The 144179-nt window shown below is 39.3% G+C and overlaps 2 protein-coding genes across 4 annotated transcripts; one reads left to right on the top strand and one right to left on the bottom strand.

The window, feature by feature from the left end:
• Positions 1–26364: 26364 nt before the first annotated feature.
• LOC137284851 (interferon-induced GTP-binding protein Mx-like) lies at positions 26365–59212 on the bottom strand. Of its 2 annotated transcripts, XR_010956924.1 has the most exons (15): positions 58991–59212; positions 46098–46316; positions 44806–44958; positions 44419–44573; positions 37528–37666; positions 36747–36945; positions 36402–36477; positions 35968–36090; positions 35546–35696; positions 34173–34417; positions 32496–32613; positions 31302–31388; positions 30557–30624; positions 28365–29430; positions 26365–26425 (listed from the first exon to the last, which is right to left on the bottom strand). XR_010956924.1 is itself a non-coding variant. In XM_067816872.1 (14 exons), the coding sequence occupies exons 1-14, from the start codon at positions 59052–59054 to the stop codon at positions 29209–29211; spliced, it is 2019 nt and encodes a 672-aa protein (XP_067672973.1). In that variant the 5' UTR covers positions 59055–59212; the 3' UTR covers positions 28352–29208. The 2 variants fall into 2 exon arrangements, 1 of the variants encoding a protein (XP_067672973.1); XM_067816872.1 differs by lacking the exon at positions 26365–26425 and having other exon boundaries at positions 28352–29430.
• A 6532-nt stretch (positions 59213–65744) lies between these two features.
• LOC137284848 (zinc phosphodiesterase ELAC protein 2-like) lies at positions 65745–94206 on the top strand. Of its 2 annotated transcripts, XM_067816867.1 has the most exons (22): positions 65759–66153; positions 68838–68888; positions 69701–69771; positions 70390–70454; positions 71107–71167; positions 73578–73721; positions 74299–74337; positions 75066–75127; positions 75337–75395; positions 75728–75788; positions 76874–76925; positions 77722–77872; positions 78537–78770; positions 79847–79962; positions 80823–80913; positions 82515–82653; positions 83822–83970; positions 86612–86687; positions 87636–87756; positions 87989–88067; positions 92504–92648; positions 93580–94206. In XM_067816867.1, the coding sequence occupies exons 1-22, from the start codon at positions 65882–65884 to the stop codon at positions 93820–93822; spliced, it is 2481 nt and encodes an 826-aa protein (XP_067672968.1). In that variant the 5' UTR covers positions 65759–65881; the 3' UTR covers positions 93823–94206. The 2 variants fall into 2 exon arrangements, with proteins under 2 accessions (XP_067672969.1, XP_067672968.1); XM_067816868.1 differs by lacking the exon at positions 74299–74337 and having other exon boundaries at positions 65745–66153.
• The last annotated feature ends 49973 nt before the right edge of the window (positions 94207–144179 follow it).

The raw sequence follows: 144179 nt of genomic DNA, 5'->3' as shown, positions 1-144179 counted from the left end.
TGGCTCGCCACGGGTGCCCCTGTGGTAGGAAATGCAGGAATCAGGGGTTCTGCTGTTTCCATATGGGAAGTCCTAACTACACGTGTTCTGTGTGTGGTATCGGGGTTAAAGGACATTACTGTCTATGTAAAGCTCACGGAGCGAACGTAGTCAGACATCAACTCATCTACGAGAATAAAAAGGGCTACATAAAAGAACGTAGGCGACTGCTCAAGATAGACTCCAGTGCGTGAAACAGCCACTTAAGGGTTACCTCCCTTTACTGTGAACCAATTAGACATTGGTTCTCTTAGGTGTAAACACTATGGCTACTGTACGCGAGCTGAAGCGGGTCGCAAAACAGAGAGGTGTGATCGGGTATTCTCGAATGCGGAAGTCAGCATTGTTGAGATTACTAGGTTTAGAAGCCCCTCCTACGGTAACACAATTAAAAGCTCAAGCGAAACAGCTTGGATACACGGGTTATTCAAACCTGGGTTAACCGCATTGTTATCACATGCCCCCGTAGCACGTCCCACTGTAAAACAACTGAAAGCCGAGGCACACGATTTGGGTTTAGGCGGGTTTTCCCGTATGAGAAAACCACAGCTTGTAGAATTATTACGACAGAATAGAGCTATTGACCTACAGTTCGTGCGCACTGAGCGCGCTGTAGGCAACTATTTGAGAGGTTGGCGCATGCACGTTGATAGAAACATAGACATTACAGATATCAAGCCTCTGATAGCTGATAAGGTCAACCAGGAACTAAATAACCTAGGAAGTATCAAGTTTCAGATCACAGTGAAAATGTCGCTCGATAAGCAGGTTGGGAGTACCACTGAATATGTTCAGCCTTACTTCCGAGGTCAACAAGAGGTCGTCTTCGAAGCCTTAGTTGTGGGTGGGGATTCCCCCACACCCCCCAGTGGTGCCGCCGGCGAGGCTCCCTTCACCCACAAGACACAAGAGCATAAAGCCTGTTCGTTTGGATACATTGTCGTCCGTTGTGACGGGGAAACGAAAGCTCCGGTAGTGTATAGGGGCCCTGACGCGGCTGAAAGGTTTCTAAAATGTTTGCAGGAGGAAGAAAAAATTATTAGGAATGCATTGTATAGAATCGCTCCCATGCGTATGACCCGAGTCGACAGGCTAGCTCACGCTAGTAGCACTAACTGTCACGTGTGTGACTCACCACTTAACGGTGATTCGATGAGAGATCACTGCCACATAACTGGTAAGTATAGAGGCGCCGCTCACAGCGCGTGCAACCTCAAGCTTAAAATCAACCCTAAGACAATAAACATCCCCGTTGTCTTTCACAACTTGAGAGGGTACGACTCACACTTGATCATGCAGGCCATCGCGAAAATCGATGGTAATATAACGTGCATCCCCAACAACATGGAGAGATACATCTCCTTCAGCTTAAACGGACTTAGGTTCATTGACTCGTTTCAGTTCCTCCTGTCGTCACTCGACAGTCTGGTCAAGGCCAACAATACCTTCCCTATCACAGACGATACCTTCGATACACAGACGCCGAGACTAGACCCCTGCTTATGAGGAAGGGTGTGTACCCCTATGAGTACATGGATAGTTGGGTCAAGTTCACCGAGACCAGACTACCCCCTATTGACTGCTTTTATAGCAAGCTGAATGAGACGTCCGTCTCACGAGATGATTACTCGCACGCGACTAACGTATGGAATAAACTGGGTTGTAAGAACCTGGGTGATTATCACGACCTGTACTTGAGGACAGATGTACTGCTGTTAGCCGACGTGTTTGAGACGTTTAGGCGGACGTGTTTCAAGCAGTATATACTCGACCCCACATGGTATTACACCAGCCCAGGTCTGTCGTGGGACGCCTTGCTTAAAAAGACCGGAGTTAATTTGGAATTGCTCACAGATTACGACATGCACCTATTCATTGAGAAAGGCTTGCGAGGTGGGATTTCCATGGCATCCAAACGATACGCGAAAGCAAATAATCAATACGTGAAAGGTTACGATCCTAACAAGCCAACCAATCACATTCTCTACCTCGACGCAAACAACCTGTACGGCTGGGCCATGAGCCAGTATCTACCTACAGGGGGATTCGAATGGGTACCCCACGTTGATGTTATGGGGGTTGCACCAGATTCGAACAAAGGGTATATCCTCGAGGTTGACTTAGAGTATACCAAGGAATAACACACATCACACAACAGCTACCCCCTGGCCCCCGAACGTATGAGGGTTAACCCAGACTGGATGTCTGAGTACCAACATAACTTGTTAGGTGGGCGTGTGACAGACGTTGAAAAACTCGTGCCTAACTTAATGACCAAGTACATCGTTCACTATCGCAACCTACAGCTGTACCTGTCGTTGGGTATGAGGCTGACCAAAATACACAGGGTGCTCATGTTCGACCAGAGCCCATGGATGGAGCCCTACATCAGAATGAACACAGACCTACGAAAAAGCCACCAGTGATTTTGAGAAAAATCTCTACAAGCTCATGAACAACTCGGTGTTTGGTAAGACTATGGAGAACCTGAGGAAACGCGTGACCGTGAAGCTGGTTCGGTCGAGTGAGGAAGACAAGCTCAGGAGATTGATAGCCAGTCCGGCATTCAACCGTAGTAAGATATTCACAGACAACCTGGTTGCCCTACACATGAAGAAAAGCCACATAAAATTCAACCGGCCTGTTTACGTGGGGATGAGCATCCTCGATTTATCCAAACACCTGATGTACGACTTTTACTACAACGAGCTCAAGAAACAGTACGGTGACAGGTGTGAAGTGCTGTACACTGACACGGATTCCCTGCTGATGGAGATTCGAACCGAGGACGTGTACGAGGACATGAAAAAACACCTCGATTTATACGACACCAGCGACTACCCTAAGACCCATGCCATACACAGTACGGTAAATAAAAAGGTCCTAGGTAAGATGAAGGACGAGTGTGCTGGCACGCCCATAGCCGAGTACATAGGTTTGAGACCTAAGATGTACTCCATACTGAAAGCCGACAATAGTGAGATCCGGAAGGCTAAGGGGGTTCAGAAGTATGTGGTGAAACAACACATCAAACACGCCAGATTCAAGGAAGCCCTGTTCAAGACCCGTACCTTTAGGCATAAAATGAACACACTTAGAAGTGATGGACATAAGATATATGGACTGACTATAAACAAGACGTCCCTGTCGCCTATGGACACGAAACGTTGGATAGCTATTGATGGGATAAACACATACGCGTATGGACATGAAAAAATTTGAGGCTATTTACTACAGCCCGCGTGGGTACTGGAAAGGAGCTAGCGCAGTAGATAAGCTAGCTAAAATAGCGCGAGTACCCCCAGAGGAAGCCAAAGCGTGGCTTGAAAAACAAGCCCTGTGGCAGATCTATTTGCCGTCACCACGCTACGTGCCTAGAAGGAGGTTCGGTATTAACATACCTAATAGCGTTCACCAGGCAGACCTACTGTTCCTACCCCACGACAAGAGGTACAAGTATGCCTTAACCGTAGTGGACGTAGCCAGTCGTTACAAGGAAGCCGAACCCTTGACCACGAAAGATTCGGCCCAGGTAGCCAGAGGATTCGAACGCATATACAAACGCAGCCCGCTGACGTGGCCAACAGAGCTGCAAGTTGACCCCGGACGGGAGTTCATGGGTGCCGTGTCACAACTGCTAGCCAAACACGATACAAAGGTCAGGCGTGGCACGGCCGGAGCCCATCGCAGCCAAGCCATAGTTGAGAGATTTAATAGGACTTTGGCTGAGTGCTTGTTCGGCCATCAGTATGCTAGGGAGATGGTCACCCCTGGAAAACGATCGACTGAATGGGTCACGAGGTTACCCAAGGTGGTGTCGGCAATCAACCATGAAGTCACCCGTCTCACCGGTAAGAAACCGGCAGACGCTATCAAACTAAAATCAATAGTTGCAGAGTCGGCCGCTCCATTGCGTGGGAAGGAGAAACAGATACCAGATAGGGCCCTAGTGAGGTATCTGTACCAGCCGGGGGAACACGAGGGTGATAGCCGTAAGCGGGCCACCGATCCTATATGGTCAGTCAAAACTTACAACATAGATAAAGTGGATATGAAAGCCGACGAACCTAACTTATACTACTTGAGGGATGGAACTGTCATTCCCTATACTACTTGAGGGACACATGAACCTATAAACCCTCTCTGCTGCATTTCTATCTCAATCTGTAAATGATGGCATTCGAAACCGGTATTGGAAACTGTTTCCCTGTGTCCAAACACCATTACTTCACTGTTTTAATTCTCTTGTGGACACAGGTGATGTTCCTCTGTGGTTCTGCAAAGGTCGCACAATACTTCTCCCCAAAAAAGGGAGACTTGACTGATCCCCAAAACTTCCGCCCTATCACGTGTTTCAATACTCAATATAAATTATTCACAGGGTGTTTGACAAACCTCGTGTCATCTTACTGCTCTTCCAATGAGATAATTTACAGAGAGCAGAAGGGGGCGAGAAAGGGATGTTGGGGGTGCAAGGATCAACTTTTTTGTACAGAAAATGATTCTGGAAGAGGCTAAGACATACCACCGCAACCTCTCCATGTGCTGGATAGACTACAAAAAGGCATATGACTCTGTCCCTCACGAATGGATTCTGAGGTCTCTTCAGTGTATTGACCTCCCTGAACGACTACTTGATTTACTCAAGTCTTTAATGAGTTGCTGGTCGACTCAACTTGAGATGTATTCGCAAGGAGAGGTGCAGACTTCGGAATCTATTCCAATCAGAAGGGGAATTTTCCAGGTGGACTCCTTCAGTCCTTTGCTTTTTTGTCTGTCTCTAAATCATTTGAGTTTCCTGCTCAATAGGGAGGAAGGTCACATCCCGGACCTCCTCAGCACAGATCCCCAACACCTCTTACTCATCTCCTCTATATGGATGACATCGAGCTCCTTGCCAAAGGAGAGACCAATTTGAAAGAACAGGTTCTCCTTGTCGAGTCCTTCTCTAATGATATTGGCTTGACATTTGGACTCGACAAATGTAATACTCTTCATCTGAAACGTGGCAAGGTAACTAATGATGGATCGGTCAAGTTACAAGGGGGAGGAGTTATTGAGCATCTTGTGGAAGATCAGGCCTACACCTATCTTGGAATGCAAGTTCGAGACAAGCTCCAGAATGCCCAGATTCAAGATAAACTTCGGGCCGAGTATAAATCTCGTTTAAAGAAAATCTGGAGTTCAGAGCTAAATGCTCGAAACAAAGTCAAAGCCACCAATACTTTTGCTGTGCCAGTCCTCTCCTATTCCTTTGGCGTAGTTGATTGGACAAAACAAGACATCCAGGGTCTTGACCGCCTGACCAGAAGGATCATGTCTGATAACAGAGCACACCACCCTCGTTCCTCTCTTAATCGTTTATATATGCCAATCAGTTCAGGAGGTCGGGGTTTGATTAATGTGGAAGCTCTTCATGACAGAATTTTATTGTGTACTTTTGCACATATTTATTTGTCAGATGATCCTCTGGTGATGCACGTTAAGATTCATGATGAAAGCAAGGAATTCCACAGCTATTCTAAGCGTGCCAAGGTTGTTGGACACAATTTGAAATTTGAAGTTGATTTTGTTCATGGCGATGTACTGCTGGACGGTACAGTGATGGGAGTAAACCAGGTGAAGTCTTTCACCAAGTCTGCCCAGAGTCGGTCCTTTGTGGAGAAGCTGTCTGAGAAGCCACTGCATTGTGTGTATATGCAGTGTGTGGAACAGAACAGCAATCCAACCGACTCCTTCGCCTGGATGAAGTCGACTGGTCTCAAATGTGAAACTGAGGGCTTCCTTTTTGCTGTTCAGGACCAGTCACTTCCCACTCGCAATCGCCAGAATGTGATTCTTAAAGAAAACATCAATATGAAATGTCGTCTTTGCAATGAATTTACAGAGACTGTCCAACACCTTGTCAGTGGATGCCCTTCCTTGGCACAAACAGCATATCTTAAAAGACATGATGGCATGGCTCGCTGCTTTTATTATCGTCTCCGCCATGCCTGTGGCTTTGACTCCGAGGTCCATCCATGGTACGACCCTGAACATGTCCAGGGCGTCCTGGAAAATGATGCTTTTAAACTTCTCTGGAATAGGCCAATATACAGCCTGAGACGAATTCCAGCTAACAAACCTGATCTTGTCCTTTTTGATAAAACCAATGAAATTATTTATATCATTGAATTTTCTGTCCCTTTTGACAGCAATGTGATTGGCAAGATTCAGGAAAAGCATGATAAATATGCGGACCTCGCCTTTGAAATGTCTCGCTTGCATCCCAAGTACACTGTCGTCAGGCTCCCCATTGTTCTCGGTGCCCTTGGTTTGGTACCTCCTGATCTCTTGGCGCAGATCAGGAGAGTGCCCGGGTTCTCCACCGGGAGCACAGCCCTTCTGACAATCTGGGTAATGCAGAAGGCTGCAGTGTTGGGGAGCCTCCATATTCTCCGAAAAGTTCTTGGTGGGTTCGACTAGGCAGTGTTTCCTGGGAGAAGTCCCATTCGCTGTCTGGGCTGCGTGTAGAGGGGGCGAGGGCCCTGAGCTGATGATGAGCTTGACCAGCCTGACTGTGCCAGGATCAGCCGAACCCTCTCTGTTGCATTTTCATTCTAATCTGTAAAAAAAAACAACATAATAATAATAATTGAGCATCTTGTGGATTATTGAGCATCTTGTGGAAGATCAGGCCTACACCTATCTTGGAATGCAAGTTCGAGACAAGCTCCAGAATGCCCAGATTCAAGATAAACTTCGGGCCGAGTATAAATCTCGTTTAAAGAAAATCTGGAGTTCAGAGCTAAATGCTCGAAACAAGATCAAAGCCACCAATACGTTTGCTGTGCCAGTCCTCTCCTATTCCTTTGGAGTAGTCGATTGGACAAAACAAGACATCCAGAGTCTTGACCGCCTGACCAGAAGGATCATGTCTGATAACAGAGCACACCACCCTCGTTCCTCTCTTAATCGTTTATATATGCCAATCAATTCGGGAGGACGGGGTTTGATTAATGTGGAAGCTCTTCATGATAGAATTCTGTTTGCACTTTTGCACATATATATTTATCGGATGATCCTCTGGTGATGCACGTCAAGACTCACGATGAAAGCAAGGAATTCCACAGCTATTTCAAACGTGCCAAGGTTGTTGGACACAATCTGAAATTTGAAGTTGATTTTGCTCATGGCGATGTACTGCTGGACGGTACAGTGATGGGAGTAAACCAGGTGAAGTCTTTCACCAAGTCTGCCCAGAGTCGGTCCTTTGTGGAGAAGCTGTCTGAGAAGCCACTGCATCGTGTGTATATGCAGTGTGTGGAACAGAACAGCAATCCAACCGACTCCTTCGCCTGGATGAAGTCGGCTGGTCTCAAATGTGAAACTGAGGGCTTCCTTTTTGCTGCTCAGGACCAGTCACTTCCCACTTCCCACGGGTGGGGTTGCAACGAGACCTGGGCGTGGTAGACCAAAATCAACGACAGGATCGTCTCAGTACGTTAATTGCTCTACGAGATAGGTTTAAATCGATCCCTGCCATCAATAGAGAATTCCGCACACTCACTGGAAGACGCATTTCAGCCTCAACCGTTAAAAACCGACTCTATCAAGCTCGTCTGAAAGCAAGATGGCCTTTTAAGGGTGTCACCCTTTCAGCTCACCATAAGCGCCAAAGATTGGCATGGGCTAGGCAGCATCAGGGACGGGCTATGCGCAACTGGCGTTACACCATGTTCTCTGATGAGTCAAGGTTTTGCCTACGATTCACAGATGGCAGAAAACGTTGTCGGCGTCGGAGCAGGGAGCGATATGTCAGAGCAGCAATTCTTGACCATGATCGATATGGAGGTGATAGTGTCATGGTTTGGGGTGGGATTACACATGACAGACGATCAGATTTGGTCATCATTAACGGAGCCATGACTGGTCAGCGATACGTTGACCAAATATTGCGTCCTGTTGTGGCTCCATTGGCTAGAGTTATCGGCCGAAATTTTGTATTCCAATATGATAATGCCAGACCACATCGGGCCCGAATTGTCTCCGCTTATCTCCGACAAGAAGGTATCCAGACATTGGACTGGCCCTCTAAGTCCCCAGACCTGTCCCCAGTTGAACATCTCTGGGACGTTCTTGGTCGAAGGGTGTACTCCAGGGACCCAGGACCTGCCAACCTGGCCCAGCTTGGTGCAGCTCTCCAAGAGGAATGGCGGGCAATACCACGGGCAACCATCCGGAAATTGATTAACAGCATGCCATCAAAGTGCCGTGAATGTGTTGCCCAACACGGTGGACACACCAGATATTGAACTTGACGCCTAAAATTGATTTAGTGGATATTTAAAGCAGTTTCAAATTCGCTATTATTTCATTAATTCCCTTATTTCTTGTCGGTATTATATTTTCATAGCAACTAGGATATCTAACTAAATATTTATACGAAAACTTCTTAAGAATATATAACAGGTTATGTCTTAATTTGGACAAACCTTGCGTACATAATCTAATAGTTCTCTCTTTTTACCTTTCATTACATACTTATGAGAAATAACATAATCATAAATGTTTATATCCTAAATGACTATTAATTTACGCTAAATTGATGCCAGGCAGGTGCGCGTGTTGCTCACAATAAGATACGTAGTAAAACCGTGTAATTGTTGATATTCAGGACACTATTTCGTTTTGTCTAAAGTGTTATATTTATACCAACGGATAGGAAATTAAATATTCTACATTTCTGTGTAATTTTATAGCCGTACACAGATCCAGGACCACCCGAGCGCAATTCTCGCACAACGTTCACTTTTCAAACCTTACAAAAACGTGCGCCTGAAAAAACACTCGGCATCCACGGGGTTAAGGTTAAGGCTAAGGTTGGAGTCCAAGTTAAGGTTGCCCTAAGGCTGTTTTGTGCAACAGGCGTATCTTTTTCTTAAGGTGATCGTAACTCTAACCTTAGTGCTTAAGGTTGATCTTAGCTAAGGTTGTTAGCACAGGTTAACAAAATCAACTGATGTGTGCGTAATCTCCCAATGCAGGCAAATTTGAAGACATTCGATACAACTGCATAGTAAAAAGTTTCAGTATCGCTGACAATGACAGAATAGGTTCGGAGATTTGAAAATATAAGAAGGCACCAGGGATAATCTACAACAAGGATAGGTCACTCCCTTGCTTTCTCTACCACTTGTACTAATTAACGTGTGTCTCGTCATGTTCCAACGCACACAGTGACTTGGCTCGTTCCCAGCGCAACTTCAGCTTCCGAACTTCAGCCAGTTTATTGTATCAGTCGGAATTTTACAATAAATGAATGCAAGAATTATACGTAAATGAATGACAGAAATAAAGAAAAAAGAAGTATACATGTAAATGAAAGAATAAATAATACGCCATTGTCATCCCTCCAAAAACATGTTGAAGAACGCAAAAGTAACACGTGTTAACATCAGTTGTCATTTTTTAAGTCCTAAATCTATCACTACCACTTGCAAATACCTTCCAACTAAAGGTATGTTTCCCTTCTAAAAATTGCACAAATGAGTGAAAGAAAGACTTAATTTAGTGTATCTTCGCTCTGAATCGAGAATGGAAGCCAGTGAGCTATAACATACCGACTTGAAACTTAACTACATACTAGTATCTACTGTCCCAATAACGGACACTAATAACAATTATTTGACTTAAACTGAAGTGACAAAATAATTAACGTATCTTCTACATATAGGTTTTCAGTTGTTACAACACTCAGCGAATGTAATCAGCTGTTAAAGTCAAACCAGTCTCAATCTTAAAATCTAAGCTTCCGCCATATTGTCTACACTGGTCACGTGACGAGGCTAGACATACATTCAGCGGCTTTTCGAGGAGTTTCTTCTCCCTCTCTGTTTAGGCTCCCCGACGGCACTAAACAATGAAGTAAAAAATCAACCATGCCATTGTGTCTGACCACACGATCCCATTAGTTGCCTTTTACAGCATACAGTTAGAACAAGTATGTATTGTCAGTTAGACAAGAGTTAAACTCCTGAACAAATTGTGAACATCTGGTGTGAACAAATATATGTATGTGGAATCCAATGCTTCAATGGTCTATTAATTAAATTTGTGAAAAATGTTTTAACTAAAAACAGCCCATAACATAAACTTATCATTAAGGTGAATTACAAATTCTCTATTTTTCACTTGTCATTCTAATGATTTCGTATTTACACTGGACACAAAGTTCTTGGACAACCCTAAGTTTGCCTTTGCTTTTTATGTCTTTCACCATTAGTAGTCGTCATTAACATACATGTATATCGATGTACGGCAGGGAAATGCTGTGGTGTTTATTTGTGTGGTTCTTTTGATCGGTGGGAAGACACGAACATCAGACTAAATTACAGATTCTTGATATGTAGCAGTTCATTAAAGGTCGCATGCAACGTAAAACACAACTTTGCAGACTCTGATACCTTTCGGTATGCAATTACCGAAAAAAAAATCAAAATTGCCAATTCAACCCATAAAGTTGAAAAAAAACGCGATGATAAAAAAACCCCGCAAAAATCGGAGTTCAAATGATTCTCTAAATTTCCCTCAGCTAACGCTCCGACACTGACCCAGGCAACCACTGCCGCATGGCGGCGTTCACTGCAGGGAGACGCGCCATACATTTACTATAGAAAAATCCGAGGACGGGTGGTTAGAAGTTTTTCATAGGCGCATCAGACCCAGGGAAGATTGTACAAGTAACTTTAAGAAATGCACCAGCTGTTCAGGTGATCATTCATCTTTCTCTAAAGAATGCCCAATTTGGAAAGAACAAATGCAGATCAACAAGATCAAATTTACCCAGAACGTCAGTTTTTCTGATGCCAAACAAAGTTTACAGAGATCTGAACTAACAGAAAGTTATGCTTCAGTAACCAAAACACCAATCGAGTCAAGCCCTAAAGTATCTAAATCAACCACAAGCTGCCAAACAAACTTGACTTGGGTAAAAGGCAACTCTCCACAGCATTTATATCATGCTACATCATCTCAGACTACGGTGTCGTAGTGCATCAGTGTCACAACCATCATCTAATCATACGCCGTCTTCTCAATCACGTTTACAGTCTCAGTCATCATCTAATAGTCAGCCAGTTGTTAAATGCAAAAGAGGCAGAACCCAAAAAGGGTCGGAAAATAGAATTCAGCTATGTGACAAATATGGATCTCTCGAGGACATGGACGTCTCTGAAAGATAATGTCTTCCAACATTATAGTACAGTGGAATTGTTGAGGATTAAGGACACATTTTAGTGAGTTACAGTTATTAGTTCGGAATCTGGCACCATCAGCTTTCTGTCTGCAGGAACCATATCTAAAACAGACAGATACTTTTAACCTACGTCAGTTCGAAGCATATCATTCTTTCTCACCTCCGGGTGATGGGGCCACTGGTGGATCTTCAATCCCTGTTAAGCAGAATGTTATTCACAGCCCAGTAACACAAAAACTAACCTTCAATCCGTCGCAATGAGAGTAAGTCTTGATATTGCCTTTGCAACACGCTCGTTGTATATTATGCCTTCTTTCACACTTTATTTGTCTGATCTTCACGCTCTCTATGATCAACTTCTGAAACCTTGCATTATAATGGGTGATCTGAATGGCCATAATCCACTCTGGGGTGGTACAAATACTAACACTAAAGGTAAAACACTGGAGGATTCTATCTCCATTAATGATTTGTGTATATACAATGATGGTTCCAGTACTTACCTGCATCCCGCAGCCGGCACCTACACTTCTCTAGATTTGTCTCTTGCAGACTCTACTGTACTTAATGAATTTGAATGGTCAGTCCACAATGACCTTTGGGAAAGTGATCACTTTCCAACGATACTATCAGAAACTTCTCCAACTGATTCTCCATCTCGCACAAGATGGAATTTTTCCACAGCAGATTGGTCTTTATTTCAAACCTTATGCTAGTCTAGACTAAGACCCGAATGTTTCTTGGATATTACTGATCCTATTTAGGTGTTTTCCGACGCCTTAAATGTAATTGCTGACGAGTGTATACCAAGGTCCTCTACAGTTGCACATGGTACGGAAGTCCGGAAACCATGGTTTAACGCAGACTGCAGAAATGGTAGGAAACCAAGGAAAAGGGCAGAGAAATATTTTCGTCATCATTCAAATGTCCATAACTTAAATAAATTTAAAATACGGTGAAGGCACCAAAATGCGAAGGCACCTAGTACCTTCAAGCAAAACAAACGGCAATCCTGGAGTAAAACTGTATTTCCAAAATACTATGTCCAAAGTGTGGAACATTATTCAGAGAATAAAAGGCAAAGGCTCAAAATCGGCTGTTCAACATCTTAAAGATGGTGAGAACGGATAAATGTAAAATTGCAAATAAAACTGGCGAAACTCTTGCCAAAAATTCGTCATCAGCAAATTATGTCCCTGAGTTTCAGAGATATCAGAAACTACAGGAAAAGACAAAACTTAATTTTGAATCAAACGACGGTGAAGATTGTAATGAAGTCTTTTCATTACATGGGCTCTTGGGCAAGCTCATGACACTGCAATGGTTGAGGATAATATACATTACCAGTTACTGAAACACTTACCTGAGCCATATCTGGTCACACTTTTCGACATATTTGATAAAATATGGATGTCTAGGGAATTTCGTCCTTCGTGGCGCAATGCCATTACAGTTCGAACACCAAAACCTGGCAGGGATCGTACAGTTCCATCGAATTAAAGACCGATATCTCTAACTAGCTGTGTCTGTAAAATCATGGAACTGTGGTGAATAATTAACTTGGTTAACTTGGTATCTTGAAACCAATAACCTTACTACAAATATTCAATGTAGTTTCAGGAAAAACCGAAGTACTATTGATCATTTGGTACGTTTAGAATCCTTCTTTAAAAATGCTACAGTGAATAAACAACATGCTGTATCGATTTTCTTTGATCTCGAGAAAGCTTATGACACGACTTTGAAGCATGGTATTGTAAATTATTGACATGACTTGGGAGGCCGTTTTGCCTCTTGTTATATCAGAGTTTTTAAAAGCCAGGCAATTTCAAGTCCTACTGGGTTCAGCCCTGTCTGATCATTACAATCAGGATCAGGATGTACCCCAGGGCAGTATTTTGTCCGTCAGTTTATTTAGTATTAAGACCAACAGTTTATCCAAGGTTTTAATTGATTCAATCTTTGGATCACTTTTTGTGGATTATAATATTTCATGTCGTGGTTACAATATGCGTACTATTGAACGGCAATTACATTTGTGTTTAAATAAAATATATAAATGGTGTCTTGAAAAGGGCTTTCAATTTTCTAAATCCAAAACAAACATTTTTGTAGAAAATATAAGCCGCATAAGGACCCTGAACTATCTTTAAATGACATTCCCATCAAAGTTGTCAAGGAGGTTTAATTTTCGATTCTCATTTAACCTTCTTACCCCACATTATATCCCTTAAAGCTAAATGCCTGAAAGCACTAGATTTGTTGAAAGTTGTTTCCAACTCAAATTGGGGAGGGGATCAAACTACCCTCTTACACTTATATCGATCACTCGATTATGGCTCCATCGTATATGTTGGAGCCTGTAAAAGCATCCTTAAAATTCTTGATTCTGTCCACCACCACCAAGGTGTAAGACTTTGTCTTGGGTCTTTCAGAACTTCACCTACTTGACAGTCTACGTTGAAGCCGATGAACCATCTCTTGCACAACGTCGTGCAAAATTGTCTCTACAATACATTACTAAATTATACTCTAATGAATCTAACCCTGCATATAACTGTGTGTTCAATCCCCTTTATTGGGATTTGTACGACAAGAAGTCTTTTCTTGTTTCGCCTCTAGAGCATAGAATTAAACCATTTATTTCTTCTGCTGGCATGGAGCTGGAAAATATATCACCTTCCCGTCTTCTTTCTTCTCCTCCTTGGCAATTGGTTATACCACAATATGACCTAACATTTACATCATTTAAAAAATCAGAAACAAATTATTTACAATATAAACAAGAATATCACCAAGTAAAAAACAAATACAACAATTACAAATCCCTATTTACAGACGGGTCCAAGGACGGTGGCGCAGTAGATTGGTCATTGGATCCAGAACACTATCTTCTCGATTGCCGGAAAGCAGCTGTATTTTCACAGAGGAAGCTAACGCCATAGTAACGGCTCTTAAATATATTCAAAGACACCCTAAACATAAACAATACATGATCTGTTCAGACTCTCTTTCTTGTCTTTATTCGATTAAACATCTTTCTTGCAAACGTTCACTTTTAATAGAAATTATTATTATATACAATGATCTTGCTACTGGCCAATACGACATCGTATTCTGTTGGTTACCCAGCCGCGTTGGCATTTCTGGGAATACAGAAGCCGATCTTGCTGCCAAGGCAGCACTCAACAAATCCGTGATACCACTTCTTATTCCATACACTGATTACAAAGCGAGCATTAGAACTTACACTTGCGATCTGATGCAGAAGAAGTGGGACACCCAAATAGGTATAAATAAACTACATGAAATAAGACCCTACATTGGTTACACCTACTTGGGATGTCAGTCCAGAATTGAAGAGATCATTTTGTCGCATTGGTCATACAAGATACACTCATGCATAGCTGTTAAAAGGTGAGGATCGTCCGTTTTGTATCCCTTGTGATGAGAAGAGTCACGGTCAAGCATATCCTGTTTGACTGTGTTGATTCTCCATCATAAGGGATGCGTATTTTACTGTTAAAACCGTTGAGGATCATTTTAACACAGTTAAAAATTGATTTCATTGTTGAAGTTTGAGTAATATGTTCTGTAGATAGATGTATTTTAATGATTGGTAGTTTAGATTAGTAACTAGAATTGTTAGTGGCTGTACCCTCAAAGGGGGTTGAAGTATTGTAAAATTATTGTCCTCCTGAGAGAGGGTACGTAAGAACCAAAACAGCCAGTACACTGAAATTTGTCAGTATCCGACTGATATGATCGAACTCCTCGGTATCAATGCAACAGGTGAGCTTATCAGGTATGCTCCTGGTTGCGATTAGGGACATGAGGGCGTTTCGCCCGTTAAAAAAGCTAGCGTGATTTATGAAGTTAGGTTAAACACGTTTATATTTCAAAAGAAAATCAATACTTGCTTCTGCAAATACCTCCCCAGGAAATGGTGAGCGAGTGTGGTTTTACGCCGCATTTACCAATATTCCAACAATATCACGGCGGAGGACACCAGAAATAGGTTTCATGCATTGTACCTATGTGGGGAATCGAACCCGGATGTTAGGCGTGATGAGCGAACGCTTTAATCACTAGGCTACCCCACCGGGTAATAAGTTGACAGAGCTGGTAATTAGATACTAGATATTAAATTGGGTAACTCTACTCATGCAAAATATCATGCTTATTTCTGGTCAGCCTGTACTTCAAGGTCCTAATCACTGGACATTACTGTCTATTGGATATGACTTTCAACCAAGTAAGTATAAAAAATAACATTTAATTAAAATTTCCAATTTTTTACATACATATCATAGTTGAAAGCCAACATTTGCCCAGGAGCTCACAGTAGGAGGAGGGCTAGAGGGTGTTTAGACCCAGATCGTCTCTCAACCTGTAGTAGTGTAAGTGGTTCTCATGTTGGAGACTGAAGGCCTGTACGGAAGAGCGACCCGTTCCCATCACCCATGTAGGTGACCCCTACTGTGGTGAGGAGCCCGCATAGGGAGGAACCACTTAGAAGGGAACTATAAACCAACCGAAAGGATAACAGGGAACGAGGAAAGATTCGAACGGTTATTAACAAGGAATCCCTGTACCACTAGGGGACCTACGTAGGTCTTAGTGTGTTTCGTCTCCTGACGAACAGTGACCCCGCAGTTCTCTGTTGTGCAACGACCTGGGGTCCTAAGCGCGACACTCCCGCCAAATCCTCATTCAATAGTTACTTCAAATAGTGGTCGGCAAAGACTGACCTTGACCTCCAGAAACACCCGGCGAGCATGTCTGTCAGAGCAATATTGCTGTGGTATGCCAAGGTAGCTGATACTGCCCTGATTGTATGTGACTTGGTTTTCGTGGGTACTGGGAAGTCAGCAGCCTTGAGGGCTTCTATCACCGCTGAGCGGAGGTAGATTCCTAGTGCCCTTTTGTCAGTTTCCCTCGTGCTCCGTTGGGAATGAGGAAGAAACAACCTGCGTCGGCCCCGTCTCAGGGTGTGGGTGCGGTCCATGTATATCCACAGCGTCCTGACCGGACACAATGGAAGCTCTTCATCCTCATTGAGGTCTACCAGTGGAGCCAAAGAGGGGATGTGGAAAGCGCGGCCAAGTTTGTCCGCCTCTTGATTTTTACATACGAAAGTGGGGTCGAACCCTAGAATGGCCAATCCACCATCTGTCAGTTGGAAGCTCAAGAAGTACGTGGATCTCGTTGATCCTAGCGGCTGAAGCCATAGGTACCAGAAAGGCCGTCTTGGCCGTCAGCCTGAGGATGGGGGCTTCCTCTAGAGGCTCATAAAAGTCAGACTTAAGGTGATTCAGGACTATGCTCAGGTCCCACTCGGGGGCCATGGGTTTGTGTCTGCCATCTGCCTGCCTGAAGCTCTTAATGAGCTCCTTGAGTACCGACACATCCAACCCTCGGGACCGTTTCCTGATGACGGACATGATGCCCGCCAGGTTGGTGTTGATGGAAGAAGCCTTGAGACCTCTTGCGGTACGCAGCTGGACCAGATAGTGCACTATATGGGGAAGGGAAGCAGTGCCAGCACAAAACCCCTGACACTCGCTAAAGGAAACAAACGCTTCCCACTGGAAATCACAGTTTCCTAGTTGTCACCAACTGCGAGCATGCTATGGCAGAAGCGACCCGTTTGGAGTACCAACTCATCCTCAAACTCATTTGTATACTAGCCAAGCGTGCAGATCGAGTACCTGAGGGTTCTTGTGTATCCATCCACTTGGCTGACTGAAGATCCCTCCGGAGAGGTATCTGTACGGGCTCCTGACAGCAAAGTCTGCGGGTGGGTACATACCAAGTCAGAACCAGCCACTTGGGGGCTACTAGCAGACGTTTGAGATTCTGCGTCTCTTGTAATTTGGTTATTACTCATTGTAGTATTGCTGGTGGAGGAAAAGCGTAGGCGTCCATCCCTTCCCAGTCTAAGGACAGAATGTCTAAGGCCCAGGCCTCTGGTTCTGGTACAGGAGACACGTACGTGGGCAGTTGGTGGTTGAGTTTGGTTGCAAACAGGTACCCCAGCGACCTGCCGAACTAAAGGTACAATGTTTGGAATGTTGTACAATGTTCCGAGGGTGCAGTTGAGGGAGGGCTGTCCGGACGAGAGAGAGTGTCCGCCAAGATGTTCTTGGCCCCTGGGATGTCCTGAATGGTCAACCGCAAGCTGTCCGTCAGCTCGAACAGTTGTAGTGTCAACTGGAGAAGTGGATCCACTACGATTGATCTCTGGCGGCTGGTCGCCCAGGCCACAACGAGATGTCCGTGTGAACCAGTACCAGTTGCTCCCTGAGGACTTCCCTCCAGTGGAGGATTGCTAGCAGTACTGCATCCAATTCCAGGAGCTTTATGCGTCAAGATCAGAGGGAGGGACTCCATACCCCTGATGTTTGCTCCGTCCCCATGTGTGCTCCCTACCCTTGAGTGGAGGTGTCCACAAAGAGATTGAGTGACAGGGTTGGAGGACGGAAGGGACACCAGCGAACACATTCTCATCTCGATTTAACCATTTGAGGAAGTGGAGAAGATGTTCGGGGAATCTGATGGCGTGGGTGCAGTGCACCTCCCTGGTGTGATGGTTCAGGAAGACATGAAGAGGTTGGAGGACGAGTCACCCTCTGACCGTTAGGTCTTGTGTGGACGTCAGAAGACCCAATCGCTGGGTCGCTTCTGCCACTGACGGAGGGACAGAGGACCATTCAGAGCCTCGGTCATTAGAGACTGGAGTCTCGTCATTTGCTCATGTGGCATGAAGGCTCTGAACCGAGCTGTCTAGGATTGCCCCGAGAAACTGTAGAGATTTTGTCGGCACTAGGTCCGACTTGTCCAAGTTGACAAGCCATCCTAACCGTCGGAGCAGAAGAATTACAAAGTCCTGTTGTGCTTCCAGAATGGCCAGCGAATGGTCGTGATCGAACCTCGTGTTCGTGAAGGAAGTGGACAATGGGTTGAGTTACTCACGTGAACAGCCATGGGGCAGAGGAAATCCCGAACAGAAGGACCTTCCACGGAAAGTGGCGACCTCCCAGGATGAAATGGAGGTACCTGCAATCGGGTGTATACATCGGGATGTGCAGGTATGCATCCTGGAGGTCGAGGGATATCATGTAGTGTGAGGGCTCCAGTGACCGCATGACTGATCCGAGCGTGACTGATCCGAGAGTCGAAAATATGGCGGCTGTATGAGGAAGGAGGAGTTGAACTCCTTCAAATCGTGAATCAGCCGCCATTTTCACGAGTTCTTTTGGGGCCTGAGAAATACCAGAGAGTAATAGCTGGGAGTCAGATTCTCGAGAGGGAGTTCCTCCACTGCCTCCTTGGCAATGAGACTTTCCACCTGTTCCAATATCAACTCGAACCTGTCTGGATCGGGAAGCCATTCGAACCGGATGGCAGGTGAGAGGTGGAGGGGAGGTTTGCCTCCACGCTTTAGCCCACCAAGTTTCACTCCCAGGAGTGGAGGAAGGGGTGGAACCCCTGCGGCCTTCCTTCCCTCCTCCCTTCCGAAAGAATACTTGTCCTGTCCGCTTTTGGGGACTAGACTCTGTCTTTTGGGGGATTCGTTTGCACCACTCCCGTGGCTGCGAACCACCTCGATCTCCAGTCGAGGCGAGTCTGTTAGTCAACTCCTGTTGTTGATACTCATGCCTTGAACGAAGGGCCTCCGGAATCTCTCCCGCAAAGAGTTCCCTGATCTCCGCCGGGAGATTCGTTCTTCCCAAGGACCCCTCACATTGGAGATTAGTGATGCCTGCCGAAATACGTCCGGCAGACAGGCAGATTTGGGCTATGCCTCCGGCCACGGATCCGAATGCACGGTATAGAGGCTCTGCACCGTCTTCCATGCCTGCTTTCCTGGCAAAAATTGCCATGGCCTGACAGACGTGAGGTACCTGCCCGGAAGCAAGCATCATTGATGCCCTGATCTAACTGGGATTGGGGAGGTAGCCAAGGGGATGTTGCTACGTTCACTGTGCGTAAGGATTAAGGAGGAAGGCGACGTCCATGTCCTGCTTCGGCCACCTCTGATTGGAAGTCACTTCCCCCCTCCCTACAGTCCCGGGGTAGTCCCGATCCATAATAAGCTGAGTTGCGGACATCCGTGATGCAACTACCCGTACGTGTAAGGACCCTTAATACACCGAAAGGGTGAAATAAATCACAGCTACCTGAGACTAATGAAGGGTTAATTAGTCAATAATGCAAAGTTGTAACACCAATCCTAGTAAATCTACCCAAAGTAGTGGATAACAGACACGTGATGGAACCCAAAAAGAGCGCAAAACCCTTAGTAATAAGCAGGTACAGAGTGAATTGTACAGACTGAGACAAAGTGGCCTATTGTCGCCATTCTCTCAAAAAGAAATGACGTGTCAAGGAGTCACTTGACGTGTGGGGGTCGCGACCCAGCTACGTACATGGTCGTCTCTCTTCTCTGTGGTATAAGTAGTGAGATTGAGCGCATCGGAGAGCGCTAGGGGCTTGTTGGCTTTCAACTGTGATAAGTATGTAGAAGATTGGTTGAAATACTTAATAAAAATATGTTGTCCGCACGGTATTATTTAATCATTCTCGGTGGATACTGTAGCAGAAAGCAATTATTGTGTATGTTAACCCTACGTATATAATTTATTGTTGATGTGATCTGAGGTTCACAGTGAATTTGATCACCCCACTTCTCTTTATCGTAACAACAAAATATGCATTCGTTATGAGTATGACCCTTGACGGGATGAAGATTATGGACTATTAGTTATTTATAACTATCATACGGAGATAAGGATGTCGTGTTTTAGTTCGGTTAGCTTATTTTAATTACAGGGATGTAATAATAATGTGTCTATTTGCATAAGTTCTGTTCTCGATGTACATTTTATCTTACATATCTATATATAAGTAGATATATACTTCGATTACGTCACCCTTAGGTGTACAGAATGCAATGTAAATGTTAAATGCATCTGTTTACTTACAGATACTTGACGCTGTACACCAATAATGTTAATGTTTTAAGGTTTTATCACCAGATCATCTGTGAGAGACCATTGTATAACATACATTATCCCGACTTGCAAAGCAATGTTGCCTTCCCATTGGCCAAGACGGTTATGTGCTGTAGGTATATTACGCTAAACGGGATCACGCGCGTCATTAGCAACAACATACTGTTAAGGGTCATCAATGTCTGTAATTGGCAGTATGGATTTCGAACGTTTGATTGAAGAACTTGTAAGGTTGAATGTCGGCACGAGGTCACGTAACCGTTCAAACGCATATCAGGGGCGAATACAATGGGTGGGTGTAGAGGAGGGCAGGGAGTGCACACTATTACAAAACGAAAGGGGTGCACACTTCAATTGGATCCGCCTATGTATATAAAAAATCATTTGTTTCAGTCTGGAAACGTTTCAGGTTACAGTCTACAACAGTTCCATTTGTGCTGAGTGCAATGGTTTGAACCAAACAAATTGTAAGGTCACACATAAAAACCCGTTATCATATGTCCGTTTGAAATATCGTACTCGAACTTCGTTCACGTTCATATTTAACTAGGAAACATGATAAATCTCCAATCAAACTCGCGCAAACATAGTAACTTATAATAAATCCCTGAACTTGTCACAGGTATTCGTCGTCACTGAATCTATCCAGACTTGGCACCGCTCTTATCGACACGTATGCAAGTTTTCCTGGAGCTCGTGGAGCTTAATTTGGTTTCCAGGAAAGCTGTACGTTATTCAACATGGCTTCCGAGCATCCAAGGCTTCCATTCAAATATGCTGGTTTTCAATTACACTTCGGATAGAATAGGTCTACAATCAGACGACCCATTTCTGTCAAAGAGGGACACACAAACGTATAATAATAGCAACAGGCAAATGGTACAAGTTTTATTGCGCATTTATCCATGTACATTCAAACTTTTCATGCTCAAAGCGCTGACACATTATTACCCTGGTCAACAAGTACAGAACACTCCGTGTGAAGAATACAACCGGTCGCCTCTCAGGCTCTCATGCATCCAGTTCAGGCAACCATCGTATAATCGTAACGCCAGAGTAGGTTGTCACCAAATTTGAAGACATTGGGTAATGGTCAAAGAGTAGTAGTGACATTGAAAATATGGTCAAGGTCAATAAAATCAAATGGTGTCTACGTAATCTCCCTATATTGGCTTAAACCAAATTTGAAGACATTCGGTACAAGTGCATAGTAAATAGTTTCAGTATCGCTGACAATGACAGAATAGGTTGAAGATTTGAAAATATAAGACAGCAGTAAACAATGACTTCAAGATCAAACATGTCATTGTGTCTGACAATACGATCCTATTAGTCGCCTTTTACAACATACACAGTTAGAACAAGTATGTATTGCCAGTTTGATTGAAGATTGGAGTTAAAACTCATGAACAAATTGTGAACATCTGGTTTGAACATGTATGTGGAATCTATTGCCTCAATAATCGAGGCACCCGTGGCGAGCCACCTCCTCGTGGTGGGTGCTGGGTAACGCGAAGAGCTCGCCGACACCCCCGTAGTGGACCCGGGGGGATATTTGGTCCACCAACCCGTTTGCCGTGGGTTGCGTCCCGTGTCGGTGGAGGACGGGATCCTGGTGGTTGAGGGCACTGGGGCTTTTAACTGCGTTCCATTGCCCAACACACCACTTTGGCCCTTACTTCACCTAGACGGGTGGTCGAATGGGCCCGGTTCGACCAATCGGCTGGTCATGCCAAGCCCTGTGCATGGAGTATATATATCATTGCACAAATTTTATTTGGTTTTTTACTTTCGGTCTTGGCCTATTTGTTCATTGAGCTTTTCGAATTTTAAAATGCATTTTTGAAGTTCTAAATTTTTGCCTAGAGTCTTATGCCCAGATGGCGGTGGCTCATGGGCCAATCTGGTAGACTAATTATTTCTAATTCTTCTGCTGGAGTATATCATCCGGGTATCCTTGGTACTGTAAGCTGGAGGCCCGCTTACTTTAGCATTGTCCTTGTGATACTCCGTGGTGGGTGGGGAGCTCGGATGATGAACCGTATTACACTAGCCATGGCTTATGAAACTCCAACCAAAAAAACAAAACGTCCACTTGATATTGACCCTGTTGATACTGACCATAGACCGTCTACATCGATTGAGTATTGGCCACGTTTCATTGTGATTGAGACTCCTGATAAGACACCTTTGAAGTTGAACCCCTTTGCTGTATCCAAAGGTATTCAAGGCATTGCTGGGGATGTGAAGAACATCAGACGCCTACGTTCGGGTGCCCTGCTAGTCGAGTGCGGGAAAAAGCAGCAAGCAACAAATCTGATGAATATTAAATCTTTCGTGGGCATTCCCGTCTCGGTTTCTGCACACAAAACCTTGAATACAAGTAAAGGTATCGTGAGAGATAGAGATCGATTGTTTGATGACATGTCGGAACTTGATATAGGATCTGAAATGAAGGATCAAGGTGTACTATATGTCAAGCGCTTTTCAACTCGCAGAAACAACGAAACCGTCAAAACAAATACGTATCTGTTTACTTTCTCATGTCCAAATGCTCCAAAATCAGTGAAGGCAGGCTACTGCAACATACAAGTTGATACCTACATCCCCAACCCGCTCAGGTGTTTTAAATGCCAGAAATATGGACACGGTGTATCTACCTGCACATTGTCTGTTGTGTGTGCTCACTGTGGTGAGAAGACACACACAACAGAAGATTGTGACAGCGATTATAAAAAATGCACCAATTGCTCAGGCGACCATTCGTCCTTTTCTAAACAGTGTCCTATTTGGAAAGAGCAAATGGAGATCAATAAAATAAAATTCACTCAAAATATCTCTTTTGCGGAGGCCAAAAAACTGGTAAAGACATCTGATCTTACAGAAAGTTATGCAACAGTAGCAAAAACATCATCGGTTTCTAGCTCTAAAACAACATCAACCACAGGCTGCCAAACTACCTTGACTTGGGTAAATTGCGATTCTCCACAGCATTTGTACCCTGCTATATCATCACAGACTGAGGAATCACTTCCTAGTACCTCAAGGTCTTCTGATCACAAATCATCATCTCAGTCACACTCAAAGTCTCAATCGACATCTGATAGTCAGCAAACGGTGAAAAGTAAACCGAAGCCAAAGCCTGATGCTTCAAAACATCAAAGTGGTAGAACTCCTAAAGGGTCACAGAACAAAATTCAATTGTTCAATAAATACGGATCTCTTGAAGACATGGACGTTTCTGAAAACGTCTATTCTAGGGCACATAGCTTGTCGCCCTCTAAAAGAGTGCGGGGTAGATCCCCAATAAATCCCCCCAAAAGATAGTTTATTCCAATAATATTATACAGTGGAACTGCAGAGGATTGAGGACTAATTTACACGAATTACAGCTAATAGTCCAAGATTTTACACCTTCAGCGTTATGTCTCCAAGAGACATATTTAAAACAAACAGATACATTTGACCTTCGTCACTTTAATACATATCATTGTTTTTCACCTCCGGGTGATAGAGCCACTGGCGGAGCATCCATTCTAGTCAGACAAAACGTTATTCAAAGCCCCGTTTCACTTAATACTAATATGCAGGCTGTTGCTGTGAGAATTACTTTACATGTAGCATTTACGCTATGCTCCCTCTATATTTCGCCATCTTCGACATTTGCCAAAACTGATCTTCAAGCTCTATATGACCAACTCCCGAAGCCCTGTATTATAATGGGAGACTTAAATGGGCACAACCCACTCTGGGGTAGTGTAAATATAAACACTAAAGGTAAATTGTTGGAGGACTTTTGTTCTGACAATGATTTGTGTATTTATAATGATGGTTCCAACACATATTTACATCCTGGTACAGGGACTTATTCTGCTCTCGACTTGTCAATTACAAATTCAGAACTATTAAATGAATTCGAATGGTCAGTCCACGATGACCTCTGTGGAAGTGACCATTTTCCTACTATATTAAAAGCTGTAACTCCATCTGATGTTCCTCCATCATCAAGACGGAATTTTAAAAAGGCTAACTGGGCATTATATGAAACACTGTGTGCTGAAAAACTTAAACCCGAACGTTTTATTGACGTTCCTGATGCTATTAAATGTTTTTCTGAGGAACTGAATTCCATAGCTGATGAGTGTATACCAAAGTCCTCTGCAGTTCCACATATTCGAAAACCATGGTTCAGCGATGAATGCAAACAAGCTAGGAAGGCAAGGAAAAAAGCAGAACATTATTTCCGTCGCCATCCTATGGTGCATAATTTAAATAAATTTAAAATTTTAAATGCTAAAGCACGGCGTACTTTTAAACAGAATAAACGCCAATCTTGGCAAAATTATGTATCCAAAATAAATTCACGGACACCCATGTCCAAGGTATGGAACATGGTCCAGAAAATTAAAGGTAAGGGTACTAAATCTACAGTCCATCATCTTAAACATGGAGATCAGTTACTTACGGATAAATCAGATATTGCGAATAAACTGGGTGAAACCCTCGCTAAACACTCTTCCTCTTCTAATTATTTACCTAAATTCCAGCAGTATCAAAAACAAGAAGAAAAGAAAACTATTAATTTCAATTCAGATAATGGGGAAGATTATAATGAAACATTTTCTATTCATGAACTCCATACTGCTCTTGATCAAGCTCATGACACTGCTACTGGAGCTGATAACATACATTATCAACTCCTGAAGCATTTACCAGAATTCTGTTTAGAGACGCTCTTATCAATATTTGATGATATTTGGACATCCGGGAAATTTCCTTCTTCGTGGCGTGATGCTATAGTGGTACCAATACCTAAACCTGGACGTGATCATACGGATCCATCCAGTTATCGTCCGATTTCATTAACTAGCTGTGTTTGCAAGACCATGGAACGCATGATAAATAATCGACTTGTTTGGTACTTAGAAACAAATAACCTTATCACAGATATACAATGTGGTTTCCGTAAAAACAGAAGTACCGTCGATCACTTAGTGCGTTTAGAATCATTTGTGAAAAACGCGCTGATTAATAAGCAACATGCTGTGTCTATCTTTTTTGATCTTGAGAAGGCATATGACACAACCTGGAGGTATGGCATTCTGAGAGATCTACATGATTTCGGTTTGCGTGGTCGTTTGCCTCAATTCATAGGCAAATTTTTAAATAACCGACAATTTCAAGTCCGCGTAGGTTCTACCCTGTCTGATCATTACAATCAGGATCAGGGTGTTCCACAAGGCAGTATTTTGTCAGTCACACTTTTTAGTATAAAGATCAACAGTTTATCTAAAGTTTTAAACGATTCAATTGATGGATCCTTATTTGTGGATGATTTTAATATTTCTTGTCGTGGTAAAAATATGCATACCATAGAGCGGCAGTTGCAGTTATGTTTAAAGAAAATAAATAAATGGTGTCTTGAAAACGGCTTTAAATTTTCTAAATCGAAAACTAATTGCATACATTTTTGTCGTAAGTACAAACCACATAAAGACCCTGAACTATCTCTAGATGGCACTCCCATTAAAGTTGTCAAGGAAGCCAAGTTCTTGGGATTAATTTTTGACTCACACCTTACGTTTCTGCCTCATATTAAATCTCTGAAAACTAAATGCCTGAAAGCACTTGATTTGTTGAAAGTGGTATCAAATTCTAAATGGGGAGGTGATCAAGCTACCCTTCTCCATCTATATCGATCACTTGTCCGTTCTAAACTTGATTATGGCTCCATCGTATATGGTGGAGCCTGCAACAGCAACTGAAAAGTATTAGATTCTGTTCATCATCAAGGTCTAAGACTTTGTCTTGGGTCCTTTAGAACCTCTCCTGTTGACAGTCTATATATTGAAGCCGATGAACCATCTCTTACACAACGTCGTATAAAATTATCTTTACAATATATCACGAAGCTATACTCTAACGAATCTAACCCTGCATATAACTGTGTTTTCAATCCTCTCTACGAGGACTTGTACAACAAAAAGTCTTCTCTTGTTCCACCTCTCGGGCACAGAATTAAACCCTTTCTTTCTTCGGCCGGCATTGAGCTGGAAAACATAGCTCCTTCCCGTCTTCTTTCTTCTCCTCCTTGGCAGTTGGTTAGGCCACAAGTTGACCTAACATTAACGACCTTTAAAAAATCAGAAACGAATGAATTACAGTATAAACAAGAATATAATAAATTGAAACATAGATATAGCAATTATAAATCCTTATTTACAGATGGGTCCAAGGATGGTGGCGCAGTGGCCTGTGCCACTGTCATTGGATCCAGAACAATATCTTCTAGATTACCAGATAATAGTTCTATTTTTACAGCAGAAGCTAACGCCATATTGACAGCTCTTAAATATATTCAAAGACACCCTAAACATAAACAATATATAATCTATTCCGACTCTCTTTCTTGTCTTCAGGCTATTAAAAATATTTCTTGTCAACATCCACTTTTAATTGATATTATTGAATTATATAATAATCTTGCTACTGGCCAATACGACATCGTCTTTTGTTGGTTACCCAGCCACGTAGGCATTTCTGGTAACACAATGGCAGACCTTGCTGCTAAAGCAGCACTCAACAAATCTGTGACACCACTTCTTATTCCATACACTGACTATAAAGCTATCATTAGGTCTTACATCCGTGATCTGATGCAGAAGAGGTGGGACACTCAAGTAGGTATCAACAAATTACGTGAAATAAAACCCTACATTGGTTACACCTACTTGGGTTGTGAGTCCAGATTTGAGGAGGTCATCATGCGACGATGTCGTATTGGCCACACACGATATACTCATGAATATTTGCTTAAAGGTGAGGATCCTCCGTTTTGTATCCCTTGTGATGAAAGAATCACAGTCAAGCATGTCTTGCTTGACTGTGTTGAATATTCCATCACAAGGGATAACTTTTTTAAATCAAGAACTATGAAGGATCTTTTTAGTAATGTTAGTTATCGTTTAATCATTGCTTTTTTAAAGGAATTAGACCTGTTACATGACTTGTAAATAGATAAATGTTTTATGATTGGAAGTTAAATTAGCAACTAAGATTGTTAGTGGCTGTATCCTCGAAGGGGGTTGAAGTACCGTAAAATTATTGTCCTCCTGAGAGGGTACGTAAGTCCAGAAAAACAGTTGAAGTCAGATTTAATCTTCCACTTTTTTAGTCGTAGAATATGTGTAATTTTAAATTGTGGCTAATCTTGCATACAGTCGCCAGCAGCTGAGGGGATGGTGTAAATCCAGCTAGGGACCGTGCAGGTAGCAGAGGTACTGTAAGTCCCCATGGTCCCTAGTATGGTGATTTACCTTCGGTTGTTGGCGATCTATGGCCTGTTTTTATGGTGTACTGTCCAAATAGTGATAATATTAGCTTTTAAGTTTCTACGCTAGTTTTAAATACTAACTGTGATAGTCTAGTGGTTTTACTGTCCTTCGTCGACAGGTTCTTCATAATATGCCTATATATTCCTTTTTATGTCACGTATATTCTTGTCACAATATGGCTGCAATATTGCCGACGTGACGTTAAATGATAACTCACTCACTCACTCAATAATCGATTAATTAAATTTGTGACAAGTGTTTTTAACTGTCCATAACATAAACTTGCCCAAATTTCATTAAGGTGAATGCCAAATTCTCAATTTTTGCACTTGTCATTTGAATGATGTCGCCTTTGCTTTCTACAATGTATTTCACCATAAGTAGTCGTCATGAACCGACATGTATATCGGTATACGGCAGGGAAATGCTATGGTGTTTGTTTGTGTTGTTCTCTTGATCGGTGGGAAGACATGAACATCAGACTAAATTACAGATTCTTGATATTGTCGTAACTGGGTTTTGGGTGTTAGTAACCCTCTTACCAGTTACCTGTTACGACGACCGTTCTGCCTTATTGGGGGTGCTGCCAGCTCTGGTGGCATACTCGCTTGGTCTGTCCGGGGGGGCTACATCTAGGAATAACTGGTCTGACGACCGGGATTCCTAACTAGCGCATATCATTCGTGTACTGGCACTGAGGCATACAATGAATAACTCGACACAAGTTTCTATACTCACATCGGTTTACTCGATCCCTCTCTTCATAACAATTGATCTTTGCCTGGACAGGGTAGGGCAAGCTCTCGGGATGTGAACGTTCTGCTGTCTCTTCAACCCGCACCGCACCTCGCACCTTTTTAGTGCTGACGGTATCTTTTTAAGGTGTTCGAGCCTGCTCCACCCTTGTCACATGACCCTCTACAATCTCTCTGATTCGTTAGAAGTTACATCATTCCCTGGTCTCATGTCGTACCTCGTGATTGGAAATCTCCCTTAATTCTAATCAGTGACTCAGATTTAATTGCTACTTGACGAATCTGTTCTGTTCAGTTGTTCGACATTTATTTCCCTTTTCCATCCCTTAATATATTACCCAATAGTAATAGCATTGGTGCTATGCCAAACTAACCGCAAATCTCAATGAAAGATGTATAAATCGTTTCTTGTATACGATTGCAATTTTCACCTTATAACATCCTACGCCCATGGACAAGAGCTGCCCACAGCTCGGAATAAGTGAACATGAGAACATGGAAGGGATGTAAGGAGACATAACAATATAGAGAAGAAGCAATACAGGAGCACGTAAATCGAAGAGTAAATATAACAATATGTAGCAGTTAATTAACAAAGAAATACAAGCTGAACATTCAAACAAATAATGACATAATATCACTTAGTATTACATGCAAAAAAAAAACTTTGAATCACTGGAATCAGTGGGCAAAAATAGTAGAACTAAAATAGTCAAATAAAAACACAACGTGTCACTGTTTGTTTGAATAAGAACAAACTGGACTTTCAAGACTAACTATTTGACAGAAACGAAGAAAGTGCAAGGAATATCATGATTCATAAAAAGCTAGATTTTATCCAGCTCTTCTTCCGCCAGAAGCAGTCTCTCGAGACGAGACTTACATTCTCTCCTCATACAAGCCATGTCTGCATCTTCCTGGATGTGCACCATAGTTCTCTCATCCGAAGCAATGTCCATAAGTTGGATCCGCAATTCCTCTACCTGTTCCCGGAACACATGCAGCTGTATGATCATGGGGATGACGTCACACAGACGCCGTGCAGCAATCTTAAAGAAAAGCAAACACTCTGTCCTTATTACATGAAATGACTACATTCTTCAAGACAAAAGAAGAAACACACATGCGTTTTCAGTTTTGACAGCAATCGTCAGTGTGACAATTCCTATGTTTGAATCCCGTTAATCATGTCGTGGCTTTTGTGCGCTGACCGTAAACATTTCCCAAAATGTGCAGTGAGAGAACAGAATTAATGCCGACAATAACGACAGTACATATTTTCATCTGTCTGTGGAATTTCCATCATCTATGTTCACGCTTAACTGACGTATGTACACCTACATGCGTTTAATACAGTTCCCTATCTTGAGCCTGTACGTTTATTTTTTTTTGTGTTTTGAAGAGTTCATAATCAATAACGTTGGCATAAATTTAATTTAAAATATTTAAAATGTTTGGATCGCCCTTAAATAATTTAATTAAACGGCATGACACCCAGAGTTCTGTTCAAATGTATTGAATTTACGTAAACACGACTTTCGTCATTTTTTTCAAATAGGACACTAAATCTCTGCTGTTATTGACAGTATGACATTCTTTTTTTAATTTATCATCAATAGTGCAGATATCTAAATACTTACATAATGATTTTATCTTTCGAGAACAGACAAAAAAAGTATTTTATGGAAATGGAACGAAATATTTTCACATACAACCCAACGAAATCCAGGAAACTCTTAAGTGTGAACCAAACAAATTACCAATGATGGTCGGAGTATAGCGAAAATGTGTGATACTTTGGTGAGGTGGGGGGTACTGGGCTGGGTAGAATAGGATAGGTTCCTGGATTTATAAGAAAATATATTAATTTATTCCAGACAATACTGTTTAGAAGTAATTGGTCCTCCGAGCAAACAAAATGTTGTTTTGATAAAACTTATATCAGTTGTTCGGCAGCTCCTGTTATGGTATAATATCGACTGCATTATGTACTTAATAGGATAAGATGTACAATACAATAATTGAGGTCGACATTTAACACGACAGATATTGACAGTATTGAGAAGGTGCCATTTCAAACTTAGAGTCCTCGACATGCAGCATAATAATACCTTATAATAGGACGAGGAGGTACAGCATAAATGAAATATCTGACAAATGTTGAGGAGGATTTACCTGGTAATAGGATTTTAGACTAGTCAATGCTTTGCCAACACCGTTCACATCTTCGTCATTTTGAGAGCCTGATATAAGGAAAAAAGAGACACCTATAACTAAAAAAGTTAAATCAAAGTGATATGCATATACATGTCATATGGAAGAGTATAGTGTTTATACAAATGCTACATTTAAGGTTTCTTTCTGTGAATACATTTATATTTAAACAGGTTATGAGTGAGTGAGTGAGTTTAGTTTTACGCCGCTTTTAGCAATATTCCAGCAATATCACGGCGGGGGACACCAAAGAATGAGCTTCACACATTGTACCCATGTGGGGAATCGAACCCGGGTCTTCGGCGTGACGAGCGAACGCTTTAACCACTAGGCTACCCCGCCGCCCCAAACAGGTTATGACAACACTGCATGTACTGATTTGACCAACTTGAATAAGCGAGTGAGTGAGTTTAGTTTTACGCCGCCCTCCGCAATATTCCAGCCATATGGCGGAGGTCTGTAAATAATCGAGCCTGAACCAGACCAGCCAGTGATCAACAGCATGAACATCGATCTGCGCAACTGGGAACCGATGACAAGTGTCAACCAAGTCATCGAGCCTGACCACCCGATCCCGTTAGTAGCCTTTTACGACAAGCATAGTCGCCTTATATGCCTGTATGACCAGCTTGAAAGGAGGAAAACAGACAAGACAGTCTGACGAAATAAATGGAAATTCATGGTAGCACTATCAATACGCTTGTACCTATCTGAACGTGATATTTTGCCGCGTTTCTCTGTTTCCTTTCTTTTTCCTCCTCCTCTTCCTTTCGTTTCCTCTCTTCCTCTGCTCCTAGAGCGGATAAAATAGTCAATGTTTATAAATGTATTGCATATTGCATACGGGTCTCTAATATTGCGATCTACCTTCATCTGTTGGCGATCTATAGCCAGTTTTCATATCGTACCGTCCATATAGTGCTATTTGTTTTAGCTTTCCACACTAGTTTAGTTGTAACTATGATATCCTAGTTGTGTTACTGCCCTTTGACGACAGGTTTTCACATTACACATATTCCACTTCAATGTCAAATATGTTTTCGTCACAATGTCGCTGAAATGTTGCCGATGTGACGATGAACCTTAACTCGCTCACTCACTATTTTATACGGATTGAATATCTCTGGTGAGTAGCCAGAATACTGGAACACAAACACATCGTCCATGTACATATTATTGATACTGTGCTGCTCGAATGTGCCTTGATGTCCTCGCCATTGAGTATATAGAAATAAAATATAACAACACTCATTTTCATTTCAGCTGATGTAAAATATAACCAATCATACGAATATTAACAGTGAGCACTGAACCTGAAGGCTGAGCCATCATTCAATACAGAGGCATGTAAGGAACCTCCACAAAACTTTCCCATAAATCACATCCATGATCTGAGACAACATCACCAGAGAGAACTAAGCCAATCAAATTAAAAATCAGTCTTAAACCATCCAATGAGAGGTCGGGCAGTAGACTGATTACACTATGTGTTCTCCCCACTCGCGTAGTTCGTGTATACAGCACATATAGATATAGAGATTGTATTTCGATTTTTCACAAAGCTTATTTCCTTCGTACATTGTACATTCTAAAGACGTTAAGCGTCTGGAATGTTAAAACACATAGACAATGACGTGTGATTTATTTCCAATCATATAAATGCTAACTTTTACCACCTTCAAAATGATGGTTGATTGATCATTCATTATATAATGAGCTAAGACAAAATCACCGAATATTTTCCTTTAAATCACGTACACGATTGGAGGCAGAATAGGCAGAGGAAAGTGAGCTGAATACATACACATAAATACATATAAATACATACATTCATTGCATTCATTGCATCCACTGAGGGGCTGTTGTTGAAATTATTGTATTTTTAGTTCTGACCACTCACGTAATTCGACGACATACGTATTGTCCTGAGAGTACACCAAGCTTTCCATCCTGAAATACCTCAGTATTTCGTCTTTGCAATCATTTTGCGTCTGTTTTCGAGTTTTCATTATAACTTCCTGGAACATGTAAACAGTGCAAGAAAAACGAGATAATATACATTGTTTCAATATCACTGCTTTAAAGGAATTTACAGGTTGATATGATGGAACAGGGAGACACATGTAGTTCATTACATATATATTCCCCGCACATACCTTATCTCCAGTCTAAAGGCCTACAACGAGATCCCATTCACTGATAATTGAGTCCAAAAAATTGGCAACAAACTGATACAAAACTTTGCACTCCGATCCTGAACCTTCACAACATGTCTCAAGATACAAAAGAGCACACGCCCGCCAGCGGCTCTATATGTGTGTGCTTGAGGCAAAGGAGGAAAAAGCCCCACGCGACTTTACCAATTCATATGCGTGCCTATCTTGATAATGGCTTCCCGTCAACCTGCACATGTCAATCAATCAGTTGTTTTTCTAATCATACGTTCATAACCTCTATATTGTTCCGCGATCCGTCATAATAACTCTACCTCTTTCCATTTCGACCTGCGCAAAAATCTACAGATTTAGAGACAGTTGTTTATATGAGGAAGCATTGTCACCTTAGGATGTCTACTCTCTTGGATAACGATGACACCCAGTAGCAATTTGTATTTATCATATAACCGACATTTGCTGATAGCATGGTAAAGCAACGACAAAAGCACATCACTCATACTACGCAAATTGCCCGTTAGAAAGCTTTCCAAGCAAATCTCGTAATTTGTGAGGTCCCTATAGACACGTTACTGAGGTACAATTCATTTCCTAAAATCAGCAAGACTGCAGTCCTGCTGGTACACCAGAAGGAGTGTGGTCTCCTCAGATAGTCGTAGCCACGGGGATGTGTAAGAACAAGATAAATGAGTGAGTGAGTTTAGTTTTACGCCGCACTCAGCAATATTCTAGCTATATGACGGTGGTCTGTAAAAAATCGAGTCTGGACCAGACAATCCAGTGACCAACAACATGAGCATCAATCTGTGCATTTGGGAACCGATGTCATGCGTCAGCGAGTCTGATCGGCCGATCTCGTTAGTCGCCTCTTACGACAAGCATATTTACCCCATAGAAAACGACATATTAAATTTCTACCACAGGAAATACATTACGTCTTAACAAGGAATAACTTTAAAGAACAGACAAGACTGCCAATAAAGAGAAACTATTTCGCCTATTGACCAAGAAACTGTATCCATGCATAAAGATAGAGTAGGTCGATCTCATGAAAGAATATTGATAACATCTGATCCCATTAGTCTCCTCTTACGACAAGCATAATCGCATTTTATGGCAAGCATGGGTTGCTGAGGACCTATTCTACCCTTCACGGGTCCGAAGAGAAATGAATCCAACTAGATGATTATATTTATGACATAATATTACGATGGTACCATTTGACGCTCGATGTATTTCAGTTAATGTTCATAATGTGTGCTGTAACAAGGATCATTTGGTCAATAAATAATAAAACATCGTCACACTACTTTATCGTGCACAGCATACACATTTATGAAAAGTGATTTTTTATCATGTCTCGAAAACATATAGTAGAGAATGATTTCCAGTTTGACAAACACCTTAGCTCTCTCTGCAAAATCAGGAAATTTTTCAAAACATTTTTCTGCTAGAATCTTGAGGACTTCTGTTGTCTTTCTGTGGACGTCATCGAAGCACTGAAGAGCAGGCTGTTCCAGTTTGGCGATGTATTCCCGAGCATAACTTTCCACCAGCTCAAATTTGCCCAGAAAATTAATAAACTCTCGACCTCGGGAAGCTTCCATTCTCTGTTGTAAGTCAATCTTTAATGTCCGGTTCGTGGTGTCTAGAAAACAAGCAGATCTTATGTCTCGCTCTTTATTCTTTCTCGGAGTAGTGAACGCGAACACTTTTCGAATAGAAAAACTGGGAACGATTGGTTCAAATCCAAAAATTTAGACGAGTTGAGCAGTGTCCTGGCGTATTTTAAAATTCAACTACTGGTTAATTTTATTATACGAATCACTGTGTGCCTTGTGTTAATTTGTATAGGCCAATCGCGTTCCGTGGTTCTACTCGACAAAAATAGATTTTCAGTGTCTTGGGTTATCTTAAAATCTAATCGAATCGAACATAGAAAAACTATTTACTAGGAATAGTGTGGGCACCTCGGTCGTGAACGATTCAATAGCGATATTATCTGGGTGCAATACATCCATTTGTCAGTCTTTACCTGAATAAAGATCTGTACGTACTGATGGACTTGCGTACCAACCATATCATAAGGACATGACAATTTCGCCTTTAGATGGCATTTTAGAAGTTGGGAAGTGCAACGATGACACAATTGATAAATACCAATCCCTTTCATTTAAAAACTGCAACAATTTGATAATCGATTAAACAGTCACAGATTCATCTACCCGTGTCAAGTACAAAGGTACATGAATCTGCATCATAACGTCCTTAGAGACTTTGAAATGATCTTTTTCATCAAACCACCAAGTGCTCAAACAAATATTCATCTAAGAAGTTCAATAGTTCCATTTCAAACCATGACGCCACGCTTAAACTGATGGTCAGGATCTTTCCCCTTCAACATCCATAATTTAGTAATTGATCCTTTCAAAAGACATACGTTATCATTTGATATCAATGTAAAACATATGTTTCAAAATTTTGACACATAAATGGGCAAATACCCATTGAAACAGATTAAAGCGCCATTAAGAAAACCAGTTCATTTATCCTCGGAAAACGTATCAAGAGGAATTTCTTGCATTATACACCTTCTGTGGGTTATTTATACTGTTTACCCTTTATTATGCTGATATGCACATTTCCGTCATATGTTGTGTAAATATACTGTACGGAACTGAGACATGGCTGCAGTAAGGTTAAGAATATGACTATGAAAGTTCTTTTTTACTATATTTGTTTTGTTTCAAACTGAAGTTTGTACTGATATTGATACCTGGTTGTTCCCTATCAGCACATGTATTAAGATCTGCGAATGACCGTCGAGCATCGCTGAAGAGGTTGTTAATCCTTTGTGGAAACTTGTTGTCATTACAGTGGTGCCCATTCGTCAAAGAGGAGGTAATGTTAATAAACTGGGTGACCATCTGTAAAAAAGCATCTGTATCAATAAAGCATGGTTTAACAGAACAATCCACTGAAACATCAGGAACAAGATCATTCATCATCTGATGTAGAAGCTGAATCGGGCTGTAAAAGGTAACAAATACTTTCTTCAACATTGTCGCAGGAAACTGGCTATTAACAGTTATGGCCTGTTGCTCATATGTGTGTGTGTGAATAAATTACAGAACTCGATAAATGTTGCATCGCAGGAATATTGTTATGAGTACTGTTAAACCCCATTCTCTGACGCACCTGAAGAGCCATCTGACGTTTCTCTGAGGCTGTTTCTGGAGGATCCTCTCCGAGATCATGCAACTGCCGCTCCGTCTCCAGGAGTTTGCGGCGCACTTCCTCCTTCAGTTCAGGTAACAGTTTCTACAACATTGTTCATGAGTAGTGCTAACAAGCAACATGTTGGAAAGTGTTTGAAAAGCAACAGTACAAAATGCAAAAAAACATACTTTTGAGTCATCCTCATAGCGGCATAGAACTTACAGAAAAAATGAGTTTGAGTATTTATGTATCATACATGTGATTTACCTTTCAGGCAACCATAATTGATTCGACAACAGTTAGGGTAATTGTGAAGCTTCACACTTAAATACAGATTTGAATCTAAACTCACAGATGTATATGGGCAGAGTAAACACGAAAGAATATTTCATACAAGCGTCGCTAATATATACCTTGATGTGCTTCTTTAGTTCACGTGACAGACGCTCGGATAGGTTGGGGATTCCCCATTGAGAAGGTCGCAAGGAGCTAGAAAATATCAAATATAACTACCATTCTTTATTAAATCAAATGAATGTTTCAGTGCGCGTGGTGTTTCACTAACTATATATTTTTGAATTACATATCTCTGTTCATGTTATCCAAACCCGAAAATATACAGAAGCAGACATTTAAGTGCAGTCACATCAAGTGTGGTACCGGTATGCTGGTCTGACATCTAACCAATACATATGTTTAAATTCCAGGTGTACAAAGACGAGGAATGTCGCATGTATTTCACTGGTTTAGCACACCACCTGAAATGTCTGTGACTTTTGAAGAAATCTTCTTCTACATCCAGTGCTTGTTTCAATGACTGGCCTTCCGATACAGCCTCCTGACCTCGACACTTGACTATGATGTAGCCTTTGGACAATGTGAACTCCATGTTGTTCAGGATCCTCATCACACTGGTCTCGGCTCCCTTGTCCAGCAAGTCCGGCTTGGTTAGGACACCTGCACAGATTCACTTTAACCGTTGACTACAACGAGAAATCATCATTTCTACTGGGTATCACGAAAGCGTGAGATACAGTAATAGTAATCATTTCGTTTTCAAGATATGCTACATTTGGGATTTCAACTTCTCATTTAAGCACAGATTCTAGTACACTTGGTTTGAGTCCCATGGCAGATTCGAACCCACACTCAAAATGGCATTGTCTGTTTATAGTTTTCGGCTGTAGGAACCGTGCCTATTTACATTTGTCAGAGGGGTACACGGAGGACACGATCTGGACCACCATTTATACGAGTTCCATTTTTGTGAGTGCCTCTGTAGCTGAGTGATTTAGATGGTTGACTTTGTGTGTTCGGGATCAGGTACCTGACTTTGAGAGTATGAGTTCGATTTCAGAATGGGACTCAACCAGACAACATGTAGAATCCGCACCTTACTGAGAAAGTGTAACCTCAAATGCAACATGTTACATTTGACCACTTTCTGAATGACATTGTGCATTCAAAAAATCTATGATAGTGTAATTTAAAGTTATTATGTTCGCATCGCCTTTTTGAAAATCAAACAACATGACGTACCCAGAGTTCTACCACCTTCGTCATCAAATTCCTTTGCCATTTTGAGCGCTTCACAGGTGGCTATATCTACATTACACTGCAGAACAGCAAGGATGATAGTCTCCTGTCGCTCAATATATCTTCGGATCATATTTTTAATCTGAAAAGAAAAAAATAACTGATTTAGCATAATTCACTGTTTACGATGTGATGCTCCCAAGTGTGATATATTGCTGATGGGATATAGATATTAGCATAAGATACACAGGTGCCTATAGATATAATCATAATAACATTGGTCATTTTGTGGATGCTCAAAGCGCTAACACATTATTACCCCGGAAAAAGCTGCCTTTGAGGCGCTAGAAGGTTATTTGTCTCACGACCTATTTCACAAGGTACCCACTTTCTGTTGGGTGAACAGAGGCAATTTTGAACAAACTCACTTGCCTAACGTGAGACCACATCTGTCACATGTGATTCGTTGTGGGGCAGGACCGATGTCCCCAAATCTCTCAGGAGTCCAGTTCAAGGACTCGATATAAACTGCGACATATATCCATGTTTTAAATATCTTTCAAATGATAGGTGGCACCCATGAAGAGCCACCTCCTCGTGGTGGGTGCTGGGTAACGCTAAGTGCTCTTCTCCCGTGTGGACCCGGGACAGAATGTGTCCACAGCACCCCATTGCTTGTCGTAAGAGGCGACTAAATTGGGCAACCTGTTTGCCGTGGGTTGCGTCCCGTGTCGGTGGAGGACGGGATCCTGGTGGTTGAGGGCAGATGGGCTTTTAACTGCGTTTCATTTGCCCAACACACCACTTCGGCCCTTACTTCACCTAGACGGGTGGTTGAATGGGCCCGATTCAACCAATCGGCTGGTCATGCCAAGCCCTGTGCATGGATTATACACAAAAGCACAGAATTTTTATTTGGAATTGTTGAACTTATGGTCTTGCCACCCTTATTCTTGGAACAATATTTGACTTGACTTTGATATGTTTATCGTGAACTTTGCCTAGAGTCCTATGCCAGAAGGCGATGGCTCATGGGCCAATCTGGTAGAATCATTAATCTCTTAATTTTTCTGCTGGAGTATATCACCTGGGTATCCGTGGTGCTGCAAGCTGGAGATCCGCTTGTTTTTAGCATTGTCCTTGTGATACTCCGTGGAGGGTGGGGAGCTCGGGTGATGAACAAATATGTCTTAAACATGGAATACCAAACACCCCCCAAAAAAACAAAACGTCCACTCGATGATGTTGGAGAACAGCGACAAGGTGCTTCTACTGATCATTGGCCACGATTTTTGATAATGGAAACTCCGGATAAGACTCCCTTAAAACTTAATCCTTTTGCGGTTTCTAAAGGTATCAACGGAATAGCTGGAGAGGTACAAAACATCAAACACTTGCGTTCAGGATCCATTCTAATTGAATGTAGCAGAAAACAGCAGGCTATCAACCTTTTATCTACGGATATGTTCGTTGGAGTTCCTGTTATAGTCTCTGCCCATAGAACACTAAATACCAGCAAGGGTATAATCAGAGACAGGGATCGACTGTTGGCTGCTATGTCTGAGTTAGACATTGCTTCTGAAATGAAAGATCAGGGAGTAATATTTGTCAAGCGTTTTACTACCCGCAGAAACAATGAAACCATTCAGACAAATACCTACCTCTTTGCTTTCTCTTCACCGAATCCTCCAAAGTCAGTCAAGGTTGGTTACAGCAATATGTCCGTTGATATCTATATCCCAAATCCTTTGAGATGTTTTAGATGTCAAAAATATGGACACGGTGTTAACAACTGTACAAAACCAATAACATGTGGCCACTGCAGTGAAACTAGCCATGTTACAGAAGACTGTACTAGTAACATAAAGAAGTGCACAAACTGTACAGGAAATCATTCTTCCTTTTCAAAAGACTGCCCAATTTGGAAAAAACAAATGGAAATTACTAAAATCAAATTTACCCAAAATATTAGCTTTGTAGATGCCAAAAAGATCGTTGAATCAACAGCACCAAGTGGTTCATATGCATCAGTTGCCAGGACATCTTCGGACACAAACCCACAGGTAAACACCTTATCAGTACCCACCTCTTCAATACATTGTCAGACCGACTTGACATGGGTTAAAACCAACACACCTCAGCCACTCACACCTGAACAGTCTACTCAGACTGAGAACTCTGGCAATAACGTGGTTATCCAGCCAGACATTCCATCACAGTCTTCTAATCACGATTCTTCATCCGGGGAACATTCATTATCTCAGTCCAACCAACAAACTCGAACTAAAGTCAATTCTAAAAATACTGTTCAAAGTATTCATAAACCAAGAACAGAATCATTGAAAAAAAGTGGCAGAACTCAAAAGGGTTCAGAAAATCCAATCAAGATATATAACAAATACGGTTCACTAGAGGACATGGAAGTGTCCGAAAACTCCTGTCCCAGGACACATAGCTTGTCGCCCTCGAAGAAAGTGAGGGGCAGATCCCCCATCATTCCACCTAAAAGATAAGTCAACCTGCTACTATCGTACAGTGGAATTGTAGAGGTCTTAGGACTAATTTTAATGAATTACAGCTATTAGTCCAGGATCTAACACCATCGGTTTTTTGTCTACAAGAAACGTATCTGAAACAGACGGACATTTTTACTTTGCGCCAGTTTACAGCCTATCATTGTTTTTCCCCTCTAGGTGACAGGGCCACTGGAGGATCTTCTATACTTGTACGGAGGGATGTTATTCACAGTCCCGTTATACTAACAACTTCGCTCCAAGCTGTGGCAGTACGACTTACTCTAGGTGTTGCATTTATATTATGCTCTCTCTATATTCCACCTTCATCTGCACTTCAACAGACTGATCTTCAATCACTCTATGATCAACTCCCGAAGCCATGCGTTATTATGGGTGATCTCAATGGTCACAACCCACTTTGGGGCAGCACTAACACTAGCACTAAAGGCAAAATACTTGAAGATTTTATTTCCAGTAATGATCTGTGCATATTTAATAATGACTCAAGTACATATCTGCATCCTGCAAGTGGCACTTATTCTTCTCTGGATCTGTCTCTTGCAGATTCTATTTTACTGAATGAATTTGATTGGTCTGTTCATAATGACCTTTGTGGAAGTGATCACTTCCCGACTATTCTCTCAGAACTAACTCCATCTGCTTCTCCATCACATACAAGATGGAACTTTTCGAAGGCTGACTGGCCTTTATTCCAAACTATTTGTAAATCGAAACTGCGACCTGGCTGTTTCAGTGATATAACCGATCCCATTCAAACCTTTGCTGACATTTTAAATGAAATAGCTGATGAGTGTATACCTAAGTCCTCTACGAGTCCACATGTACGAAAGCCATGGTTTAATACAGATTGTAGACAAGCTAGAAAAGCGAGAAAAAAGGCAGAAAATTATTTCCGTCGTCACCCAACTGTCCACAACTTGAATAAATTTAAAATACTCAATGCGAAGGCACGTCGCACCTTCAAACAAAATAAAAGGCAATCTTGGAGGAACTATGTGTCCAAACTTAATTCACGTACACCAATATCAAAGGTATGGAACATGGTTCAAAGAATTAAAGGTAAAGGTTCAAAAGCTGCTGTTCACCATCTTAAAGATGGGGATAATTTAATTACTGGCACATCTGAAATTGCAAATAAAATTGGCGAAACTCTTGCCAAGAATTCATCGTCGGCGAATTATGTCCCTGAGTTTCAGAGATATCAGAAACAACAGGAAAAGATAAAGCTTAATTTCGATTCACATAACGGCGAAGATTACAATGAAGTGTTTTCTTTACATGAGCTCCATACGGCTCTTGAGCAAGCTCATGACACTGCAACAGGTGATGATAACATACATTACCAGCTACTAAAACACTTACCTGAATCATGTTTGATGACACTTTTGGATCTATTTGACCAAATATGGACGTCTGGAAAATTTCCTCCTTCATGGAGAAATGCCATTGTAGTTCCAATACCAAAACCTGGTAAGGATCATACAGATCCGTCGAATTATAGACCAATATCGTTAACTAGCTGTGTTTGCAAAACCATGGAACGTATGGTGAATAATAGACTTGTTTGGTATCTTGAAACCAATAACCTTATCACAAATATTCAATGTGGTTTCAGAAAAAATCATAGTACCATTGATCATCTGGTACGTTTAGAATCCTTCGTTAAAAATGCTATAGTCAACAAACAACATGCTGTATCAATTTTCTTTGATCTTGAAAAGGCTTATGATACCACCTGGAAGCATGGCATTTTGAAGGATCTGCATGATTTTGGTTTGAGAGGCCGTTTGCCTCTTTTTATATCACAATTTTTAAAAGACAGGCAATTTCAAGTCCGTGTGGGTTCAACACTGTCTGATCATTATAATCAGGATCAGGGTGTTCCCCAGGGCAGTATTTTGTCGGTGACCTTATTTAGCATTAAGATCAAAAGTTTATCCAAGGTTTTAAATGATTCAATTGATGGATCGCTTTTTGTGGATGATTTTAACATTTCCTGCTGTGGTAAAAATATGCATACTATTGAACGGCAATTACAGTTGTGTTTAAATAAAATAAATAAATGGTGTCTTGAAAACGGTTTCAAATTCTCAAAGTCGAAAACTAACTGTCTACACTTTTGTAGGAAATATAAACCGCATAAAGACCCTGAACTATATTTAAGTGGCACTCCCATTAAAGTTGTAAAGGAGGCCAAGTTCTTGGGCCTAGTTTTCGATTCCCATTTAACCTTTTTGCCTCATATTAAATCCCTAAAAGCCAAATGCCTGAAAGCACTCGATCTGTTGAAAGTTGTTTCCAACTCAAAGTGGGGAGGGGATCAAGCTACCCTCCTACAACTATATCGATCACTGGTCCGTTCACAATTTGATTATGGCTCCATCGTATATGGTGGAGCCTGCAAAAGCAACCTGCAACTATTAGATTCTGTCCACCATCAAGGTCTAAGACTTTGCCTTGGGTCTTTCCGAACTTCACCTATTGACAGTCTTTACGTTGAGGCCGATGAACCATCTCTTGCACAACGTCGTATAAAATTATCCTTACAATACATGACTAAATTATATTCTAATGAATCTAACCCTGCATATACCTGTGTGTTCAATCCACTTTATGAGGATTTGTACGACAAGAAGTCTTCTCTTGTACCACCTCTAGGGCACAGAATTAAACCCTTTCTTTCTTCGGCCGGCATTGGGCTGGAAAACATAGCTCCCTCCCGTCTTCTTTCTTCTCCTCCTTGGCAACTGGTTAGGCCACAAGTTGACCTAACATTGACTTCATTTAAAAAATCAAAAACTAATGAACTACAATATAAACAAGAATATAATCAATTAAAAACTAAATATAGCAATTACAAACCCTTATATACAGATGGTTCCATGGACGGTGGTGCAGTGGCTTGTGCCACTGTCATTGGATCCAGAACAATATCTTCTAGACTACCAGATAACAGCTCTATTTTTACAGCTGAAGCAAACGCCATACTAACGGCTCTTAAATATATTCAAAGACACCCTAAACGTAAACAATATATAATCTATTCCGACTCTCTTTCTTGCCTTCAGGCTATTAAAAATTTGTCGTGCAAACATCCACTTTTAATTGATATTATTGAAATGTATAATGATCTTGCAACTGGCCAATACGACATCGTCTTTTGTTGGTTACCTAGCCACGTAGGTATTTCAGGGAATACACTGGCTGACATTGCTGCAAAGGCAGCACTCAACAAATCTGTGACTCCACTTCTTATTCCATACAGTGATTATAAAAGTGCAATTAGATCTTATGTCCGTGATCTGATGCAGAAGAAGTGGGACACCCAAGTGGGTATCAATAAATTACATGAAATAAAACCTTACATTGGTTATACCCACTTGGGGTGTCAGTCCAGATTTGAAGAGGTCATTTTGCGACGATGTCGTATTGGTCATACAAGGTTTACCCATGCATACCTGTTGAAGGGTGAAGATCCACCATTTTGCATCCCTTGTGATGAGAGAACCACGGTCAAGCATATCCTGCTTGACTGTGTTGAATTCTCCATCATAAGGGATAAATATTTCAATGTAAAAACACTTTCGGATCTTTTTAACACAGTCAATACTCATTTAATTATTGGATTTTTAAGGGAAATTGATTTCCTTGTTGAATTATAATTGATATGTTCTGTGGATAGTTGTATTTTAATGGTTGGTAGTATATATAAGGAACATTGATCATTAGTGGCTGTACCCTCAACGGGGGTTGAAGTATTGTAAAATAATTGTCCTCCTGAGAGGGTACGTAAGTCCCACAATTTTCAAAGTCAATTTATACTTTCCAGGACTTTTAAGTTTAGTCTTTGTGTTGTTTTAGTTTTGGCTGAAATTTCTTACAGTTGCCGGCGGCTGAGGGGATGGTGTGAGTCCGAGCTGGGGACCATGCAGGGAGCAAAGGTGCTGTAGGTCCCCATGGTCCCTGGTGTGGTGTTCTGCCTTCTGTTGTTGGCGATCTATGGCCTGTTTTTATATTGTATTGTCCATATAACGATATCAGTTTTACCTTTCCACACTGGTTTTGATGCTAATTGTGATATCCTGGTTGTTTTACTGTCCTTTGTTGACAGGTTTTACAATGGACACAATAGTCGTTTTCATTGATGAATGTTCTCGTCACGATATGGCTGAAATAGTGCCGATGTGACGTTAAATCGTAACTCACTCACTCACTCACTCACTCAAATGATAGGTTCTAAAACTTATTTCAGTATGTGTGTTCACAGACGTAGGAACAGTTCACGGAATATGTGTTAACCCGAACTGTTTCTGATGGAATGTTTTGAAGATGGAGGATCAATGTGATGATATCTTACCCTCGCTTCGATATCAAACGGTTGACCCTCGACAGCATTTCTTGCGATACCTGGCAGGTCTATGACGGTAAGGTCAGGGACATCTGATGACGTTACTTCGAGCGTAATGAGTTCATCACTAATTCCCTTGGCACTGTCTGTCATTTCCTTCTGGGCTGCAAGCATGAAACATTATAGCAAGCATATTTTCTACACTGTGTAGATTCTCACTTAAACAGAATCAAAATTAACCTTTGCAATTCCCTTGGCGCTGTCTGTCATGATCATTTCCTTCTGTGCTGCATGCATAGAACAAATGTTTACAGTTACTCCACAATCAAATCAATGTATTTGTTTCCCAATGTTTTGTTAATATTGTGAAAACAGTATGTTTCATTGTTTATCAACCTTTCCGCACAAGGTCTCCGACGCTCTCTCTGTTCAGGATGACTTCCTCGTGGGGCATATCATGCTTGTCCTTATACATTATCTTTCCCTCCCACGTGTCCTCATCCTCTGAGTGCTTCATCCGCATCTCCAACGGGCACCTTGTCACAATACCTACAAACATGAATGCATGTTAATTTTATTTTGAGTTTTAATTGTCCCCCATTACCTCGATGTTACGACCTGGTCTTCGTGAATTTTAACTTTTAGGTATTATTTTAGAAGTTAGGAAATACACTACTGACATTATTTTATAGATAGGAAATGCTCGAGTCTCTTGAATGCGACCATTCAATACAGGCTCTTCTACTGCTGTGAAGCAGGAACGCAACAAGAATGATTTATGTTAGCACTAGTTGGTTATATAGATTATATGCAACCTGTGCGACCTTATATGCGTCAGAGAAGTTGTGATCAGAAAGTTTTTTGAGTAGATATTCCCGTTTAGAATTTGAATTTGGTATTACTTCGCCACTTTAGGAAGATGTTTTTGTTTCGATGGGCTTTTTTCATTTTGTTTTCAGGAGAGATGTGTGTACGTTTGTCTTGAGGGTTGCGATGTGTGGATTCCGGCATCTGAGCGTTTAGTACCCGGGTCAAAGGATCCGTCTGTGTAAAGGTGGCACCAATTTGGCCAGCGTTCGAGTATGTAAGTTAGTGTTGTGTTGTTTTTTTTTCTAACAGAAAGTGGAAGGAACGTATACATACTTAATATAACGAAGGAAAATAACACAGTAATTATCCTAAATGGCTCGGGAGTTAGCTGATAACGTCAGTTATCAGAGGTAAAGATGTTAAGGGAAGTAAAGGTAAAGGTGGTATTTCAGAAACGAAGAGACGTTAAACAGTTGATCGGGCTTATTTTGGGAATTCGTCAAACGTGGGTGGATATTTGTTACATTCGGTGTATATACATCATCTCCACTTCATTTTACATTCTTACTTGACAAGGTACAACAATATGTACATAAACGTCGCAATCACGAAATAAAAGAACAAAAGGTTTATCCATGTCTTTCATTATTGACCCAGATGGATGTAACTTTCTTACACGTGTGAGACGCAGATGTGATCACGTTACATAGGGTCCTTTTCAAACTTGCTGAAGATGACCATAATATAAAACCAACAAATATTTACATCACAATTTATACGTCCAGCTTTCTATATGCCAAACCAATGTTCATGTTAACTGAAGGTATTCTGTGCGCTCATTTGCTGTTGCAAGTCATTGTTGTTGAAAGAGAACTTACCCGTTCCTCTTGGAAGTTGAACGCCAGACATTGCTTCAAGAACAGAACTCTTCCCGGCACTCTGGTCCCCGATGACGGCGACGGCAGGAAGATTGATGTCTGTGTCCAGACCATATCCACGTAGTTTGTCGACCAGGTCTATTAGGGGACGCACCTCAGCATCGAACGACGACGTTAAGGCTTTTGTACTCTTCTGTGGCGGCACTATAGTCTTTGCCTCTGAAGATAGGTTGACATATCGGCGAATGATTGACTGACTGGGTTTGAAGTTCGGCTCATGGGATATCGGCTCTATTTAGGAAGTATGACTGAGATGTAATTTATACGTATATGCAGTAGCATTTCCGAAATGAGGAATGAAGCAACATTAAAAAACAAAGACCCTATAGTCATACAGCACATGCGGGTTAGGGAAACGCCAAAAGTCAATTCATTTCTGTCTGAAACAGCCACACACCTCAAGATTTCGTAATAACAGAGGCAGGTACTTGAATGAAACCAAATCAGCATAAGTTTAAAAAACACAACCCCACTGCAGGACTTCTTCTAAACTAAAATATGATTGCTGACAGAAAGTTGTGATCACTTCCCATTTGATCAAATACCATTTGGAAAAGTCAAAACACAACGCAGGCATTTATAAACAATTTTAAAGGAAATGACTGTGGGAAACTGGACTTGCCACAAATTCTGGACTTACGGTAGCAAGGTCCCATGTGCCACTTGGCTACTTGCTACACTCACTCTATTACGCATCAAGCCTGGCTATGTTTAACCATGTGGCACTTGGGCCTTTGCGCCACTGAGGGTCTTAAACTGTATTTGAGGTTCTACACACAGAGAGCTCTGGGATTGATGAAACATATCAGCCTACACCATCTTCAGATTCTGATTTCAGTAAATCTAGCTTACTGGTAAGAAGAGATTAAGGAGTAGCCCTGTAAAGTACGGAAAATGACAGAAAAGAAGCCCCATTCGTACCCCTGTATCAACCAGCTGTGACATACAAGCAAATCCACATCGTGCCAAAAGGGTACGCAAAAAGCCCAAGAAACAAGTGCTGATTTGCAAGATTTGCTTATTCTTGCCAGCCGTTTTCACAACAAGCGGCTTAACCTTCCTCTCGATAGTAATGAGTTACAAGTGTCAGCTGTACCACGTGACGGACATTGTTTATTTTTGCTGCAGTAATCACAAGTTTACAAGAAACTTTTGATCCACAGTCTTTGCGAGAAAGAACGTGTGAACATTTCCTTGACAATTTTGAAAATCATACGGGTTTCCTTACCACAGGGCATGCGCAGTTTGAAAAGGAAGACAAACTCACTCTCTTTAGACATGAGGTGAACAAAATATCAGAAAATGGAAGTTGGAAATGTCCAGTCGGAGTCTGTCTGTCATTGGCTATTGCCAATATGTTTCAGCGGCCTGTGAAGAGTTTTTCAAGCAGTCTCTCCACCCCTGTCCAAAATGTGGAACGGACAATGCAAGGAATAAAGATAGCCTCCGTCTGGGTTATACTGCCGTGCGCGGTGAGGAACATTATGAGGGCATACTTCCTCTCAAAGCAACACCTGCAAACACCAGAGAAGACCATGGAAACGCATGGGGACACATGTACCGTCTAAATCAGTGTCAGCAGTAACTCCACATGAAAGGGCAGATTGTAAAGCCCCAAGAAAAGGACTTCATTAGGGAAAAGCGCAAACCTTCAGAAGTATGGGAAAGAAATATCAGAAAGACAAAGCGTATCTTGTAGAGGTGAAGTTGTAGAAGAAAGGCAAGTGCAAGATATCAATTGTGATAAGAGTCGTTTTGGATGCTCCCAATACATGTAGTATTCCCAGAAATTATTGAGAATCATGTTGCGTCATGTAACTCATTACGTTTATTAACTTCTGGCGTTTTACTTACATAAACATGTTAAAACATCATCCTTTTACAGTCTGAGTCTTGTTTTAGTACTTTGTTAGACCTCCTCGCTCAGCAATGCATGCCTGAATACGCATAGGCACACTACCCATCAAAGTTTGTAGGTAATCGTGTGACAGGGTATCCCAATATTGGACCACCTCGGCCTTCATATCTTCAATATTTCTCAGTCCCTTTTGGTTTATTCTGTCCTTCATGACTCCCCACACATTCTCAACTGGGTTTAGGTCTGGGCTGTAACTGGGCCAGTCTAAAACTTGAACATTTTCGCCCGACAACCACTGTTTTGTGTAGCGCGCAGTGTGTTTTGGGTCATTATCATGCTGGAAAATCCAATCATCTTCATACAATGTTTGTGCTGTTGGAAGAAGGTGACCATTTAGAATGTCAACGTATCTTTCTTTTGTCAAGTTTCCCGTGAAAACACACAATGGCGTCACTCCGCGAGCCGATATGCCACCCCACATGTGAAACTTCGGGCTATGTTTTGGTCGCTGGTAGATAGGTTTGACAGTATCTTTGGTCCAAATTTTCATACAATTAGGGAAAAGCCAAACAGAACTTTCATCCGAAAAGAAAACATTATCCCAATTTTGATTTTCATGAGCCCGACACCAGTTTAAACATTTTTCCTTTTGTGCATCTTTCATCAACGGCGAGGGAATTCCACGTTTTTTTCACCCAATTAAGTCTCTGTAATTCCTGCCTGTTTCATTGCATACCTGAGGACTTCCTCTGCTAATCATTTCATTTCTGATGTTCTCAACACTTTTCAATTTGCCCCTACTCACAATCTGCCCAAGTCTTCGGCGATCCACAACACTGAATTTCCTAGGCCCACCTGCCCCTGCTTTGTGCTCTATCCCGGTTCCTGTTTGAATATTCTTCAAAGTTCTGTATACTGTAGACAGAGGAATACCATGTCTACAAGCTAACACTTTAGCATCAGCCTCACCCCTTTCAAAATCATCTAGAATGAGCTTTCTTTTCTCTCTTGCTGTAAATTCTGCCATGTCAACACAGGAAGCCGTCTGCTCAGACAAGGGAGATAACTCTTGACGTAATGAGCTGCCTTCTAAGCCTTCAAGAGTTGTCTCCCTTATTTAGTATGCTTAGTGCATAGTGAAAGCCCTTTTTCCAATCTTAACATCATTAGAAAAAAAACGAAAGGTTTTCTCAATAATTTCTGGAAACACTGTAGGTTCGGAAACAAGGCAGGGAATCTTCGAGAATTATTACCATCTACCGTCACATGAAAGGCAAAGGAGTTTTGTGTGTCAGATGGTGGATTCTGTGTCACCCGTAAGATCAAAGGGAAAGAAAACAACTTCTCGACAGTATGATTTTGTCTATGAGTAGAAGAAAATTCATGTGTAATTCGTGTGTGCCGGGAATATTTTCTTGCAACACTCAATATTGGGGGGAAGGTTCTGGACCAAGAAAATGAAAGAACATGGTGTGTTTACAGACGAAGACAGAAGAGGAGTCCATGCATCAGAGAACAAAATTGACATAACGATATAAGACAGCATATAAACTCCTTTCCACATATGGAATCACACATTGCGAGGAAGGACACAATGAAATAATACCTCTCATAGGACTTAAATATCAAGGATATGTACATGCTTTACAAGCAAAAATGTCAAGATTCAGGTTCCATCCATGCCAAAGAGAGCAAGTATAGAGAAATCGTCTGTACAGAATATAATATTTCATTTTTTTAAACCGAAAAGGGATCGATGTTCAAAATGCAGTCTGTACGAAGCAAAGAAATTGGCTGGAACCATTGCCAATGAAATTATCAGTGAGTATGAGGAACATCAGAAGGACAAGGTAGAAGGAAAAAATTAAAAGGAACGAGACAAAGCCGATGCCAAATTAAATGAAGCTCACTATGTGGCAATGTTTGATTTGCAAGCGGTTCTAAACACTCCATGCAGTTGTGGAGCTGTATTATGCAAGAAAATTGTCTGTCTACAACCTTTCCTTCTATCCTCTTTGGGACCAACAAGGTACATGTTACCTGTGGGATGAAACCAATAGAAAAAGAAGCGCAAACGAGATTGCCACCTACTTATTCAAAAACACCTCCTCCGTATGTCAATCAAATAAAAATGTGAGGGAAGTGACATATTTCGTGGACTCGTGTGGTGGGCAAAATCGGAACCAATTTGTTGCAGGCTGCTTACACTATAGCCTTTTGAAAAATTCACCCGTGCAGTGCTGTGTTTGCACCTGTGTAGTGGAGCACTGTGATATCTCTGGCCAGAGGACGTAAGAGTTATATCACCATTCCGTTGAAGTTTGGAGATGTTCCTGATTTCAAGGAATATGTGAAAGGGTCATATCCAAACATGCAGATCTCGGTTACAGGAGAGAGGATCAACTGGCTGAAAATCAATTGGATTCAAGTCCGTCGGGAAGCTGTAAACTCAGTCTTTATTAACTATGTTTTAAGGATGAGGACCTGGAGATCATGGTTATCTCAGGGACCGTGATCAAATTATTTAGTTCGGAATAAAACTATCATCTTTCATTATTTTATTGTTATTTCTTATGGTGTTGGTAAATAGTATTAGCTTTATAAGGTCTGTAATATTGTTCCCAATAATTTACATCGTAGTGAATTAATACACATGACAGCAACTGAGACCTGTAATAGATAAAGCAACAAAGCAAACATTTTCATCAAACAGATATAACATTGACAACTTAAGGTTGACAATAGAACATAATTTTCTAGACAAACATATTTCATTAACATCACCTGCAGCAGTTTGCTAAGTGTCAAATGTTCATATTAAACAGACATACAGTGAATTGCGTACTTGACAATGAATCCTGTGTCATTATGTACTTCTAGAATTAAACATTATGGCATAAATGCTACGAACAATAAGGCACTAAGTGCCACTTGGCACATTACAACAATACTTTTACTGTAAAATGGTTTAAGCAAAAAGAACCAAGTGCCACTTGGTACATTGTAACCCTATATTTACTGTATAAATGTTTGGGGCAACAAGGCACCAAGTGCCACATGGTCCAATGCAGCACCCTTACTTACTTTGAACATTGGTGAAATGTTGGGGCAAAACGGTGCCAAGTACCACTTGGTACCTTGCTGTCCTAAATGTTTGATCAAATTCTCTTCATTCAAAATGTACCATCTACAATAATTGGTGAAATCAATAAATTAAGACTTCATTAGAAATGACAGCGAAGCATTTGATACATACACACCACGTCTATTGAACATGTGTGTATTCGTTAAACAAAGCTAAAATGTGCAAAAGATATGAGCACTGAAAGCTTCAAATGCGATTTTCTCGAAATGATGTAATATGCACTTGGTACCTTGCTGCTCCAAACCCTCGAAATAACCATCATAATTTCCATTTGGGAAGACAGAAAGAAGCAGTATGACAAGATAGCTATAGGTCTAATCATTTATAGCTGATGTCAGTCAAAATCACGTAGATCAACTGTCTGTGACTAACTCTAAAGAGCCAATGTTCCCATCTCAAACACATGAAAACACACATACTCCCGGGGGTTCCATAATCCCATCGCCCGATGCCCGGGACAAGTCTGTTTTCAATTCGGGCAATCAAATACAGTCCGGATAACTGGATCACTTTTCAATGGCAATGTATGGGAATGGTTTGAAAATTTGCCGTCCGGGTCCGGAAGCGCGGGGTCCGGTTAAGCGAGTACAATTAATGAGCGTAAGTTTTGTTTCACATAAAAATCGTCCGGAAGGCGGGTTTACTGGATATGTGGGGTCCGGGTAAACGTGGTTCGACTGTAATGGTATCTTACTTGTCTGTGGACTACTAGATAATTTCCACTTACGGTTTCAAACTGCAAACAAACTTGGATTCCATTTCATATATGCTCATATTGTACCTATTACGTACCGCAATAATAATAATAATGATAATTTAAAGCTATCGTTCTTGGAAATTTGTCATTATTCCTGTACACATTAACATCAAACATTATGTCATAAAATCAGGGCAAGTGGAAAATTAGTCAGCCCAAATTACTTTCTTGAACTCACTTGTTCTGTGGCACGTGGCTTGTAAAAGAAATTGAGCCCTTGACTCTCTTGTCACCCTCCTAATCCACGCCTCGAATTTCACATGTTGTATAAAACATGAAATAAAACGCACCCATTCTAACGCGTCGCCTCGTCTTCAGCGTATATACACAAACTTAAACGCGAGGGCAACCGACTGTTCTGAGTTGGCTATATATCAACCGTTGTTTAATATTGATATGTTTACCTTCGCTTCTAGCAAAACACGCGGCAGAGTTTCGTTGTCCATATAGGGTACTTACGTTCAACATGAATGCTCTTCTTCAGCGTACTTACACATACATATAATGTTTGCAACCGACTGCTCTGAGTTGGCTATATATCGATCATTCTTTTATATTGATTTGTTCAGCTTTGCTTCTTGGAAAACACGCATTCGATGTCACATGTGCTCATTGCGGTGAACAAACTCATACAACGGAAGACTGTGACAATGATGCAAAAAAATGTACCAACTGTTCAGGGAGTCACCCATCATACTCTAAAGACTGTCCTGTCTGGAAACACCACATGAAAATAAATAGAATTAAATTTTCCAGAAACATCAGTTTTTCTGAAGCAAAGAAACTTGTTCAGTCTGAGGAAGGCACGGAAACGTATGCGTCTGTCCTCCAGACAACCCCTGAAATAACAACCAAAGTCACAACATTATCTGTTGACTGCCAGACAGACTTGACGTGGTTGAACTCTGAAGCGCCTCAAATATATTCAAATGAACAGTCAACTCAAACATCTGATTCACGCTCTGACATACAGACTCTTTCTCAAGGTCAATCATCATCTCTCACTCAGAAGAAGTCTCAAGCCCAAAAACCACAAATATCTCAAAGAAATGTGAAACAAAGCAAATCAAGAACTGAATCTTCGAAAGGACAAAGTGATAGGATTTCAAAGGGGTCAGATAATTCGATCCAACTATTTAATAGGTTTGGATCTCTTGAAAGAATGGATGTGGCTGAAACCATCCAGCCACGGGCGCAAAGCGTATCGCCCTCTAAAAAGGTACGGGGTAGATCCCCAGTCATACCTCCAAAAAGATAGATTCTCCAAACAATATTATACAGTGGAATTGCCGAGGACTGAAGACCAACTTTAACGACTTACTGCTATTGGTCCAGGACATTAGTCCATCATCATTCTGTCTTCAAGAAACATATTTAAAGCAGACAGCTAATTTCAGCCTGCGTCACTTCAATGCATATCATGCTTTTTCTCCTCCGGGTGATAGGGCCACGGGAGGATCATCCATCCTTGTGAGACATAATGTACCCCAAAGCCCTGTTATCCTTAAAACTAATCTTCAAGCTGTTGCAGTACGACTTACTTTGCATGTTACTTTTACTCTCTGCTCGCTATATATTCCACCATCTTCAGCTCTTCAGCAGGCTGATATTCAAACCCTTTATAATCAACTCCCGAAACCCTGTATTATTATGGGTGATTTTAATGGCCACAACCCACTCTGGGGTGGTACAACTGTTAATACTAAAGGGAAAGTACTGGAGGAGTTTATTACAAACAACGATTTATGCATATATAATGATTGTTCAAATACATATTTACACCCTGGCACAGGAACCCATTCAGCTCTCGATTTGTCACTTGCTGATTCTGGTCTATTGAGTGAGTTTGAATGGTCAGTCCACGACGACCTTTGTGGAAGTGACCATTTCCCAACAATCTTAAAACCCCTGAACCCATCTGATGTCCCTCCATCATCTAGATGGAATTTTGAAAAGGCCAACTGGAGTTTATATGAAACTCTCTGCATTGACAAACTTAAACCTGAACTTTTCATTGATGTTCCTGATGCTATTAAATGTTTTTCTAATAATCTGAACGACATAGCTGATCAGTGTATCCCAAAGTCCTCAGTAATTCCACACATACGAAAACCATGGTTTAATGTTGAATGCAAACAGGCTCGCAAGGCACGGAAAAAAGCTGAACATTATTTCCGTCGTCATCCTATGGTCCATAACTTGAACAAATGTAAAATCTTAAACGCTAAAGCACGGCGTACTTTTAAACAAAATAAACGTCAGTCCTGGCAAAACTATGTATCTAAAATAAATTCACGCACGCCGATTTCTAAAGTATGGAATATGATCCAGAAAATCAAAGGTAAGGGCTCTAGATCTAGCATTCACCATTTCAAAGATGGAGACCAGTTATTAACTAATACATCTGATATTGCTAATAAACTTGGTGAAACACTGGCACAACATTCTTCTTCCACAAATTATGTACCTGAGTTCCAAAGGTATCAACAACAGCAAGAAGAGAAATCTATAAATTTCACTTCAGATAACGGGGAAGATTATAACGAGGTATTTTCAATTCATGAACTCCATACTGCTCTTGACCAGGCCCACAATACTGCTACAGGAGCTGATAACATACATTATCAACTTCTGAAGCACTTACCAGAATCTTGTTTAGAAACTCTTCTAAATATTTTTGATGATATTTGGACGTCAGGGAAATTTCCGTCATCGTGGCGAGATGCTATAGTAGTCCCAATACCTAAACCTGGACGTGACCATACCGATCCTTCAAATTATCGCCCAATTTCTCTCACAAGCTGCGTTTGCAAAACCATGGAACGCATGATAAACAATAGGCTAGTTTGGTACTTAGAAACCAATAACCTCATAACAGATATTCAGTGTGGCTTTCGTAAAAACAGAAGTACCATTGATCACTTGGTGCGTTTGGAGTCTTTTGTCAAAAATGCTATAATTAATAAACAACATGCAGTGTCTATCTTTTTTTATTTAGAAAAAGCGTATGACACTACATGGAAATACGGCATTTTAAAAGATTTACATGCCTTTGGATTGCGAGGCCGATTGCCTCTATTTATATCCAACTTTTTAAATGACAGGCAATTTCAAGTCCGGGTGGGTTCTACCCTGTCTGATCATTATAATCAGGATCAAGGTGTTCCACAAGGGAGTATTTTGTCTGTTACTTTATTTAGCGTTAAAATCAACAGTTTATCCAAAGTTTTAAATGATTCGATTGACGGATCACTTTTTGTGGATGATTTTAATATCTCTTGTCGTGGTAAAAATATGCATACTATTGAGAGGCAACTGCAGCTATGTTTAAACAAAATTAATAAATGGTGTCTTGAGAACGGTTTCAGATTTTCTAAATCAAAAACTAATTGTATACATTTCTGTAGACGATATAAACCACATAAAGACCCTGAACTATTTCTAAATGGCACTACTATTAAAGTTGTAAAAGAGGCCAAGTTCTTGGGATTGATTTTTGACTCGCATTTAACGTTTCTTCCCCATATCAAATCCCTTAAAGCTAAATGCCTGAAGGCACTTGACCTTTTGAAAGTCATTTCTAATTGTAAGTGGGGAGGGGACCAAGCTACCCTCCTACAACTTTATCGATCATTGATCCGTTCGAAACTTGATTACGGTTCCATCGTATACGGTGGAGCTTGCAAAAGCAACCTTAAACTTCTTGATTCTGTACACCATCAAGGTTTAAGACTTTGTCTTGGGTCTTTCCGAACTTCACCTATTGACAGTCTTTACGTTGAAGCCGACGAACCATCTCTTGCACAACGTCGTATAAAATTATCCTTACAATACATTACTAAATTATACTCTAATGATTCTAATCCTGCATACAACTGTGTGTTCAACCCACTTTATGAAGATTTGTATGACAAAAAGTCTTCTCTTGTTCCACCTCTCGGGCACAGAATTAAACCCTTTCTTTCTTCGGCCGGCATTGAGCTGGAAAATATAGCTCCCTCCCGTCTCCTTTCTTCTCCTCCTTGGCAATTGGTTAGGCCACAAGTCGACCTCACATTAACTTCTTTTAAAAAATCAGAAACTAATGAATTACAATATAAACAAGAATATAATCAATTAAAAACTAAATATAGCAATTACAAACCCTTATTTACAGATGGATCCAAGGACGGTGGCGCAGTGGCTTGTGCCACTGTCATTGGATCCAGAACAATATCTTCTAGAATTCCAGATAACAGCTCTATTTTTACTGCAGAAGCAAACGCCATATTAACAGCTCTCAGATATATTCAAAGACACCCTAAACGTAAACAATATATAATCTATTCCGACTCTCTTTCTTGCCTTCAGGCTATTAAAAATATTTCTTGTAAACATCCACTTTTAATAGAAATTATTGAATTGTATAATGATCTTGCTACTGGCCAATACGACATCGTCTTTTGTTGGTTACCCAGCCACGTAGGCATTTCAGGGAATACACTGGCTGATCTTGCTGCCAAGGCAGCACTCAACAAATCTGTGACGCCACTTCTTATTCCATATTCAGATTATAAACCTACAATTAGATCTTATATCCGTGATCTAATGCAGAAGAAGTGGGACACTCAAGTAAGTATCAATAAATTACATGAGATAAAACCGTATATTGGTTACACCTACTTGGGTTGTCAGTCCAGATTTGAGGAGGTCATTATGCGACGATGTCGCATTGGCCATACGCGGTATACACATGTGTACTTGTTAAAAGGTGAGGATCCTCCGTTTTGTATCCCTTGTGATGAAAGAATCACAGTCAAGCATGTTTTGCTTGACTGTGTTGAATATTCCATTACAAGGGATAACTATTTTACATCACGAAGTATGAAGGATCGTTTTAGTAATGTTAGTTGTCATTTAATCATTGCGTTTTTAAAAGAATTAGATCTGTTTCAGAACTTGTAAATAGATAACCATTTTATGATTGGAAGTTGAATCAGCAGATAACATTGTTAATGGCTGTATCCTCGAAGGGGGTTGAAGTACCGTAAAATTATTGTCCTCCTGAGAGGATACGTAAGTCCCAAAACATTTGGAATCAGATTTAATCTTCCACATTTTTTAGCTGTAATATATGTGTCATCGTAATTTTTGGCTAATCTTGCATACAGTCGCCAGCAGCTGAGGGATGGTGTAAACCCAGCTAGGGACCATGCAGGTAGCAGAGGTACTGTAAGTCCCCATGGCCCCTAGTATGGTGATCTACCCTCTGTTGTTGGCGATCTACGGCCTGTTTTTATATTGTACTGTCCCAATAATGATACTATTATTTTTTAAGTTTCTACACTAGTTTTAATAATAACTGTGATAATCTAGTGGTTTTACTGTCCTTCGTCGACAGGTTCTTCATAATATGCATATATATTCTTTTTGTCACGTATGTTCTCGTCACGATATGGCTGCAATATTGCCGATGTGACGTTAAATATTAACTCACTCACTCACTCACGCATTCGAGTTTCTTTTGCCTTATATGGTATTCACATTCAACATGATTTCTAGTACGGGTTGATGCTGAACATATTCTGTTCTCCTTTTCAGGAATAGAATTGGAAATATATGGTAAAAATGTGGCAATAAGTACGTCAGAATATGTCCTTAACAAATAGGTTTCCTCCTCTTAATTGTATCAAGGGCGTTTAACTCTTTGCAAAAACAAAAATAGCAGTACAATGTATGAGTACCTCTGTGACATTAAGTCTCACTGAAATCAAACAGGAATAGACTTACCGTTCCTGTTTGAAATAATTCTGATGTTAAAGTGCCAATAGGAAATCCTAGAGGGGCACGAGTCACTTTTCGGCTTGCCCCGGAGTCTTGAATGTCCACTCTGTTCAATCCCGACCCTGTTTTTCTCGGATTGCTGTATACGTAGACTAACAACTAATCCCAGAAATGAACACATATTACTGAAACATCCATAGTGAAAAAAAAAATAATACTATGAAATAGAGCGCTGAGACTTTCTTCATCTAAGGAAATTTAGACTTGCAACATTTTCTAGATTTGGGTGGGATTTCTTGGATATATCTATTTTAGAGTCTGTACGACAGAATACTGTAAACCGGACTGAACTTACGGTCCCAACGTAAATCCTTCTTTGTTGTCATAATGAAGAATCTCTGTATCTCGGACTCTCATAATTTCGGATTTCGGACCAAAGTGTCTGTCCGAAAAGGTAGTTAAACGTAAAAACATAATATAATTCGGCTTGAACAGGACGTCCGCTTGGCCAATAAACCTTGAATAACCAACCCATTGATTGGTCGGGTATTTTGATACGCTTGGACGCTACACGAGTTTCATGCACAATCGTATGCTCATCCAAGGGAGATAGCTCCATTGGTGTCTGTGTAACGCGAACTGCTGACTAATTCGGACTTTTTAGTCGGCCCCAAGCCGGTCCGAATTAGACAGAGTCCACAGAGTGCAAGGTTACGATTCAATCGTGACATATGTCAGGGAGTGCTTTGTGTATGTTATCTCTGGAGTCACGCGATGTTGACGATAACACACGGTGCCAGTAGGTAATATAATACGATATCAAGGCAGGAAATACCGAGTGGGCGTGAATACACTTTATCGCGTCCCATATAGTACATATAGTCACGCAAAAATGTAAGATATGATCCGGCTGTGGAATCTAACTGAAGTAAGTTTGGATAACGAGCGAAACAACGCCTCTTAGTTTTCAGCAATATTCCTCACTTGTACACAGACATTACTTTCATTTTGGGGTGTATAAAACTGATAGATAGTGATCCAGATTTTCGTTCACATGTATGTGTTTACTTCGCTGTTGTGAAGTGAAACAACAGGATATAGATGCACTTCTATACTGCCATATCACATCTATACTGCCAGACAGTCTGGTATTCCGCCCGACTGCATTAGATACCCTTGCTTGCACGACTTGTCCCGTCATCATAGTAAAGTTGCAATCACTAGCTCGAGTCAATTCTTTATAATCAGTTCGATCAAAATTACCAACATCGTTTTGCTTGGTTCCAGCAATAAGTGCTTCAAAGCCTTACCGGTATTGTCTGGTGACGGTGTGAGTGGTGAGTAATGACGATTCTTCTTTTTGTGTCCCCCCATCGTATCGCCTCGTCTACAGCCCTCTTACACAAACTTACAAAACTTGCAGCTCACTACTCTGATTTGGCTGTATAACGACAGTGGTTTTATACTGCTTTGTTCGATAGAAAACCTATCATTTTCGCTTCTCGGTAAATACGCGTCCTAGTTTCGGTTTCCATATAAGGTATACCTTCAACATGGCTTCTAGTACGAGTTGATGATAAACACATCCGATGCACGTTATCATTTGTGTGAGGTGGTTGTGAGAGAATAAAAAAGCTATTCAAGGGGATGTTTAAGGTTTCAGAACATAAAACATAGGTAGATGTATACAGTCAGGCCGCGTTACTCCGCACACGTCCGTTTTTCATCAAAAACGTTCGGATAGTGAAACGTACGGACTACTGAAATGAACTTTTATGAACACAACTACAGTAGGGTTACTTCCCTTTGACATGGCGATACAAAAACATACCAACGTATACAAGTTGGCTGAATGTGCGATGTGGTGTTTGGGGGCAAGAAATCAACTTTCACGTTGGTCAGTTTGACATTGGCATACTTGTGACTAGCAGCATTGTTACGAAGTGAGATCACGTGTCAACCACGTGATTGCATCTGTCTGTCAAACGATCATACCAATCACAAAACATATCCGATGTCCGAAATTGTGCTCTTGCCGATAGACTGTCTGAATTCTTGACCAAAATGTTTACACATAAGATCAAAGTTGGCTTCAAGGTTTTCTCTTTTTCTTTGTGCGGCAGTAATTTCACATCTTTTACGCCTAGGGGCGGAACTTTTCCATTATGACTGACAAGCGTCAGCTGATCTCATTTTGACACGATCAGTGTTTTATACAGGAAGTAACCATGACAGGTATTACTCCAACTAACCAAAAGTGAGACCAACTAATTGATCAAAATCACAAACTAACGACATCTTCAACTCGCAAGTGTCACTTAACAATTACCACTGAATGGGGCTCATGGTGTGAAGGGATTATCCGAACCTTTTTGATGCACCGCCGGATTAATGAAGCAAAACTATGTGTAATTAGCTAATCTGTTACCGCTGATTAACGTTCGGATACGGAGAGTGAAGCACCGGATTACTGAATCAACAGGTAATGAGTTTACATAGTAAACAAGATTGGTTACAGTTAGCTATCGTTCGGATATCGCGGGAATCGGATTGTCAGGGTCCGGACTAACGCGGCCTGACTGTATATGCAAAGAATCTAATTAACAAACCATGTATTTTTAGCAATGATAGGTTTTCAACACGTACATAAAACTTCTCGAGGTGACCCGATGAAAAAAAATGTTTGTGTTTATACCTTTATGATCCTTTGACACATAAATAACGACAAAATGATTGGAATCAATGTTGATTCTATGATGACAATTGCACATTTACAGGAAACACTCCCAAAACACTGATTTCCGTGCAAAACCTTTGACTGTCTGTACACACAATGGGCCACTCCTGTGGAGAGTTGGAATCAACATGACTCTGCAACGAAGCATTGAAAAGACGTGACTGCATATGACTGTTTATGTCCAGATATTTGCCTCCATATAAGACATACATGTATATTTTTAAATTGGTTTCTAGTATGTCACAGTTCAATGTTATCACATTTTCCTATACATACATTACCCCAGCGACCATATACATGTATTTATGTGAATAATAATAATAATATTGCGTGGTTTGATATCTGTCGTTTTACGTAATATCCTGTTTATTGAGAAGAAACATTTGTGCCAAAGAGTCAATTAGTTTTTAATACTATAGGTTCAGCCTGCCCGTCTAAACTTGTAACTGTGTTTTCATTTCAAACTAACAGTTAGGCCACTTGGACTTCTTTCTCCGTTTAGGCAATCTTGCAAATGCGTCAGAATGAGCGTATTTGGTTTTAGGTTGCTTGCAGCTCTATTCCTGACTAAAACAATGTGCAGGTCTCCGTGCGGACGCGCGAACCGGCGTTCTGTGTGGTCATTCCGTTAGTCGCCTTGGCTTATTGAACATCAAGTCTAACCCGGATCTTTACCGGGATGAGAGTAAATGTTTGAATCATATAATTCATCAATAGACTTCTCTTGCTGCATGGATCTGAAGGCACTGCGTGTTAAACATGATGACAACCTTTACCAGATGCAAAGATCAGCAGTTTGAATTATTGCCATATGTTTTTATTATGTTATTACTGTGTTTATTATGAAATAAGAATGAATACTTATAAGTGCATACTATATATGCAGTTGCTCTAGGACAGTGCCATGATTATTGTATGTTAATAATGTGCCATGTGCCGAAGATCACTATAATTTATATATGTCAATGCCGTGTTGGTGATTGAGAAAGCTTCACGGAGTTGCAGGAAGATCAACAAAAGCAAAAAATAATTAATTAAATAAATAAAAACGAAAAATAAACAAAACTTCTTTCTTCCGTTGTTTTCAACAACCTCCTCCATGCTAACGGAAGAAAACAACCCACTGTCAACAACTCGAAATGTGTTATATATAAAATAAACTGTGATTGTGAACAAAGCTACATTGGTGAAACATCACGACCCATCAAAACCCGAGTCAAAGAACATCGCACCTCTGTTAGTAACTCGGACAGCAAATCAGCCATCTCGGACCACATCAAAGAAAACCCTAATCATCAAATAGAGTGGTCTGACATCACAATCCTAGCCAACAACCAAATGGACTTCACCAAGCGCAAGCTCACCGAAGCCATTCACATCAAACGTCACAAGCCCAACATCAACCGTGACCAAGGATATTTCATAATGATTCCATCTGCTTATGATGCAAGCCCAATCAATCGTATAAACATCTCATCCTCCATTGTAATTCCTTCATTGTAACCCCATTTATTTGTACATGCCTGGCTTCCATTCACTTTCCTTTGTGTACTACTAGTTTCTCCAGCTTTCTGTTTCTCCAATCATGGCATTATGTTGCTCCGGTTGTGTGTGTGTCTCTCTCTGTCTCTCTGTCTCTCTGTCTCTCTCTCTCTCTCTCTCTCTCTCTCTCTCTCTCTCTCTCTCTCTCTCTATATATATATATATATATATATATATATATATATATATATATATATATATATATGTTGCTCCGGTTGTGTGTGTGTGTGTGTGTGTGTGTGTGTGTGTGTATACAAGTTCTGGATTTTATGCATCATTCCTGCTTCACAACGGTACACAAATCTGTACCGAAACGTCGCAATCACGCAATAAAGAAGTTGTTATCCATAACAATATTAATTTGTCCTATTTCAAGTCAACTATATTGTCAGTGACATGTATTTATTTGGGTTTTTGACATAATAACATCTTGTTCTGTCTTGTCCTATTTAGCTGGAGGGTCCGTTGTCGGCACAGATAAGTACTACAGATGAGTATACCCCAGACACGTAGTATGTTTCCGTATACCACATGTGCCCAAAAATTCTGTACACAGAAATGTAGGTACAAATCCGAAGTTCAGGCCTGTTAAGCATATGTAACTAAAATGTTGGCAAATGAAGGCTATATTCGTATAAATGCAAAAAAAGTTCATATATTTAAATACTTACATATACACCTACTGACAGCCATTTCACACTAGCGTTTAGAGCGGTGTCGGGGAACATTACCGAACAAGCGGTTATTACCGAACAAAATTCCATTTCCGTATTGTTTACTCAGTTTGCGCGTATCATGAAATGGAAACTTCCTCTACCTGAAAAACGAATGACTGCTCCTTAAATATATTGCAAAAGACGCAGAGAAGAAAACTCACGAAAAGGCAAAGCAACTTGCATCACATCCTTAAACGTTGTGCGTATATCCTCGATGAAATGGCTAAGCTAACAAGTCTTTGTCAATACTAGGATACCTCATTCTAACTATAACACCATCACGGTGTCTATTTAAGTGCTTTACGCAGTTCCAAACCATAAAACAAAGCTTTTTTAAACATACATGGACTGTACCGTCAGATCAACACAAAGCCATCATTGTGCAGCCCTTTCGTCCTTTACCGAACAAGCGCCATTGACCTCAGCAATTTTCCCTATTCTACATTATGCCTATGGCCGTTTGTGTCGCTTATTAGTTGATACTAAAATAAACTGTATAAATCAATTCATCTGGTTTATAAACCGTCAAGCCAAACACAAAACACGATCATTATGCGTGTCTCCATTCTTTAGTCGTAGGTGTTTGGAAACTTTGGAAACGTAATCTGATGAAAAATCACGATGATTTTCATAAAGGAATCGGTTTTATTGTACACTGCGTCCTCCCAAGCCAAATATTTAGTCCGCGGAACAACTTACTTTTACATCAGGAACATGTTTGTTGGAGCATGTCGATAAACGTGTGAGATATTCGACCGCAACCTCACAGGAATATCAAGGGCAGTTAACTTCACGACTTTGTTAGGAGTGGTTCCCCTTAGACTGTGCTCCATTGCCGACTGACAGGGAACATTACACGTCATCATAATTATTTTCACCCTTGTCCCCGGTGAAACACGTAATTCCATTACTTCCATGGCCAGTTAATTGTGTCTCCCATAAAATACGTCCACATATCCTAAAATACATGCAGGTTAATCATCTATTTAAAAGTAAGGTTCAGTGTAGATTATTATTATTTTTTCTGCAATCTCATTTTCCGTATGTTCCATGTTTTGTTGTTGTTGTTGTTGTTTGTTTTTGTTTTTGTATTTTTTTAATTCAGACGTGAAATAACAGAAATGTCACTGACGCTGTATGAATCAATGCCCATATGTGATCAAGTTGCTTTGCATTCAAAACAATTCAGTTTTCGCCATAACTGAAATAATCTTTCAATAAGAAAGCTACCAGATATGTATCATGTATCATGTATCAAGATGATTAAATAAAGTCACTGTAAAAGATCTACATTTGAAAACCTGATAAACAGATGCACACTGGAACAAACTTGTACACCGACACATTTCTGGAATACCTGTGATAGCACTATAAATCAATACAACACTCTGTTTTATGGACTTTCCTTTTGAGGGTTTTTATTCTGCTGATGTTTCGAGGAGTGACTGCTTACCTTCAAACTGCTGCATTTTGAACAAAAATGAAGAAATATTTCTGCTCTGTTTGGGCCTACTGTTTATTAAATTATTTAACTGACATCGTTCAATTATACGAAATTTGAATCAGATGTGCTTTGTATTGGTTAACATGCTACCCGTTTACCTAGCTTAACTCACCACAATTCTTTCAGCAGACTCGATATGGTCTGATTTATAGTTTGTACTTCTTTCAAATTGCTCTTTCACATACCTGTATTTTTCACGTTTCAGTATAGTGTAGTGATCAATGCCAATCAAGAAATTTTCAGTCAGGCGGTTAAGATCAGTACTGAAAGGATTTTTGTATTTGTAATAACTGATGCCCGTAAGTCCCCATAATCCCCAGCGTCGTGGCCTGCCTTTGTTTGGGGTGGCTATAACCAGTGTCGTTCAAAGTTGCACATGCTACTGTCATGTGAAGAATCGTTCACGACAACTTTGTTCCATAGAGAACAAGAAAACCCATCCGCCGTACGTACGTATGAAGGAGTTATCTGGCATGTAGTTACTCAGCACCAAACCTGCCCAGTAACTTGTGTATCACGTGAAGTGTGTGTGACTCATATATGCGTAAATTGCGTGCATATACCGGCAAAAATTATTTCATTGATGCGTTCATGGAAATATTTGAATGGTACATGTGCGACGTGTTTTACCTGTATTTGGTGTGCACGTGGTGTGTTTTACCTACATGGCCACAGGAGAATGTTATCATCATTAACTGACTGTTGATATAACACATCAAACAATAACATATCTGACCTTGTTTACTACGACATGTATACTCTTATACATATGTAATATATGAGTTATAGTTACACTATTATCCTATACTGTTATTGGACGTGTATCTGGTATATCAGTATATTGAGTGAGGACGCTTTTGAATATTAAGGTAAGACCACACCACTATACACAGTACGTCGTCTTTTTATTTTTCATTCTTTCTAAAATTACAGCATTATTCGGAACAAACTCTTCCTGAAATTGCAAGCAAATCTACATGAATTCCTTTTACCCATGGTGTCGAGTGAAAAAACAATCGCGGATGACCTAGCTGCACGTTTCAATTATTGCTTGGCTGGTTTGATGTTCAAAACCACACTCAACATTATTCCAGCTAAATATTGGAACGGACTAAATTATACAAATTTCAGTAAAATGTGGACTTCTGAGTATGTAATATGAACGAAATGGCAGCACTTGTGCATGATCACTCGTCATAGAGGTCGTCAGCCGGAACAGTCCGACGTCACTGTTCGGTAGAGCCGACAAGTCTGCAAGATCGCCTCAAATATTTGCCTGAAACAGGTTTACTAGGCGGGATTAACTATAGTCTTCACATAATTATGATGCGCATTGAGAGGTTCATTGCATGTATTAATTATCGTTGTGTGTGACAAAACAGGGTAGGTTGGATGTGGTGTTAGCTGTTCGGTAATACCCGACACCGCTCTACCTGATATGGCACAAATGCTTCTTCGGTAATTTACGAATTTCAGTTTTTCTCTCTTTAACCAGGGTATCTCCATGGATCGTCTGCTTCCCAGTAATCAGGGAAGAGTTATTTCCCTTCCAGCGGTTTTCTTCCAATAAGTGGAATTTGTATACTTCCGGTTTATCTTGCACGTGAAAGCTAAGTGTTGCATGTGAATTTGTTTTGACGTCAATTTTATATTAAGGAACATATGCAGAATGGTACATGTACACACTTGATTTAAAACTGGAATGCTTATCAAATCACACACGGTGTTTAGTATTCAACGAGTGTTAGTGAGGTTTTCCAGCTCAAAGCCAACAGAATTCACCGATGTAAACAAGTGGATATCAAAAGTTGACATAATGCCGAGAGTGAAAGATGAGAGGAAACTTCGCCATGTGAAGTATCGAGAAAGGATGGGTGATAAGCTGAAGGCTCCTTCGTTCGTAGATGTTGTTGTCATTGGGAGTGGAGGGAGGGGAAGCCCACGCTCTGTCATTATTGACACGAGCATATCCAAGTGAGTATGTTCCCCATGAGCTATGGTTAAACATTGGTTTACTAACAGTGGTACGCAGGCGTCATCAGTTTTTCAAGCCTGAGATCAGTCCAACTGGCTGAGTATCCTCCAGACTAACTATATCCCAAAGTGAGCTGAATTCGACGTTCTGGTGATTTCGACGATTGCATTGCTAGCGTTATATCCGGGTGCGCGCGCGATTGGAGTACAAAACAGTTTCATCGGTAGGGTGGATGCTCAGTTCCTGTCGTGAGATGTTTTATTGACAATTTAAATCCAAAAGTTAAGTTATGTAAAGAGCAAATAAACATCGATATTATTTACCCAAGATCGCTAATACCACTTCAGATTCAAAATCACTTGCCTGTTTAACAAAAAAAATGCCGAGGGAAATCCAGCAAGATCAGTCGTCTGCTGTAGATAGGTTATGTATTAAACAGGAAGCCATGTGATCAAAACACTCCCTGGCTGTGCAGAGGTAAAAGTAAGACTCATCATGGAAAACACATACAAAACATCCGGATCTTGTAAGTGGCTACAAATTCGCCGATATGATGGCATCAAAGCTATTTTTGTAGGAAACTCATGATATTTTTGTGCGAAGTAGATGACTATATCTGTATCAATCAAGGTTAGCAAAATCAAAACTGTAAATGATATTTAAGATATAAATTATGTTCTTGTCTTACATTGTCGAAAACCCCTAACACCGGGATACTCCTGAGAGGATCCTTGCTGTGTTTTCTTTCACAAATCTCAATTCACGTACAATTAAGTGACTCTAGATTAAACTGATAATTTATGAGGGAAAGAAAATATGCAGACTGTTGTTTGGGAGTAATTTGTTTTTTATTTCCTATAGCTTACCAAATATTATAACGAATGAATTTGTTGTTGTGGTGTCAAAGACACATGATCATCAAACTTTGCTCAAACCAAAATATTCTGTTGATGTGAGACCCAACTCTGTATAATTTTGTATCCTCATTCTCTGTTTTTATACTGCTCATCATGATGCATGAAGATCGGTGTATGAATGGATATGGTTATGGTATTGCTGACATCTCAAACTTGTTTCTGACAATGGAATAACAATTGTTTTGAGTCTAATTATGAAAACATGCTACCATTCAGTAGAGAATATAGGGTTCATCATTATATTTTGATTGTCTTTTGTAAAAATCAACACTTATTACAAATCATTGATAAACTGAGTGTAAAACTGAATTTCTCTTGTAGAAATATTCATGTTGTAAATATTTCCCTCATTATACTACAAGCAGAGATTCCTTTAATTGATTTTGGATTAATATATCATTATTCTAGAACAAGGCCACATTGTCACTGCTAAGTAATTCCAATACCTAAGCCAGGTTTACATATGTGTGAATTTTATTGATACGTTATCCTTTGCACGAGTGTCCAAGGACATGTACATGTATGTAGTTTTGCATTATGATGTTTGGGGAGTATCCTCGCCATGTTTGCTCTTGGAAGAATAAATAGGTGATCACTTGTCTGGATATTTTCCTCCAATATTCCAGGATGGGCCACAAACGTTTCATCATATCTCAGTTGTAATGATTGATGCCCATGCTGTTGATCACTGGGTTGTCTGGTCCAGACTCAGTTATTTACAGACTGACGCCACATAGCAGGAATATTACGGAGTATGGTATAGAACTAAAGTTTTAGCTGCACATGGGAAGTGGTTCTAGTTTTCTCGAAGCATATGGAAATTATGAATTATCACTTTTGAAACAACGTTGCTCATTGCACAACTAAATCTGATGGCAACCAATAGCAAATCTTGAATGTTTGCATCATGTAAGACATGTCACTGGTGACATCTTACTCCACCAAATCAAGATTAAACCAACAATATTTTAACACTGTTATCACAAGTTTTCATCCCATGTATATGGATGATGCGCTCTGTATCAAGAGCTGGGGCATTCCAGACTTTGCCAATCACTTTGGCTGTGCTGGACTCCTTATTTCACTAACATGACCTGGCCTTCTTTGGGATTTTGCTCTTATGCTTTGTTGCTATATATCATTTAGTCTGAAAACTTATTACCTGTACTGGGAATAAATGTCAGTTTAGAATGAACATCTGCAAGAGAATCATGTTGTGCTCAAAACCATGTATACTCATGTAGATCTGAGTTAGAATTTGTATTCAGTAATCCATGGTTGTTGCAAAAAGGTGACTAACAGGCGGTTAGGTTTGCTTACGTGGTTGACATATATGTCATCTTATCCCAGTTACATTTATTGAAGATCATGCTGTTAATCACTGAATTGTCTGGTCCAGACTCTATTATTTACAGACCACTGCCAATTTTATAAAGTAGGAGAAAATGATTTTGTTATGATGATGTTCTAAATTATGAATAACAAACATAAATATTATGGATATTTTTACATTTTGCACTTTATACAACCTGTTTTTGTCTTGTGCATCAAAGTTATGACTGAAGGTTGCACTGGGTGTAAGTGCAGCTACATGTAGTTTATATATTTCCTTGAATTGAGGCCTTTTTGATCAATTGATGCTTCTTTACATTTTGCATTTGGGCTGGCTAAAATGATCAATAAAATTAAATATTATCGATATCAAAGTGATGAATGATTATCTATAGAAAAATTCTTATCAATAGGAAAATTTCTTTGTCTTTCAGGTATCTCTTTAATTGTGGAGAAGGAACACAAAGAATTGCAAATGAACACAAGTTAGTATATCACTTTCACCCTGTAATTTTGAATTTCCTGCATGATTTGTAAAGTGCATTTCCATTCTGATATGATTTAATTAAGATCTGATAATAAAGTTTGAAAGATGAACCACAGTGCATTCCATGAAAGTTCTTGCTGTGTGCGTTTTCAGCCTCAAATCTAAATTGAGGATGCATGGCATATTGAGTTGAATATTTTGAATATATGTGTCTTGAAGCAGTGAAACATTTCTGTGTGTCTTCACCATGTTCACAGCCTCAATTCAGAAATTTCTACTCTCTTATTCACAGATGTCGTATTGATGGTTGATTTTTCTGACTGTAAATGTCTTTATGTGTTGTAAACAACAAGTTGTGTGAAGAATTCATAACTGTTTAGAATGTAATGGAATGGCTTTATTCATTTTCATTTGGATATTGGATATTCTGAATATACATGTTCAATTGGAACTTGTGATAAGTCCAGATTGTTTTAAAGACACAGAAATATGATGTCGAGTTCTAATTATCTTTTACATTCATTTCAAGTTTTTTAGAAGCCTCACTGCTGATTGACTGATTAAAAATGTTGCCCAGTGTGATCTCCAATGAAGGAGATATGTGATCATCATGTACATAGACATCCTCACAGTTTAAATCATGAAAGTTTTAGTTTAACATTCATAGCAACGAGATGGAAACAAACACACTTTGAAGATAATTACTTTTTTTGTAATGCATTGATGCCTTATAATTTTCAATTTCTATTTCATCAAATCAAAATGATGCATCATAAATTGATTGCAATGACATCCTGTTTCTGTCACCAGGGTAAAGCTTGCTAAACTAGAAAACATTTTCATCACATACAAGAGTTGGGACAACATTGGAGGATTACTAGGTGAGTTCAGCTGTAGCTTTCATATACTGAGCGGAAAAAGTGAAGTGTATACTGGGATGTTCTTGTAAAAATGAATTTTCATTATACACAACAAAAACAAATATCAATATATTATTCAGAGTCCAACTTTTTTCTGTTCAGTGTTTATGAATTGGTCTTCAGGAACCCATTTTTATTGCAAAGGCAATTAACTGAGTTAGGCATCCAGTAGATCATTGCTTAGAATGTCAGTCACTGGATTATCCAATCCTGCTTTGATTCGATATTTGAATACTTATTCAAATTATTTGCACACAGCAAGAACATGTTTTTAACTCAACTCAAGCAGTTTTGATGAAGCTTCAGTGGTTGCTGCTGGGCGAATTATCCAATGAGAATTGTTGTTAGTAGACATTGCCAAGTAGATGATGAATTTGTCATGCTACAAATGTTGACTCTGAGAGTTAAATGAAATTTTGCTGGATGAGGCACAAACAAGCAAACAATCAAACAGTGGTCATTGTGGCACAGATCAAGTCATTGTACACGTGTCCATTATTTATTCCCAACATCAAGTACCATTATGTTTAATGTTTTTATCAATTTAGTGTTAATGAATAATTCTTGCGACATTTGCAGGCATGTCCTTGACCCTGGACAGCATCAATGTTCCAAAGATCAACATACATGGATCCCCTGGAGTGGTTAGTGTCGTAAGCAGCGTCTTTCTGAAATAGAGAAATCCATTATGTAAATGTAGATATCTATTGCACCTTGGGTATAACATATTTAAGTGTGTTATGCACTAGTAAATCTAAATATTTAACCAGAAGAACACTTTGTGTAATTACTGGAATGTGTTATTTGTAATAGTTAGCTTTTTAAGCATTATTGATGCTTGTAGGTCATTTCTCTTGTGAGTGAGTAATATTGTACACCGCTTTTAGCAATATTCCAGCAATATGATGGCATGTGACAAATGGGCTTCATATATTGTACCCATGTAGGGATTCAAACCCGGTGTAACAGGCCAAGCTTTCCCTTACCAAACCCTTCTGTGGAAACTTTGGCCAAGGACACATTTCTCCACCCTTGAATCAACTGTAATAACAAGGCATCTGTGCTTTTATGATCCTGGGTCACACTCCTCGAAATGATTGAAACCTTAAGATGATTGTAACTCCCATGCTTTATCATAGAGTTACAACAGTTGTAGGACAATGTGTGATGCTCATTTCTGGTGTCCCTCCGCTGATGTTGCAGGAATGTTACTGTAATGGTGTAAAATTTTACTCTCTCACTCACTCCTATTACCCTCCTTTTTTTTGCCCAGTGACCATTTTTTTTCCACTACAGGAGAATATCACCAAGTCCTACAAAAACTTTACAGCTGCTTACACTACCATTGCTCAACTAGGTGAGTGAATTGCTGTTTTCACTGTTGCTGGTACTAAAGTAATGTAAGATTTGATAACAAATCATGTAAGTAGGAGCTCAGTGGACCCCAGACCTAGTATATCCATAAATCTTATCTGTGGACAATATTTACATGAAACAGAATACATATTGCATAAAATGCTTCATTTATGCAGAATTCAGATCTCATATCTGGACAGTGAATATCAGTTACTGAAAGTTGAGAATACACAGTACCATGTTTCAGTGATCAACCACTTCAACATGTGTGTTTTACATTTCAGTATTCTGTATAGAACATGGTAGAACAATTGAAGCCTTGAAATTTAGTTTCGTTGTCTGAGAATTGAGGAGAAAATACACTTGGTACTCTTAATCTCTGCATCTATGACAATGTCAGTCAGGAGTCATGACTGAAAACATAGTTATAAAGTTATGAGGGTACACATGCGAGAAAAGACATTTTTACAGTTAGTAAACAGTGTGTGTGTTTGTATGCATGCATCATATTAAGAGGAAATGTTCTCATTCTGGATTAATGGAATAAGTATAACTCACTTTGTCAGTTGACATATATCCAATAGTAGTTTCAGTATTAGGAAAGTAAAATATGTTATGGATGACAATGTTTTTGTTGTATGATCAGTGTTGATTCATATACTTTATTACCCACACAGACTGGGATTAACAGATGATTATTTTTGTGATAATCACACATGCATTTTATTGATTCTCAGCATTGATTGGTCAGCTAAGCAGAGAAGAAATATGATTGGTTGACAGCATGACTCCTTATGATTCAAGTTCATTGATAACTTTTTCTGTGTCACTGATAATTAGAGCATGCTGAACTCACACATTCTGAGATTCCAAAAAGAAAAAATAATGGTTAAGAATACGAGTACTCTTTTTATTTGACATTATTTTGCAAAAGATTAGTGCTATAGATAATTGTTTGTTTTTTTTTCAAAATAAATAATGTTACATATAAACAATTGCATTGTTTGTAAACAAATGTTGTTGCCATTAGGCTAATTCTGATCTTGGAAATGTTCACTCAGTCTCTGACAGTGGAGTTCCAGCAGGTCCAGCACATCAAATGCAAATATCCGGGCACAAAAGTGTTCAATGAATAAACAGTTACTCTTCAGTTGGTGAGGAACAACATCAGTCCATCAATAAAGTATTTACTGTTAAATCCTTTTAATGCCACTGTTCTGACCACTCATTCTCTGCCTCAGACTGCTACCATGAGTCTTTTTTGTCATTCTGTACATACACTATTGTCAGATGCAGTGTTTGGTGGTGTATTTCGCTTCAACATCTCTATTGACATCTCTGTTAGTCGACCATATGCTCCAAAGGCGTATTCTTCCCATTGACTTGAATGTCTACTAGAGTTATCTTTCTTAGGATGAGGTGACAGTGACATGCCTTCCACAGACCAAAATGTTGTTTAATCTTTTATCTTGTTGAGTTTCTTGACAGAAAACGTTTTCTAGATGTGTTCATTGGACGGTAGTCTTTTAGATTCCCAACTCTTAACCGCTGACGCTCCCAAATATTGACAAGTTTTTGCCAAAGTGTATTTCGACACTACACCGACACCCATGAATGAATGATGTTCAGGCGCACTGACTTGACTTGACCTGACTGGACCAAATAATGTTTTAGCTGTTATTAAGTTCAATGATATTGCATTAAAAAATCATGTCAACAAATGTTGATACGTTATTCCATAAAAGATAGTTTTGTTGTATTTTTAACAGTTTTACAAGGTACTATTTGCCATAACGTAGTTGTGTTATTAACACTGGAGATTAGGTATAATATGCACATGAATTCGAATCAGGTATTTGAGATCGTAAATACTGTCTATGGATGGTTTTCATTATGAACTTTTATCTTTTTAAACTACATTATGGGTAATAAGTAGAAATACCAACTCGGTAGTCAGTACAAAAGATTTATATGCCTTCAATACAACAATGTTCAAGGCTCATCAGTGTCAGCATTATTTCAGCTTGGGCATATTTCCCATAATCACTCGTACTGAGGTGGTTATTCTCTAAGTCGCTTGCAAGCACTCTTGCTTCATTTTCACTGAAAAGATGTTGGTTCAGCCAGCCGTGACATTGACATATGCTCTCTCTGCACCCAAACCTGAAAGTGACTTACTTTTTGTGCAGATGATAAGAAATACACCAACTTAAAATAGTAGGTCAGAACCAGAGAAAATTTGAACTTTCTTCATTTATGGATTTTGCAATACAACTGGAATATGCGTACTGTGTCAGTGATGCTTGAAACAAATAACCACAACAGACTTATTCACAGATTGCAATGTAAACAGTAAAATATTTCTGCATATCATGTGTAGCCATTTTTTACCATTTTTCAATTTTCTTCAGAGAAAAGAGAGCTGAGTGAGGGTGATTTTTCAGACTCTGCATTGAAGGTAGAGTATATACCTCTGTATAGCAATGAGAGAGAAGGAGAGGCCACTAGCCAGGACCACACCCACGATGGAGAGAGAGCTGCTGCTGACGAACCAGGTGATCTGAACGAACCATGGCTATAGTTATGCACAAAAAATAGTGCAGCTTTTTCTGAAATAGTAATGGATGATTCCTTTGTCTGGATTAGTTTTTCTGTTGTTTTTTTTTAATATTACTTTTACATATTTTTGTGGTGATGATAAAGTTCAAACAGAAAGGAGATGGCCTCTTTTTCAAGCAGGGTACATCTTAGGCATGGAAGGATGTTTTGATTTCTTAACAATTTTCATGTCAACTTATATGTTGAAGGACTGAAAGTCTGGCAAACTATATTTGTACATGTACATTTGAGGCAGTTTCAAAGCTTATTGGTCACTTGAAGAAATGTTGTAACATGATATCTCTTAACAGGCATCCCTACCGATATAATGCTTTGAGAACACTCTTTACAATAGGGGTGAACACTATATATACCTCAGTATTAGAAAAACTGCTGTATTTTGCCATCGGTTTGGTATACCGTAATGCAATCCAAAAGTTTGGTATTTTTGGTTTTCTTACCATCATTTTATTAGCCTTTTAAACCCATTTCTAAATTGTCTAGAAATGAAATCATTTTGTCCAAATTTGACAGGTATGCATGTCTTTGCTGGCAGCCACTACTTTCTCCGAAGTAAGTTCTCATGCCAAACCCGAAAAGGACCAAACTGAAGGCCTTGTTGTATATCTGCTGTACAGTGGTATAAGCGTACTGTTTAACCTCAAATTTATAAGCTTGTGGGATATAAGGTAGATAAACCCTTGGTTTTTAGAATTTCAATGAAGTCTTATCCTAAAGTAGACATCTCTTTCAACCATATGTTTATCTCCTAATTATATCACCTTACTGTATTGTTTGATAAAGGACTTCGATTTCATCCAAAGATTTACTACATCAAACCTGAAGCCTCACATCACTAAAATTTCTGCAATGTCGGATGTTCCATGTTTTCATTGTGTTTCAGTTAAGTGAGATCAGTTAAGTAAGCACATCAGTTCCTTTGATGAACGTTTAACCACTGTGCATCCAAACTGTTTATGTGCAACTGATCCATATATCTTACATGGAGATCGTTCATAGCATATGGGGTGGTGTGTTCCCCATATGGATGTGTTCCCCGCCATGATGTTGCTGGAATATTGCTAAGAACAGCGTAAGACCACACCCAGTCAGTCAGTCGGTCTTAGCATATATTACAACTCCACTTCCTCGACCTGGGCAGTGTTTCTTTAGAGATAAATGAAAACCAGGTATTAAAATATTTTCATTCATTGGTATCATATCTTACAAGGAATACCTATTGGTATTATCACCGGGACCTGATGATCTGTTTATCATGTCTTTATTTTGTCTCCCTTCAGAAACCAAGAAGCCAAGGTTATTAAAGGATGTGGATGACATAGCAGTAGCCTATTTGTGTCAGGTGAGTCCATTAGCAAAAGTGGGAACATTCTGTCAGAGCATCCAGGTCATGTCTCTCTATCACCCAATATTATTATATTGGTGAGAAGAATCTCCAGATGTCAATACATAACATTTATGCTGTGCTGCACAGTACACATTGTCATCTCACATAATCGGGATACAAAGAAATATACCTGCCCTTGCTTTGATGTCCATTTACTTTTCCAGCTTCATCCAAGGAAAAGGAAGATTAACTTGGAAAAATGTGTTGATCTCGGAATAAAGACGTGAGTTGTTATCTCCCTTGAACATTAAGAACACAATGATTTGTTATTGTTGGCCAAGTATTGTTCCAGTTTCTGTTGATATGTGATCTTTGAGTAATTGTCATTTAGGTTCGTGTTTATCATAACAAAGAGATGTTTGTGTATCAGGTGTTTTGGCTTAAGTGCTAAGGTGTAGACAATGGAAATATTTTAACAACAGGCAATATCAATTTCAAAATAGGCTGATGATTTCTGATTCAGGCCTTTCTTTTTTTTTGTTGATATGATTGATATGCTCTGGTTTAATGTTGATCAATTAAACTTTCATGAGATTTGAATGGCTTATTTTTCAGGGGACCATGTTTGGGACAGTTGGTGGATGGCCATTCAGTGACATTAGATGATGGCAGAGTGGTAAGTGACTGCTGGTGGAAGGTCATTCAGTGACATTAGATGATGGGAGAGTGGTCAGTGACAGTTGATGGAAGGTCATTCAGTGACATAAGACATTACCCTTCTCTTCTCAGAAATAGCATCCAATTCCCAATATCCTCTGAGCTCTTATGTATCCTGTTCTAACCGTTTTCTCGGCTCTGGAATCCCATTCTTATCCTCTTTTCAACTTTGATATCCTTTTCTTATCCTCTTCTCACCACAAGCATCCCATTCTTGTCCTTTTCTCAACTCTGACATCCTCTTCTTTGCCTCTTCTCACCACAAGCATCCCATTCTTGTCCTTTTCTCAACTCTGACATCCTCTTCTTTGCCTCTTCTCACCACAAGCATCCCATTCTTGTCCTTTTCTCAACTCTGACATCCTCTTCTTTGCCTCTTCTCACCACAAGCATCCCATTCTTGTCCTTTTCTCAACTCTGACATCCTCTTCTTTGCCTCTTCTCACCACAAGCATCCCATTCTTGTCCTTTTCTCAACTCTGACATCCACTTCTTTGCCTCTTCTCACCACGAGCATCCCATTCTTGTCCTTTTCTCAACTCTGACATCCTCTTCTTTGCCTCTTCTCACCACGAGCATCCCATTCTTGTCCTTTTCTCAACTCTGACATCCTCTTCTTTGCCTCTTCTCACCATGAGCATCCCCTTTTTATCCTTTTCTCGACTCTGGCATCATGTTCTTTGCCTCCTTTTTCTTCTAGCCCATGTCAGACCTGGAATGGGGTATCATTTCAATGTTTTAGTCTAGTTGTCATCTTTGACCAGCTTTTGTCTCAAGTATGCCAAAACCTTTCTGTATTGAACAGCGTTCAGGTGTAAAATAATGTCATATGACTGTATCATTTTTAATCAACAACTTGTGTTCGATTGTCAAGTATGAATGAGGGAACAGTAGTTCTAGTGTTGATTCAAGGGACATAACTCAAGGAAGTGAGGCTTGATATTGACTATGAGAGATGACTAACACTCTTTTTTTATATGTTCTTTTGTTTTTTGTTATTAAATTTGCATCACTTTCATGTCAATATAAAACGTGTGTTCTCAGGTTCACCCAGATCAAGTTTTAAATCCGGAGGAGAAGAAACAGCAAATTTTGGGCAAGTGTATTTAAGACACACCAGTAAAGGGATGTTGTGTGGCATGTAGCATCCCTGTCACACATCAGTGACTTCTTTTCCTTTGACTTACTAGCCTGTGATGTTAAATGAGTTGATATAAAAAAATACTCGAGTCTGACCACCCTTTAGTCGCCTCTTACAACATGCACAGTCACCTTTTATGGCAAGCATTGGTTGCTGAATTCCTATTCTACCCCGGGACCTATTCTACCCCGGGGTGAACTAAATGATTAGCATTGTTCTATTAATAGTGTTGGACCTTTGGACAAATCTTGCAGATTCGTAAATGGTCAGATGTCCACAACCCCTAGCCTCATTGTACGACTATATATGTCACACTGACTTTGACTGAAGTTGTCATTTCACAAATCACACATGTTTGATGTTAGTAAATTTTACGTTTGTTAATATTTTCAGTGCCACTTACAAGAAGGGTTAAATTTGAAATGAGTGTTTATTTCTTATTCTATGGGGTAAGGTGAATTTTCAGTGGGTCAGATGGACTTCTGCTACTTTGGAAAGTCATTCATGAACACTGTGATAGCCAGTCGTAATTTCCACAGTTGACAAATTAATGAATGTATGAATTTTGCTTTTGAATGACCTTCTCCCTCATCCAGGAGATTTTTATGGGGAGGCTTGGTTACAGCATTTGTTTAGGCAAGTGAGTGAGTCTGTAAGTAAGTGGTTTTTGACCACACTCAGCAGCATTTCAGCTGTCTAGTAGTGAGTGAGGTATCAAACATCATATCTGACTTCTCTGGGATGATCACAGTTGTGGAGTGCCCCCATGATGGCTTCTTGGCACCACTGACTTCCTGTTCCCGACTAAAAGAGCTTCAGAGTGCAGACAGCGTGGAAGTGATCGTACACATGTCCCCAGCTGACATCGTCCATACGGAGAACTATCAACAGTGGATGCGCAGGTAGGGTCAGGCCCTACTGGGTTCATTTATTTCTTGTTGATGGATCATTGCAAAATTATGCCCAAAATTTGTCAGGGGTTACAATTATATTTTATATTTTTTTACTTGTAAAATCATGTAATTATATACCATGTTTATTAATGAAAAAAGAACTTTGTGTAGTTGTATATACTTTTTGTAGAATTTTATGTACATTGACACTCTTAGATCTGTAATTGCAGTCAGCCTTCCACTTAGGTATTGCCACTGTTTTGCAAGGCATGGGCAGCGTGTGAAGACCATAAAAATTTTATTTTGATACTGTTCAGGAATTTTGTGTGAAATGTTTAATTCCACCACCAGGATCAATCAATACACTTCATGTATCATTACCACTTACAACAAAGTTTGACCAAACAAGCCAAGCTTGATGTGTTGGGCAAAGGGGTAGCTTAATGGTTGAAGCATTGGTGTGTCTCGTCCAAGGCCCAAGGTTGATTACCCTTCTGGGTACAATGTGTGAAGCCCATTTTCTGGTGTCCCTGCTACAATTTTTCTGGAATATTGCTGATAATGGCTTAAACCTCACTCACTCCGACTTAACATGTATTGGATATTTGTGCCAGTAGATGATTTTATACTCCTTCCATTTGTCAGTAATTTGTGTAATTTTCTTCCTGAACAGTTTTGGACCAGGCACGCAGCATATCTTCGTCAACAGCACCAACACAGATGTGTCCCACCTAGCACTGTATTCAACACAAGCCAAGCTGAATCTGCTGCATCCCACTATATTCCCCCTGTTACCTCAGTTCATGGATCCAACACAGCTTGGTGTGGATGATGCATCTGATTCGTCTTCAATCTGGGGCCATACGTGTCTCAAGTATCAGCTGCGGCCCAAGAAGGAACTCTGCAGGTGTGTAAGAGAATGCCAAAGACTTCCATGCCTTTCTTCACATGTTAGGGGCAGTGGGATAGCCTCCTGGTTTAACAGTATGACAGTCATGCTGTACACCCAGGCTCAATTCCCCACCTGGATACAATGTGTGAAGTATCAGGTTGGCTGACTTGGTTGACAAGTGTCAGCGTATCCCATTTAGATCGATGTAGATCGATGCACATGCTTTTGATCACTGGATTGTCTGGTCCAGATTCTATGATGTATTGACTGCTGCCATGTAGCTGGAGTGTTGTTAAGTGTTGCATGAAACAACAGATCAAGAAAACAACATTTCTTGTGTCATCCGCCTTGATATTGCTGTTATGTTGCCTAGAGTGGCATAAAACTACAAAGGGAGGTGCAAGTGCTTCTCACATGCCTACACCTTTTTACAGACATCTTTGATGTTATCCTCTGCTTGTCTTTGTAGTAGAGATTTCCAAGTTTATGTCAGTGCTTACCATTGCACTGAGCAATATTCCAGCTGTATGGCACATAAATCTGGTCTCCTTAGTTCCAAACTTTGTCAACTGTGTGTGACATACAACTTTGACAATTTGACTGCTCAGAAGCAATACATGCTATAAACCATACAGATGATATGAGGGTAATAGTATGCCATTGATGCATTTGCAGTTCACAATAGCATGAGTTGACTGTTGTGCAGTGGCAACAAAATTGCTCATAAGTATTGAGTAGTGGGCGAAATGATAACATCAGTGGACATGTACTGGAATGGTACAAGTTTGTAAAGTATTGATACAGCATGATACACTAATTAAATTACTTATTACATGTTTTGTGCCACTCCCCATCCGTATCCTTTTTCAATCAGACATTGAAACATGAATTGAGTTAGCTTTTTACTAGAAATAGCCACACACAACATGCATCTATAGCTAGCTCTTACCTGCTTTGAATTATTTGTAGTTAAAAGTTTGCTTGGTGTTTGTTGTAAAGATCTGTATTGTTCTACATGTCATGACCTATGTATTTGTGGACATAGAAGCAAAGGGAACATTAAACATAGCTACCTGTTTTGTGTTTTCCAGAGATCAGTGTTTCCAGCTGGACAGAGAACAGTTTGTGAAGGAGGCTATGGATATGCCCAATGTCCCCCAGTTGATAGAAGATGTAAACAGCAGGCTGAAGCATCAATCAACAGAAGGTGTGTTAATTTACAGTACATGCAGAGGATGATATGCCAGACAGAGTTATCTCCCTTATTTGTCTCTAGGCCTTGTGGTAGAATCACACTCCACCAAATCTGCTGGAATTTGATGAATTTGTTTTGTGAAATGTTTTTCAATGTGTTAATAATTATCACAGTTTAATAGCCTCACATTTTAAACTGTGATTATATTTTCTGCTATTTGTACATGTGACAGTGAAATAGATTGTATGACATTATAACTTGTTGACGAGGGGGTATGGGACGATGTACCTCGATTGTTTTTCTTTAATGTTCCCTGAGCCCGAACCTGTGTGAATGAAACGATTCAAATCTTGCATCTTCCTTTTATTCCTGCAGATATTGTCACAGTAAAGTGGCCTGGGTGTAATTCCCCTTCTTAACATTCACAGGGACTGCATTTGAATGTTTTGTCAAAATTTATTTTTTGAAATGCGAGGCAAATCTTTTTGTAGCCATTTTGCAGACACTACAAGAAAACCAGATCTAGAGCTACCTCCCTTCCATCAATTTGCATTGGGATATAATTGGTAATTTCCATCCATCATGCATGATTCAGTGTTTTTCAATATATAGAACTACTAAAACAAAGTACCACATGAGTTGCCATTGGCAGCAGGGTACATTGAAATGTGCCTCACTTGTAGGTGGGGTACATTAAAAATGATAGAAGAGTGCTTAGCCAATCAGAAAATGACATTCATGTGTGAGGTAAGATAGGTTTTTTAGGTGGCTGGGAAAATTTTCTAAAATTCTTGTTAAAAAAGAATGAATGTTTGTACACTGTTTTCAGTGAAATTGTGTATATGTCTGAGGCTCCTTCCTTTCTGTTACAGGGCCAAAATACCCAGAGGTGGTATTCTTAGGCACAGGTTCAGCTATTCCAAGTAAACAGAGGAACGTCAGTTGTATACTGATTCATTTAAGGTTAGATATACGTTCAGTACATTCACTTCAACATGGTGTTAAGATTTACTTAAAGGTCACATGCAACGTAAAACACAACTGTGCAGATTATGATGCCTTTTGGTATGCAGTTACTGAAACAAATCATCAAAAATGCCAATTCTACCTATAAAGTTGAAAAAAAATGCGATGAGAAAAAAGCCTGCAAAATCAGAGTTCAAACGATTCACTAAATGTCCCCCAGCGCAGGGGGAAAAAGTGGTTTCAACAGCTGTGCTGCGCTGCACCCATAATGCATGTGCTGGCAGGGCGTGAATAGTATGCATGTCCGGAGTATGATGTCGTGAGCAGTAGTCTAATCTTGGTTGTGTACACAAACAAGTAAATAATCAACTTGTTACATAAAAAAAACTTGTTGATAGTGGTAAGCAGCTTCTGTCACTGAGAAAGCTCACTGTCTGGTTTATTGACACCTATATGTCTGCCTGCCTGTCTGCTAAAGACAATATGCAATACACAGCTTCAATCATTGACCACATGCAATTTGAAATTAACACCTATCAGGCTATACGCCATAAACAAAATAAATTTATGACTCATGCACCCCAGTCCTATCTCTGCCACATTATGTAATTAGGCAAACATACATACACATGTACACATGACATGTTTTTGTCTGTGGGTTGCAAACAAACTACATCCATTTTTCTCGGATGACTGAATCTGACAGAAACTGGTGCAAACTCTTGTCAGTTTCAAGTCCTGGTTTGTACTTGGATGAACGACAGACTCCAGCCACGCAGTAGTTCACCATCTCTACTGATGTGATTTTTGATTGGATCACATGCATATTCAGAGAACATGTGTTTACAAATCCCAACATCTCGATATGCATTCTTTATGGATAACTTCCTCTAGTGTAAATGATTTTGTTTGACAAAGGTATATCAATCCATACTGAAATGACGCATCAAGTACAATAAGTGAAGTTGTTATCCATAAAGAATCATACTTTCTTGTTACTCGCCATACTTCTGAAATGCCCATCAAACAGAACTTTCTGTAATTTTTTATACAGTTCTGGTAAAGCCAGACACCTTTCATCAGAAAAACATTATCCCAATGTTGATTTTTTTTTGTCCCTACGCCAGTTTCAAACATCTCATTTCTGATATTCACAATCTTTTTCAGTTATCCCCAACTCAAAATCTCACCAAGTTGCCAGCAATCCATTGCACTGAATTTCCTTGGCCTCTCTGCCCCTGTCTCTTGCTCCATTACAACTCCTGACTGAATATTCTTCAAAGTTCTTTATACTTTAGGCAAAGGAATATCATGTCTACCAGCTAACTCTTTTTGTGTTAGCCTCACCCCCTCTCAAAATCATCTAGAACCAGCTTTCATTTCTGTTCTACTGTCACATCTGTCATGAGTACCTTAGTCATCAAGAGTTTGCCTCCCATATTAGGACACAAAGATTTTTCTGGTAAAATTGTAAACATGGTGCATTCACTTCAGTATTGTGCATTCGATTCAACTATGGTGCCTTCTCTAGAGCTTTGTGCATTCACTTCAACATGGTGTGTTCACTTCAACAAGGTATTTCATCGTGTTATTTGTAGTGAGGATAGTGCTGTTGTGCTGGACTGTGGAGAAGGAAGTGCTGGACAGCTGTATCGTCACTATGGTGACCTGACAGACGACGTCCTGTGCAAGATCAAGGCAGTCTTCATATCACACATGCATGCAGACCACCATCTTGTAAGTGATAATGTAACAGTAAAGTGTTTCTAATATCTGTGTCAAATTATCAAGTTAAAGGGTATGTCCATTTGAAAATGTAATGGTGTATTCAAATTTGTGTAGACTGGATGTCTTGAACTTAATCTCTGGTCTTTTCCCATTTCATCTATATTTGTTATCTTTTACACTCAAATATTAGAAACTGGATGTGAAGACTTCTGTCTGAAACTTATTTGGGAGTTTCAGGTATCCATATTAAACAAAATAGTGACTGTTATGACTTAGACAGTAAAGATATACAGTACTTCAGTGCAAAACATGTCACAAAGGCTCTCTAATAATATGTCTTAATGTAATTGGGATTAATTAACATGAATAGAGTTGTGATGATATGCTCATGCCACGATACAATACGTATCACGATACTGGTAGTCCGATACATACGATATGATACGTATCACGATATTTTGTCCTTGTATATAGAAAAATAAAAGTACTGGAAAAAATGTGCTGTTATGTTATCATTTCAGGGAAGGTATTCTTCTCCCAAGAAAAAAAATTAAAACGCATCATCATGAAAGACATTTTATTAAAAATGTTTAGCATGTGTCAGTAAAGTAGTGTTTTCCCAAAAAATGGAACAACTGGCTTTTTTGCACAGATAGCAAAATAAATTTGTGAAAATTATCTCAGTCGGAGCATGTCCATGACAATATTTTCCACGAAAATCTAAATAGAGGGGGAGACAGTGTTTTCATAGACTGCTAAGTATGCAAGTATCGTGTTGAATCGATGCGCGACAACCGTATTGATGTATCGTATCGTGCAGTTCTTGAATTGCGATAACTTGCGTATCGATTAATCGTCACAACTCTAAACATGAACACCTTACAGGTGCAAGCTGATAACTCTAGGCACATTAGCATACTGAAGTGTCCTCACTGAACGATCTTTGGCATGTTGTATTGACAAATGAGTAATTTTAGTAATGAGTCTATTATTTCTGCTATGATAATCTTTCATATCATGATGTGTTTTCAAAAAATATATTTGTTGGTTTTCTCATCTCCAGGAAACTTTATTCCAGGTCACCAACAGCTTGACACAATAGGTTTGACCTTATCTCATCGTGATTTCTCTGAACATGCTTTTTTGGTGACAAATAGTAGATCTGTTTCTTTTTAAGGGCCTCTTTAGCATTTTGAGTGAGAGAAGAAATGTGTACAGGAGAAGAGACCAGACTTCCCCCAATCTAACTGTAATTGCCCCAAGATACATGAGACGATGGTTGGAGTTCTACAGCAACAATGTGGAGACATTCAAGGACCACATAACGTGAGCCTCGCTTCACAGATTCTGTCCATTGGGGCAGTGGGGTGGTTAAAGTATTCGCTTATCATGTCTCTCATCAGGTTCGATTGACCACATGAGCACAATGTGTGAAGTCATTTCTGCTGTCCACTGCCATGATATTGATGGAATATTGCTAGAAGTCGCTCAAAAAACAAATTCTGTAGGTCATCAGGCCTGTCTTGTGTCAGTTGTGGTCACTGATTGCCTAGTCATCTAAGGCACCACAGTTTGCTGTTATGGGTTGCATTGGATGTTGGTTTTGAAACTGGTTCAGGCTGATTAGATACTTCCTATGAAAATGTTAGACTCACTAGGGTAAATATAGCCATTTACTTCAGGCAACTGTTCTAAACTAAATTTGGAAAATATTCCATAGTGTTTAAAGGTACTGTTTACACATGAACTAGTGTGTTGTAGAACATGTTCATAATGTTGAAAAGATTGTTGTATAAAATATCGTTGAATAAATGATAAAAATCAGTGAAAATTGGTGAATTCTTAAAACTTTACACCAAAGTGCAATTGTTCACATGCACGATATTTGCACATGCTTTTCAGCAATTTGATGCATGCTCCTTGTGCCATTCATCTCCATAACGTTGGCTGTTCACTCCCAAGTTAGTAGAGAATGAATCTTAAGTGTAACCATATATATATAACCATATATATAGTTAGTGTTTTTTTGGAGTGTAAAATTTTGATGGGAAGTATATTTCTATGTTTTTTTAGCAATTTTCCCACCCATGGAGGTTCAACCAAATGTCTAATTATATAAACATCAGAGGGCTACATCACTTCAAGCTATCCTCTCACATGAAGCAGACAAGTCTCGATATAACTGAATACAGTTTAACACTTAAGTCAGACTCAACTTGCTGACACACTCCAGTCAATTTGGTTCAGGAATTTTCCTCTCTGATTGAAGATTGTGATCCAAACAGAATACAAATTAGGCCCTTTTCATGTAAACTGAGGTGGAAGGTACAGTTTCTTTTTTCTATGAAGTACGACTGTTTATGTTATTGAATAAGGCTATTCAGTTGTTACAGTATCTTGGAGACAGCTTCTGAACAGTTATATTCTTTGCTTCTTCTCAAGTTTTTAAGGTTCATTAAACCAAAATAATACATGAATTTGTATCGTTTTTCGCTCCCTCACTCATTCATAAACTCACTCACTCACACTCACTCACCAACCAAATGGTTGAGCCACATTGTGCCTAAGAAGCTGACATAAAATCTCACAGAATATCTGATGTCTTTTTGACAGTCAGAAACAAAGATGTAAGGAGTCACGGAATGGGAATGTGACAAGCACAGGAAATCGAATTAATATACTGTTTCATCTCAACTATACAACTATTGCACCCAGTTTTAGATGGATGCCATCATCAACACAAAACAGTTCAATGTCAGGCATTCATCATTTATTATAGTATTCTCTGAAGATTCAAGTTAAAACCGGTCTTGAGCAACAGTTGATTGTTGTAAGAGACAACTAATGAGATCAGATGGTCAGACTCGCTAACTTATATCATATCATTGTATCCCATATCATTGTATCCCAGTAGATCATTGCTCATGGTGTAGATCACTAGATTGTCTGGTCCACTTGATTGTTTACAGACAGCCGTCATATCGCTGGAATATTGCTGAGTTTGGCGTCATACATCCATCATACAAAATCATTTGTTGCGGTATTCTGTGATTGTAAAAGATGGAATATTTAAGTCAAATTATCAAGTACCAGTACTAGTGTTGCATTGCACAAAACATGTTAAATGTTTCAGGGACATACAACTTTACTAACTACAGTTAATAGATTCTTTATAATGAACTTCTTTTACCAGACTGTGTTAGAGCAGGATTGTTTGAATAATTCAGTACGCATTTGTAGATATTCTGTTTGTGATAATTTTGATGAAAAGATATGGGTAGGTAGTGTTGGTGAAGCTTATATACCAAACATACCAGTTTGGTAGAGATTTCAAGGATCATGTTATGTCTGTGAAATGAGCTTTTCTACAGTAATATGTTTCATGAAAATAGCTAGGGCTGCCTGTTTGCTGATGTGTTTGGCAGTCAAGTTGTTTGATCTTTTTTAAACCAGTGAGGTTGCATGAAAAACCTTTCTCGGGCACATATTTTTCAAAAGTGACAAGGGCGGTAGGACTTTTAAAATTTTTTGATAGAAACAAAGTGACATGAGAGGAAAAACATTTTTTTTTTTCCTTTCAGAAATACAGCATGGGAAGTTTATTATGTGTTAATGAGTTGTAGATTCAGTGACATTCGTTCTTACAGACACTCATTCTTGTAGTGGACAAATGGATGATCTGGACATGGCCAAGTCAAAATTATTTTTTTCATCTGGCAGTAAAAAATTGTCACACGCACAAATAAAAGTGATGCACCATTACCGGAGAAACATTTCACTTTTTTCATTTAGCCTAAGTGGCTTTCTCTTTCAAATCCCCTCACATCTGAAAGGCAGTTATCCCAGTGTATATCTCATGTGATGAGGTGAACAAACTGGGAACCTTCAGAACTGACTTAATCACTTGACTATTTTGATTTGTTTCATGTTTCTTTATAAAAGATTTGTTCTAATCATGTTGTTGCAGGCTAATCCCTCTCCAGGAAAGCAACCAGCAGTGGCAGAAACTAGATGCTGTCAAGACAGAGCTGCAGCTCAGTGAAGTATGATATGTTGATGTAATTGGCATTATGGCAGTGATTGTTTCCTTTTGTGTTCACAAGGACAAACATGCTTTTGAGGACTTCCCTTGAGATGCTTATGCCTTTTCATCACCCTTTTCCAACATCTTAGGATGATTAAATCAAAGTGAATTGAATATTTTAATTAATTAACAGTGTTTGTGTAACTTTTTTGTATTTTTTTTCCCCTTGAGTTTCCTTTTCTGCTGTAACAGTTTAGGATTAGTCAGAAAACTACACATGACAGGGTCCTAACTGCACACAAGATAATTACTGTACAAAAATAGGAACATGAAAACTATGTGGCAGGATCATGAGTGCATGGTAACATCACGGTATCATGATAACTGCTCACAACAGGATCAATACTGCACACTGTAGGATCGTAACTGCTCACAAGAGGATCATAACTGCACATGACAGGTGTCAACAGTGATTTTCAGTAGTTTATTCATGTGATTATCAACAATATCTTCCCATTGCCAGATGTTCTGTTTGTTTCTAAACAAAATGTCATGTCTTTGAAAATTTGATGATGGCATAGTTTATAACGGTAAAGATCATAAACACAACTTTTTGTTAGATTAGAATGTTCACCAACTTGAATTTTTCATTACTGGTTTCCACTCACTTATTATATTGATTGATAAAGTGCAGGAGATATTATTGCTTATTTATCTTGTTTCCAAAGGATGTACATTTATCACTATTAGCCTGCTCTGCAAATTTCCAATAGCTATTCAGATTCAACCTTTCTTCTGAAAAGTTTTTTTCAAAGTGAGTTCAAAATATTATTGTTGTCAAGTGCAACTTGTCATAATTGATCAGAATATCTTTCCCAGTTTTAATATTGGGAAGAAAATAATTCTAGAAGGTCATTTACTTTGCCAGTGTGTTATATTTCAAGTAAATATGTTTATCTGTCTGCAGTTTGTCCCTGTAGAGGTGGATCACTGCCCCAATGCTTTTGGTGTATCCCTTGTACATAAAGATGGCTGGAAGATTGTATATTCCGGAGACACAATGCCCTGTGGGCGCCTAGTGACAGCAGGCAAGTAAACCAACTCTCATGGCCTAGCACCGGAACATGAGGAGATTACTTATGCCATGGATGAGGTAGTGAGACCTATCAGTAGCCATATCAGGTTGACAGAGAGATCCACATATCCCAAAGGTGTTGGCTAGGGTTACAAGTGGTAGACATTGTCATGTATTGCTCCCTAGGCTTGAGTCACTCTGTACTTGATATGTGCAACATTTCAGTGGCGTTCTCGTGTTTGCAGGTCAAGGCTGTGATCTTCTGATCCATGAAGCTACAATGGAGGATGACCTGGAAGATGAGGCTAGGCACAAATGTCACAGGTAAATGTCAGTGTCCCACAGTGGACATTGATTTGTCTGATCTTTTAGTTGCGGTCACTGTTAATCAAGCTGGGCACATGAGTGACACAATAAACAGAAAAAAATGTTTTTGACCTCTGTAATGTATGTATTATCATTTTTTGTGCTTGAGGTCTGTCTTGTTAGATCAATTACTGTTATGAACAGGACAGGTGTATTGGGACGAGGAGGGCGATGTCTTTTGTAATCAGTGACTGAGTCCCTAGAACAAAGAACTTCTCCTGTGTATCATGTGTATCATGACTTCCCAGAGACTATGAACTTGTAACAGAGTATATTATTCTAAGCTATATGAATTTGAGCAGCGATATTTTACCTTTGGTTCGATATGCTGTAGTGCAATCCAAAATTTGTAATTTTTGGTTTTCGTACCGTTCTTCTATATAGTCATATTTTTATGACAGCTTTTTTCACTAAAAATAACACAGATTATGGTTATTTTATTTTGCATGTTATGAAACAATGTGCTGTAAGTTTGGCTCTGACTGTCAGGTTTTTGCATTTTCATCATACCCTGTATATTAAACCGAAACAGAATGAACCGAAACAAAATGAACCGAAACAGAATGAACAGAAATCCTGGTAATGCAATACGTACCGCACCATGGCAAGAGCGTACTGTTTCACCCCTAGATTTCATGCTTGGACAGAAGACATCACAGCAATTCTTGACAATCCAAGGAAACAGATTCCAGTGGCCATTAAGAGATAAATATGGGGAGAGTGATATAAATGGATTACTACCAACAGCAGCCTTGACACACAGTCTGTTTGAAAACCAGCCCCTCAAGTGAGATAATTGTGGCAAATGATATGTAGTGTTGGAAGTGAAAGGGGCACTGATGCGCAACAATTTCCATGGACTGGTTGTTCCTTTTGTTATTGTTTTTTTCCCGTGAGTATCCGGATGATATCCCAGAATTCGTGACTGGTTCGTGACCTCTGTTGCGCAGCCGGTGTGCACAATTGAGAGTTTAATTGTAGACAGATCAACTAAGGTGAAGTCATTTTTACTTCATTACAAATGTATTATGAAAACAAATTAAACACTTTGAAGGTTAATTATCTGCCAGTGGTAGAAATGGTATAAAACTTGTAGGACGGAAAAATAACGAAGTCAATGTATGTCTTTATATTTTGTCTCCTAACCCTAATTAGTTTATTGTCATATTTGTATGATTTTGAAAATTAATAAAAGAACACACGGTCTGCTTATACTTATGCTATATTTCTAACATGACTGTAACATTTAAATATTGTTTAGACTGCCAATGTAGATCCTATTTCACACACACCCTATGTGCGATCTAGTGTGAGTTTTCTGTCATATTGATTCTGCTGAATGCTACAACAAATAAATTAAAACAAAATGCAAATAATGAATTTAAAACATACTAATGTTATAGAAACAATGTCAGGCTACTATCTTGTTCAGGAATGTATCCATCAATATCCACGTAAAAGAAATCGTATTCCATTCATCTGCAGCTGGTAAATAATCCTACTCTATGTTGTGTGTCTTACAACAGTCTAATTTGCAAAAAAGTGACACATCGTTTCAGGTCTTTCACATTGGTGAAAACCTTATAAACCTCTCATTGGTCACCCAGATAGCACACCTGGCAACTAATTGTATGATGTCCGCCATTCTAAGTAATTTAGTTAACCAACAATGAACAATCAATCAATCAATCAATCAATCAATCAATCAATCAATCAATCAACGCAATGGTGGTTAATTCTTTGAAGGGAGGATGTTGTTTTTACACTTGCACTTTGTGACAGTATAGATTAGTACATCTACACACTCTGCCTTTTGACAAATCCGCTGTAGAAGATAAAAGTAATTAATTAATCAGTGTGTTATTGGTTAATCCTTTGATCGAAGTTTGTTTTTGCAACTCTGCTGATAAACCCTTACATGAACATAATACATAACATGTACTACACATCAGACCTTAATTAATAATGTTGAGTATTTACACCATACAGGAGAAATGCCAAATGGGAACCTTTGTCGAGTAATCTGAGTGGGGTTACCCCTAATTAAACCTGTTATAAATTCATTAACTGACCATCAAGTGAATGATGACAAATAACATGTGTAGGTTTATACCAATCTCTGTGTCGCATGCAACCTGAAAACACTAATGAGCTGAAACTGTTTTGAGGATACCAACAGAACTTTGTTGTTACATAAGGAATACATACAGGCACTGCTGTGTACTTGGGTGAATAGGTGTTATCAGGGTTTTTTTACGTAAGAAAATTTTCAGATTTCTCTACCAATGGCAAAGTCATTTTCAGTTTATGAATTCAAATAAATCGTTTGCATGCTTTTATTATCATACATATCATAGATAATAAACCAGGGAAGCTACCATAGCTACCAAAGTTTACGTATGATTTTTGCTATGACAGCTGGGCCAGCCCTCAAAAAACTATATATATATAGCTTTGCAATCTTTCGGACTTATGTGAAACAAGTGGCTTGCTACGTGCCTGTAGCCATCATATTTTCATATGACATGATTAAATTTCAAGGTGAAAAACACAGAAATAGGATCAAATTAGATCAGTCACTATACCATCCAGGCATCAGAAAAAAACTACACTGCTGGGATATTTTGTTACATTCAGACAAGGAATACCATGGATATTTTTGAATAATGGCAAATGGTGGGCATCCGGCCTCCTGACTGTTTAGGGAGAAGAAATTCTGCTGATGTGGACAGGTGCCCAGTCCCTTTGTCCATCATGGTTGAGGCAGCGGGTGCTGACCAACTTGCAACTTGGTTTCGTAATTAGACTGTTGGCGAGAAACATTATTCGCTCCGCATCAATGCCCCTTTAAGTTTAATATGCATCATTCAAGCAGTTTTCACTGCAGTATCTTGAAATTGTGCTGAAGAACACAAGGCATATCCGACCTCAAGCAAGTTTTCTAGTGTTCATTTGAACATAACTTTAAATCAGGTCTTCTTTTAAGATTTCCAGTGGCATTCACAAAAAGAATTCTTGGTCTGTTTGTCAGTATTCTGTCTAATTTGATGAATAAAACTGGAGAATTCTACAGTTATCTCCTTATGTTGGAATTAAATCCCACTATAATAATGATTATTTAGTGCGGATAAATAACACTGATGCAAAGGCAAGCATGAACAAGAAAGGTTACATCATCTTGACCTGATGAGCTTTCTTACTACATGTACTGTTCAGGAGAAGGAACTGTGTTTGTGAACGTAGAGTATTCGCATGTGTAACTCACGTTCCTGGGGTCATCCTGCTGTGATATTTTGGGGATATTGCTAAACGCCTCTGCTTTAAGGTGAGCTACTGTACCTATGGTACTCAAGCTGGATTTGTTCTTAATTTGAAAACTGTTTTTAGGCAATGTTAAAAAATCTGGAACAACATCATGTGGAGAGATGAAATTGAAAATAATGACAACGATCATCGGGACTTCATGTTTGCTGAAACTTGAACACATGCAGAATTAAACACTATTCATTGTGAAAAGGACTTAAATTTGCTGTCTCTTGAAGAAGGGCTGCTAAAGAGCTGAAAGTGCTTCAACAGTGCTTAAAAGTGTTTTCAAGTGCATTAAAAGCATTTCAAAAGAGATGAATGTGTATTTAAGTGCTGTAAAGGGGTTGGAGCTTGACAGCGCTTAAAATGAGCTTTAGGTGTATTAAGGCATCTATAAGGCTGGAAGTCTAATAACAGTGCTTTAGAAGAGCTGCAGCTGGAAGCTTAGCAGAAACAAACCTCCACCAAATGACAAAACCGAAATACTGATACAACAACATCCAAATGTAAGCTTACATCCTCAAATATGTCAAAGCCTAATCTGAATGATAATAATGGTTTTGATCCTGACCATTTTTGTTTTAGTAATTTTGAATAGAGTAGCAGACAATAACTTTATAAATACAAATAGGGCACGGTGTGTCTGCTGAAGAAATGCAATTGATTTTCACACAATTCAAGCAATACCAGGTTTAAAATCTTAAGTTCTAAAACTGTGAAGCTGATATGTTAATACTTGGCATTTTTATGTGTGAATAAATGGACTGTACAGCGTGAAAACAAAGTTCCATTATTCTAGTTGTGGCTTCCCTTTAAAGTGAAACTAGCATGACAATGCTTAAAGAAACATTTCTCTCTCTCACTCTCTCTCACTCTCTCTCTTTCTCTCACTCTTTTTCTCTTTCTTTCTCTCACATTATTTCTTGCTGTCTCTCTCTATTTCTCTCTCTGGTCCAGATGAATTATTTACAAACTGCCGCCATTTAGCTGGAATAGTGCTGAGTGGCATAAACGCTCGCTCGCTCACTCACTCACTCACTCACTCACTCACTCACTCACTCACTCACTCCAGTGTGTCTTTGTTGCAGCACCACTTCACAAGCTATTGGAATAGGACACCAGATGGAGGCTAAGTTTACCCTGCTGACCCACTTCAGTCAGAGATATGCAAAGTTGCCATTGGTCAGTGGAAAGTTCACAGATAATGTGGGCTTTGCATTCGACAATATGAGGGTAAGACATTTTCTTTCGGCAATATTTTTGCATTTTTTGCAATATTTTGCAATATTTTGCATTTTTTTGCATGTTAAGTTCTCCTCATGGTTACATTGTTTGAAACCTATTTCTAGTGTCACCCACTGTGGCATTCCTGAAATATTGCTAAATGCATCCTAAAACTAAAATCATTTATTCACTTTTGAGGTGACTGTTACAGCATTTCAGTTTTTTTGTGGTCTAGTAAAGCCCATTTTATAACTTAAAAAAACCTACACCAAGACAAAGACAAACAGAAAATTATAACAGGTTGGTTACAGACAAAATATATCAAATCTTACATATTGTAGATATACTAACTGATGTATATTGAGATGTTATATTTCAGGACATGACCTCGACAACTTGCAGTCTTCCTTATTGTTTCTCATATTGCAGATCAAATATAAAGAACATTTTACACTTTATTATATTTTATAATTAATGGTAAATGACAAAATAACATGCCAAGTTTGACTGAGCTGGGTACATGCTACAATTTATTTGGTTACTCTAAGAAGAAAAGTTATGACACCCAATTGAGGTAAACACAAGCAAGTACATAACTCGGTGACGCAAAAGGTTATCTGTAGCTCTGCTACATGATGTCTTTAATAACCTGCTTGTCATAAGAGTATTGGGTGGTCAGGCTTGCGTGGTCAGGCTTACAAAGATTGGTTTTAGCAACAGATCGGTGTTATCATCCATCGCATATAAATCAGTTGGAAACAAATATAATTAAATGACATTGAACTGTTCAGTATTGCAGCAAAATGTTATCATACTACAAATTGCAAGCATTGTTGGTGAAATTGAAAGTGTGCTGTGTGTTTCCTGTTTGTCCCTTTTTCCTTGATATTTGTGCAGAAGATATTGAAATGCTTATGATGTAAAATATTCTCTCCAAAAGGTAACCTTGAGTGATCTCCCCTTGTTGCCTCTCTTCACGGAGGCAATGAAAGCTATGTTTGCTGATCACTATAATGACATGGAAGAAAAAAGCAGAAAAAAGATGAGAAAGAGAATCCTCATTAAAGACCTAATGGCAAATGCAAGTACATCAGAAGCCGAGGAGCCAAAGACAGATGATAAAAAGACCCTGAAGATATCGGAGAAAACTGAAGAAGAGGCTCACTCTGTTGTGCAAACATAGCTTAGCACTCAGTGGGGAGCAAACTGGGATCTGATTGAGATTGTCAGATTTTAAAGGGGAGAAGGAAACATCCTCTCGCAAGGACACAAATGGACATCAGTGAGTCCTATCAATTACAGGCATTCAGTTCATGCTGTGTCATGTCTGTATTTAGGCGTGTGTGTTAGAAGACCAAGTTCTTAAAGATCCATCTGTCTTGGAATCCTTTAATACTGTTACACGATATGTGATAATTTGATCTCATTTCGATTGGGCTTTGTCTCTGGAATGGGTGATTTGTGTTGAACCTTGACATTTGAGTGCTGCATAAATGAATCTGAACAGACCCCTGTACAGTAATGTTGTAGACATATTTTTGTCAGTGCAATAAAGTAAGGTAAAATACTGCAGTTGCTTTGTGAATATGTTCAAAGTGACAATGGGAAATGGTTCTCAGAAATCTGTCTGGTATTAATTGTCACAGGTTGGTATTATACATGCTCAGTGACCCACAATTCCCAGATCATTTTCTTATCATCTGTTTTAGTTGAACACTTACATTGAATGTGAACCTTTGTCATGGATATTTGTTCCTAGCCACACATATTAGACACATTGTCTGAGGCTAGTGTTAGCAGTGTGGTAGCATATTTAAATCACATTCATCAGAGACGGTCACGGTGACTGTCATGGTGTTTGAAGATAATTCATTATCTGAACTAATAACGCTTGGCTCTCAAGTGAACAATGTGTATAAAACACTTTTGATATTAATCTGAGTGACGTCTCAGTGTAGGTACTAGCACCGTTATCAAGCAAGCTACACTGAAACATCGCTCATATTAATACTAAAGATGTTCTATACCCAAGAACCTCTCCAGGTTGTTCATCACACCAACGTCTAAATGCCACTCAAAGGTGGCTCTCAAGTTCCTGAATATACAGCTTTCTTCGCAATTCTCAACAATTGTCGATCCAAAGAGATGTCACAGAGCTTGTATCTGCACATTAGAGAATCTGTTTGAAACAAACAGGTTTCTTTATTATCATACCAATGACAATTAAATGACCATGTGTTATTGTCAATCTTAATGTCAACATGTCACACCACCATCACCTTTTGAATCATTTGCTGAGCAGGCAAGCCTCAACAATTCAAAATCTGATGTTTTTTTCTTCCTTCCTTTATGAATAAGAAATATAAATGTGGGATGATAATTTGTAAAAGGAGGTTCATATTCTCATTAAATATTAAATATATAAATATAAGAGTCATTAAATCAGTTTTATGGCTTTACGCTGAATGTCAAGAGTTAAGATATCAATGTTTGTGCCAAGGAAAACCAACTGTTGGTTGTCTAGTCGAATGTCCCAGAACATCAAATAACTGTGTCTAATCAGACCAGTAGTGCGATATAACAGTATCAGTCTTAATAACGACTATTTGCTTTATAGCTTGAATATGACACTGATTGTCTGTGTACACATACAGTGGTCACTTTGAAGACGGGGAAACATTAACTGATGTGCTAGAACCAGTGTTGAGGGATTGGAACCAGTTTTCCTTTCTGGAATAAAAGAAACCATGGAGAATGTATACAGACTGTAGATTATCCCTGAAGAAACCTATGAAATATTAAGTTGCAGACAGGTATTGTTTCTTGTCACTGATTGGTTGTGAATGTGCCAATAGTACTTTGATTCCAGATACAGACGCATGTGTCTACTCAGAACCAAAAGATAAATGAACTTGGAACTTACTGATTGTGATTTTTGGACCATATGAATTCAAATTACAACGTCTGATTGAAACTACAGATACACAGATGCCTGTGTGTTCATTTTCATGTACATGTTCATGTAATATACTACTCATCAAATGTTTAGACTCGCTAGTGTAGATATACCCATTTACTTCCCTCAGCTGTTTTAGACTAAATGTTGCAAAATATTACAAATGTTTGGAGGTACAGTTTACACATAAACTAATATATTGCAAAATGAATTTGTAGTGCAGGAACGGGTATTGTCATGAGTTGGCGAATTCTTAACAAAACGCCACACCAGGATGGAGATGTTCACACAAGCGATATTCGCACATGTTTTTCAGCAGTGAGATGCATGATCCTCGAGTTAATGGGGAATCAATATTCGATGCAACCATAGGTATATACATAACATATAGTAAGTGTTTTAAATGAGTCTAAACTTTGGATGGTAAGTGTAGTATTAAAGTTGTGAGATTTACTCAATAATGCCTAACTTCAGATAGCTTCGCCCGGTTTTTCTCGCCAACAGTTTCATTAGTCGTTATATAGTCGGATCATCAAGATTCCCCATACACAGGTGGCAGCATTTCTGCCGGCTAGATCCGTAGATTCATTGTCATGCATGGCCAGGCGAATATTGTAACTACTTTTCTACTGTTTTAGTGCCGTTACGGATGCTTGTTTTTTTTCCTGGGATGCACTTATCTGCCATATTCCCTATACAAGTGACATCTGTCTTCGGCTATACTTACTCAGTAAAGCAAAACAATACAGCGAGATGATTACTGATGTATACTCAGTAGGACAAATGTCGAGCGTTAGATTTATTGTATTGAGCCATGTCCGCTGCGTTGATTGTTGCTGGAGTAAACTGATTGGCGTCTGACTCAAGCCTCATGACTTTATGAATATAGGAATGGCTACAGGAACGGCTGAATCTGTGAACGTGAAAATGGAAACTACTTATTAGATATTTTACGCTGTCGTGAAGCCACAACATCATAACCATCGTATTTTGTCAAATCTCTATGGTTTCCTTATAAAAGGAGTTAAATATGACAGGGACGTATCGTCCACAGCGTGTCTGCTTTACAAGTAAATGCTGTATAGATATATATGAGATATGTTCATCTGCAATCGTGCTCCAGAATATTTTCTCGGCATCAATTCCGACGAAGAATGGTGTTTGCTTTCCGTCTGACTGAAAGTAGAAGCACTGTCTAATCACGAATGCTATTTAAATGACAGACGACAGCTAATACGTCTAATATTTGTCAATATATGGTCTCACCGTATTGTATGAACAAATACAGAAAATCAGAGAAATAATTAGCTCGACAGTGAAGGAGAGCTGTAAGACAACTATGGCTGATGAGACTGTTCCTTCATACTGGGAGCATTAACCGCGTCACTTGACGAGGCCCGTCAGCGATCAGCCAGCGATAACTCAGGTCTTACTCCTCAACGTATGTGATATATCACAGCAAGATTAGCCTATTCTCCAGGGATCTTCCTGGTGAAGGTTTCATCTGTCGGACATTCTTGAGGAATCTGGAAACTTAGAGTACGACTTGATGTATAATACGACGTCTGAAATGATCATTTAGTAATCCAATATGTTGTGAAACCTAAGGCCTATTTGTTGAGCAGTACGCGGTATCAAACAACGTGTTTCGAAAAGAAGAAAATGGCAACAGACGGCAAAATAATGTGATGAGTTCCAATAAATCCAATCCCTTCAACGTTTGTGAAAAAGTCAAAGCACGTCAGACGATGAAACGAATGTATTACAATGTTAAAGTGTAATGCATGCAGCCACCTGATAACCAGTGTCTTTGTACAAATCACATAAATAGAAAGAGATGCGAGTTTCTTCCACATAAGTCACCTAAATCCATAATCCTCGGTTCTCTGAAAACCGATTAATCCAAATAATCATATTTCAAAACGGATCAGAAGATAAAGTATTGCTTCTACATGGTCTCTCATTCGCTAAGTCGCCCTTAATGTGACGTGACATTGTATATCACGTAAGTCCCCTTTACTTGTACTAACTGTTCACCATTTATATACAACAGTCTCCGGAGGCTTAAGTGATGGTTTCCTCTCAGATTTGCCCTAATGCATTGAGACAGGGGAGATTTGGGCGTCTCGCGCTGATAATTTCACTTCTCGACTTGCAAACCAATATTTGTGAGGTCGATTCCCGGATATAGCTAGCCAATACCCCAGAGATAAGCCAGTCTGTGCACTGACCACTGGCACAACCGTCGTGGTAATGGCCAAATATACATTTTCATGTCAGCCACGAATTTATTCACACCTTGCCTTTAACATTTACATTTTCATGTCCTGAATTCGAGGAAGACATACGTTGAACTTGCTTTTTACGAAATTTCGAAAACTGAGTTTTTCTAGTAATAAATTCGTCCTAAATACATGTGCATGTAGACATGTGCGTGTAGAATGGAGATACATTGTGTGGTTGGTGTCTGAAAGAATGAGAAAAAGCAAATTCCGAGACGGAAGCCTGAGATTCACCATGCGCATGTACACGTGCCTACGTTATCGATAAATGTCCAAAGTTTGATTTAAGAAAGCCCCCACTAAAACTTATGACACGACGCATGCATGCATGATTGTAAGTGTACCGAATCACTTGGGTGTTGCCTTTGATAAACCGACGCAAGAATCACATTGCTATCTTAAACACGAATGAAGCTGTCTCTTTAATTTCCTTGAGCTGAAGTTGAACCTTTGAAGTAGTGAGAGAAAATGTAAAAGGACATAATTTGTAGCATGTTTTGTTTTGTTTGCGTACACCGGTATTTTTTTACAAACGGCCCTTTACATTTCATCTTCAATAAAAAGTTCAAAGAGCTTCAAATAGTTCTTGCTCAAACGTTGCTGATCAGCTCAATATTACTGTAGCTGTGTTTGCAACACTTTAGTTTGCTGTGTGGCCATCAAGGCCTGCTGCTTTTGAAAAACAAAATAGACCACACTGTACACAGTTTCACACTGTTTCTACAAAACTGATAAGCGAGAGATAAGTTTGTTATTTGTTAAAGACTTGTGCTGACATTCCTTTACGCAAAACGCTGAAACACCCTGAAGTAAACTGTAAGTTCAAGTAGCATGATGGATGATTCTCTAATGATATAGCAAATATTTGTGGGAAAATTCCAGTTGAAAACAACAAAACAAAACAAACAAACTGACAGATAATTTACTGAAGGTCACAAGGGCCTGTAAATATTTGAAACTGCAGGCCCCAGTATCTCAAATAGCTAACAACACTAAAATACTGGCACCCACACACACCGCTATGTAGGTTCACACGTCTTGAATAGGACAATAACAGTCACTCATTTCATCTCACATCCTCACCTGAGTTTGTACAAAAGCATCTCTGGGAGGCTTACGGTGAAGATTGCAGTCTGCCCCATTGCAAGTACGAACAAATGTACATGTATGTGAAAAACATCTTGTGTTGGTTGAGTAGTAGCCATGATTTTTTTCATAAATATGGGAATACTAAACATGGACTTTAACACCAATTGAGAACGTCTTAGTTATGTATGTATAAAGCTGAATGGATACACTGGGTGAGACGAGTGCTGTAGAGTTGTTTCAGGACAACCTATACTAATCTTACGAGACGATGTCGTCAATATAGCCTATCATCGACTGCGATGTTTTTATCATAATATTAATAACTGTTTGGTTTTTGTTGTTGTCTGGTTCAGACTCGAGTAATTAAAGGCTGACTTTCTATATTTGCTATGTCTATAATCTGAACTAAACTAATTGAACGTTCTTTGTGTTCAGGTCACAGAGGTCGGTGGGGTAGCCTGATGGTTAAAGCGGTCGCTCGTCACACAGAAGGCCCGGGTTTTATTCGCCTCACGGGCACAACGCGTGAAGCCCATTTCTGGTGTCTGCCGTGATATTGCTGGAATATTGCTCAAACCGGCCTGAAACTAATCTCACTCCTTTACTTTTGGCCATTGAAGGATAAGAGAGAAAAACTGTAAACCCTAATTGAAACTTATGAAACAGCAGATTGCAGGAACGATTGAATACACGTGTGTGTTGATAACGGGACTCATCAGCTACAGCTTGTTCAGCGTGACCCGAGCTACTCTACATATGCATGACCCGGGAGGTGAAGAGGCACAAACTGCTGGTCCAGTTGACTTCGTTAAAGGTCACATGCAACGAAAAACACAACTTTGCAGATTCTGATACCTTTCAGTATGTACTTACCGAAACAAATAATAACAATGCCAATTCATCCTATAAAGTTGAAAAAAAGCGTTGACAAAAGCCCGCGAAATCGGAGTTCAACGATTGACTAATTTCCCCCCTGCCCTGGGGGAACAGGATCGTGGAGTTTGAAACAGTATGTCTGCCCAGAGTATGAGGTCGTGAGGAGTAGTCTAATCTTGGTTGTGTACACAAACGAGTAAGTAATCTAGTCGTTACACAGAAAAAAACATGTTGATGGTGATAAGCAGACTCGGTCACAGACTCAATGTCTGGTTTACTGACACCTATATGTCTGCCTGTCTGTCTGCTAATGACAATATGCAATGCGCAACTTCAGTCATTGTCCACATCCAATTTGAAATTAACACCTATCGGGCTTATAGACAAAGAGCCAGTTAAGCGTATCGGCAAATGAACTAGTTGCCAATGAAAAGACTTCTTTACACTTGAGTGCACACCCACCGTCTCTGATTGGGCTCGGTATCGCGGCAGCTTCGTTTTGAGGGATGTAAACCCTCGCACTTTTGATTTGCGATTATACGCTTATAATTCGCTTTGTTTCTTTTGTTTGTTCTTTGTTTTTTTCTTAATCAGCAATCCATTTCATATATCATGAGTAAGTGATAACTGTGTTTTAATTATGTTTGATTTTTTGGTTGAATAGGGGAACAGGGAATGTGCGACGCATGCATACATGGATTGCCTACAGAACTTGTCCCGGGAAAAAAAGACTTTTGATGTGTTTATACAGTCATCTGCTATCTGCTTTGGCTTACTGAGTTTACAACGTAAAGACGCCTGGTACTTTCACAATCCGATTGACTCTGGTTGTCACTCTCTACCATCTGTAGCGTCTTTATGAAAGAGTGAGTTGGTGAGTGAGTTAATATTTAACGTCATGCCGGCAATATTGCAGCCATATCGTGACGAGAACATACGTGACATAAAAAGGAATATATACATATATACAATGTATGCATATTGTGAAGAACCTGTCGACGAAGGACATGTTTATGAAAGAACGTTAGGACATTGCGGACGATTTCTCGACACTCACATGTCAAACGATGACCTAGTCTAGGCTTTTCGGACGTGTCGACAATCAAATGAGGAAAGGACACCTCATCACAATAACAGACCGGTTGTGACACGGTCACGCAATGCGTTAGTATTACCTTGTTGAGGTGAGGTTGAACACACTGCTGTAATATGGCAATCCTGTTTCACCGAAAGTGTGTAGTGATTCTACATATTCCTTTTGGTAATAATATATGGACCTAAAGAACTGGTGTGGCAGTTTTCAATTTTCACGAAAGCACGTGTAAAAGCACATGTTCATCAATCCTATTATATAGTCACTGGATTTAATCTAATTTGTAAAGTACGAGCACTGCAAATATGAACGTGAAGGAACATTGTGAAAGTGATTAACTTCTTTATCATTCATATAATTTCGTATGATTTCAGTTACACCCAGTTTGATGTCGATGGCGCTTCGGACAGACATGGTCAATATTTCAATTACGCCAATACTACCCAACGATTCCCATCAAAAGCATAACGTTGGAATTAATGACGCGTTATAAAATTATCTTCAGCCATATTGCACGCACTCACACAGTAAAGTGTCTAGTTCTTCTTTTTAAAGGCCCCTGGAAGAAGATTGAATTAAAAAATACACGATGGTGATGCGTTCTGAAATGATTAGGGCTCACGTGCACAAAACGATTTTAGCGCTACAATGATTATAACTCCCATTCTCCAACATAGGTTAAGATAGTTGTAGCGGTGAGATCGCTTTGTGCAAGTGGGCCCTGCTCTTCCCTATGCTTAGGCCTTCATAAGTCAATAGTTAGATAACCTTTCGGTGAAATCGTCTTGCGAACTATTCCTGTATTGACATCTTAGGTAAAGAATCGTTTTTAGTATCTGAACAGTTTTCTTGCAAGTGGATTGCATGTTCCTCGTGTGTTATGAATTTGAGAGGCATTCGTTACAGCTAATCTGGCCGATAGTTTAAAAATATGAACTCTGTATATATATCAGTACTGGTACTTAACTTAATGTGAACATACTGTATGTACACTTTGAGTCACCTATTGGAGATGTAAGCGTGATCTTTAAGACACTGTAAGCAATTTTAGAACTCAAAATTGAACTTTGTACGTACAAATTGCATTTGTTATCTGAACAGAAAATGGGCGTGATATTATTTGTGAATATGGTTGCTTGAAACATTTACGTCTTAGAACCGAAGTGTTCCCCGGATTCATGTTAGCATAACGAAATGGATCCGAGTCCAGTCCCGGTGAAGGTGGACGAGAGGTGTTAACATACATCGCCTAAATTTTATGTGACAATACGCTCGTAGTAACCCTTTGGGTAAACACATATGTGGCTTACTACATGTACAATGTTCATAAGGGACGATTATAGATACAACAACAGTAACAACAAAAACAACAACAACATCAAACCCAAGGCCCCCACGTCATCAGGTCCAGTTTCTGACTCTGGGGTGTTCATCTATAATCGCTGTTTTCTTTCTATTCCAGTGACCATAGTAATAATAGTCCAGTTCACTTATCATCAAATTAAATGTATTCCTGTTACATAATATTGTAAACATGGCTTGTAAAAAGTACTGTATGGGCAGACAATAACCCAGGGAGGGCATTTACAAAAGAGTTAATACTTTAGAACAGTGTTAAAATGATGGTAGTTTCCGTAGGTTATGAGTCTTCAACACCACCCGTTACATACCAGTTGATAAATGTATAGTGTACTGGTACATCAGTTTACAATATTGACTGATCGTCTATCAATGTTGAATAGTTCATCTCTGTGTGATGTCAGGTTTAGAGATATTACTGTCAAATGTTTCACGAAGAGTTCTGTTTAAATACCAAACAGACATTCTGTCGCAATTTCGGATGGAAGATTTACACTTTTGTGGCGATTTGGAAACTCAGTTACAAGTTTCATTACCCAGTAAGTCAATTCCATCAAGGCCACGAACAAGTGACGCTAGCAATGTGCCATGGCTTCAAGGATGCCATGTCAGTCAGTTAACTGTCAACTGTAGGGGACAATTTCCAACAAGGAAACATTATAGGGGAATCAATGCACCTAGAGGGTATGTATTTACCAGTTGTTAGTATACGTAAATGAATACTTTATGCTTTACACTTTAACGGAATAAGGGAATAAACTAATAGATTTAGTCCATCAAAGGCAGTTAAGCCCTAAACGTCATGCTACCTGTGTGCTATATCTGCACCTTGCAATGTCACGTGTAATGATCCTGTGGTTTTGGAAAAGGTGATAAAGACTCCATACTGTTAACCGATCGCAATTTATTAAATACATAAATAACGGATCATTCATAAACCGCCAGAAGAGGATACACACCTAGGCAGTAAATATCAGCGAACACATTTACATTACTTCGGCTTGCTGAAATCCCAATATAACAAAACTCTGTTGGGACCGCTCTTTGTTAGACAGATAACACTTCCGTGGTTGAAATATTGACGTCCGCTGTGTTCGCATGTCATGACATCCAGCTGAGCATCGCTTGATTAGATACAGGTAGAACAAAAGCATTTATTGTATTAGGCGAGAACGCCAGCTTGGTACACGATAATGTCTTCCTTCTATTTGGTATTTTCATTGTCATAATATTTTCTACTGCTTTGCACAATATTAATTCACACGTTTTGTTTTAAAATATCAATAATGCGTCCATGCAATATGATGTTACAACACAACAGTAATGTAATAATCATGCTTTTACGGATAGTTTGTGTGTAGTGGTGAAGGTATTAATTATCCTTTCGCGGTTACAGATGAATTGATTTGGTTAATAGTCTTATGGTAAGGAAATGATTTTGGACCATTGTCCAAATATTTCTACACATGTTCCTGCAAAATTGATTGAGAAATGTACGCAATCCGAACCAACATTTGCCAATGGCTTTCTGTTACACACAGGCTCGATTCCCCATACGGGTACAGTGTGTGATGCCGTGATCAGGCTGGAATGTTGCGTATAACAAAGATCGTCACACAAAACGTTTGCAGAACACATATGTTATCTCTGGAAGGATTTAAGTTTGTTTCTGTAATTTTTCAAGCAAACACTTGACCTTTGTATGTGTTTGTTGTGTGTGGTACTGCGTGCTTCAGCTATGATCAAGATGGTATCGTAATGAAGACACGATGTAGCCTGAATCCTGCTATGGATTTTTATTTTATGTGTGATTATTGGAAAAGGTGAAAAGTTACAATATTATTTCTTGTTTACAGTGAGTAGGTATTTCTATCACCGCCTAATTGGTGAATCGCGATATTAAGGTCGAGGAAATGTCTTAGAGAAAAGGCACTAAACGTACCATTATCATTGACTGTATCTGTAGGATGCCGTTCATCCGCATATTTGCATGTTCTTTGCTTAAAGAGGACGCCAACAGTGCCTATTGCAAATTTCACGCTTTGTTTTGTCTACGTCAAACTTGCATTAAAAGAGTTTGGAGTACTATTTAAGAGCTTCTAGCTTTAAGACCAGAAATGCTACAATAAGACGAAAGAAGTAATTCTCATTTCCTCATCTATGTCACTTTCATGTATTTTTCAGAGTCTACTGATATTTTCTCTTGTTTAAACCCAATCATCAGCGTTCCCCTGACGAAACATTTTTTGTATATATTTGCAATCGATAACCATATTTAAATACGACATCTTTTAGTTTATATTTGCTGGTGATAATTGACAAAAACGTTCAAGAACGAACATATATCATCCTTGATCTTTGTCTGCAAGAAAAACACAAGACAAGAAACATTGTTGGCAAATGGGTGTCAAACGGTGACCGATGGTCATGTGCACCACGACTTCCGAAACAAGTGATCATGAATTCCATTTCCTGTAATAACACATGACGCGTTTTCATATGCACTTATGTCTTGTTCATTGTGTGGAACTGGTCACGGATATAGAGATGTATCAAGGTTGTGACAGTGTACCAGAGATATATCCTCTGATATATCCAAAACATTTGCAGACATTTAAGGCATGTTTTCTTCTCCAGTGTTTATTCCTCTATCATACTAACGTATCCAAGTCTCCTTTATCATCACTGACGTTGGTATCAGATGAATGTATCTCACATTCGCTCCACTGTGTAATATTTCATCATGATAATAGTCAGAATCTCTAAACATGTTCAGTGTTTACGTCATTTCCAAAAATAAAAGCTGTGAGATATGTTACAGACTAGCCTTTTTCTGTTATTCTGCCTGTATTGCGCCATCACATAGAGGGTCCATAAAACCCTATATGCAGAACAACATTTATAGTATACAAACATTTTACTTGGCCAGCGTCTCTGCGTCTGAACTTGATCTGGGATCGGTACAGGAACAGGAATTTAGTCCCTCTTTCATCAAGTTTCAGAATGTTTACATGAAAGATAAACATTTATCAGTGATTTGTTTTCAAATTTTCATTAACATATTCAATTCAGTATCATATAAGCAACTAATCTGTTTTAACCTAATAAAGAAATATTGTGCTTAAACATTCCCGTCACAGAAACACCGTGGTAGATTAGAACGCTATGACTTCATAATACAATACGATACACAGCCTGATCTGAAGATTAATTTTGCTAGTACATGTATTACTGTTAAGGTTTTAATAGGAACTCAACTAAGACTACTAGTCACACTAATTTTCACATTCAAATTATTTCGAAATAAGCTTATTTCAATGGTAATGCTATTGAAATGCGATACGTTGTCTTAAATTAACCGTTGAAGTCTGGTGGGACATTCAGTGTTTGGGCAAGGTATACGTTTAAACGCGTCGTATCTTGACTGGTCATGAGAAATTCATTCGTGTGATGGTTTGATCTGTACAGTTAACCTTCATGTGAGCAGAGGTATCCTAGGATTGCAGAGGATTTCTGGGTTTAATGTCAAACATCCATGTATTTCCACATGAATACAAAACGTGGTTCGTCGCTTATAGTGTTAGTGTGTAAATAATTGATGCAGTTATGATAAATAATACATTTTTGTTTACAGAAAACAGCGTAACACGTTTGCTTTATTCACATAGAACAATTTTCAAACAATAAATTAAGAAGTTCAAAAGTAAATTATGTCATCATGTCCTTGATCCCTGATTGGAGATGATTTGAAAAGATAGAAACATAACCCACACAGCGTTTACTGTGCTTATTATCAATATTTAAGTAACACTGTTTTTAAATCATTGCATTTACATGTAACTGGCGTCGTTTGACAGTCAGATTCGTAGCACGTTCTTGCAAATCAAATCTGTGCTGTAAACTTTTACCTTTATCGTCTTTATGAAAAAGTCGCATGTCATGGTCATACCCACAATACAAAATATTTGGCATCATTATGTGCCAATCAGCATTTTGAAATTGCTTAATGCATATCGAGTGACACGCAAACCTTACATGCACATTTACTTTCTGCTTCACTCGATTGGTCCGTTTTGAAACGCACCGTGGGTTGGTGTCTGTATACCGTACAAGGCGGATTGTTCGTCCCGAACCTCTGCTGTTCGTCAAGCGAAGATAAGGTTGCATAACTGCTTCTGGGAAGACTCATCAAACAGGCACCAACAGGCACCATGCATATGTTCAGCAAAGTATATGTCCATGTGTTCTTGTTTCTAATTAGTACACAACAATGCTTTTTCATCATTTGACATGAATGAATTATTCTCAAACAAGATACTTTGATGATGCCCATGATTTCTAGTTAGTTGGCAATAATGTATCATGGCAATTGACATTTTCATCGTTTTTCAGTCATTAATTTTAATGTGTTAATATTATGAGAGAAGAATTACTGAGACATCAAAACATTCTACAGCTTTTAAAGCCACATAGACGCTAATATACCCTCAACGTGCTACGTTTACACTATTTAATTTATCCCGCTGTGCATTTTAGATATCCTGCACCTTTTCTTGCAAGAAACAATGAGATTAGACCCTGAGACCTTCGCTTGTATCATTGCGGGCATGCTAACAAAATATCTATGCTAATAAAAGAAACCTCTTGAAATGGATGTATGCACGTTTATACCAGCTGTGAATTGTTGTCCGTAGACAGTTGTTAGGACCATCCATTGATAACCCTACATTATACCATCACTGGGCTTGGGAATAAGACATGCTATCCGGTTCTACACGATAGCATACCAATACAAACGCCTTCCCTTGTGTTTTGTAGCACTCGTGTTTCACCAAACTCAAACACCGAGCGTGCACCAGGTTTATCAGCATATGTTTATGTATTTTCAGTTTATTTTCATGAAAAAGAAAGAACTTTAAATAGCATTACTCGTTGCTACTTAAAAAATCATTCAGTACATCTTGAGTAATCCTCGTGGAACTGTTTCTTTACCCCAAATCCATACATAATGCGACATAATATTTGTGATTAAAATTACCTGGCATTATTGGTCGAAAGTAACACTACACAATAAATTATCTACGCACATATTCACTGTATATGGGTATATTGTGAAAAGTATATTTCTATTTGTAGAAAAAATCCTTTCTACTTGCTAAAAGTGGAGTAAAACATGCTCACTCACTCTTTACTATATACTGTCATTTACATTCTAAATGTTACAATCTCCAATGCTTTAAAAGCTGCTCTGGTGTTTTATGTAGCAGGCACACTGTTTGTGAATTTGCTGTGGTGTCTTTTTCTACGTTATTTTAGCGAAATGTATGCGTTGTTATCGTGTTTGTATTTCGCATGAAAAATACGCATGACGCGATTCATAATAATTTACATTTCGTTTTTATGTGCCTTGCGTAACATAGCAAATACTTTTTTGTATTTCTGTGTTCATAGCTGCCTCAAAGTAAATCAATTTACCTCTAAACAGTGTACATGATAAGACTTCACTAGGACTGTAAAGTCGTACACGAATACCTTAAATAATGTGTTGACCTCAATGTGATTCTTTCGTCAAACCTGATCCAATGAAAATTAATTGCTCTGTTAATAAATAGAGACAGTTCATTACATTTCGACGTGACAGAGAATAAATCACAACAAATAAAGTCATCAACGGACCAAGACTAAAACTGTTTGCGAGCTATTTGACTCGAAGAGAGATAGTGGAACGTGCGGAATATTCAACTAAAACATGTTGGCATTTTGACAGATAACCATCTGAAATAAGTTTGTCTAGTGCAGAAAAACGCCATTCCTTTATTGGTCTAAATGAAAAAAAAAATGTTTTACCCTCTTAAATGAAAGCTTAGAAAATTGATTGTAACATTCTCCGGAACACACTTGGACAGTGTTGACGACAAATCAAGGAACCACCTGCAAAGTAGAGTTACTATTTTCATAAATGGTTTCGTATTGTCACGGATCACGTGTCAAAAATCTCCTTACTGTACCACGAATATATTTCACTGGGGATTCATAGCTATGTTTCTCCTTAACTGACAAAAAGAAACAACTGTGGTAAACATCAGCTGGTACAGGCGTTCGCTTTGTGTTTCTGTATCTTACAAGATTTTGTGACTATATTTTCTTCGCTATCCGGATGAAACACCTACCATTCATACAAACCAAAACAGTATGGGATACCCAACCCCAATTTGAAGACGAATTATTCTTCTTATGACACCAGTAATATCATACAATATAAATATTCAATGTACTGATTTTAAGCATATATATGAAGAGAATGTGCGGTTAAATAATTTGCAATCGCATATACTTTCTTAATATCATTTCTTTCCACATTTCCGTATCCTTTGCACTACACCATTTAACATCAGTGTACATGGTTTAACTTGTTGAAATGTAACCGAAAAAATTATACCCATCCATCAATCAACGGTACAAATGCCCTTCATTCCAAGTGATATATTATGGATTGAATCTCCAGTTGGTACAATGCGAACCCAGCTTCGTTCGGAACGCATTGCCACGTCTTCCGAGGAGATATTCTTATTCCTGTAGAGAAGTATTTTCTGTTAAGACATATTTTCCAAAGTTTAGTAAATGATAGAATGGTGTTAAACCGCAATATCAGGACTGAACTATAAGATACAGGATGCAGGGAAACGAACCCGTACCTTTGTCAATACGGGCAAACACCTTCCTCACTTAACACACCCATCGTGACATTTGCACTTATATGTTTTGTATGCATTTTTTTCAGATATTAGCATTTAATGTCAACTGTGGTTTGCATTTACTGAAGATGTATTAGGATAAAGTAACTTTGTTACAGTCACTTATAGTAATTCATAAACACATATTTATGATATATTGGAAATCATAACCTGACTTATTATTGATTTGTAGCTAGTATATCAATATTTCGTCTACAGTAAAATTAATTGTGGGCCTGCATTTGTTTCTTTTATGTGCCTAAACCTATTTTGCTACTTAAGTCAGTATACTAGCTAAGTCTAAGACACGCAGCCATGAGCAAATCCAAGTTAACTCCGATAAACGACCACAATAGTGGAAGTGTCAGTCTGTGAAACACCTTAACTTTTAATCAGTATCAACGACATACTGATAGCCAGAAAAAAACAACAACAAAACAAAACAAAACAGGATTAGCCTACAAAACAAACATGGTTACTTGGTGAGTGTTGTGATGAAAAGGCCCGACCGTCAACAGACATGGATTAAACTAGTTCCATTCAAAGACTAGCCTCTTGTCTAAAAGGTCAGTATTGGATGATTTGGGGCTTTTATAGAACGAGTGTTGAATAGCAGAAGAGGTTGCAGAGTATTTGAATGCCAAGGATGAATAAAAGCTGGACACTTCTAGCGCACTATGTCGAAGACGCACAGACAATCAGTTACTGCAAAGATGGTAGGTTTTGTTGTATTTCCCTGGAGCCCTTTCACTGCAGTGGGGTTAGAAGTATTCAATTGTATTCTTCTCACCAAAAGAACGTTGATCCTGTAGAACAGCCTAAAATAATCGCAGATTTGACATTGGCTGACTAACAGGTAATACACAAAAAGAGAAGAACTGAAGCATGGACTCAATAACCAAACCATAGCTGCTGTTTATTATCATAGTATTTATTATTAACCCAACACTAGCCATACCGGCATGTGTGAACAGCCCTTAACCCTACCTTAGTCTAACCATAAGACTTATCGTAAAGCTAGTCCTTAACTCTTAATCTTAACTCTAACCACCTTCTATGCATACAGCTAACCCAATACTAGTGCCCATCAAATCTATTGCCGAAATAGTAACCTTTACTCTAGTAATTACGTACGTTCAACGTATCAGAGACCGACAGAACTTTTCAGGGAAAGTTATGAAGACTTTCAGTCGTGCTGTTCCTGCACGATGTCCACACAAGCTCAAACAGTCTCCCAAGTGTTTTACTTGTTCTCTTTGGTACTCAGTGTATGACATTCTCAGGATAAACAGTGAAAAGCCTCAGTAATCTGGGAGAATAACTGAAGTATTTGCTTTCGTATTGGGATTCCTGAAACAAACAATATGAAAAATGTTATAGTTCACAATTCGATAAAAAAAAGTCAAATAAAAGTCGAATATCCAAAAGCACAAGACAACTATATTCGACCTAAGTAACGGACCTCAGTAGATAGTCGATAATGTACTTGATATAGGATTAATTTCAGCCAACACTTGTAGCATTTGTTCCCCAAATCCCTTTTTGGTGTAAATACTAAAATAAGGAGAGATAGTTGCGAGCAGCGTCTGTTGTCGTGAAGCATGGATGTTACTTCCAACAGTAATTGTTTCTGTGGTGTCACAAGCATGCCTAGTTGATATAGGGGCAAATGTTGCCAAAATGCCAATAAGAATCATTAGCGTGAATTTCTAGACCATATTCTCCTTCCAGTCAGCAACATTCAGAAGCATTCCATTGCATGGTATCCGTGCAGGGACTCACACCAATCTTATGAGGCCATAATGTCTCGCATACGTCATCATATCGGGGTTTTCTCGCTGCTGAAGGTCAAAACTGGCACCATACTACCATCCACACAACGGGTCTGATATTTATGTCTATTTCAGATTACGTGATATTCCTTCGCTTCTTCTAATATGGATTTATGTGGCACCAAAACTCTTAAAGTGTTTTTTATTTTCAAACTGATGACTATAATGATTTTTATAACGATAAAAGAAAGAAGGGAGCTTGTGAGGCTGAAAATATTTTACTCAAGTTCTGGAAGAAATTGCGTATCAAAAGAGATTGTGATCGGTGCAATTCTGCCAATCCACAGAAAATAGTATCCTATTTCGTTAACCATCTGTCATATTTTTCATGACACGGTGTGGATTAAATATGATGATGGAATGTGAATATCACCCACACTTAAATGTATTGCACGAACGACTTAACCTGCCGGAATCGTAACGATATAACTGATCATTTTGTCAAAATGTTCTCGGCTTCAGTTCCGTGCATGTTCCTTCATACTGGGATCACTTAGCCGCGTCACTTGATGAAGTCCGTCAGCGATCAGCTAGCAATGACTCCACTGTCTTACTTCACAATGTATGTGAGTGAACGAGTGAATTTAGTTTTACGCCGCACCCAGCAATATTCCTGCTCTATGGGGGCGGTCTGTTCATAATCGAGTCTGGACTAGACAATACAGTGCTGAACATCATGAGCATCGATTTGCCCCTAATCAATATTTGTGTGGTCGATTCGTGGATATAGCTAGCCAATACTTAAAAGATACGTTAGTGTGTGCACAGACCACTAACATAACCGACATAGTGATGGTTAAATATTCATTTTCATGTCGACGACGAATTTATTCACACCTTGCTTGGCATAAACATTTTATGTCCTAAATTCGACGAAGAGGGACGTAAATTAATTTTGTTATTTTTTTAAGAAATCTCCACCGTGAAAGCTGAGTTTTGCCCCATGATATATCCTTTCCAAATTCATGTGCATGTATATGTGCCAAAGAATTGAGATGTATTGGGTGGTTGGTGTCTGAGAGAATGGCACATGGCCGGCTCCGAGATGAAGGCTTCAGATGCACCACATGTATATTCATGCGCTTTTAACAGTTTTGTACGTGAAGTGTTGATAAATGTGGTAAGGTTAGATTTAAGAAACACTCCACTTAATTCCGTGATGCGGTGTATGCATAAATGATTATACGTGTAACGCGTTACTGTGTGTTACCTATGACGCGCCGACGCAAGAGACCCATTGCCATCTAAAACACGTATGAAGTTGTCTCTTTAATTTCCTTGAGCATAAGTTTAATCTTTGAAGTGGCGAGAGAAAATGTAAAAGGATGTTTTGTTTTTCGTACACCGGCATTTCTTTTCAAACGATACTCCATAGTTCGTCTCCATGAAATTTAAGATTTCAAAGAGCTTCATACGAATTGTGGTCAAACACTGTTGGTCAACGTTATATCAGAGAATGCAGTAGCAAAGCTTTCAAAACTTGTGGACAAAAGAAGTGACTGACTGGCTTGTTCTGTAGATTGTCACAAGTGACGCCAGTGAGTCTGGATGACCATGTCTTCTTGTACCGGTAGTACCTATCACTTTCACAAGTTTCTTAATAGGACACGCAATGTACTTTGAGTGAATACTGTGTGTCATGACATTTAATGAAATATATTTCCATGCGATATGACAAATTTTGTAAATTCACCCTTAATGCTACAAATTAATTTTTTAGGAATGATTTAACCAGGCATTCAAATTGAAATCTTCCACGGCAAATGCCATTGTAAAAAAAGCGTTTTCTCTATGTGTAAACAGTACCTTGCTCTAAAAAACACATATTTGAGTGTGGAAGCCAAAAGCTACATGCTGTATGAATATGGCGTGAAAGAGAAATTTACGATTGCTTAGTCGGGATGATTTCTCTTACGACATTGTAGTACCGTGGGCCTACAGCTTGAGACCGTACTCTTTGCACACATTTTTTTATTGTTTTAAATTTACTTATGAATGGTGTCTCAATCGAAACGAGGTTAAATGTGTATATGAAGTTCACAAAAAGCAAAAAGGTATTCCCTTGCTTTATGTTATTGCGATCAGTGCTGTAGACTGTCTCATTATCTGATGCCATTTTTGGCTATCCTTAATGCCCTGCCGTCTCTGTTGTATCCCATGTACGCAAATAAATGCCATATCTGTCCTGAGAACATATGCTGTTAATATTAAACTTGGATTGTGAGACTCAGCCCGTGTCGTTAATGATCAGTCGCGTCAAATTAAATGTCTCGATAATATTCATGTTGTTAGACACTGAACTTTGTATTAATATCTCTATTAATCATCGCCAGATACACCACCTGTCACCATACGCGTTTGTGGCTATTAATGAGTTATTTGACTGAGCTTTGTATCTCCCTTGTGTAAAGTGACATCTCCATCAAGAAGATATCATGTTGATTTTCAATTTAGTGTAGGCGTATATGTTGTACTTATTTCATTAAAGAGCCCCGTTAATGTTAAATTGATTAAAGAAACCGCAGTAACAAAGTATAGTTTAAAGGTTTCATAAACCATAACGGAATCACCTTACTGTCCTTAGAGCAAAAACCAAAACGCTGGAAGTACCTATCGGTTCGGTTTTAGTATCACGTATCTGCAAATCCCAGTATCTCGGACACCTAAACCCAACGATGGCTTTTACAGTAGATATTAGTCTATTCAGTTGTCGCAGTTGTGGCAATATGTCTGGGTTCGCAAAACGGTAAGACATATTCATTCCTTTCAAGAGCACGTCATCTAGGTGATCCATCCTGTGTCAAGCAGATACTGTTAGGCGGATTAACTCTTCGGTAACCAGATGTTGCTAATCGTTTCATAAACCTTAAACTGTACCACCCTGCTTCGGTAACCAATACATGATTCCTGCCTAAATAGGATAAAGTATGTCTTGTAGGTTCGGGATAACTATGCAGTGTCAGACAAATTGAGTATGTAAACTGGATAGCACTATGAAACTGGCAGCTGTCCTGGCTAGACTTCAGTAATCCGTGTCCATCCTCGTAATAAGGCGCCAGGCTAGTGATCCAGCGAGGTTGAGGTGTCGGGATCGCGCCCACCTGTGACCGGGTGTAAAAACCTTGGAGTCAACATTGTGTGCAGACTCTTTCCGTGTTGTCACAACCCCTAGTGTGAAGTACACAACCCTGTCCACAAGAACCCACGAATCCGTTGGTATATGACCAGATGGTGGTCACATGAATATGTTCACCTAGTTGCGGGTACAGCAACGTGCAGTGAACTTGGACAAATTACTGTGATTATGTGTCCCAGTCCACTCAGCTGTGAATGGGTTCCTCGTTAGGATGAGAGAGTCTCAATAAAGTCGGTGCGCCAAGTGGCAGCAAGATTTGTATACTCTCCAGGGAGTTGAGATTGAAATACGATGTGCTGTTGAGATTGACATCCAGTGATCGAGGGAAAAATATCAGCGCCTAGAGCATGCACTAGTGCGTGGATATGTCCGCTATATAAATATCCTAAATCATAAAAGGCGACTAACGGGATCGCGTGGTCAAGTTTACGGTCTTGGCTCACACATGTCATCGTATCCCAGTTGTGGAGATGTTGACCATCGGGTTGTCTGGTCCATGCATGAATATTTACAGATCGCTGACATGTAGCTGTGTTTTGTTGGCGTTCAACCAACATAAACAAACAAACGAACTTCTGTAATACTTCAATAATACTCAAACTTTCCGGCTCAACTTAAACTTCTATGATGAGGTTGCGGCGCGGCGTGTCGTCAACTGCAATAATCGCCAATGATGCTATTTATAACTGGTTTGGTTTCCCTGTTCAGACCGGAGTTGATACCTAGAAACAAACAAATTGTACGTTCTTCATGTTCTGGACATAGAGACCCGTGAAGATCTGGGTTAGAATTGATCTTCACTAACCCATGCTTGTCGTAAGAGGCGACTAACGGGATTGGGTGGTCAGACCCGCTGACTTGCATGACATGTCATTCGTTCCCATGACAATAATTCGACTGGATTATTTAGAGACAGCCTCCATATAGCTCGGATATTGCTGATTGCCTCTTCTGGACATGGAAGGAAAAGAATGGAAAGCGTTAACCAGCATTGTAAAAAAAACAAAACAAAATTGCTAATATCACACAATGGCACAGTGCCCTGGAATGCCAAAACGCTGTAACTCAGTTTATCTGATTCCTACACCTATGATATAAGTAAAGGGTTAGATATTTGGAAAAAAACTCAAACTTGGGCGGCTTGTCTTGCTAAAGAATTATATTCTCCTTTGTACCGGTCATCGTTAGAGTAGCATATGTTACGGTTAATATTCGGTGATAGTTTTTAAATCAGAACTCTATTCTAGTCGAGGTTTCTGACTTCCTTGTATTATTATACATATGGTTGGTATTGTTGAATTCGTGATTTACACCCACTTGTCTAAATGTTATATATGTAAACTTTTATGTATCAAACAGGACGTACTATTTTTATGGATCTGTTTGCTTTAGACCTTTTGGTTTCTGGAGAACCGAAGTGTTCTACCTATTTTTACTTCTTTTTGGTGTGTGTGTGTGTGTGTGTGTGTGTGTGTGTGTGTGTGTGTGTGTGTGTGTGCGTGCGTACAAATTAATGGATCCAAGTCTGTTCCTGTCTTCACCTCATACGGGGGTCTTGTGGGCTACTAGCACGTAGACTTTCAAGTAGGACGGTGTCTCATCATCAAAACCAAAATACCCACTGCCTCCAACTGATAGACTGTGATGCTTGGTTCTTTCAATTACGGTTGAGAATGGTCATCAGTGTTTTCTTTTCGGCCCCGAATAGAGGTCATCACCTACTCTCTCTCGGACGTAGAAAGTCCCTCGCACTACATTTTGTTTTGGCACATAATGCATCATCAGTTCTACACCGAACATGAAACCATTTCAAAATATTCATTCTGATTGGTCTCTAGGGTATTCTTTGTTCTTTATTCTTTGTATTCGTTATGTATATTTCTATTCCAATCAGCATAGTAACGAATTTTGTCACGTACTGTCAAGTTATTGACGTGCGTCAAGTTGTGAGCAGTTAATCTGAATGTGACACGTCAGTGGAAGAATAAGCAGGACATGCCATTTTCAGCTTGTCAAATGCGCGTACCAATAGGACAAATTGTTATGGATATTTATTGCGTTAGTGCGACGTTTCGATACAGATTCTTGTACCGTTGTCAAGCAGGAGTTCGACGGTACAATAATCTGTATCGAAACGTCGCACTCACGCAATAAAGACGTTGTTATCCATAACAATTTGTCCTATTTGTACACCTCAATTTCTAAAATGCCACTGAAAGAAGTTATAGTATTCCCAGAAATTATTGAGAATCATGTTGCGTCATGTAACTCATTACGTTTATTAACTTCTGGCGTTTCACTTACATAAACATGTTAAAACATCATCCTTTTACAGTCTCAGTCTTGTTTTAGTACTTTGTTAGACCTCCTCGCTCAGGAATACATGCCTGAATACGCCTAGGCACACTACCCATCAAAGTTTGTAGGTAATCGTGTGACAGGGTATCCCAATATTGGACCACCTCGGCCTTCATATCTTCAATATTTCTCAGTCCCTTTTGGTTTATTCTGTCCTTCATGACTCCCCACACATTCTCAGTTGGGTTTAGGTCTGGCTGTAACTGGGCCAGTCTAAAACTTGAACATTTTCGCCCGACAACCACTGTTTTGTGTAGCGCGCAGTGTGTTTTGGGTCATTATCATGCTGGAAAATCCAATCATCTTCATACAATGTTTGTGCTGTCGGAAGAAGGTGACCTTTTAGAATGTCAACGTATCTTTCTTTTGTCAAGTTTCCCGTGAAAACACACAATGGCGTCACTCCGCGAGCCGATATGCCACCCCACATGTGAAACTTCGGGCTATGTTTTGGTCGCTGGTAGATAGGTTTGACAGTATCTTTGGTCCAAATTTTCACACAATTAGGGAAAAGCCAAACAGAACTTTCATCCGAAAAGAGAACATTTTCCCAATCTTGATTTTCATGAGCCCGACACCAGTTTAAACGTTTTTCCTTTTGTGCATCTTTCATCAACGGCGAGGGAATTCCACGTTTTTTCACCCAATTAAGTCTCTGTAATTCCTGCCTAAATGTTTCATTGCATACCTGAGGACTTCCTCTGCTAATCATTTCTCAACACTTTTCAATTTGCCCCTACTCACAATCTGCCCAAGTCTTCGGCGATCCACAACACTGAATTTCCTAGGCCGACCTGCCCCTGCTTTGTGCTCTATCCCGGTTCCTTTTTGAATATTCTCCAAAGTTCTGTATACTGTAGACAGAGGAATACCATGTCTACAAGCTAACACTTTAGCATCAGCCTCACCCCTTTCAAAATCATCTAGAATGAGCTTTCTTTTCTCTCTTGCTGTAAATTCTGCCATGTCAACACAGGAAGCCGTCTGCTCAGACAAGGGAGATAACTCTTGACGTAATGAGCTGCCTTCTAAGCCTTCAAGAGTTGTCTCCCTTATTTAGTATGCTTAATGCATAGTGAAAGCCCTTTTTCCAATCTTAGCATCATTAGAAAAAAACAAAGATTTTCTCAATAATTTCTGGGAACACTGTAAATGGGCGTACTGCCCACAGTAGAACTAAAGTAAGTCTACATTCCACAAATGAAAACAAATACGATCAATTGTAGTTTTTAAAGGAGTCAGTGATGGTAAAATAAAGGAACGGAACAGATAAAACACTGAATTCATGCTAGATCCGTTGTTTCTGTCCCCTTAATGTCACGTAATCCTGATGTTTTCGCAAGCAAAGACAATGACTCGGGGCTCTAATCGACCGCACATAATTACAAACATTGTATCGATAAGCCATCTGAACAGTCAACGAAACGCATTAACAGTCTTGTGAGAGAACACCAGCGTCAATTTGCACATGATAATTTCGTCTTTCTGTACGCATTTTGATTGTCAAAATATTTTTTTTTACTGGTTTGCAATATGATAATTCTGCAATGTCAACAATGCGTTCATGAATACTATGTTATAACCACCACAGTAATGAAAGTATCATACTGTGAAGGATAATGACATGATTAATAAGCATACTTGTGTGCTTTGTTGAAGATACTCTGAGGCATGTACGAACAACTGATTTCGATAATGACTGTTTGGTACAGAAATAATTCAAGAGTATTGTAAATGAAGCCAGGCAGCCAAATATTTCCGTTCGTGTTTCTGCAATGGTGATGGGGCAAACGTTGGACATGAAAGACAGCTGAGCTAACATTGTTCTGCACCGTTCTGTTACATTTCGAATGGTTTGTGCTCACTGAAATTAATTAAAATTTAGGAGCAATGACACACTTAACATTGCTCAGTCAAGTGTAGTTTTGGATTGCAAAGCGTGTGCTGAGAAACCATGATCGGAAAACTTCAAAGGTAAATATTACAAGACATTTTTTGTGTTTTCGCGGTGTGTATGATCAGAATCTTCACTTTATCTTTTCCAGCTGTCAACTTTACCTTAATTTCAAGTAATATTTCAGCAGCTATAGAATTGGTCTCAACATTTAACACATGTCAAGGTGTAGTCGATCAATTCAGCCGAATGAGGAACGTCATGCGAAAATATTGCTGAACACTGTGAGGAACTTCATTATGATTATGTGACTTTTCAGGTGACAACTAGACCATAATTCACACTTTAACAATTCGTTGGTTTCACATTAATTTCAGACTCGCTGAGCGCATGCGCAGAACATGCAAAAATATCTACTGGCTAACTTCCTCTTCGGTCGTACCTTCACCGATAGTGTAAATACACTAAAACAAAATAATTAAATACTAATTATTTACGAGTGACAACTGTTCATAGCTGACTAAATATATCGATTTGCATATGTTTTTCAGTTATTATTGATGTCCTATTTTGTTGCAACCGCATTAAAAATGTGTGTTTGGTTAGTTTTGAGAAGGGGTTGTGCGGGAAGAACGGTGGTGGTGAGATGCGTTTATACAAGAACGTACTGACGTAAATTAAGCTCTTTATTTCACTACTCCCGGTCTTTGGTGCATACAAGTAGGCACAAAAGTTGAAATCGACATAAAACTATGTATTTGTTTTGATTTTTCGTTTTCTTTAGAGTGTGTTTATCTATCGGTAAACGTACAACCAAAGCGGAAGTAAGCCAGTAGGAGATTTTACACGCTCTGCGCATGTGCAAAGCAGTCTTAAATTAATGCGAAACCAACGAATAAGCATTATTTTTGTGTGAGTACCTTCTGATTAACCGATGTTTGCTGTTGATATTGAACAACAGCTCATCGTACACTAACCTATAATGTCTTCTCGTTCAGACGTGGAAAAGCCAGGGCATGTTAAATCACAGATTACAGTCCCCATACACTTCACTTATAGGATGGGAACTTGCATCCCGACTTTCTCCTTTTAGCACAACTGGAGTATCACTCAGAGAAAAAACAGTGTCATCTTTCAAATATAATCTCGCGAGCTGAAATTCAGTTACGTAACTTTTTATTGGGATGTGGAATGAAGACATTTCTATATATTTGATTATCTCTCTAGGATAATTATTTTTGTGAGTGCTCCATATTCGTTTTATTTTTCTAGTTTCGAATGAGCACATCAGTAAAGTATATTGAAATTAATGAGAACACACATTGTGAGTACTTTGCGTTACGTGTGGACGTAAGAATAACACAGAGATAACATTTTCAAAGCTTTATGTTCCCCTCGATCACAATTGTAGGTATATTTGTATCATGGGCCTACTCCCTTCAGCAGAACGAGACTGAAATCTACATTCAAGTTGATAACTATTTATTGTACTGGTGAAAAGAAGTCTACAATAGACAGATACACCGTCAATATCAAACAGATCGTCGCAGTTGATGCCAGTATCAGAATGTTTACTCTCAGTGTTTCACAGTAGAGAGGTGTTTTGTACCAAACAGACATTCTATTGCAATTGCCCATGGATATCTCACACTTGGTGGCAATGCAGATGCTCAAGTACAAGCTTCATTACCCGAGAAGTCAGTTCCATTAAACAAACCAAAACAGATGACGCTAGCAATACGCCGCCTCACTCTCAATTTGATATACGGGGCGCATTATCAACGAAGGAACGTGATCGTGAATATGTAGTGTGCCCTCAAACAACTTGTGTATTTTCCAGTTGTCAGTAATTGCAAAAAGAAAATTTGTCTGTAGTTATAAAAGAGATAATGTACACCAAAAACAGTTAAAAACAAACCCCTGAAGGTTAACCGTGTTATGTCTGATCTACTCCATAAGCTACGTACTCCATATCATGTAATCTTGATTTTAGACCTGCTGTGAAACTCTGCTCTGATCGGTTTTGCTACCGCTGGTAAGTAAATACAGCGCTTTAATAGCCTGTGGCGATTTGGAACAACCTGAATAAAACATGCACACCATCTAGAAGACGACATGCATCTTAGTGCCTAATACACTTAGCAGAACACATTTATTTTAACCATCCTGAAAAACAAGACAACAAATACTTCTTGCCTTGCTCTCTGTTAGATAATGGACAACTCTTTCCGTGAGAGGGAAAATATTGATGTCCGTTGTGTTCGCACGTCAAGACCATCCGGCTAAACATCGCTTGATTAGACACAGGTGGAACGAAATGCATTAACGGTCTTATAAGAGAACGCTAGCTTCAATTTGCACATGATAATCTCATCATTCTATTATTTTGATTTTAGGAATGTTTTCTTACTGGATTTCAAAATATTAATTCACACATGCCTAGTTCTGAAATATGAACAATGCGTTCATGAAGAATGTGTTACACTATGACAGTAATCAAATAATCATACTGTTATTGATAATGGCCTGATATGTGATTGTTGTGTAGGGGGTAAAGTAAATGATGTTCTGGTGCCAAATATTTCCAATCGTACCCTTGCAAAGGTGATCCACAAACATAGGACTTGACATCTGAGCCAAAATCGTTCCACCATGTTTTCCTGTTCTCTTACAGTCAGATTTGTTTGAACACACTGAGTTGGACAAGACTTAAGGAGCACTGCCACAGTTAACAAGATATAATTCAATATGGTCTTGTGTTACTGTTCGTCAGTTTATAAGTCATGCTCCGGAATCTTCCCAGGTATTTATAACGACAAGATGATTTCGTGGTTTGGGGAACCATATTGCTACATGGAAAATCAGATTTCAAACAGTCAACTGCTGAGCAATATTCAAACAACTCCAGTCTTGGGAGCCAACATTTCATAGGTTTTTAGGTGCAGTTCAGCATAACGTTTTAACGGAGAGCGTCATACGAAAAATGTATTGAAAATTCATTTGATCGTTCCACGGATAAATTATCACGGCTATACATCAGTGAAAGAAAGTCAAATCTGACTGTAAATATGCCGTGATGCAATCCTATTGTGTGTTCCGGTATGTTCACGTTATCACTTGATATACCTTCTCGTGCATTTTGACAGGTGTTACATGTGTGGATATACAAACTTCTGATTACATCACCATATGATGGCTCGTCATACATACATGCCTGGTGTATCCCTGTAAATAATCATATTCAATTTATAACAAAGGAATTTATAATGTAAATGGTTTTACTGACATTTGTATTCCTGTTTTATCGATCTATCTAATTGGTTTAGTGTACAACGCATACTGCTATATACATATATTATTTATAGATATAAAAGGTGGGAAAACTAAACGTGGACGGAAGGACATAACGAAATCCACAAAGTAATGACACAACACGAGCTTCCCTCCTACACGTTTCAACTTTATCGCCAGGGAGTGAAAGCTAACTTGATAACCAACACTCGAGGATATCCTCAAACAGACAAGCCCCAAATACTTGCATTACCCTTCCTCAAATATTCACCTGATAACTCATGACGTACATTTACCACTCAGTGAAATGCCACTCAAAGCGACGTCAAAGTTACTTACTGGTGATAATTGGGAGACAGCAATGTCTACCTTGACATTCACGTCTCGAATTGTAACCCTACCATTACGTAGCTAGGATTTCAGTGAGGCTATCTCTCTGTCCTTGATGCCACATCCATTAATAAAAGTGGAGGGTAGTGTATTGACAGACGGCATATAAGCAGTTCTGAAAACTGTATCCTAATGTCACATCCACTGTGTCAAGGGACCATTGCAAAGAAGGTCGTGAAACGCCACAGAAGACACTCGACTGGAATTCTCTAATGGCGCATGAGGACAGCATACTATTCGCATTGCAGGCTACAACACCTGCACAAAAACAGTGAACCGTCATTAAGAACATTAATGTCATATTTTCTGATGGGTCAGTCTGGTAATGCTTTTTATTTCTTCTGTTGCTGTCGGAGGTTGAAGTTAAAGAGAAAAACAATCAGGTACACGTGGCAGTATCACGCGCCCACTGCCTTGGTCAGTGTCATGCAGATACTAATATCCTGCAAGAAACACGTGTCATTATCACGTACGCACTAAACTGGTCAACATCATGAGCACAATGCACAATCCTGTATGATGCTAAATACATGAATGCGTGTCAATTTCGTGGACCTTTGATATACCGGTTTCGGTTGCTGTTTTTTTCAAAGTGATGTTGCCAGGGAAATCTTGACTTTGACGTTACACAATATTCACTCATTCATTGCTAATTTTTTATATGTCGGTGAGGATTCAACTCCACGTCAAGTATTGAATGCCATTACGTTATGTATCATTTGGGACATCGCTTTTCCTGAACAGACAGCGGTGTAAATGTAACGTGACTGAAAATCTTGACATACTATCGATGTGTACCTAGTAACACAAGACACACCCTAAAGGAGCGATGGTGTAATAACACAGCTGACAATGCTAGTGTCGAGTGTACAGGCACATTGAACACAAAATCACAATGAACTTGTAAGTTATTTCAAAAGCTAACATCAGATTGAACCAACTGACTAAGCGATACCGGTTTGTCTGCTCCAGACGTATACTGTTGTATTAAGGTCTAGAACTGAATGTTAGATGCTTCCCGCAACAAGGTAGACATGCTTGAAAGTAACAAGGAAACAAAATATGGCGTGCCGGCGGATCATGTTGACCGCGACCCTTCACATGTTTCTCTCCCCATCCTTCATGATGCCAACCTTGTCTGGCAGTTTGTAATCAAGTCCAAATCTACACCAACCTAATGTGGTTGGCATACTGACACAACGCTCCTGTTTACGAGATTCTTGTTTACGGCCTTGCAAGCGTTGATTTCCAGCCAGCTCAGTCATTATGTCAAACAGATGCATGAACACCTTCTGACAAGCCTATCTGTGCATGAGAATCATGTTGCCAACAAACCAAGAATAATGTGAACAGTACAGAGTGCATGAATATGCAACATTACAGTCAAGGTGCCGATGTCGTCATGAATAATCATCGGAAGTTGCTTTTACTTTAGAATGTTTACAGCCTTGAACAATGTCACTCTTTCGCTTTCCTACACGTTGATAATAAAATCACATTAGATGATATTTTTTTACATATTTGCCTATTTTACCGAGCTGTGTACAGCGTATTGTTCTTAATCAAGGCAGAGCGAAGTTCACGCATTGTTTTCATGTCTAAAAACAGCAAAGGCAAGTATTTATGAGACTCTTCTTGTAAAAACTCAAACACCTAGGAAAGACAAAAGAATAAATCCTAAATAACTTCTTTTTGCCACTGACATTTCGTGTTCAGAATTCAGGATTCAGTGAGATCCCCAGAGTGACTATCGTTTAGTTTTTAATATCGACAGCCAGAGTGAAATGAAACATTTTTTTCGGTTTGATGGCAAGCTTGTTTAAGAAAAAACATACTTCATTGGCATATCTCGTTCGAGATAACTGACAAGAGTGTTTAAGAACAAACATACTTCATCCTTAACCTTTTGTCTGCATTGAATGTTGAAAGGCATAAACAATTGTGCGACTAGGTGATGACTGATGTCATTCAATGGCCGTAATACATCTTACCCAACAAGAAACGTTCCCGTTCCAGTAACAATATATGACGTACTGGTCATATGCGCATGCTCTCTGAAATTGTGTGGTCCTGAAAACGTAGATGTGAAGCTTATGATGAAAGCGTACATACAAAAGAATTTAAAAAACCATTGCATTTGCAGGAAACGTCACAAACGTCTAGGTTCATTATTTACAGCGTTTCCATTAATTGAAATCGTGAAATGTGTTACAGACATGGCCCCCGTCTGTTTGTTTCTAGTCGTACCTTACCATCACCCAAAAGAGTATGTGAAAATACATACGAACAAATGAAAGAATGGCAGAATGGCGGTAAAGTTTGTATCCAAGATGCTCGCGACTCAAACATGCCGGGAGTGACATGGAACGTGACGACCTTGAAAGGAACACTCACACTCCAAGCTTTAGTCGGCTTTTGGGTTTCAACAGTTGCTTCCACAGATACCAACAGTTACTGTGATGAACACATTGTCCAGGGAAAGTGTGACGGCTCGTCATAGAAATCTTTGGAAAAAAAGAACCGAGAGGCCTGAAGATCTATTTCAGGATGCCTCATTTTCTCACCTTGTTGCGACTCTTTGTGTCACTTGCCTGATAATGGAGTTAAATAACTTTCAGTGTGTCGACACCTACAATGATATATTAATGACAGGTATTTGGGTTTCTGTATCACCAGACTATTCTAAACTATGATGAAGAAGCGGGAATAGATCATTAGTATGTTTGTTTAATACAATCAACGTCACTGAGTTTTTTTTATCAATTGGATACTTTTCCGAATTGCTAGGTAAAACTGATAAGAGTGTACTTAAAATAAATATTTCTTGACAACACTTTTTTTTATTTACCCAATACACCACTCAGAAATACTAGTATAGTTAACGAACATATTTCGGCTTTTGATATCATCACATTCGTCCATTTATTGAGAATGAGCGAGTTGTGAATACCGTTTAAGAATTCTGGTGATCATGATTTAATTACAAGGCTTACGATGCAGACGTAAAGCGTATTTTCCACCATTATGAAATTCTGTTATCATATTGAGTGTGTTCTGCATTCATATAAATACGTTCGTTACGTCTGACCTGAGACATTTATTCTATTAAGTAGCGAATATATTTACACTTTGCCGACAATAAAATTAGCTGTGAGCGTGCATAGGTCTCGTTTTGACTTAGTCCTATTCCCAGGACACTGTTTATAAATGCGTTTTACCTGTTAATGCTACAATGAAGTGCCGTGCACTAGAACGCAATCGAGCAATGCAATCGAATCTCATATGGATAATTTCGTAGAAGACACGATTTGCCGTAATATGATTAGAATCACCTAAGAAGCAAATGTGCTGCCTAGCCTAATAGATTTAACCATCTTCCTCTGTGTCAGTGTACGATGTACATATACATGGTTTTGAAGTACCATGATGACGTAGTGATAGCAAAAAAACCAATTCAAATAAGACGGCAGCAACGTTAGAGTAACGTGGTACAAATCCTCCGTTTGAATTGAAAAAGACATTCTAAGGCGTAATTAAGGCTTGGAATGTTATAACCCTGATGATGGAGCAAATCTTCAAATATGTACTGTTAAATGGAATCTGGAATGTATCTCAATTATATATCACAGCGGATCTACAATATACGGTGTTGGTTCACTGGGATACGTCTGTGGAACTGCATTAACGGCCTAACCATTATCGGACAATATTAGATCGTTCATATACCTAAAGCATAAGTCTTGATGTTAATAATATGGTTCCACCGGATTCGTTTTCATGGATCTGAGCTACGGTGTTGTCACCAATAAATGTAGGAAATCTATAAGAAAGGTGTCATATGCAAGGGTCCTGAATCTCTTATAACGCAAAGTATTATAAAACAACAATTTGAGATAGCGGATGGTAGTACAGTATTGTATTTAGTAAAGGGGTCATTTACAAAGCTACTTACGCACGGATTTACGCATAAAGCATACTGTCTGTTTAGATACAACACCCGGATCAGAAGCGTGATCGTAATGTTTCGTGATTGATTTTGTTTGTTGGGTGGCCCTCGAGTCTGAGGCACCGAAATTCTCTGTTTGAAAAGTTATTTCTTTTTGGAGAGGGTAGGGAGGATGGGAGAGGGGGGATGTGAAGTCCAGAATCTACACGTTTCTGGATTTGTCAGGGCTTTTTAAATTATGGTACCTCGTTCAAGACAATAGGATTTGCAAGTGGTCGTATTGCAGGGAACTCCCCGCAGAGATACGTACCAATGTCACGACGCCAGAATGTCTCAAATACGTGATCAGTCTGACTTTTTCATTGCTAAAGGACATAAACTGTCACCATACTACCACCATGACAACGACCACGCGATGTTCTTTCCCTTATGCACATAGTATCACAGTATGAATTCAAGTGTTGTGTGTTGTGTGTTGTGTTTTCAAATGTATAATGACAATGGAGCATTGTGAAGTTGAATTTGTAATCTCGTTGGAATTAATCTCAGATCATGTGTTTTACACGTTTGCATGACTTTAGGAAATACTACATGTCACAGAGGGGATTAAGTGTCTGTCTGTCACCCTACCTAAATGAGTGTTTGTTCCTTGCAACATTGATTCAGGGCGCCGTTAATAGGCAATAAATGTAAACAGTCCAATTTAACTGACAGTAACACTTAGTTTTGCATCGCACAATAACCCTCAACTAGTTTTGGAGTGTAAAACATGATAGGGCAAAGATGCATGTTTAGTTACACCATTGTTGGTTTTACTGTGACGCCGTCGCCGTCGGAACTCTGGGTAGTAGAGCAATGTCTAAATGTGTGATTAACATGATGTCATCTTCAGTGTATTAAACCACTCTCGAATCCTTTCTTCCGTTGACAATATATGATATGAGTAACTTCCATCAACCATGTCCTGATTATCACGCATGTCTTCATGATGTTTTGTCGTGATTGCTTTGACCTTCTAAACACAAAATAAGAAAAGAAACACAGTCTACAATTTGACCTAATTCAAGAATATAATTGGTATCAAATGCAGATGGTAAAGGCCTTGGAAGTAGATAATTGGCACGTCTTCTAAACTATTACAGCCCGTTGACGTTTCTAGGCATTCCCAATGAGCTCCTTACGTCACTGCATGTATGCAGCCATTCAAATTGACACCGAATGTGCCAAGTTTGTAATCAAACACAGGAAGGATGTGTCACGACCGGAGCTCTGTTCGCCCTAACAAGTAGTCGACTAGGGTGTTTACATGTCTATCTGGTTTTCTCGAAAATTGTATGTCAGGCTTTAATCGTTTCAATACGTGACCCCTATGCAACGTCTGTTTAAGTGTGTCCTCAACTTCGTGCTGGTAAACAATAGAGCGGTGGGCGAGATAACAGCTAAATGTCCGATTCTGCCCATCACTGCTTCCCATAATGGTGCTTGAGTCTTAATGGTATGAACTAAGTATTCTTAGCACATTTCATTACTGTATGGGTACCATTAATACACAAAACTTATTTACGCCCGTGACTCCTTACGTCTTTGGTCCTGGGATAGGTAATTCACCTATAATGCATTAATGAGATCGATGGTGGAAGAATCGGTTGATTGAATGACCACCGAGGTTCATTACTGCATCCCAGCAAGATTTAGTGTTGATGCCTGCATTCTGGATGGAGTAAGCAGTCTTAACAATCCTTACCATCTAAAACACACTAGCATGGAAACGTTGGGCGTTACTATGAAACTATACTACAATCTCTATTTTACCAACTTCATACAAATATTCTATGGTTGAAGGCGAGGCCTTAAAATGAGGTTAAAATGGCAAGGCAAACACACTGTTCCTGATTTAATATAGATAAAGAATACAATACGTTTACTGTTTACTTTTGAGGTGTGGGGTCAAGATCATCATGAATGAGATAGTTGAGGTTAATTCTACATAGAAAAGTTGACATTTAGGAAAGGAAACCTAAATGCATGTTACACATGTCGTCAACTTTAAACAGGGCAGTGAAACTATCGACATCGTGTAGCTCATCGATAAATGTATGAACGTATACAGCCATATCTGGATGAGAAGACATGTTTCATCGTGGTTACTGGTTTTGGTATAGCTCATGCAATTTGCTAAATACAGCCATGTGAACCTGTGTGAAGCTACAAAATCAAGGTTCATTCTCTTCAGAACTTAATAATGTCACCAGAATAAATCTGACCTTTCCCAAATCTAGCAGAGATCCCTGCACACATGTTGATGTAGTGTGCATTTAATAATACTAATGGATTTTCGGTATATACTTTAAACGAAAGCAAATAAGATATCCGAATTACGGACAAATTGATAAAAAAGGGCAGTTAATATTTTAAAAGGGTTTTGTGTGTGTTCAGTGAAAAAACTGGTGATAGCTGATGCTTCTAAGGCATGCAGCTTTATTGAAAAGGAATATGCCCTGAAGAACTAGATAAAGATGGATGTTGGCAGAAAATCTGTCAGTTGTTCGATAACACATGTTTTCAGAACAACTCATGTCTTGATTAGAGCACTTTTGAAATGCATTTTCTTAATACTTTTTTCACTTCTTTTAAACTTTATGAACTATAAACACATCCCGCAGGGTACGCGCATATTGCCAAGGACAGTGCTAATATGAAGAAAGCACTTTGTGAAATTAGAATGACTTATTCCACATGTTCAAAGTTTACATCCAACTGTTGATATGAAAACAAGTATTATTGCGAGAACTGCATGACCACAGCGAAACGTCAACAAGTGGATGAGAGTATACATGCATCAGGGCTCGATAGTGTTTAAACACAGTGGGAATAGATGAACACTGAACATTATTTTAAAGAGGGCATATTTCTCGCAATCACTCGTACCGCGTTGGTTATTCTATTTATTACCCATAATGCAATTTAAAAAGGAAGACCCACGAAAAATGCTGAATGAGATGAATGAAAGCTGGGCACGTCTAGCTCCATGGCAATCAGTCACTGCGGAGACCGTAGGTTTTGTGATATTCCCCCTGAGCCTTTTCTATACCGACGGGTTAAAATTAATAAGCTTTTTCTGTCTCAGCAGATGACCCTTGATCCTGATCAATGAGCCAAAAATAGCCAAAGGCTAGACATTGGCTGATTAACAGGTAATAAATAAACATACAAGATCTCAACCATGGATTCAGTACTGAATAGACATACTGCAGCGGTTGATAAATATTAGCATGGTGGGTCAACTGACCACTTAGCATACGTGAATGAGAAAGTGCTTTATCGAATTCCGAAAATGTAAACAAAGAGTAAGTTGACGATTCCTACATTTCCCTGTTTTGAATTACTCCAGATGCCACCATGTGACGTTTGCCTCTGCTGGTGCAGTATACACCTATTATATGTCCGCGAAGACGTTGACATTGCTATATGGTATTGCTGAATAGGCACGTGCTTTTTATAGTTCAGAGTCATGCAGAAAATCATGTATTACTACAGACGATTTCATCAAAATTAACGGATTCAGTTAATACCGCGATGGATCAAACGATACATTACTGTCAGTACATTATCTCATTACAGTGTTTTAGTTTTACATGGTAATTTTATGTTAATATCTGTGATAGTCTAGTATTTTTACTGTTCATTATCGACGGCTTTTACTCTTCCAGATGTTTTCATTTTATTAGGTGAATTGTTCTCGTCACGATATGGCTGCAATATTGTCGATGTGACGGTAAATATTAACTAACTCACTCACTCCTTTTCATTGTTAAATGTTCTCGTCACGATATGGCTGAAATATTGCTGATGTGACGGCAAATATTAACTCACTCACTCACACATTACTGTTAGTACACATGACAAATACAAACTACTTACTTGAAATTGCAGTGATAGAGAATAGACTATCAATATCGCAGCCTTTCCATGGTTGGGCCTAATGCGTGACGAACGAATTATCTTGACAAAGAGTTAGTCCAACGCCCACTTGAACTTATTGAATCTTAGATTAGGGCATGTTCAAGTCTATGTATTTTTATGATGTTGCCTTTGGAATTACATTTTGTAATTACTTTTCTTCCGGGAAATGTGTTCTTGAGAGGAAGGGAGACGATGGAGCACTACGGAAGAATAATGTTATATGGTTAAAATATCACTCCAACAAGAGGAACGAAGTTTTGGTGTGGGTTTATAACAATGTTAACAAGCAAGTGAGCGCAGAGTACGGGAAGCTGTGTTCCAGTCCGTATGAATAGAGTCGCATTGCCGTCCACAAAGACTGACCTTGTGCTTAGATCGTGCTGCTTTGTGTTCTGGCCAAACAGCGGCTCTGCACAAGTCGTTTACTTCCATACACAACCAATTGTAAGTTATATTGGACCGTTCATTTGAACAACCGACGATTTGGTCAGTTTTTGTAACACGTCACCGAACATGAACATGAAATGTTGTGATTCTGAGAAGGGTTACATCCTTCCAAAAGGATGTCACACATGGTCAGCCTGAACGCAAGCGGCCTTTAACGTCATTTTCGCTGATGTTTTCTGACCAATCTTCTGATAGTCGATAGCTAACAGCCAGTATTTCAAAAGTCCTCAATGACATGGTAACATTCCGCATACCAATAGCTTGACCGGGTGGTCAAGCTTTCATTACTTGTTGGCAAGAGCAGCTGGTGGTTAATACACATTCAGTTCATACAGTAACTGATCTTTCTTCGAAAGAAACAAAATACCATGAAAATGGATATTTTAAAATACCAAATATGCAAGACTCACGTTCACAAATAAGTGAATGATTGTTATGCATCGACTCTTAGTTCTTTTGCATCTGTGTCATGGGCCTCAATAGATAAACCTGAAAAAATGAGTGATTCATATAATGACGAGGCGCTCAACGCCGTTGAAATGCATTAAACGGTACCACCAGGGATGAACTCATGATCAATAATAGCCACCTCTTATGGCAACTGTGCATTGCTTGGGATCCTTCTTATTCCCAAATCTACTGTAGATTATCAAAAAGTACACAAGGAAACGAAAAGATAGTTATGAGCAGAGTAAACACATCGTAAAATCATGAATGGTACTTCCAACAGTAATTATTTCTGTGCTGTCACCAGAAGTGTTATATGCTTGTCTAACTGGACACAACTCCAATGTGAATCATTAGGGTGACTTTCTAGACCTCATTCTCTCAGAAAACAATAGGATTTGCAAGTACTCGCGTTGCTGGGAACTCCCTGCAGGAACACATATCAATGTCACGACGCCAGCCAAAATGTCTCAAATACGTGATCAAATCCAGTGGTTTTTTTCATTGCTAAAGGACATAAACTTTCATCATACTATAACCATGACAACGACCACGCGATGTTCTTTCCCTTATGTGGATAGTATCGATAGTTAACAGCCAGTATTTCAAAAGTCCTCAATGACATGGTAACATTCCGCATACCAATAGCTTGACCGGATGGTCATGATTTCATTACTTGTTGGCAAGAGCAGCTGGTGGTTAATACACATTCAGTTCATACAGTAACTGATCTTTCTTCAAAAGAAACAAAATACCTAGAAAATGGATATTTGAAAATACCAGATATGCAAGACTCAAGGCTGATAATTAAGTGAATGATTGTTATGCATCGACATTGTTAGTTCTTTTGCATCTGTGTCATGGGCATAAATAGATGAACCTGAAAAAACGAGTGATTCATATAATGACGAGACTCTCAACGCCGTTGAAATGTAGTGAACTGTACTCCCGTGTGGACAGGGACAGAATGTGTCCACAGCACCCCATTGCTGGTCGTAAGAGGCGACCGAATTGGGCAACCTGTTTGCCGTAGGTTGCGTCCCGTGTCGGTGGAGGATGGTAGTCTGGTGCCTGAGGCTACTGGGAGCCTGAATCGTGTTTCTTTTGCTCAACACACATCGTCGGCCCATACTCCACCTAGACGAGTGGCTGGTCACGCCAAGCCCTGTGCTAAAACTCTGTAGTTTGAGACTTATAAGTACATATTGTTTAGTCTTGGCGAATTTTGAAACACAGAACTTGGAAAAAACTGTTTATTATTGCCTAGAGTCGCATGCCCAGAAGGCGGTGGCTCATGGGCCAACCTAGTGGATTAATACTTTACTTTTTCTGCTGGAGTATATCTTAGGGGTATCCTTGGTGCTGCAAGCTGGAGATCCGCTTGATTTTAGAATTGTCCTTGTGATACTCCGTGGTGGGTGGGGAGCTTGGATGATGAAACCTAAATAACTCACCATGGCTTACTAAACCCCCACTAAAAAGAGCAAACGTCCTCTTGAAAATGACCCTGTTAATGACCTCAGACCGTCTAAACATATTGACTATCTTCCACGTTTTATTGTCACTGAGACCAAAGGTAATATACCTTTGAAGTTAAACCCTTTTGCCGGTGATCTAACGAACATTAAAAAATTACGTTCTGGTGCGCTGTTGATTAGGTGCGCCAAAAGGTAACAGTTAACCAACCTTTTGAACACTGACACTTTCGTTGGCACTCCGGTTACCTTCACGGCCCACAAAACACTGAACACGAGTAAGGGAATCGTACGTGATCGGGATCGATTCCTGGCAGACATGTCTGAACTTGATACCGTTTCCCATATGAAACATCAGGGTGTATTATATGTTAAACGTTTCACAACCCGTAAACGCAGCACAACCATTAAAGCTAATACCTAATGTTTTCTTTCTCGTCACCTACTGCTCCAACATCACTTAAGGCAGGATACCGTAATATCAGTGTGGAAAAGTACTTTCCGAATTCCCTTCGGTGTTTCAAATGCCAAAAGTTCGGCCATGGTGTCAATACTTGCACATTGTCTGTTGTGTGTGTGATCACTTTAGTGAAGGGACACATACAACAGAAGATTGTGACAGTAATGTCAAAAAATGCACCATCTGCGCAGGGAATCAACCATCTTAACATTACTCGTATGGAAACAGCAAATGGGAAGCAATAAAATTCACGCAAAACTTTAGTTTTGCAGAGGCCAAGGAGCTAGTACACATCTCAGAACAGAAAGCAAGCTATGTTTCCATTGCCAAAACAACAGCTAATGCAACATCTAGCATAACTAAAGTTTCAGCAAGTTGGCAGGCAAACTCAATGTGGACCAAAACAGATTCCCCTACACTTTTTTCGGCCGCTACATCTACCCAAACAGGTGACTCACGTCCTGGTACATCTGTAATACAATCAGAGAAATCCCCTGATCACGACCTCTCTTCTCAGTCATCAGCAAAGTCACAACAAGATCTTGTTAAGGTAAACAAAAGTTAAAAGGTGGATTCTTCAAAAGAACTCAGAGTCCAAAAGGGTCAGAAAACAGAATTAAAATTTTCAACAGGTACGGATCTCTTGAGGATATGAAGGTATCCGAAAACGTCTGTTGTAGGGCACACAGGCTGTCACCCTCCTAAAAGGTACGGGGTAGATCCCCAATAAATCCACCAAAAGATAGGATATCAGAATAATATTATTCAGTGGAATTGCAGAGGATTAAGGACTAATTTTAATGAATTGCAGCTCTTAATCCAGGATTTTACGCCGTCAGCAGTCTGTCTACAGGAAGCATTTTTAAAACAGACAGATACTCTTGACCTCCGCCATTTCAACGCGTACCATTATTTTTCACCTCCAGGTGATAAGGCAAGTGGAGAATCATCAATCTTGGTACGGCAGAACGTTACACAAAGCTCAAAAGCGCTATAAAACAAATCTCCAAGCCGTAGCTGTGCGACTTACAATACAAGTTGCATTTACACTTTGTTCATTGTATATTTCACCTTCATCCACTGTCCAGTTAACTGATCTACAAGCTCTTTATGATGAATTACCTTAACCCTGTATAATCATGTGCGATTTGAATGGCCGCAATCCACGCTGGAGTGGCACCAATACGAACACCAAAGGTAAATTAATTGAGGATTTCCTTTCAAATAATGATCTCTATATTTACAATGAGGGGTCACATATTTACATCCAGGCACAGGAACATATTCAGCTCTTGATTTATCAATCACTGACTCTAATCTTTTAAATGAATTTGAATGGTTTGTCCACTATGACCTGTGTGGGAGCGACCATTTTCCTACAATACTAAAACCTGTGAACCTATCTGATGTTCCTCCATCATCACGATGGAACTTTAGAAAGGACAACTGGACTCTACATAAATCTCTCTGTACTGACAAACTTATGCCAAGTAAGAAACTTGAGCATTATTTCCGTCGCCACCCCATGGTGCATAATTTAAATACATTTAAAATTTTAAATGCTAAAGTTCGGCGTACATTTAAATAGAATAAACGCCAATCTTGAGTGAGTGAGTGAGTCCATATTTAACGTCACATCGGCAATATCTCAGCCATATCGTGACGAGAACATTTAATACTGAAATGAAATATATGGATTCTATAAAAAACAGTCAACGAGGGACAGTAAAATAACTAGAATATCACAAATGGGACTAAAACTAGTGTGGAAAGTTAAAACTAATATCACTATTCGGACAATACAACATAAAACCAGACTATAGATTGCCAACAACTGAAGGTAGATCACCATACTAGGGGCCATGGGGACTTACAGTAAATTGGCTACCTGCATGGACCCTAGTTGGATTTACATCATCCTCTCAGCTGTTAGCAATTTAGTCACATTTAGCCAAAAATGAAAAATACACATATACTACGATTAAAAACAGTGGAAGTCTAAACGTACATGGAATGTTTTGAGACTTAGGTACCCTCTCAGGAGGACAATAAGTTTACGGTACTTCAACCCCCTTTGAGGGTACAGCCACTAACAATTCAAGTTACTAATCTAAACTACCCTGAAATAAAATGCAGCTATCTACACAACATAATAATCAAACTTCAGTGATGAAATAAATTTCTTTTAACAATCCAAGAATTAAATGAGAACTAACGGTGTTTAAAAGGTCCTCAGTTGTTTTTTACATTCAACTATTTATCCCTTATGCTGGAGAATTCAACACAGTCAAGCAGGATATGGCAATCTTGGCAAAATCATGTATCCAAAATAAATTCTCGGACACCCATGTCCAAGGTGTGGAACATGGTTCAGAAAATTAAAAGTAAAGGAACTAAATCTACTGTCCATCATCTTAAACATGGAGATAAATTACTTACCGATAGATCAGATATTGCAAATAAACTGGGTGAAACCCTCGCTAAACACTCTTCCTCTTCTAATTATGTACCTAAATTCCAGCACTATATATCAAAAACAACAAGAAAAGAAAACTATCAATTTCAATTCAGATAATGGGGAAGATTATAATGAAACGTTTTCTATTCATGAACTCCATGCTGCTCTTGATCAAGCTCATGACACTGCTACAGGAGCTGATAAGATACATTATCAATTCCTGAAGCAATTACCAGAGTCCTGTTTAGAGACGCTCTTATATATTTTTGATGATATTTGGACGTCTGGGAAATTTCCTTCTTCATGACGTGACGTTATAGTAGTACCAATACCTAAACCTGGACGTGATCATACGGATTCATCCCATTATCTTCCGATTTCACTAACTAGCTGTGTTTGCAAAACCATGGAACGCATGATAAATAATCGACTCGTTTGGTACTTTGAAACAAATAATCTCATAACAGACATACAGTGTGGTTTCCGTAAAAACAGAAGTACAGTCGACCACTTAGTGCATTTGGAATCATTTGCTAAAAACGCACAATTTCATAAACAACATGCTGTGTCTATCTTTTTTTATCTAGAAAACGCATATGACACATCCTGGAAATATGGCATTTTAAGAGATTTACATGATTTCGGTTTGCGAGGTCGTTTGCCTGAATTCATAGCCAGCTTTTTAAATAACAGACAATTTCTAGTTCGCGTGGGTTCTACCCTGTCTGATCATTACAATCAGGATCAGGGTGTTCCTCAAGGCAGTATTTTGTCTGTCACACTTTTTAGTATAAAGATTAACAGGCTATCAAAAGTTTTAAACGATTCAATTGATGGATCGTTATTTGTGGATGATTTTAATATTTCTTGTCGTGGTAAAAATATGCATACCATTGAGCGGCAACTGCAGTTGTGTTTAAACAAGATGGTGTCTTGAAAACGGCTTTAAATTTTCTTAATCGAAAACTAACTGCATACATACACAAACCACATAAGACCCTGAACTATCTCTAGATGGCACGCCAGTTAAAGTTGTGAAGGAGGCGAAGTTCTTGGGCCTAATCTTTGATTCACACGTAACGTTTTTATGGTATATGTAATCCCTTAACGCTAAATGCCTGAAAGCACTTGACTTGGTGAAGGTGGTTTCAAATTCTAAATGGGGAGGGGATCAAGCTATAGATCACTCGTGCGTTCTAAACTTGATTATGGCTCCATCGTCTATGGTGGAGCCTGCAAAAGCAACCTTAAACTTCTCGATTTTGTGCGCCACCAAGGTTTAAGACTTTGTCTTGGGTCTTTCCGAACTTCACCTATTGACAGTCTTTACGTTGAGGCTGATGAACCATCTCTTACACAACGTCGTATAAAATTACCCTTACAATACATTACTAAATTATACTCTAATGAATCAAACCCTGCCTATGAATGTGTTTTCAGTCAACTTTATGAGGATTTATATAACAAGAAAGCTTCTCTTGTTCCACCTCTAGGGACATAGAAATAAAATATTTCTTTCTTCTGCCGGCATTGAGCTGGAAAATATAGCTCCTATCTCTCTTCTTTCTTCTCCTCCTTGGCAACGGGTTAGGCCACAAGTTGACCTAACATTAACTACGTTTAAAAAATCAGAAACTAATGAATTACAATATAAACAAGAATATAATCAATTAAAACATAAATATAACAATTACAAATCCTTATTCACAGATGAGTCCAAGGACGGTGGCGCAGTAGTTTGTGCCCATGTCATTGGATCCAAAGCAACATCTTCTAGATTACTGGATAATAGCTCTATTTTCACTGCTGAAGCTAACGCCATATTAACGGCTCTTAAATATATTCAGAAACATCCTAAACATAAACAATACATAAACTATTTGGACTCTCTTTCTTGTCTTCAGGCTATTAAAAATATATCATGTAAACATCCACTTTTAATAGAAATTATCGAATTGTATAGTGATCTTGCTACTGGCCAGGACGACATCGTCTTTTGTTGGTTACCCAGCCACGTGGGCATTTCTGGGAACACACTGGCTGACCTTGCTGCTAAGGTACCACTCAACAAATCTGTGACATCGCTTCTTATTCCATTCTCTGATTACAAAGCTAGCATTAGAACTTACATCCGTGATCTGATGCAGAAGAAGTGGGACACCCAGGTAGGTATAAATAAATTCATGAAATAAAACCGTATATTGGTTACACCTACTTGGGTTGTCAGTCCAGGTTTTAAGAGGTCATTTTGCGGCGATGTCGTATTGGCCATACAAGATATACTCGTGAATACCTTTTAAAAGGTGAGGATCCTCCGTTCTGCATCCCTTGTGATGAAAGAATCACAGCCATGCATATCCTGCATGACTGTGTTGAGTATGCCATCACAAGGGATCGATATTTTAATTCACGAACTATGAAGGATCCCTTTACTAATACTAGCTCTCATTTAATTATTGCTTTTTGGAAAGAATTAGATTTATTAACTGAATTGTAAATAGATAACTATTTTATTATTGGAATTTTAAATTCGTAACTGTGCTTGTTAGTGGCTGTATCCTCAAAGGGGGTTGAAGTACTGTAAAACTATTGTTCTCCTATGAGGGTACGTAAGTCCACAAGCATTCAAAGTAAATTTAAACTTTCCACGTTTTCAATCGTAGAATAAGTGTTCTTTTACTGTGTAGCTAGATTTGTCAAAATTGCTAACAGCTGAGGGGATTATGTGATTTCAGCTAGGGTCCATGCAGGAAGCAGATGTACTGTAAGTCCCCATGGTCCTTAGTATGGTGATCTACCTTCAGTTGTATTCCACCTATAGCTCATATTGTACTGTCCTCTATAGATACATTGATTTAGGTCTAATCACTAGTTTTTCATTCTATTCTGTGATATTCTAGTTAGTTTTACTGTCCATCGTTGACACGTTTTTACAATGTATGTGCTATTAATTCATTTGTATTTTCATAATTACTCGTTCTCGTCACGATATGGCTGCAATATTGCCGATGTGACGTTAAATACTAACTCACTCACTCACTCACTCACTCACTCACTCACTCACTCACTCACTCTCCCTCCAAGAAAGAGTGTTCATGTGTTTTTTACGTCTGCATGACTTTAGGAAATACTACAGGTCACAGAGGGGATTAAGTGCCTGTCTGTCACCCTTACTAAATAAGTGTTTGTTCCTTGTATACATTGATGCAGGGCGCCGTTAATTGGCAATAAATGTAATTAGTCCAGTTTAACTAACACTTAGTTCTGCATCCCCCAATAACCCTCAAACATTTGTGGAGTGTGAAATATGATAGGGCAACGATACATGTTTAGTTACACCATTGTTGATTTTACTGTGACGCCGTCGCCGTCGGAACTCTGGGTAGTAGAGCAATGTCTAAATGTGTGATTAACATGATGTCATCTTCAGCGTATTAAACCACTCTCGAATCCTTTCTTCCGTTGACAATATATGATACGAGTAACTTCCATCAACCATGTCCTGATTATCACGCATGTCTTCATGACGTTTTTTCGTGATTGTTTTGACCTTCTAAACACAAAATAAGAAAAGAAACACAGTCTACAATGTGACCTAATTCAAGAATATAATTGGTATCAAATGCAGATGGTAAAGGCCTTGGAAGTAGATAATTGGCACGTCTTCTAAACTATTACAGCCCGTTGACGTTTCTAGGCATTCCCAATGAGCTCCTTACGTCACTGCATGTATGCAGCCATTCAAATTGACACCGAATATGCCAGGTTTGTAATCAAACACAGGGAGGATGTGTCACGACCGGAGCTCTGTTCGTCCTAACAAGTAGTCGAGTAGGGTGTATACATGTGTATCTGGTATTCTCGAAAATTGAATGGCCAGGCTTTAATCGTTTCAATCATAATCGCGTAGTGACTGGTACCGAGTTGATCATTCTATCTATCACCCATGGTGCAATTTGAAAAGAAGAACCACGGAAATAAAGTCCACCCGGAGATAAAACTTGTGACCTTAAACAGCTGATTCGTATTCATGCGCGTAACTTCGCAACCGGCAAAAACTGGGCTATGGAAATAGTACCTCGTAAAATCGCAAGACGCAACAAACGTATTTCTCATGGAATAATCTATTAATATTTCTTAACATGATAGAAATGATCTTTTAAATGAAATATCGCTGACCTGAATAACAGCTTTTTTTAGCTGTTTGATCAACTCAAATGCCTGAACATTGTTTATTCACGACTGACATATGTCTAGTGACGGGTGATGGTGTAGTGATGAAAACACGCACACACCGTCACCCGCCATCCACCCCCCCACCCACCCGGAGATGTATGCATAAAAGTGCAAACTCCATTAACACTTGCAACAAATGACATCAGCTCTTCCATTATTGCAGCTTACCTCTATGCTGTATTTATTGGCATCGTGAACGGGGAGCGTATTTATAACTTAATATCACAACCCAATTGTCAAACGTGAAATATTTCACGATCACAATTTGTTTCTGGAACGTAAGAGCCAGACTGATAACTGGAACACATTTAACAGTTCCTAAGCTACCCTTCGCTTAATATGATTGTATGTATGCGGTTTTACGATTGACAGAAGGAGACGGAGAATACTGGAAAGCCTCAGCTGAAATATGGTTGGAGTCTTTCAACCAGTAAGCCACAAAGACATAAATTTTCCGCGTGGCTGACGAGCTGATGAATGTCGGGAGCGAATCTGTCCCTTTGGTCCTTCCTCGTCCGGTCAGCTCAACATATTCCACTCGCTCAAAGACAGGGAGTCATCATTTGATACCTGATACTTGTTTATTTAAAGGAGAATAAGAGAAAATTGCTAAAAAAAGCAAACCAAAAGACAAAAAAGACAAAAAAAAACCCCAAATGCTGAGTAAAAGATACAGCCATCAGAAATATATACCCGAAGTTTCAATTACTGATAAGGCATACATACGTCTTAATCGTCTTAATTACGTCTTAACAGTTTCTGGCATCTGAGCTTCGGCCATTATAAAAAAGTTATGCATATTCCCGTAGAAGTCACGTGACCTGTCCGCTCTTGACATCAAATGTGTCTTGAGTCCAAAGACCACGCGCTTCAGTAATGCAAGTCGTATTATGTCTCTCTTTTTTGTAAATGGTACTTACGATGGTTCATTCAGCTCCCTGGGGATGCACGGATTCATCGAACGATTAAAAAGAGCCACAATTTCATCCGTTTTCCAAGCACAAAGACCTATTTAGTCAAGAGAAATGTTCCGATCATTCCGAGTCAGGCGCGCTTACTTTCACCACCGTCATACCTAAGACTATATTAAAGTACATCTTCAAGTACCTGTCTTCTTCAGGATGAGATTCAGTCTCAACTTTACCATCAAGCATAATACGCGCTTATTGTTGCAAAAGCCATTATAAACAAATACCCCATAAGCCGTGTATTTTACAAGACAATTTGGTACAACAAAACGAATTCCGATGAACGTAAGAATAAAATGGTACCTTTTGCATGGATTGTAAAATGTGAAAAGGTGCCGACAGCGTAAAAAAGTTAGAATGAACAAAACTGCTCGTAGACAGCAATTAGTACTCTCTGATTGAAGTTTATATATCGCAATTTGGCGCCTTAACAATATAAATGAACCGATAAAACCAATTATTCGACAGTTGTTTATATGACGAACTTAGGAAAAGACAAATGTTCTTCTAAGATGTCCCTCTTAGATATAGATTTCTAATGCATTTATCTTGTAAAAGCAATTGTTCGTGTAGAAATACATTTAATATAGTTGTTAGCCACCATTTCAAGCTCTCTGTACTACATAAATGTCTGTGCTATAGCACCCGTATCATGGCCCTGTAGCCCACTTACGAAATAAACACTATGTGATTATCTGACGAACTTACCAGTCTGTGTCCCCGAGTTTTCATGTTGACATCAAGTGGTCAAGATTTTAAAATTGTAACGTATTAGAACTACTTTTGTGTTCTGTTCTCATCATCACTGAAGTGGTCAAAAGCGTGTCAAACTATCTCCCTTAAACCTAGTAAAGTAATTTCCTCCATCCATTCATTTCGTAATAGTGAGCATACTTCCTTCACAGTTGCATGTAAAACGTTTTATAGTAAAATTCATGCATGCATTACTATGATATTATGGTTCAGGAATTTGGGGAGCTAGGTATTATGTGCTTAGAAAAGGTACAAACTACATACTTCAAATTATTTCGAAACGTTTGCAAGTGTGCATCAAATAAGGCAATATTGGGTGGGTGTGGTAGATGGGCGGACATGTCTGCTCAAATACGCGTTATAAAGTTTTGCTGAAAAATATTAAGAACGGAATCACAACGCCACCCTCACAAGTGTTATTTATTCCTAAAACAACTTGATGAAATTGGCAATATGAAATATACATGGGTTTCAGATGTCCGTTACTTACTTTTCACAACTGGTTTTTCATATGTTTGGAGAGATCAAGATGCAGGAAAAATACACCTGTTTAACAGCACTTTTGCACATAGGATCCGTGATATATATTTCCAGGTTTGGCACGACTCTCTGTACATCCACATTTGTAAAGAATTACTCGACTTTCGAATCATTATTACAGCCTGAATTATACCATACAGCAATAAGTATAACACCTTGATTCGTGCATTCTGTAAATTGGGAATTGCACTGCATTTGTTTCAAGTTAGTCTGATGTGAAAAACATCCCACTGTAATGAAAACATAATGAATATCTGTTGTAATCTAGGAGTTCTCGAAGATGAGTACAATGTATTATTTGTATGTGAAAGGTATGCGGATCTCCGGACCGAATAATTACATAGTATAAACTTTAAAAGTCTATCTGTTCTCGGTCCCAAAATACCCAAACTATAACTTCTGTTGCAGTTTTCATGAAACGTGTTTTCTTTTTTCGTGACGATGTACATAAGTTCTTCCTGCCACTTGTTACGGCTATGTCGTCACTGTCAGGTGTACTTTGAGTCACATGGCCAAATTACAGAATAAATAAATTGAATTGAACTGAATGAAATTGGTGCCTCCGGTTCCATGAATTCCTCTTCTTCATCTTCACTTGAAGTTTCTCCTGATGTAAAATCAACGCTAGCTCGTATTGGTACGGTCTAACTTCCAGGTGAAAAATGACGCCGGGGAACATCTATTACAGCTTCAGAATCCACGGTCACTGTCAAGTTGTCAAATATAACCAAAGAGGAAGCCACCGGCAATAGTCACATTTGATGTCATGTCAAGTGATACCGCCTCTGCTCATTAACTGTCGGGTGTTACCGTAATAAGCGGAAATCCGAGGTCGTTTTTCACGCTTTCATTGCGATTTTACAAATTTTTTTTGTAAAATTTTGATAAATGAAAGTGATTTTTAGGATGCGTTTTTCCATACATCAAAAATAGTTTTACGTTAGTATTCTCCTGTGATAGAAATGTGACAATCCCTTGAATAGTGACGTGTCAATTCCCTGATTTACTAATGTGTCATGTATTACGTGTATAGGAACACATACCATGCGGATAGACAGTCCTATCACATTTTACGAACACCGGGTGTCTTCCTTGTTAGTGAATAATCAATTGCAAGCATTTGATGACATAATTTTATCTCAGTCTCAACTGGTTTTGGTTCGAGTTTATTGGGAATGAAATATTTCCGCAGTCGCATGCAAACCGGAGGAAATACGCTATATTCAGGAACTCAACTGTCTGACACAGACACAATTCTGTTTAGTGGTTAAGGGGTGCAGTTATAGACATATTTATAGATTCACTAAAGCAGACATCGTTTACTAAACGTGGAGTTCCACTGCAGTACATGAAAACATAACTAATTATACTAGGATTGTGAGGGAAAAATGAAACGACGTACATTGACTTTGTATTCTTTCAATTCTGAACTTTTTAACCATCAGCAAATAAAGTTCAACTTAAACATGTTTTGATTTGTTATGATACTTATCAATATGGAAATATACATGGGTCAAAAAGATAACTATAGTTTCCAATTAATTCCAAGTTGACACAGGATAGGCCTGTATATTGCTGTCTCAGCAGAGATTACAATTCAGTCATGAACTTCGGGATATGGTACTCGCGGGAAAATAACAAGAAACCAAAAGCCATAATCAGTCTTTTAGGAATAGTTTTGCGTGACTGCCTCGTCAGGAATTGCTCATTGAATTTGATATGTTGGAAGCTGACATGACAGAGAGTCCTAAAATCTCTATACGTCTCACGACGTGGACAATGTTCATGACACACCTCGATCTGTCGACAAAGGGTAACAAGTCTTACACGGTCATCTGACTGAATGTTTTGCGAAAACGGGCTCAAAGGGCTTGTCAAATTAGAGTTGATCTTCACAAAGCAACAGGTGTTAGAATGAATGGACAGATATTTCGTAATCAGCTTCACGGATGGAACCTGCACGCCGACGTCCACAAGTTGTCTATCACAGGGCTGACACACCGTCATATTTCTGCAAACCGCCGTTGGTGTCAAGATGTTTTCAGACGAATTAAGGTTTACAATGGCCTTCTTTCAAAGGCGCATCAGTGGGTGACGAAGCCGGAAGGAGCGTTAGAAAGAACGAACCTCGCATTAGAGTTATTTGTGAAATGTTTGTAATACCGTCAAACTATCTGTTCCCAAAGAATAAAAAGTTACTCTTTAAGATAACTAATTATAATATGGAACTTGATTGCACCTATGACCATTTATATGATGGCTGGCACGGAAACTGTATTAAATTATTTATTGCACTAAAATAATGTATTAGATACATTAGCTTTTGGGGTTCGTTGAGAAACGTTGAATCGAAAGCATGATCAATGGGCTTGAGAAATTTTAGTTGATCAGGTGTTAGAGAGAGAGATACGGGTGTTAGAGAGTGAGTGCTGCAATTGCCATCACTCACTAAATGTTGTACCTCACAGTGTTATAGGATTCCATATTCATGGGATTCTAATCCATTGCATCCATTGTTTTTTCAGCCATCCATTGTCGTAGTCGAGGCGGACGATTT

This window comes from Haliotis asinina, chromosome 5 (genome assembly GCF_037392515.1).
Source record: "Haliotis asinina isolate JCU_RB_2024 chromosome 5, JCU_Hal_asi_v2, whole genome shotgun sequence".
In the NCBI taxonomy this organism is placed as follows: Eukaryota; Metazoa; Mollusca; class Gastropoda; order Lepetellida; family Haliotidae; genus Haliotis; species Haliotis asinina.
The sequence above is the reverse complement of the archived record's forward strand: the minus strand, read 5'-3'. Positions and strand labels throughout refer to the sequence as shown.

Coding starts and splice junctions, on each gene's coding strand:
- LOC137284851 (XM_067816872.1), bottom strand. CDS start 59,054: ATGGGGGGACACAAAAAGAAGAATCGTCATTACTCACCACTCACACCG. Junction 30,625..31,301: donor AAAATATCACGTTCAGATAG/GTACAAGCGTAT, acceptor TCCTTATATCAG/GCTCTCAAAATGACGAAGAT. Junction 29,431..30,556: donor GTCTAAAATCCTATTACCAG/GTAAATCCTCCT, acceptor CTTTTCTTTAAG/ATTGCTGCACGGCGTCTGTG.
- LOC137284848 (XM_067816867.1), top strand. CDS start 65,882: ATGCTTATCAAATCACACACGGTGTTTAGTATTCAACGAGTGTTAGTG. Junction 75,396..75,727: donor GTTGATCTCGGAATAAAGAC/GTGAGTTGTTAT, acceptor CTTATTTTTCAG/GGGACCATGTTTGGGACAGT. Junction 80,914..82,514: donor TGTATACTGATTCATTTAAG/GTTAGATATACG, acceptor TGTTATTTGTAG/TGAGGATAGTGCTGTTGTGC.